Source organism: Amaranthus tricolor, chromosome 1 (genome assembly GCF_026212465.1).
Source record: "Amaranthus tricolor cultivar Red isolate AtriRed21 chromosome 1, ASM2621246v1, whole genome shotgun sequence".
NCBI classification, from domain to species: Eukaryota; Viridiplantae; Streptophyta; class Magnoliopsida; order Caryophyllales; family Amaranthaceae; genus Amaranthus; species Amaranthus tricolor.
The window spans coordinates 38,125,019-38,235,250 of NC_080047.1; the positions used below are offsets into that span (position 1 = coordinate 38,125,019).

A 110,232-nucleotide genomic window follows, 5' to 3' on the forward strand; every position below is an offset into this window, starting at 1 on the left:
AAATCAAATAAATTTAGTGTTCAAAATAATAAAATTAAAATTTTAGGTATGGAGTTTGAATTATCTATGTTGTAATAATTTTTTAAAACAATTAACCAAAAGATTATTTATGTCTTCAAATACACTCACGCAACCCTTATTATTAGCATCTTCGCAGCCTCATAAATTTTCCATTTTAAAAGCAAAAACATAGACTAATATTTGGTTTTTGAATATCTATTTTGCTTGTGTATTGATCATACGACTATAATTTTCACAAATTTTCAAATTATACGTTTTCACGGTAGATCATCTCTTAAAGTGATCACTTAGAACTTTAAGTAATCACTTACAATTTAAAAGTTATCATTTTTATTCTTAGAGTGATCACCTATAATTTTAAAGTGATCACTTACAAACTTAAAGTGATCAATTAAAAAAATAAATTAATTATATAGACTCGTCTTATAATAAGACAGTCTCATATAGTATACGGTGAAACCAATCAGAGTAAAAGTAACAGGCTAACAAGAAACTGATGGGCAAAATGATAGTGGATAACAATAATGGGAAACCAATAAAAATACTTTAAAGTTTTGATGAGATTGCATATTTTGATTTATTTGAGAGTAAAATGGGAGATAAAAAGCAATCAGTTGTAGTGGGAAGCTTTCTGAACAAAAGATAAAATGGAGTAGACCTACTTTTTCATAATAATTTTGGCTTTTTTTTTTCAATTGTTTCTTGGTAAATGATGAGGACTCCCATTTTTGTTTTTATTGTAATGTAATGTAATGAGTGGACAACAACAATGATACATCATCATAAGATTCATATGTTTATGTTTCGGGTCTTGATTTGGACGGAATACAGAATTGATGATTAGACTCTGTTACTTAATCTGTATTATATTTTGATAAATTTGTTAATGTATTTATACACAATAAGATTTGTATAAGAGGAAAGTAAAAAAAATGCAATAATTGTTCCACCATGCATCAAGATTATATGATGTTTAACACTCTACCTGTGTATGAATCAAAGTCTAAATTTGCCAAGAATATGATCTGAGTTATTTGATTAAAATTATGTTTATATTGAATTGTGTAATTATAACATCGATCATTCATAGTTAGATTAGTTCAGCAAGCATGTAAAGGTGACTAGGTGAGTGATAAATCTACCTTTTATTAATATCCTAGATTCAATCTTATATATGAGATTTTGCCCATTGAAAATTGATTTTATAATTCTCGATTTGTTTAAAATAAGTTACGATTGAATTCGTAAAAAATTATAATTGTAGTTAAGTAGAAATTGAGTTAATTGTAGATAAAAAAAAATAATACATTAAGTTTAACAAAGATAAATCCAATAAAAATAAATTCAATAACTCGAGCAAAATTATATTTTATATATTTTTGAATCACCAATACAATGGTACCATTACTATTTTCTTTTAAATAACAAAATACATTATTCTATTATAGGGTTTGAGTTTGGATTTTTGAGATTGAAGTTAAATTCAACTTATGACCAATTATGTTTTAAGTGCTAATATGAGCAAATTAATAATTAAAAGCAAATATTTTACTTAACTTATTTATAGTAAACTTAACTTATTTAATTTGTTAGATTTAGCTTAATTTTCATAAGTTGTTAAACTTAGTTTGCTCAATTTAATTTATTTTTATTAAATTTAACTTCTTTCTACTAAAATTTATTTTTTAAAGGAACAAATCAAAACAATGAACCAAATTAATACTTCCTCTATATTCTTTTTATTATGCTACACTTTTCATTTCAAATTTTCCTTTTTATATAATTCAACGAAATTCTATTTTAAATAGATGTCTAACATCATCTCTTATCATCTCATTTTCATATTTCTTTCATCTGTTTTTTTTCTATTACCCCATTTAAGTATACTAAAGCAAGTATCTTCCATTATCGAAAAATTAAAAGAACTAATAGAGTATAATACAATACTCTTTTGTCCCTTTGATATTCTGTAGCAAATTCAAAAGGAAAATCAGAATAATATCTTAAAAAAATAGGCCATTTATTTAATGTGGAAAGCTTATTCTCACAGATTTAGGCAGTCAGAAGATTGCTCTCATTCACTGAACCAACAGCTCATAAACATTCAACAACAGCAAACAAAGGAAAAAATATAGCATCTTCTATATTCAACAATCAAGATTACTTGAGCTCCGTGTTTAGTGCTGCATAGACAAAACCACATGATGAGGAATATGCAATTTAGTAAATTATAGTTTGTGACAGATAGAGGTGTACATTTAGGTGTTTAGACGGATTTTGAATATGATATTTCGAATTTGGTCAACTTCGATTCTTGTATATACATAAATATCTTGACAATCTGATTTGATATTGTAGATAGGTCATTTCAAGTTGAGTTGAGTCATACTTGATTTCAGTTGCTCAGGTTAAATATGGACAACTTTAGTGACAGTTCATTCTGTTTCACATACCCGTGTCCGATCCTTGATACTCGGACATTAGTATGGCACTTTGATACTTTATTTTAGGCGTAAAGGTGAGTATTTAGACGTATTAGACACGTGGACACGTTCCAGTATCCGACATCAGTACTCGAGTCCATGTAACATAGCATGCAATGAACACACAATTGAGAGTAGAGTTATGTTTTAACCTTGAGGAAGCATTATGACAAACAAACCTACATGTTCTTATAGAGTGGAAAGGTAACATCATTAAACCTAACAGTAGTTTGTTTTCAAGGCTTTCAAGGTACAAAGGTAGCCATACGGAATTGAACGACGGATTTCTACATTAGTACGAAGTCTATACGTTTAACATAAACCCGAATGCAAAACAAATACTCTCTACAAGTGAGTAATGGACAATCTTATTAGTCGAAAGTTGCAACCTTTGAGATTATTCACTCTTCAGCGACTACATCGAACCATTCACTCCACTAAAGGAATCGACCCGCCTGCAGATATGATCTGTTGCTCCATCTGTAACCAACGACCACCCAACAAAAGACGGAAATCATAAAACCTCTCCGCACCACCAAGATCGAAAAATTGTGAAAAGAAACGATATTCTCTTTGAAACAAGAAACAAATAATTAGTTTACCTTAAAAAGCATTTGAAGTTTGCTTTTCACAAGAAAGTATTCCTGATTTACTTGTTGTAGGCAAGCTTGGCAACTGCAATGTAAAGGAATGTCGGATTTAGTGTCAAATGATTTGCTAATCTTATCGCGATTCGAGAAAAGCAAACTATAGTTTGTTTTGGGTCATTTTTAGTGAGTAAAGGAAATCAAAAGCAAATCAGCTAACAAATTACGTAACACCGGTCAAATTTTACTCAAGTTACCAGCCTTGTTTTCATATTTGCATCCCTTCCCCTCTTAAACTATTCCTTTTTTCCAAAGCTTTCTTATCAAGGAGCCAACTAAACAAAGTTTTAATTGGTTCCAAAAAAACTTTGTTGAGTTTACGGTCTTGTTTACCTCGGAATAATGTTATGTACGCCAACATCAACCTTCCCCGTCTTATGTACATCCCGGGAGAAGCTGTTAGGTGGTTTATCCCACATCGATGAATTAAAGATAGTATTCACACTACTTCCATTGCCATATAGTTTTGGGATAATATCTCCTTGACTTATGAAGTGTGTGCACTTCATGTTTTCACGATTACATCCAGTCTAATTTAACAGAAGCAAGAATACAAGTAATTTTCATTCATGCTTTTAATACTAGTCAAAAAAATCGAGTGCCTTACCCCTCAGCATTTTTCTGCTCACAGTAATTACGAAATTGAACGCAAGCGTTTTTAACTCTCTGCGCGCCTATGCTGCAAAACAAATAACCCGTCTTGATCATCACATGAAACGATCATTACTAACCCTAATTATAATTCATCCAATGTTTTCTATTGTCAATGAGAAATGTTCTAATGTTTAGCTGGTTTCGAATATAGAAAGCGTAAAATCACCATAGTCGATTTACCTAGAACTGCTACCCTTCAACTGGTGAACATGGGCATCCACCTTTTTAAAATCCACAGCCTGATGATCACTGTGAATAGAAAAAAAAACAGAACAATTAAAGGCAAGAAAATCAAATACTCCATATGAATTTTGATGGTATGCTCGGTCCATTCGAACAACTTTAATGTTTACGCAATCAAGTGCATAGGAATCAAGCAATCATCGATCAACTTCAAGTAGGCGAAGTACAAGTTGATAAATTCAAATTTGGTTACGATAAGGTAATAAGGGCAAGTATCTTGATCATTCTGGTTTATGTTAAACATATAGTCCGAGCACATAGTCTGGTTTGGTCTAGTCTGACACGAATTAACCTGTTATGTTTTCGTTTTCTATTCATTTTCTTGTCTTCTCTTCCTCAATATCCATCGCGTAGTAGTATAAGAAACTTGCATATGTTTCATAAAAGTCCTTATTTTCTCATAAGTAACATCTCAAATTATATCCATTTATTCACCCACCTATAAATGGAAACTCACTCTATTTCAACAAAAAAATAAGTGTGAAAAACAACTAAAGCCACATGTGCCCATTTTGCATAGCCATATATAAATAGAGTATACTAAATTATCTCTTGAGTAGAAAAAAGAACATAAATCTTAGCTGCAAAACCGTTAAACACCAACTGAGTTCTTTAACAATTACACCATTACCATAACAGAAAATACACATCTCATATTACTTGTTAACATTAATTAACTATCTATTAACAAAAAAATAGCACTAATTAAAAAATTTAAAGTATTTATGAAGCCTTATATACACAAACCCTTAAACATAGGCATTAATGAAGCCATAAAACAATTTTGATATCCCCTATTTTAGTACCTAATTTATTTTAATAGTACAATATAATTAAAATCAATATTTTTAAAATCCTTTCATAATATTATTGTTAACAATTCATATAAAAAATTATTATATATTATATGTATATTGAGACTAGGCTGAACAAAGTTTGGTCAAAATCATAGCTCAAACACAACTAAACCGTAATTTAAGTATTTGTAAATGGTTTGAGGTTTTCATTTGTGTTATCGGGTCAATTTCGGGTCAGATGTTTCAGGTCGATTCAAAATCGGGTCTTTGTGTCTCCATTGATTTTTAAATTCATTTTGAAGTTGGGTTAAGTCGGGATCGGTTCCTAGATTGGGGAAATATCAGATTATCGAGTATGTTTTCAACACTGCTAATATTATCCTTCCTTCTAAATTTGCTACTTGACATATTAGTATCCTAGCAAACTCAAAAAGGAACAGAAGAGTAATTATAAGTATATGATTGCTCAAAGATGGGTTTTAATGAAAGAAAAAATGGAAATAAAAAAATAAAATATCAAAAAAAAAAAAAGAAAAGGGTACTCACAAAGCAGAAGACAAATCACGAAGGAGTCTTTCAGTATCCTCAAAAAAAAGGGTGATAACTTCCATTACAAATCCTGGGTTGCTTTCATCTTGCAATTGTTGTAACTGTGTAAATTGATTATCCAAATATCCCTTCAAAAATGAAAAGCCCATTTCAATTCTAAACAATTATTTAAATAATAATCATAAAAAATGGTAAAATTTGAGAAAAGTAGATGATTTATACCTCGTTGAATAGGGAGGTTGTAAAATCAACAAGCTGCCTTTGCATTTCAGCTACTTGCATTTTTAAATGATGATGTTTGTTCTTGGTTTATGTGTTTATGTGTTCTCAAATTTGTGTTGAATTTATAGAGACAAATGGGTAAATCTGCAGAAGAATTAGGGAGATCAGATGCAGTCAAGGTTAAGAGAAGGGAGAGATGAGATTGTGGGAGGGGAAAAGAGAGTTTTGTTTGTCTTTTATGGATTTTTTTGATGCTGATTTGCTACTAAATGCTAATTGGAGGCTTGGAGCTACTCTAAGTCCTTATGGGCACAGGGGAATAAAAGATGTGAGACTTTAATATTAGATATTTAATTTAAAAATGTTTTATCTCTTATTTATCGAGTCAGGGAATAGAATTCGTGAGACTTTAATATTAGACTTTTAAGTTAAAAAAGTTTTATCTATCAAGTCAGCACAAGGGAATAAAACCCATGAGACATTAATATTAGACTTTTAAGTTAAAAAAGTTTTATTTCTTATTTGTCAAGTCGGGGACTTGAAAGAAATAGATAAAATTAAAAGTCTCACCAATTATCACTGCTCCAAAGACTTAATTCTTAGGAACTTAGTCATTATTTATACCCATTTTTTATTCTCATTCCCTTTAAATAAAGAAGGGTGCCAAACAACCCCTTAAAGGTTTTTTTTTTATAGGGTTTTTATAGGGTGCCAAGATAATTGTCATACTCTTATTCTCATATTTCCTATGTTTTAAATTCTTCTTCTCATTTTCTCATTAAGAATATTTTAAAAAGTTGTTCTCACTTATTCTCATATAAGGATGGTTCTCACTAGAAATTCTTCATATATATATATATATATATATATATATATATAGGAAGAGGATCATGTTTTTTTATTTTTGATATTATTTTTTTTCTTATTATAGGAATATTTACGTACTAAAGAATAACAATTATGTACTACTTATAAAAATATATGTACCCCTAAAATGCAAATATATATGGTACATAATTTTTCTTGAATGATACATAATTATTTTTAACTGATACGTAAATATGTATCCTTAAAATAATAATAATATGTATCCCTAAAAAAATAATAATATTATTAATATTAATGTGTACTCCTAAGATAAAAATATGTATCCTTAAAATAATAATAGGTACCCTTAAAATGCAACTATATGTGGTATAGAATTGTTCTTGAATGATATATAATTGTTTTTCATTAATACCCTTAAAATGCAACTATATGTAATTTATATAATGTGATAATATTGCTTGGTGTTCATTTAAAAAAAAAATTGGTTTTGCAAACATCTTTCCCATATATATTGCGGCAAATTACTTTACAATTTCTTTTTCAAATTGTGGCGTGCACTACTTTTATAAGTATATAAATATTTTATTCACATAATAAAATATTATTGTTGATTGAGGAATTTGATAAAGTTGGACGTACTTCATTATACTTAACTAAAATGTGACAATGGACATTATCAATTAGGAATTAGTATACGTGTAATCATATAGGTGTAGCAATTATATATATATATATATTTTACTTACTTATTCCAACTGTAAAATGTTAATTCTAACTCTTAAAATCCCTATTTCAACTTTTAATTTTATATTTTACTTACCTACTTCAACTGTAAAATATCTATTTTAAGATTTTGGAATGTCTACTCTCCATTGGTATAAAGTTTGTCAAATCCAACACTTAAAATTCCTATTCCAAGATTCAAAATGTCCAATTCAAGCTTTAAAATGTCAACTTTAAAATTATAGATTGAACTTGTGAGTGGTCGCACATATGCTACCGTCACACAGGAGATTTGCTGTTAGTAAAAATTAGATTGAAAATAAGTTGGGTTGAAGATGGGCTTGTATTTTCAAAGAGTGTTAAGAAGGGCTGAAAAAGGATTTTGTTACATTTTGAAATATGGGCTTTGTTACATTAATTACTATCAAAGGATTACCAGCTAAAGCATGAGATGTTTGGGATGACGTCGTCTTACACATAACCATCTGAAATCCATATTTAGAGCATTTATAGCAGTTTCTAATCATATAGCAACAGTTACTCTTTAACATTCTCATACTCATTGACAAACTTAATTTTCTCAAGATAAGTCCATCTATTAGCATCTACTATATCGTTTCTAAAATTGTTTGGGTCGTATTGAGCTGGGTTTTAAAGCCCGGTTCATTTATTATTTACAAGACCCAATCCAACCCAACCCGACCCATTTTTGTTCAAACTCAGCCTGTTGAACACCTCTAATCACAATAAGTAAAAGGAAAAATTCTCAACCACTAAACTAACTCATAATACTCTACAGGCACCGCTTAGGATTGAAGTGACGGTAACTTAAAATTTCTTTTCTATATGTGTGCATTGTCGGAATTACAAATTGGAAAAGGTATTTTACGGGTTCATTTAGAGTTTTGTTATGTTGAAAGCAGAAAAGTTAGCAACATAGCCCGTCTATAAATAAGGATGCCATTACATATGAAGTACGTCTAGCGGTCTATCGAAAATTACAAGTGCCATATCTTTGTGAGATGATATTAAGAGTATAAACTAACAGACATTGCAACTCCGTCTGCAGTAACCCGGAAGATCAGCAGTTCCGACCATATATTCTGGGTTCTTGCTACACTCACCGAGAGCAGCCCATCTCTCACAATTGTCATTGTTATCGGTACAACCATCCGTGATGATTTTCTCAAAATTGTCGACATGAATCCACTTGGTTGCTGACCATTTCTCACCCTCGAGCACAGGACAGCCTCCATGAAGACTCATCTGATCGGGAACTGCATTCGGGTACAGACTGAAGAACAATAGAGCATCCCCTTTCTTTGGTTTCACTGATAACATGTAATTGCATTGTGAGATAAATGCATACAAAAAAAATAAAAAATTTAATTCTAAAAAATCCCACCAAATAATCCGCTTTTAAAAACTTCACATTTCATTTATTCTAGAAGAATCCGACATTTGCATCATTTGAACGGTCACAGTTTTAAAACGAAAAATGACGTTGAAGTCCCTATAGAAGGAAAAATTATGTAAAGGTCGGATTTGTATAAGATAGATTTAAGAGTATACCAGCAATGCCTCTCTTCCCACAGTCGGAAATATCATCACTTGCTGCAATAGACGCCTTTTGGCGTTCCGACAGCTGAACATGAAAAAAAAAAATTTATTGGATTCATTAGTTTAAGGATTTGCAAAACCGATAAGAAATGCCCGGTAACATTGTGGGTCATTGAAGCGAGACATATTAAGTATAACAACCAAGACAACCTAAGAAACGAAAAAGTTTTACAACAACGCACTAAAGCTTAATAAATATGGCTAACCTCTGCATTTGGGAAAACCGTTTCACCACCTTTCTTAACGTCAGATAGATACATAAGGACAGTTGCGTAACGATGGCCACCACGAGCAATATTAACCTTGTCGACAAAGTAATCGTAGTGGGCCTCATACTTCTGTCCTTCCTCATATCTGAGAACTTGTATGTCTTCGCCGTTCTCTAAAAGCATTAAAACAACAAGGGGAGAAAATCAGCAGCACATAAGAAGTATACATCTACAAAACACATACTAAACATATTTTATTGATAAGTTCATACAGCGGTGCCATGCATGACAATAAAGTAAAGTTGAAAAACGAAAGCATTTTCACTCGAAAACATTCGGAGACACGTTTAATATCTCGATAACTTCCATTACAGCCACGCTGCAGAACAAATTCAACTAGAGGAAATATAGAAGCATCCAACGTCAAAAAGCGTTTTCGTAAGCAGCCTTGTAAGACGGGCATTTCGAAAGATTTGGGAATTTTCGTTGAAATTTGAGATATCCATACAAATATGAATTACTTCTAATACTGTGTAGGACATGATTTTATTTACATCGTTTTTATGCGAGAGTTTCTCTACGGCAGGGTATAACGATAAGCCACTAGAACGGAACTAATAATTAGCGTTGATAACAACACAACTTCGGATATAGCAATGACACAACAAAAATCATATAATTCACTGAAATTATATCCACAGTTGCTGGAAAAGAATTGACAAAACCCGAGTCCACTCACACATTGATCAAAAGAGAGAGGAGAAAGAGAGAGAGAACCTATTGGTAGGAATGTCCACATTGCAATTTTTTGCTCGATACCTGCAACAATTTCATCCTGAAAACGGAATAAATAAAAATTAGACAATTCCCATGGAGAATCTAAGCCAAGCTTAAAGTACCTACTAAGTGACGCCAACCAATACAAAGTCATATTTTATACTAATTTGAGCCCTAATTCTAAGAATCTATTTCATTAATCATCATCCGACTTCACCAGAATTACAAATACAGGATCACAGAAACAGCAGACAAATCATTGCTGTTAGATACAAGCGCCACAACATTTTATAGCTGTGTTTCCATTCCAAATGGCATTTTATGTACTGAAATGAAAGGATTAGGACCTCAAATTGTGAATAGGAAAGTAGAAAAAGCAAGAAAAACAGTGCATAACAATGGAGGAATAAAATAAACCAAGCAAGAAACCAAACAAGCAAGACCACAAGATTTAATGGTGTCTTGGACACCTTCCCTCAAATGAGATTATATTTCATTAACTATTCAACAATACATAAATGAAATATCACTCACAAACAAAAACCTCACTCTCTAGAGCTCAAAGTTTCCTCCTATAATAGAGTTCACTCACTAATATAAAAAAGACTCTATAGGCTCTTTAAAACTATTCCTCTCTTTGTGATAGCCACCACATAAGCTTAATGCTTCATTTGACCTGTTAAGCAGCACACAAAATCAGCACGAAAATTCCTCCAAAGGACAATATGTGTCGAACATCAGTATCACGCAAGAAAAAGAAAACAGCATTATGCCCACTCGTTCGAGCACTATGCATCATTGCACCTATTTGCTTTTTGTTGTCTTGTTCGAGGCACCTTATTGCACCCCTTCTCTTGCTTCAGTGAATGACCTAAATTTCAAGTACTCAAGTCCCAATGCATACCCACCATCTCCCTTTAATGTGCATGCCATGAAATAAGTTATAATGTGATAAAAATCACCCTCAACACTTGTTGATTTGACTCTTGCACTAACAATCTCCCCTCAGAGCTAAATCTCCCATCATCAACAAATGTAACCTTCTTGGTGAGTAATAAACATTATCATCAATGTTATAGCCTAGGCAACCACCACGTACTTGTAGTATATACAAGGTGCTCTCACTCTTTCTCCCCTTCATACGCATTATGCTCCCTCTAATGACTTTTAAAGACCCACTAATAGCCTTCAAAGAACATCCACTTGCCTCTAACCTACACAATGAAATGAGATTCCTCTCATATTTAAGCACATACCTCACATTACCAAGTCTCCTCTTGACACTATTATAGTCACAATAACAACCTCACCAATACCTTTCACCTTCACTCTCTCATTATTTGGTAAAATAAGAGGCCTCAAACTAAGTGAACTTTTTCTCACAACATGTGTGGACTGAACAATCAGAGTTAATCACTCATTCCTTACTATAAGTCTCTCCTCCATCAATAAATTCTTTCATCTTTTTGCACATCATTTTAATATGCTTTTCTTCTAACAATAGACACTCCTTGTTACCGTAGTTACTCCTTCTTTAAGACTTAACCCTCCTTTGGTGAACCATCTCCTTAGCTCCCCTCCTATAGAGTCTTCACCATACAAGCTTTCTCCAACACTTTTTCTCATCCCTGTTACATCTCATCATGACTTAATGCACCAATGGTTAATCAAAAGTAATAGACTTCCTCCAAATGAGCGAAGTTTAAACTATATTTTTATAACTCTTTAAAAAGAGAAGCCAAAAGATATAAAGCATATTTTTCATCCAAAAGTTTCTCACTCGCATTCAACAATTGACAAACAACTTGGTTGAATGTGTTTATGTGATCTTGCATACTCGTATCATCCTCCTTCATGAGTTAATACAGCTCTTACCTCAAGCAAAGTTTATTAGTAAGACACTTCGAAGCATAAACCGCTTGAGGCTTTCCAACAACACACCTAGATCCGTCTCCTTCAAGTAGTTATACTTGATTTTGGGTGCAATGGCAAGTCGGCTAATGCTCACTGCCTTCTTCTTCTTCTTCTTCTTATTCTTCTTCTTCATCTTAGATGTACATTTCTCCTAATCCATAGATGTTGGCTTTATCTTCTCAAGAGCCTCATCAATGCCTTGTTGAACTAACAAGTCCTCAATGGAATTTTCCCATCAAAAGTGAAATATGAAACTTCGTCCCTTCACTCGTCGTCTTCCTTCACCAAAATCCAACTTTCACTCACTCAAGATACAATGGTGAATAAGAAGGTAGAAAATGCAAGAAAAACACAGAATACAAATCAAGCAAAAAACCAAACAACCATGAACACAAGTGTTAATGGTGTCTTGGACACCTCCCCATCAAATGGGATTATATTTCATTAACTATTCAATAATACACTAACTAAATATCACTCACAAACAAAGAACTCACTCTCTAGAGTTTAAAGTTTCTTCCTTAAATGAAGTTCACTCAATAATACAAAGAAGACTCTCTAAGCTCTCCAAAACCCTATTTTTCTCTTTGTAATGGCCACAACATAACCCCGATGCTTCATTTGCCTCTTAAATAGCCCACAGAATCAGCATAAGAAGATTCCTCTCAAGGACAATACGTGTCCAATATCTTGTATCATAACAGAAACATGTTAGTGCCTCTGATTACATTGTGCTTATGCCTGCTCCTTAGAACACTATGTATCGGGGCACAGTTCGCTTGCTAGCGTCTTGTCCGAGGCACCCCATTGCACCTCTACTCTTACTTCAATCAATGTCCCAAATCTCAAGTACTCAAGCCCCAATACATACCCACTATCTCCCTTTAATGTGCATGCCATAGAATGAGTATAATTTGATCAAGATCACCCTGTGATTTAGCCCTCGCACAAAGTTAAATAAAATTTGATTATGCTTACACAATTCATCCCAGCCTACAACTTTTTTGTTGCTATTGGAAAAAGGGGGAAATTCTCTTCAGATTAAGGTCAATCAAAACCTTTAACCTCCTTGATTTAGAAAACCCAATAAACAAAATGCAATGTAAATAGAAATCCCCCATAATATGTTACTCTACAAACAAAATGTTGGTCATGGTTCAATAAGTTCAAAAGCAATTCCCATGATTCGCTAATCTCATACGGGATAATAAATTCAAAAGCAGATGAGGAGGCGAACCATGTTACATCGGTACAAAGTTTGGATACCATTCATTCACCCCAAGAAAAATGGCTAGAAACAATTCAGAAATCAGAACAATCTCAGACAATCAGCTTAACAAGCAGAGAATTCAAGATTACTACCAAATCAATAAACAAAATATGTCCAATCAAAGAGAAAAAAGGGCAAACCTTGGCCTTATTTATGAAAGCACCAGAGCTAGTCCTAACTTCACTAAGCTGGCTCTCTCCAGAATCATTATCTGCTACAGCTGACCTTTTCAATTCCGATTTCGCCTATGACAACCCAACAATTACAAAGATAAACAAGATTGAAAATAGTGGGATTTCCATACTATTAATTGAAAACGAAAAAGCGCAATTAGAAAAAATTGAAACTTACAATTGAAATCAAATGATCACATTCTTCATCAGTTAAAAACCCTTCATAAACAAATGCTCTGAATTCAACAATTTAACACACCCAAATCGAATTAATACTATATTATTAAAACCCAGAAGAGGAATTACAGAAAATAGAAAGAACAGGAAATTTAACCTGGGTTTCCATGAAATTTGTTTGACTTTTGAAGGATCAATTTTGAACTGCGTTGACGAGCTAATAGATCCATCAAACAGCAAGGAAACTAAAATTAAGAGCAAAATTTGTAGAGTAGATCCCCAATTCATGGTGAAGTGTAGAAATGGGGTTTAATTATCTGATAGGGTGTATCTCACTCTCTAGTCTACCCGCTCCAGGAACACCAAACATGAGAAACTCAATGAAAATGTGTTATTTTGTAATTTTATTTGGCAATCACACTTGTTAAATTGTTATTATTATTATTCTTGTTGTTGTTTTATGGTTTTTATTCGTTCTATTATTAATATTGTTTTTTTTTTATTGTTAATTTTGATTTATTTTATTTATATTGTATTGTATCTACTTTTATTAAGGGTTACACTTGGACGATACGATGTAAGCATTCGGAGTTACTTTCAGCCTCACTCGGCCCTAGACGTTGTAAAAACCTCTCTTATTTTTTCTCGAGTCGGGAGACTCTTTGGCCACGCTCTCCTTTATGAGTATGAGTTGTTGCCGTCCTTCTCTTCCCAGACCCTGACTATAGTTTTCTATGGTCGGGATACACTGGGTATGATGATGATGACGACGACGACTTGTTAATTGTGAAAATAAAATGAGAATTTTAAAAAAATCTAAAAAATTTTAATTTTCAAAATATACGTCTTTGTATCTGAGCCTAGGGTCAAGGATTATTCGTTGTTCAACGAACAAAAGAAAAACATTTACCACAACGTCGTTCGTCGTTAGTAACATCAAGCAAAAGGGAGACAACGTCATACTATTTGAAAGGACACAAAAACAAAACTAAGTTTGTTTGTTGTTCATAAGAGGCTCAGCGAAATAACTTCATATATTTTTTTCTCCTATAACAGCTATGAGCCTATTGTTTTCTTTTTGTTAGCAATTAGTAACAGCGAAAAAAACTTTTAACTTCTTTTTTAACCAGTTTTTTTATTTGTTGTCAATAACAGCGATTAAATACTTGATTTTACATTTAACATGGAGACATATATTTGAAAATTAAAATTACCCAAAAACTTATTCTATAATTTTCGTAAAAAAAAACTTATTTTTTTCAGATTTTGTTAACTTGTCTGGTTAACAAACGCAACTAAGTTCTCAAGTGGAGTACTAAATTAAATAAATGCATGCACTAACTCTAATAAAATATTGTGTGATTTTCTTATAAAATATCCCTTTTCCTTTAATAATTTTCATTAGAGCTTATACACTTCTTTTCCGCTGTTGTTTATACCTTAATTAATATTTCCTCGGAACCAATTTAGTTGTCTCATTTTCTTATTTGGTAAAGTCTTTTTAGTTGTTCCATTTTTATTTTTATCAATCTTATTTTACCTAAATATCTTTAGTTCACACAAGTAATTACGAATATACCCCTATATACCTTACTTACCCAACTAACCTTCACTAAATTGGTTATATCTAAATTGGTTCGGAGGGAGTATTTACTTTAGTTATATCTTTATTGACCAAATGAACCTCATTTAAGGGTGTGGAACGGCTCCTTCATGACATATTCACCTTTGGCTCGGTTAATTTTAATTTTTTGTAGGATTTTCAACTAAATTAGATGTACGGTTAGTAGCTAATTGAGGCCTTGTCTTTACGATTTAATTGATTTTCATAATATCATTTGCCGAATTCCATGCAAAACTTTTATTGTGAATATGTGATCATTTAGTTCACTTTTATTAAGATAATAAATATTAGGATTGTTATTTTTGAATTCAAGTGAAGAGTTTTCAATGAATAATTAATTTTTTAAAATTAAAATAAAGTTAAATAAGAAGTTTTTTGAAGGGCACATGTGTAGCACATGTCCCACCAACTAATAATACATAATTTTTTTTTTTATAAAAGTTAGAGTTTTTGCACTATGGTTAAATTATTTTGTTTATATACCATTTTTAAAAAAAAGGCTTTCAGCACTCATTTCTACTTGGAGTAGTGGTTTTATACTCAAATCGCTACTTGGAGTAGTAGTAGTTTTATGTGAATAAAATTCCAACTTCAAGTAGTTGTTTCCAACAGGAAAAATATAAATTTAAAAATTTTAGTATCATCCTATGTGGATCAGTAGGTTGAGAAATAATTTTCCTTATGGTATAAGGTTAGAATTTTTTATGAGATCAATTTTTGATAAATATTCTAAAAAAATTAATGAATCTCAAAATTTTTACTATTTTTTTTATTTTCATACTATCTATTTTACAATTTTAACCTTATTTAAATCTTTAATATCTTTAGTTTCAAATAAATCAAATTTCACACAAAAAATATGTCACCTTCAACTTTTTAACTCTTCATTTACCTTTATATGTGGGGATAAACTTGTACCCTTGAATAACTCATATTCACAAACCAAAATAAGCTTACAAAAGCCCTTAACACATCAAAACACTTCCCACATAAGTCCACACAAAGTCACATATGAAGTAATTACTCAATCAAAAGGCCCATTCACAGAAAGCACAACACTTACCTTCTCTTGAACTCAAAATAAACCCTAAAATCACTATTCTGTATGAATACTCACTCCGTCTTACTGAATTTGCATTATTTTTTATTTTGGTTCATCTCATTTAATTTGCATCATTTATATTTTTGGACAATAGTCCACCACTTTCCTTTAATCGCATCCACACATTTTAACTCTCTATTAATTTCATCTACGCAATTTATTCTCTCTCTTCATTTATTGCTAATTTCTTAAAATTTGCCCACTTTCTCTTTAATACAAATCTAATGGGGCAGATGAGTATATTTTTTGCTCATCAAAAAATATTTATTATTTTTTCTTTACTTATTTTTCATTTTATTTACTTAAGCTTCTGAGGCATGTTCCATAGATGGAAGATTCGGTGAAGAGGTTGAGCAATATATATCATGGACAAGTCAAAGTCAGAGTCTGCAATTCAGTATCACGCACAAGTCAGAGACCGGAGGATCAGAGAAGGATACCGGGCAAATCATACTTGTACCTTCTCCAAGGAGTGGGCAAGGAAAAATTTGCACATTCAAATATCCCGCAAAATATAGATTCCTACAGAGAGAAGGGTAGTGACACACAACACGCTTGAAAAAAAACTTGCAATTCACATCACACGTTAAAACGGCTTATACTCGTAACCCTATCCTCTCCCTATATATAAATTCAACGAAGTCTTGTACCAAAATAGAAACATCTTTTCTACAATTAAAAATATGTGTATCTCAAAGTCATTCCCATATTTAATTTAATTTTTTTTTATTATAAATATGATTTTTAAGTTTGATATTCCATAAAATCAATTTTAAAAATTACTAAATATGGATTGAACTTTAATAAACACACTAAACATCTTTAAACCTAAAAAACTAAGAAAATATTCAACCATAAGTTCACAATACCAAAAGTAAAAGATCAAATAAAATTTCTATCTTTGTTTATAACTTCATTTTATGCTAATTAGTATTATTATTTTATACACCATTAACTTCTTAATGAAATTTATGATCATTAAAAAAAGAAAAAAAAAAGATAATTTCAATCTATGCATAATAAATCTATGTCAATGGTGACATATTTATGCTAAGTTAATGGGTTTAATTTAGATAAATGATATGGGGAACCTAGCATTATATTGTTGTCCCCATATACATGTAATGAAGTTTTTCATTCAAGACGAAGTAGACGTCTAAGTTCTTTGGTAGCAAATCCATCTATAGGCATCATCCTATTTGAAAAAGATGGTAATGGTAGAGATGTTGGTGAAGGCGAAATAACAAAAGTTGTTCCAGCATATTGTGAATTTGAATTATCTTTTTTGAAATGCCCTTTGTGATTCTTGGTTGATGCTTTCATATCTCTTGTGCCAATATATTGTCTCTTATTTACTATTGATGTCCTATAATAATATTTTTCCTTCTTATTCTTTGAACCTATTCTTGACCTTGATTTTGATCTTAACCTTGAGTCTGACCCAAATCCTGATCCAGGGTTGGTGGTGTGGTGACTGAATAGTATTTTTGACTTTGGGTTAACTAGACAGTTTTGGGTGCATAATACCTCTGTTCCCATATTATGTTTTTATGTTTATTGAAATGATGTACATAGAATTGCATACAAGAGTAAAATTCTCGAGAAAAGAAGCATCAACTTTCTAGCTGAGATGATCGAGACACACCTATAAAATTGATTTTTTGATGAAACATATAAATGTTTTGATTGATCCTTAATATTCTCCCGCCCTCTTTGTTTGGAGCTCTTTCTCCCTCTTCTTAAGAAAGAGAGAGAAAGATGTGGAGAGGAAAAAATATGTTTCTTTGTTTTATTTTTGATTGTTTTATATTTTCTTTTAAGTGTTAGGCTAATATTTTTATCTGATTTATTAAGCGTAAGATTGGGAAGACTAATTAATTTTAGAATATATATGACAAGTAATCTTGTGGCTTTAATTCCATCCTAGTTGTAGTTTGAAAATATGGACATATTTTGATCATAAAAATTAGGAGATTAAGACTAATTACACATGCTAAATAAAAAATTTGCTTTTGTTAGAATAAGTTATAAACGTGGTTATATTGGGACAACACTATATTGCTTTCTTGGAATTGTTTTTCGTATCTTTCTCCTTACTTTTTCTTATATAGCCAGAATAATTTGTCTTCTAAGTTATTGGTATTAAATAATAATAATAGAAATTGCATATTAAAAGAATAGCCATTAAAATGACTTTTGTTCTGAAATATTTTTACGACAAAATTTGGTTAATGGTATTAAATAGTGATAATAAAAATTTATTGTAATTGAAATATTCACAAAATGTGATATGTCATTTTCATGATAATAAAATTCTCAATCACAAACATGTTTTTTCATTCAATATTATTTTTGATTATCTTTTATTATTTTTATTTGCAGGTCATTCTGAAATTGAGCATCTCACTGCCATTGCCACCTTAAAGGTGAAGTTATTACATTACCTCTAATTCATTTTTTTTTTGTTTTCACACCAATAATACTTATTAGATCCAAAAATAATGCTCTAAGTTTTAATGGATTGTTAGGTTACTGATGTTAAATGGTAGGAATAAAATAAAAATATAAGTTGATTTAGCTTGAAAAATTACTTGACAATAGTGTTTATGATTATGCTTGCTCTACTCTAATTTTTTCTTACACATAATAATTTATTTTCTAATTAAAAAAAAACCGATTTTCATTCATTAGCACCAGAAAAGATTGTATTAGGTGGTAATGTAATAATGAATTAAAACTCATATTTGATTATATGTCATTAAAGATTAATTTATACATACGTTAAAAAAATTTTTCACTAAAGGTGTTCAATCCAACGATCCGATATTTACCAGACTTTGTAACCAAATTCGACTTCAAATTGACTTTAAAAATAAATTTACAATTATGTAAAAACCAACGTAGACACAAGACTCGATTTTGAATCGACCCAAAATACCTTATCTAATATTAATCGATGATCCAAATAAACACTACTACTCCCACCACTGTAAGTCCACCCTCTACAACTTACAACCTCCAATAATAGAGTCTCTCATGAATATTACAAGAACAAGTCTCTCTTGAATTTAGCCACTCAGTCACTTGTTTGCACTCACCTAATGACTCCGCATCAACCCTAATTAATCTGATTCAAATCCCCAAAGTATCAAAAAAACAAAAAAAAAAAAAAAAAAAATCTAACAAAGATACGACACGCTTATCGTATTGCAAAACACATCTCGAATGAGCCTCCCATATGTTCAAACTAGTCGGTTACAATATGTTTCCCACTGTCTTTATTACATGATGTTCATTTAAGCAGAAGAAAAATTTTTGACCATGTTTAATGTGTTTGATCGTATAGGACTCCAAAAATAAAGGGGACTTAATATTAAATTATAATGTATATATATTAAGTATTTTAAAGATACAAAATTATTAAAAAAATATTATAATTTTTGAAATTATATAAGGTCTTCAAAAAGTTTATCAATTTTTACCCTGACCCCTAACAAGAAGCTCTCTTGTTTGTTTGAGTAATTTGTGATATAGCCCACCTTTTCTTCGTTGAAGCTCCAACTTCATGCCAACTTAATTATTCCTTTACACTCTCAAAATAGATTGAGATGGTTTGGACATGTGCAGAGAAAGATTTTTGTCGTCTTGATGAGGAGGGTAGAAAGCATTATAGTAGAGGGTAAGAGGCGTCAAGGAAGACCCAGAAGAACTTAGGATGAGCAAATAAGAGTTGACTTACATGAGTTAAACCTTTCTGAGGGCCTGACTAGGGATAGGGGTAGTTGGAGACGCCATATCTATGTTTTAGACTACTGATGTCTTCTTAGGTTACCTTTGGATATCCTTGCCATCTTGCTTCTCTCGTTTCTTCTATTATTAGTTTTGTTTTCCTTTGTTTTCTTCTGTAGTTGGTTCTACTTATTTATTTTATTTATATGCATTCCTTTTATCCTTTCCGTGTAGCTACGTCTTATTATCTTTCTCGAGTTGGGGACTCTTTTGGTTGCACTCTCCTTTATGGGTATGAGTTATCGTCGTCTTTTCCTCCTCAGACTCTATCCATAGTTTTTCTGTGAGCAGGATACACTGGGTAGGAAGATGATGATGACTCCCATTATCTTCACTAATTATACATGCTAAGGAATGAGTTATATTGCGACCAAAGTCACATTCATCATCGGTAATTTATTGACTCATGCTCTAATAATGAGAATAATATATTATATATTATAAATATTTAAACTAAAAAATTATTTTTATTATCATCATTAACACCACTAACAAAATAGACTAACGCTTTAAATAGACTTGGTGATGGACCAACATTTCAGCTGAAAGTAGGGAATCAGTTTAAATAGTAAATTATATATTATAGGAACAATTAAACAACGATGGGCATTTGGTCTAGTGGTATGATTCTCGCTTAGGGTGCGAGAGGTCCCGAGTTCAATTCTCGGAATGCCCCTTTTTATTTTTTAAAACAAATTGAATTTTCAGCCAAAAAAAATTACTATGATTAATTTTTTTAATTAGCTTTTGGCATTTTCAACCCAATTCTAACAACTTATATTTACCAAATATCTATATGAAATTACAGTTGGCGTAAACAAAAAAAATAATGTTACTAGCTGGTCAAACAAATTAAACCCAACAAGTCAACAATTAATTGTCAAATACCTCATAAGTATAAAATTCATGTTCTTACGGGATTGCCTATGGAAAACCAACATTTGAACACAATGGAAAACAAACATTTAAAAACAAAATTTGTTATCTGTATTTTTTATTTTACCCCAAGTACTCGTGTGTATGATCTGTAACATTAGGACATGGGTATACACTTCAATTTTGATTCTATTTCTAACTATTAATTTTTTCATAAAATAGCCTAACTTATAATTGAATAAGAAAAGCCCTTATGTGGAAGTGAGAGTATTTCTACTCCTTATGCTATGGCCACAATTGAGAATGCATGAAGGATTAGACTTTGATTCAAGAACAATTTTTTTGTTTAAGATGTCATCTTCCGTGAACATGTATCTTAGATCAAATACCTTCACAACACGTTTGTGTATCCCATCATTTAATACCAACAACAAACAGACTGTCAATATAATGTCATAATGCATCAATTATTAACTTGGTTGACCGAAAGACCTAAAAGGGCAATAAAGGCAAGGCTCAAAGAACTCAAAAGGTCGACTCCAATAGTGGTTAATGAAAAAACATTGCTTCGTGTATATCACTACAGTTGCAAGTATTTCAAAACTGGATAATATACAAGTGAAAAGTCTTACAAAGAATAAGACAGTCAAACTTGTAAATACATTTGGATACTCGTAAATCTTTTCATTTATTTTGGAAATTTTAGAATAATTGGAAATTGGATAAATTTTATCATGTAGTTTTCATTTTAGAAAAAATATAATGTCTTTTTTGAGCTATGGTCGAATATGTATTGGTTGGTTGAGCCGATGGAAATAAAATAGGAGCTTTGTTTTTGATTTGGTGTGATAAGAAGACAAAGAATCGGTTTCAAGTGATGTGTTGGTGAATTGGAGTGTTGTATATTGATAGTTACATGTACTTTATTAATGAACAATCAGCGAATATATAACAAAATCAAAATTGTCGATAATATTTTGAAAAATGTGATTGATGAGATTAATTTGAACATGAGTTAATGCTCTTACATAATAAAGTTCATATCAATTTAACCAGCATATATAAGCATCTATAGATATATGATTTTATATATAAATTGAATACTGTTAGTTAACAACAATGACGAGTTATGAATTTGGCTTGTGAACAATTGGGAAAAAATAAAATTTGATTAGCATCTACTCCATATTTTAAAAAATTGACACTTTTAGCCTTATTTTATTGAAAAAAAATAATGATCACTACCATCCACATTTTGTTGAACCAAAAAGAAGGACAAGGACTAGACAATAGGATTAAAAAGGTAAAAGTTTGGAGTACTAAATTACAAACAAAAGCATTAAGATTTTTTAGTATTGTTTTGTTGTTAGTTGCTACCTAACACTAAACACTTGAGCACTTTGCCAAATAACACAATCACTACCATCTCTTGGTATGTCCTCTCTTTCCCTTCTCTTCTAAGGCTTTAGCTTTACTTTGTGTTACATATTATTGATTTTGATTCCTTTCCACTTATATGTGTTGTTTTGAAACTCAATTTGGCTGGATGTATTTCATTTGATCAATTATCTATACTCCATTCAATAATAGGCCAAGCTACATGGGCCACGCCCGGGTAGTCTTGGGCGGTCTCATTGTGGACCCTATCCAAACTGACATGTTTTATTTTGAGCCCAAACCAGCCCGAATTAATCCTATTGCATATGATTGGTAGAGAGTAAACGTATTCAAAACTACCCGACGATCCGATATCCATCCAACTTTGTGATTGAACCTGACTTAACTTGACTTTAAAAGTAATTTAAATTATGCAAAAACCAATTTGGACACAAGGCTCAGTTTTGAACCGACCTAAAACATCTAAATCAAAATCGATCTGATATTCCGAATGAACACCTATAGTCAAGAGAACTATATCTATTTTCCATACTAAACTATAACATAGAAATACAGATAATTCTAGTGGTTAAAATAGTATTCCCTCCGTTCCTTGAAAAGGTTTTCATTTTTCATTTTGAGTTGTTCCCATAAGAAATCTTTCTATTTATATCACAAATTTTGGACAAAAATAACTTTGTTTAAACTCATTTTAATATTTAAATAATGTTTATGGTACCCATATATTTTCCATTAACTTTCTTTTAACATTTTTATATTTCGTATGGTCTCCGTATGTTTCCCGCTAACTTCATAATAACATTTATTTATTTGTTCTGGTTTTTATATTTTGCACTAACTTTTTTTAATATTTTCTACATATTCATTGTACCCACTTTTTCACCATTAAATTTATTATTCAATAAAATAATATATTCACTATCTAAAAGATTTTATTTTTTTAAAAAAATTTCGTGAACATTCTTTGTGGAAATTTCATTAAGAAACGGATGGAGTAAAATTTAAATTTGAAATAAGTGATTTGAATCTTTACGCAAATTACCAAATTTATAGGTTTTATATTATTTGCTACACTATAACTAAAATTATAAAACCTTTCATATTAATACACATAATAATATGAAACTGAAAAGTATTTATTATAGAAGTAATTTTTTAAAATAAGAATTTAATAAGAAGGTTTGACCTTATAATTTTATCTTTCATAGAGATTCTCTCCTCATTTCTTTAATGAAGTATGATGAGAGGAAGCGACAAATGGGCATATAAATAGTGAAATACAAATACGGAGTAGCCGACAATTCAGATTGGGAATCAAAGGAGAAATAAGAGTAAATGAAAAAAGTACACGAGGAAAAGGAGGAGATGACATTAAAATATTAGTAAAAGGTGCACGAGGTTAAGGCTGGACAAAACATGCGCCATGGTTGACCCTACTTAACTAATCACTCATCACTTTTTTTTTTTTTTTTTTCCTAAAAATGGTTCGGTTTTGTCTAGACTATTTAGGCTATATTTAATGCCATTTGATTTAAAAATTATCGATATCATATGTGTAAAATATAACATGCTTAAATAGTAGACGAATTTGTTCAACACATATGCGAAAATAAATGTTAAACTGTGAAGTAATATTTCGTCCCTTTCAATTAGTAACAATTAGCAAAGAGAAAGTGTGTGTTTTTTAGAGAAAACATATGACTAGTTGGTAATCAATGAAGAAAAAGGGTAAATTGTATTAATGAAATTTTAAAAAAAAGTTAAAATGTATAAATGATTTAAAAAGCGTGGAGCATTACAAAAAGTAGAATTATGCAAAATAAATGAGACATACTAAAATAGCAAATAATACTAAATAAGTGGGACCAAAAGAGTAGTTCTTATCAATAGGTAGTAGTTGTTGTACAATTATATTATTCTGTAAAAATAGCAATTATAGACTCAATTACGGAAAAAACATTGTAAAAATTCTAAAATGTTATTTTTATTTTTAAAATGATATAAATTATAACGTCCTGAGAACATCTACATGTACTAAAAAAGCTTTCCAAAATAATTCATTGATCACTGATATTATTTTTTTAACATTGTTGCTATGCGGAACTTGCCTTTGCCTTATATTAGTATTGTGAATTCGCCATTGCTATAAAAAAATAGCACTTTTTTAGACAAGGCGTACCCTCGTAGGGTTGTAGTTCGTCCTCATTGTTCAACCTTATTTAAGGTCACTATCAGTCATAACAAGATTCCTCTTGTAATAATCTCATTAATTCTAAGTCCTAGGAACAGTTCTTCTACCAACCCTTTTTAGTTGTCCACTTCCTACACCTACTAGTCCACTACCCTTAAACAGTTGACCGTTATTACAATTATAAACTTCAACACTAAAAATGGTGGTTCATCATATTCTACACTATGTTCAACCCACTTCTCATCATACACCAGTTGTGTCTATGAACTTGTTTGTTGCTCTTTTATGTGCTTGTATTGTCATTGGTCATTTGCTTGAAGAGAATCGTTGGATCAATGACTCCATTACTGCTTTGCTCATTGTATTATTTCTTTTTTTATATATTGTTTTATTTATTATTAGTTAGGTTAAGAAACCAACTCAATCATAAGCTTAAGCTGATGGTTGAGACCTTTAAATTATGATGGATTTATTGTGAATGTTAGCATATAATCGAGGAAATATGATGTGCACACACTTTATAAATCAAGGAGATAACATCTAAACCATATGGCAATGGGAAGAAGGGTTTCCATAACTTATAAAGTGTGTGCACCATCTTTTATTTGTCAATGTGGGATAAACTATCCCGATAGAGGCGTCAAGATACACGAAAGCCCTTTGGCTAGAAGTGTGGATACTAGCACTAAATATTTCACTTTAGATGAGAGGCGATTTGAGATTTGAACCCATGACCTTTTGTTATGTTGGTTTCTAATACCATATCAAGAAACCAACTTAATCAAAAGCTGAAGCTGATGGTTGAGAGGCAACATTGTGTTATATATCATAACAAATTCTTTGATTATTAAATGTATGTTATAAGTTTTTTTTACATGTTTATGTAATGGGATGAATAGGGATTGTGTACAGGAGTCGTCATCTTGTTAACATCAGGAGGGAAAAATTCTCACATTTTGGTCTTCAGTGAGGATCTGTTCTTCATTTATCTTTTGCCCCCTATCATTTTCAATGCTGGGTTAGTCCAAACTCCTTTTGTCTTAGTCCTTCTGCTACATTTCATTGAAAAAGCTCTCGTATTGAAGTAATATACTTTTAGAATGAAAATGAATGATTTCTTGGGTGAATAAGAAATGTTATAAAAGAGGCAAAGTGAAAATAATATGAAGAATGTAGATTTAAAGAGATTTTTTGTTTCTAGTTGATTGGAAGCCGTTGGCTTTGATACCATGTCAAGGAATCAATTCAACAAAAAGTATAAGCTGATGAATGAGACCCCATAATATGTTATATACTTTTATGGTTTGAAAGGGTAGATAAAAATAAATGGAAAAGAGGAAGTCATGTAGACGAGTACTTGAACTGAATAATCCTAATCTTTTGAAATTAAGGCTTTAACATTATTGTAATGTTGTTGTAGTCGTGTGATAGACTTGTACAATGATCACTCAAGTAGTCAAGTTTCTTTGATTTAGTGTGTAATGTCATTAAGTAATGATCATAATGAACGGAGAAGCAGGGACGATTCATGACATTACACACTGAAGTTACAATTGTTACTCATCTCTAATTGGGTGTCTAATGCGATGAAAGTGCCTTATCATTTAGGGAGTTTGATGTTTTGTGCTTATATTAACAGATTTCAGGTCAAAAAGAAGCAATTTTTTCGGAACTTCATTACTATAATGCTATTTGGTGCAGTAGGAACACTAATCTCATTTGGTATAATATCCTTTGGTGAGTTTTGTTTTCTTTTAAATAACAACTATTCACCAATTAAGTCATGATGTTTGCTACCAAGGGTCAATCGGAAACAGTCTCCTTGTTTGTTTTGCGTTATTACTAACAAGGGTAAAGTTGCGTATATCCGACCACTCCAAACCCCACCCTAGTTGGGAGCTACAGTTAGGCATTGGGTGATGAAATGTATGTAGCAACTATCTACCAATTAAGTCATGATGTTTGCTACAAAGGGTCAGTCGGAAACAGTCTCCTTGTTTGTTTTGCATTATCACTAATAAGGGTAATGTTGCGTATATCCAACTACCTAAAACACCACCTGCTAGGTGGGAGCAACTTTCTACCAATTCATAACACATTGTCACCAACTCATTTGGTATTATATCCTTTGGTGAGTTTTGTTCTCTTTTAAATAACAACTATCTACCAATTAAGTCATAATGTTTGCTACTAAGGGTCAATCGTAAATAGTCTCCTTGTTAGTTTTGCGTTTATCACTGACAAGTGTAATGTTGCGTACATCCAACCACCCCAAACCCCACCCACTAGGTGGGAATAACTTCCTACCAATTCATATCCCATTGTCACCAACTCATTTGGTATTATATCCTTTGATGAGTTTTTTACTTTTAAATAACTATCTACCAATTAAGTCATGATGTTTGCTACCAAGGGTTAATCGGAAACAACCTCCTTGTTTGTTTTGCGTTATCACTGACAAGGGTAATGTTGCATACAAAGACCACCCCAAACCCCACCAGCTAGGTAGGAGCAACTTTCTACCAATTCATATCACATTGTCACTAGCTCCTAGTTTGTTTTGCGTTATAACTTTCTACCAATTAAGTCATGATATTTGCTACCAAGGGTCAATCGAAAACAACCTCCTTGTTTGTTTCGTGTTATCACTAACAAGAATAATGTCACGTATATCAGACCACCCCAAACCCCACCCAAGGTGGGAGCCACTTAAATAATCAAATGCATGTAGCAACTTTCTACCAATTCATATCACATTGTCACTCATTAGTCCTTTAGTCCTAATAGTAATCAAAAAATGGTTTCTTTTCATTCCTTTCTCAGGTGCTATGCATATATTCAGCAATTTCAACATAAATTCCCTTACATTGGCTGATTATTTTGGTAATGTCCTTTACATGGGTGTTTCTATTTGATAGAGGACTTATCAATACTTTCAAGTTTCAACACTTTGACTCATTACTTTGAACTGCTTGTTATATCGACAGCCATTGGAGCAATCTTTTCTGCCACGGATTCTGTCTGCACGTTACAGGTTCGCAAACCATCCTCCTCAGTCCCTAAAACGGAAAGTAACAGAACGATTAACATTTCTATTTTGGGGAATGCAGGTGCTTAATCAAGAGGAAACACCTTTGCTATATAGCTTAGTTTTCGGGGAAGGTGTTGTAAATGATGCAACTTCAATTGTGCTATTCCATGCTATTCAAAAATTTGATCTTTCTCACATTAGTTCAAACATTTGTTGGCAATTTGTTGGAAATTTCTTGTACTTGTTCATCACGAGCACCATTCTCGGAGTTCTGGTGAGAATTGAACCCCCGCATCTTCAGTTCCTTTGATTTGTGTCGCTTACAGCGTTTCGTTTTGACAGTTCCTTTGATTGTCATGCAGACAGGATTGCTCAGTGCATACATTATCAAGACACTCTATTTTGGCAGGTTGGTTAGAGCTCTTTATGTAGTAGTCTCTCTGTAGCTTTGAGTTTGCTCCAGAAAGTACATAAAAGTCTTACTGTGACTTCTAGGATGTAGCAAATTCAATGAGACAGTGATTATATGTTTGGAACTGTAATTCCCGCTTCTGAAAAACAGAATAAAAAGTGTGCCGCTTTTTGTTTCTCTTATTACAGGCACTCAACTGATCGCGAGGTCGCTCTAATGATCCTCATGGCATATTTCTCGTATATGCTGGCTGAAGTAAGCTTATAGAATCTCGGGGCTCCTAATTCTTAACATCCGTTAGAGGTGTTCATTCGGGTAATTGGGTCGTTTCCGGGTTAGATGTTTCGGGTCGGTTCAAAATCGGATCTTGTGTCCACATTGATTTTTACATTGTTTTATATTCATTTTGAAGTCGGGTTGAGTTAGATTCAGTTTCAAGGTCGGGTAAATATCGGGTCATCAGGTCTGTTTTGAACACCTCTAACGCCCGTTATCAAAAGCTAATGGTTGATTGTCGTGCAGTTGTTCAACCTAAGTGCGATTCTCACTGTGTTCTTCTGCGGAATAGTTATGTCGCATTATACATGGCATAATGTGACCGAGAGTTCACGAGTGACTACCAAGTATGTGTTAGACCAACATGTTCTTCTTTTTAAAAAAAATACGAGTATGCATCTTAGTTTAACGATATCTTCTTGATCATGACTGACATTTCACAGACATGCTTTCGCCACTTTATCATTTGTTGCCGAAATCTTTATCTTTCTTTATGTTGGTATGGACGCTTTGGACATCGAGAAATGGCGCGTGGTCAGCGATAGGTACATTGTGTTCGATTGTAGACAAATATTGTTCCCTACAAAATAGCCTATATGGTCAAGTCTTTTCGTTATTTTTTCTGTTCTTCTCCGCAGCCCTGGCACATCAGTCGGTGTGAGTTCACTATTATTGGCACTGGTTCTGCTTGGTAGAGCTGCATTCGTCTTCCCCTTGTCGTTCCTGTCCAACCTAACCAAAAGGTCCCCGAATGAGAAAATCAACCTAAAACAGCAGGTAAGATTATCCTTTCTTGTGCAATCTACTGAAATTATAGGCTTAAACTTTATCCTAAAACAGGTACGAGTTTTTCAGGTTACGGTTTGGTGGGCTGGTCTCATGCGAGGAGCTGTTTCGATGGCACTTGCCTATAATCAGGTACTCGAAAGAACCTTGCTCCGTAAGGACACTTTGTGCACCAGGCTGCGCCTTTTTTAGTTGAACGAGATGTAATCGATAATATTTCAGTTTGAGTCATTTACATACCGAAACTTTTGATCTTTTGTTTTTGTTTCTTGATAGTTCACAAGATCAGGCCATACTCAGTTGCATGAGCATGCTATGATGATAACTAGTACCATCACAATTGTTCTTTTCAGTACAGTGGTAAGACAACCGTCTTTGCTTATAACAAAACTTACTCGATGATGTTTGCTACCAAGAATCAATCGGATCCAGTATCACATGATTCTCTATTTGCCTTGCTAATCGCGAATCGGAAAAAGCGAATTATGGTCGGTTTTAGGCTATTTTCGAACCATTTTGAGTGAATCGTGAATCCAAAAGGCGAACAAACTAGCGAATTATGTTTCACTGATCGGATCACTAACAAGGATAAGGACCAATGTCACATATTCGCTAATATCCCCACGAATCGCGAATTGAAAAAAGCGTATTATAGTCGGTTTTGGGCTATTCTTGGGCAAATTTGAGCGAATCATGAATTCAAATAGCAAATTATGTTACACCGGTAAGGACGTAAGGTTGCGCATACCTGACCTCCTCAACCCCGCGTTGGTGGGACCTACTTAATGGCATTGAAGTGATGAATGTTATGAACCAAGTAGTGACATTACATATAAGACTGTCAGAATTGTTTACTTGCGGCCCTTAGTTTTTCTGAAACTTGATTATTTACACCTTTGTGCAGGTGTTTGGCCTAATGACAAAACCTCTTGTAAGAAAATTGCTTCCTTCACCGAGAATCAATATTGATGAATCCGATCCGTCATCGTCTAAATCATTAACGGTGCCTCTCCTAGAGGATGGAGATTATTGTGAAGCCTTATCAAGTAGTCAAATGCTGAACACTCCAACCAGTTTTAGGATGTTTTTTGCTACACCTATTCCTACGGTTCATCATTATTGGCGGAAGTTCGATGATTCTTTCATGAGACCGGTTTTTGGAGGAAGAGGATTTGTGCCCTTGATTCCCGGTTCACCTACTGATGGAAGTCTTCAACAATGGAAGTGAACGAAAAAACCGAAAGTAGACTACTTCAGTAATAGGTTCTCACAACATACTTGTTGAACGGAGCTTGGTTTTATAGCAAGGTGGTGGAGGATGGCTTTTTTTTTTTCACCATGAGGTAGCTCTAAGGTAACTGTTAGCTATTTAAGTATCGGTGATTTGACGGGCAAGGGTTTCCATTGCCATCTGAAATGGTTAAAGAATCACGCGACCGCTTGGTTTGAAGTTGTGAAAGGTTTCGAGCTAGCACTAGCAGCTAAATGGATTGCTGTTGTGATGGTGAACGTGATCAAACACTATCTATTCGATTGATCGATCTTGACGGTGCAGGATCATTCGGTCTATTTGGAGCTCATATAGGGCTCTCAAGTTCAGCAAAATCTTGGGTGGATTTCTTCATCATAGTAACATCATTATTTGTTGATAGGAAAGTATATGCCCATCTTATGACATGGTGAACTGCAGAGTGTAGAGATAAGCAGGGATTAGCCTTGAATAGCACATAAGATCTGATTAAATGGAATATCAACAGTCAAATGGTCATACATAATTAGACTTGTATCACTCTGCCTCTTTGAATTTACAACATCTCGAAAATTAAAGTAAAAGTTTAATGTAGTTCTTGTCGCAAAATTTAAATGGATAAAGGGAGTAGTTTATGTCTTTGTATCCTCCAAAGTATCTTACACTTTCAAAATCTAATATACACTAATGCATAGAAAGCAAAATCGCCGCCACAATAAAACATACTCGATAATAACAAGCTGCTCCAATTGTGTCTAAGCTTATTACATTTAATCAAAAAAATTAATCATATGTAGCAAACTTAAAATGTCGGAATTTTAAAAAATAAAGGTATAACAAATGTACACTCAATGGAACAAAAAAGGTACAATCTTAGAATAGAACTTATGCCTATGTAAACATAACCCACCAATTATGTAAATTACACTATCTTTTCATCGAGACAAATCACATAAACCGCAATTCTCTTTCTCCAAGCAATAGAACTTCAATCCCTCAATTCACTTTTCTTAATCGTTATCGTCACTCACTATATACCATTGAACTCCACCTTTTAGCAAGAACAAGAAAAAATATCGATCAGACACCGACAGTACCAGAACAAAGCCATTACAGCTGACCATAAATTCCAGCCACCTATTGCATCAGATATCCCACTGCCAGAGAGATAAGTGCCACCATACAAATATACAACAAAGGAAAACCCATATGAACCGTCTTTCCACCAATTTTCCGTTTCATCAATGCCTGCAAATAGAAGTAAAAAAAAAAATTTGTTGATTGAAGAAGTGCTTTGAAGATACATGAGGAAAATGATGTGTCATGTGCAGAGGTGTTAAACGGGCTGGTTACGGTTGGGCCGGTCTCATGTGAAAATGGATCGGATCTGTCCAAGTACGGGCTTTAAAACAAAAATTATTGCATGAAGCGGTCTCACCGAGAGATGCATTTTATACATGGTTAAACAGCCTATTTAATACATATTGTAAGAGTATAAGCTTCTTTTTTGAGGTCGTCTCACCGAATATAAGCTTTTTTTGAGATTGTTTTACCGAGAAACGGACTCTCACAAAAGTAGCTCCTTTTAAAATCATAATGCGGGCTAAGTATGAGTTTTAATATCATAATCACTCATATTTGACAGCATTAGATTCTGCCTTAACTATCTACTCAACACCCACTCCCTAGAAACTAAAATATACCATCCCATAAACAGAGCCGTCTTGAAAAATTTAAGAGCCCTGTGCAAAACTTTTATTTTGCCCATTATTTATAGGAAATATATTTATTTTATTAAAAACTTAACATATTTCTTTTTTTGATTAACATTTTCATATATACGAGAGAAAGAAGGGCCCCTGTGCGGACGATCGCCTCACACACCCTCAAAGACCCCCTGCCATGAAGTAAAAAGTATGATTTAAAGTGTGAAAATCTAAGCAAAGATGTAAACTAAATAATGTTTCTTTAGTGCTGTTGACATGCTTGCCAAACAAACAAAACCGAGCTTTCCTAAACCAAACCACTGCTTAAAATGAAGATACGAGAGAATTTAGCGAGGCAAAGTATAGAACTCACTAGTTCACGCTTGACCAAATCATTCTCTTGCACAGCCTTCATTCTTTCTTCATTTAGCTTCACAACAGTTTGCTCTGCCTGACAAACATTTTCAGCATCTCCTTATCTCCTTTGGAGAGAGTACAGTATTTCTAATTCAATAGAATAAATCCAAAAAATATAAATAAGATACCTCAACTAACTTTAATCCCAGAACATCAAGTTTTGATTTCAGTTCCTCGGATTCTTTCTTTAATTCATCTTCTATCTCATTTTTAGGCAACTTTATCTCCTCTTCGCCTTTTACTGACCTGTATTCAATACTTTCAGCTATTGGTAACACCTTTTCACTATCATTCAATATGGTTTCTGCATCATCTTTTAACCTTGAGTCTTCAATAGGTCTTGCAACTTTTAACCCTTTTGGTTCCTACATTGTACCATGTAATGAATCACAAAAAGGTAAGCTATCTTAATAAACATACTAAAGACATTGAGTCATCTTGTAAACATACTACACAACAATAACAACGCCTTAATCCCAATTGCCAACATGTGGGATTGGCTACATGAACCAAGATAAATCAATGTGAGGGATCGTCAATAACAAAGATTACACTACATTTGGCACTATCTAATACTAATCTACAACTAAGAAAATCAATTCCAATTATAAGCCACATATCCTTCTAGGAACATGACAATTGATAGGCAGAAACTAAACTAGTAATATAGAGCTGGTGAAAATTTCCTTTGAAACACAAAACCACACACACACATACTTGAGACAGTTGTACCTTTTGCAATGGGGGGAGATTTTCAACCCCAGAGGAGATTTTATTGTTTTGTGGGATATCGAAAGGTAGATCTTGACTTGCAACTCCATTAACAGGTGCAAGAATAGGGGACTGAGATAAGCAAACAAGAATCACTCTTAACTTTCTCTCTTCAATATATTTCCCAGAATCTTTAGCGAACTGCAAACATCATATATCAAAATTCAGAAACTTTCTTCCGCAAAAAATCTGAAACCTTGCAAACCTACTCTTACCATGCCAGGAGTAATGTCTTCTTCTACAGTCCCACTTGGAACAACAGTGCTTTGAATCAAAAATTTATCTTTACACTGCAAGTCAAGTGGCGCCGCACGCTGAACTTGCATAATAACTGCATCAGAGAAATAAGCATAGAAAGAAATCGTTAAACAAGACCATAAAAATATGTGGATCATCCATAGTTCATACCGTGCTAAATATGTAAATATGAATTCAGAAAGTATATGATCCTTTCAGTTTTTATTTCAAAAGAGTGGGAAGTCAATAGCTCAAAAACAATAATGGTTCCACCTTTTCCAGGGTAAAACATAGCTAGTACTTTCCTCGTGAAAATTTAAAAGCAATAATAAGACAGAGATCTAACTTCTGTAATATCATACCAGAAAACCATACATAAAATGTTTAGCATAGAACATTACATATACTGTATCTGTAAGGACTTGAATAGAGATAAAACTAGTTGGAGACGCCAAATTCTTGTCCTGGACCATAGATAGTTACCTTTGCCTAGTTTATTATTATGGCCTCTATGATTGTTATTTATATTTCTTTGTTTTATGTTATTTGGCAAGGAACCAACTCAACCAAAAATTTAAGCTGATGGTTGAAGCTTCAGGATATGTTATATACTCTAACACGCCCCCTCACACGAGAGCCTTTTGAGCTAGAAATGTGGATGCAGCACAAGTATTCCTCATACCCCGCACTAAATATTCTACTTTAAATGAGGGATAGTTGAGATTCGAACCCATAACCTCTTGTCACGCTAGCTATGATACCATGTCAAGGAACCAACTCAACCAAAAGATTAAACTGATTGTTGAGACCCCAGGATATGTTATATACTGTAACATTATTAGCCTTAATACTTGTCTTGCCTTGCTACTTGTCTTGCAGACTTGTAGTGCTATTTTTCGTGTGTTTCTTTTTGTTGTCATTTAAAGGTTTTCTCGAGCCGATGGTCTAATTGGCCGCAACCTACTTAGATAAAGATATAGTCTGCAGTCTTTCATCCCCACCCAGACCCTAGGTTTTGGGTATGATGATGATGAAATTAAAAAAAATTGGATGAGCACACCCTGGTAGAATTTTTAAAGATCTTTTCAGTTCAGTAAAACTTTTCTTATCTTTCAACAAGCAAAATAAGAGATTCAAATGACCTTGAGCAACATTAACACCCCCAGATGAGATTGGGATCTGCTAAATAAGCTACCTCTCATTATTTGAAGTTTGGAACAGGGTAACGATAAGCTAGGAAGGTAAAGAACCGGCTGAAACTCAATAATGGCAAAGTAAAGAGTTCAAGTATTGCAAGCCGTGAATGAAGATTATCACTTGATAAAGCTCAAGATTGTCTAACATTAATTGGCAACCAATTGATATTACTCTCAAATGTACTAGAGAGTGGGAAAAGGAGCTCTAAAATAATAACATATGGACCGCAATTTTCAGAAGTATTACAAAATATAGAGATTTTGCAAGAAACTGTCTTTGTACCAACATTTTCAAACCATTACCTTTTAAAAAAAAAATTTTGCAAGATACTGCTTTTTATAAAAAAATTTTAAGGCAATGAATTGACTTGTTTTTCCAGCATTGGCTTGTGTTATACTTTAATTTTTCAGCAAAGACAGTTTCCCACATAAAAATCAATAGGTAGTTTCTTGGGAAAGGCAACTTAAATAATAATTTCTTACTTAGTGTTCAAACTTCAAAGTGAATAAGTGATGGTTTCTCACAAAACAAATTGACATCGGATAGTTTCGGGCAAAAAAGAAGGTTAAAGTAGTGTCCACCAAAAAAAAAAAGGTTCCCATAAAAGGTATTATCTAACAAATTTTGAAAGAAATAACGAGTTTTAACTAATAAGAATGCTCCAAAATGTTCAAAAAGGAGCAGTGGCAGCATGTGGAGATATTGTGAACTTTAAAGTGGTAAGAGTAAGACTATAAAAGAAGCATGACCCCATAGTAATTTTGGGCAAAAAATGGAAATGGGATAGCAAGCAAACTGCGAGTACCCTAGTAATGAGCATAGATTAGGAACTCAAACAATAGAAATTATGTTCAAAATGAAAGGCCAAAGCTATAATTATACAATTATAGTCGCTAAATATTTAGTTGTGCAATTAATTGTGGAAATTGATATTGTTCAGTAAGACTAACATCTACTTCAACTGCTATGCCGAACTCACCCTTATTGTGCAAGTCACATGCGAAATTCTACTTCCAATAACTAATGCATACACATCCGCACTTCTCCCCCGTATCATAAAGGTTTTTGAGTTTACCACGACTGGAATATAGACACATTAAATGCAAAATCATCCGCATAGAGCCATAGACTACAAAATCCATTTTGCGACCATTATTGAAATTGTATTTTTGCACTATGTTTCCCCCCTAAGTAGCTTATGTCTACGAGAATAGTTGTAACTCCATGTTGCACTGTAAAATATGCAACACTCAACAACATTTAAAGGGACCCTAAAAATGTCCACGATAATCTTTAAAAGAGAATTAAATGCCCACATCGCTTCTTTTGAGTGCACCATATTACCTTTAAAATTCTTAAATAATATCAACATTTCCTTTTAGACGCTTTTTAGGTGCAATTGATCGATTTCCCCTCATTCACACCATCCACCTACATGGAAACCATTCTCTATTTCTATTCACATGGGCATTCTGGTACAAATGGTACTCTCTTTTTCTCTCATTTATTTATTTGTGTGCCCAACAAATGGCATTCTTGAACAAAGAAAGCATATTTCAATTTGTGAAAAATTGCATACAAAATCAACATCACATAGTAGTAAACAATAACATATATATATATATATATATATATATATATATATATATATATATATATATATAAAGAAATAGAGAAACTATCACAATGATATCATCAATCGCCTATCATGAACCATTTTCATAGCAATGTAAACTTAAATTTTACAGCATTGAGTGTTTTATATAATGAGATTAAATCTTCAACAAAAGCTACAAGATACTTATAAAAAGAAAAGGAGCAGAAACCTGTGAATTCACATTTTCCATTTGGGCTAATGATGCCAACATTAGGTCGAACACAATATTTCTTGGGAGATGTCGTTTTTACCTGTCATTGCCAAATATTAAAACTTAATCATACAAATAGACATTTTTGTACTCCCAAAATTTTCTAAAAGCTCCGATTATTGTCTTAGCTAAGCAGAACGCAAAAAAGTGGCATTTAAAATATCTCTCATCCTCCATTTGGAAAACAAAATGGGAGGAGAGAAAAATTTAGGGGAAGGGAATCGGAGGAGAGAATGCATTTACATTTTGTATAAAAGAAATTCTTCCAACATTAGAATGATTTCGACAGAAAATACATTTATCCCCCTTCCCCTCCCCTTCTTAGCCCTCCCCTTTTTTTCCTTTCAAAAATGTTATCCAAACATACTCTTAAAATAAAGTAAATTCTCCTTGCCATATTACTATTGTTGGATCAAAATGATATTGAACATACATAATAGTCAACGAAACCTCCTCCTCATATCTAAAGATAGAAAAATCAGGCAAGAACAAGTCAATGCATAATATATATATATATATATATAATATATATATATATATATATATATATATATATATATAATATATATATATATATATATATATATATATATATATATATATATATATATATATATATGAAGATTAAGCCACCTTGAAAGCAACAACATGCTCGTCTGATTTATTTGTAAGTTGAATAGAGCATGAACTTTGTTTCTTTGGTTCAACTGAAAGGACAAAAAATTGCACATGTTAACACAACAAACGTATTTTCTAAATCAACAGCAGTAATTGTAAGGATCTATCGCAAAACAAAGAGGTCGTCGTGGAATAGTAGTTACAAATAAAGACATTAATTATGTGTATAGACACACTAATCACAGCCTCATAGAAAACCTTATGTCTGCTTTTTCTAAAGAAGTGCATCTTTTTAATCGGCTAATCTTAAGGCTCTAACAGATAAAGTGATTCATGAGGGAAAAGGAGAGCTTCAATTGACCCTGTTTTCTCCCTTAGGCTAATGCCATAGTTGTTGGCAAGAAAAATGTTTTCATGACTCGATGTATATTGCTAAGACAAACACTCAAAATTTGAAAGAAAAACCTTGCATTGCCTGTCCTATTTGTTACTCAACTCGTATACCCATGTCAAACATGGATACATGTCCAAGAGTACAACTTTGCTATTTTGTGAAAAATTCCAAGATTTTGAATCAAATTAAAGTGTCAGCGTCCTACTCATGTCTGAGTATCAAGGTAGACATGAAATTGCAATTGATAAATAGTAGACACATGAATATGATTTTCCTTTTTTCGTTGGATAGACAATACATTGTTCATTTATACCCAATTAATAGCATTCCACTAGTCTTCCCGGGTAAGAAAGTCAAACTAAAATTTTGACAATAGGGCATATAGAATCATTGCTTGATGGTATAGTATATTCATTCAAATCTGAAACAAAAAGCTCAGTATGATGATGTGCTTAGTTCACTACCACAACAATTTGCACTTTAAAAATAGGTATATCTATATGGTAGCAACGTGTTATTAAGAAACGCCTGTGGTAGCAAATCTAAAAAAGAAATCTACAGCGTAACATTGTACTGTTGTACTCAAATCAACAGTAACATTGTGACTTAAAATTATACATTTTTCCGTTAATAATGTGAAATTACTTATGTGCCCTTGTCTTAAGTTAGTAGCATTTGCTACTCCTTCAAATCACTGTAACAACTCAGCATTAGTAGCATTTACTACTCCTTCAAATCACTGTAACAACTCAGCATCATCATTCTCATTTCTTATTCATCCTCTTCATATCAAAAAATTCTACATATAAGCTGATCATCAATCTGTATTTTCCATAAATTAATTCAGTCCCATAGTTTTGGGATTGGTCAAGGTAAGTTAAGGTGGGTTTGATTTGATTTCGCAAGCCTTCTTGGTTACAGTGAACATGGTGCCTATAAATTTGGGTTCCATGAATTCTTCAAGAAGTATTATTCTGATATTGTTGGCCCTGAGTATTCTTCCAAGTATAAGACATTGATAGACATTGCTGGTTCAGCTTCAAGTGAAGTGATTGTTGATATTGCCCTTTGTCCCAATGAGGTTGTAAACGTCAGGGATTGTCGGATGGGCTCCCCAAGTTTGTCAAGTCTGACGGATTTGGTGGTGGGTCTTTTGTGTGCTCTCCCATTTGATTATCATAATACATTGATCTCTTGCTCTTTTCTCACTTGCTCTTTTCTCAGACTTCATAACTCATGGTAATCTTGATTTACAGGTTATACAAGGGATTGGGTACACTTTAGAGTCGCCAGACTCCATGTGAGTATACTAGTTGATCCTCTACTTCGTTCCTTAACTTATCCATTGCAGACTTCACCCAATTGAGACATTAAGACTTGTACCAGTTCTTCCCTCAAAATTAAATATTTTATGATCTTGTACAAGTTTTAATATTAGCCGACCCCAATCTTTTGGGGCTATGGCTCTGACATTATATGATCTTGTTTGATTTCATATATTATCTAGCTGAAATTTAACCTAGTCAGATTTCAGCAATAAAAGATGGTTTGTTGAATTATGCAAGATACAAGAGTAGTCGTTCAATAATTAATGATAAGCAAGCTTTGAATGAGATTTATACTAATATTTTAAAATTTTGGTATTCCTAATAGATTAAATGGCTTGAGTAAGCAACAATACAACCAGCTATTCTAAATTAAGACTTTTTATTGATGATATACTTGTATTATAGTGGGAGATTAAATAAATGGTGTGGTATTCTGAGAGTTTAGAGAATTAATTTACTATGCTTGTTAATTAGCAATTAGATATTGGTAGTAATTAGAAATGAGAATGAAGATGATGAGTTGTTACAGTGATTTGAAAAGGAGGAGTAAATGCTACCAACTTAAGACAAGGGCATATGAGTAATTTCACATTATTAACGAAAAAACGTATAATTTTAAATCATAATGTAACTGTTGATTTAAGTACAATAGTACAATGTTACGCTGTGGAATTTTTTTAAAGATTTGCTACCACTTGTGTTTCTTAAAAAAACGTTGCTACCATATAGAATATCCCTTAAAAATAAATGGTTGACAAATTGTGACTTAGTCAATGTTTGACTCTTGTGTCTTATTATATTTATCACGCATGCTTCTCATAACTTTTTCATGGTCAAGGAAATGCATGGCTTATTTGATGAATGTGGTATTGGAATTTTGTTGAAGCTTGAGATGGGTACCCAAGTCCCTTTGTGATGTTGTTGTTAAACTTTGATAAGAACAAAGATGCTTAACCCATATCTTGGTGTGTTTGGACATTTGAACATTAAGAAATGAAGTGGGCACATTGGACTTACCCCCTTTGCCTATATATATGGACATATGTTTGCATTGTAAATTAAGCCTATCTCATCGCTTGAGCTTTATGAATCCGTCTTGTGCCTCCATGCTCATTACTATGTATTTCTCCGTCCCTCTACTAACTTCCTTACACATTATCTTCCTAATTGGGATACCTTCATTATATTGGTTGAGCTAGTAGTTTCATTATCCTTTAAACACAAAATACAAAACACTAGCCTAGAAAAAGGATATAGTCACATTGATAAACCTCATTACCTTGACGTTCTTGTTTGCATTTCTTTCTTATTTCATCTTATTACTCCATGTGTCTCTCTCGATTTTGCACCCTTCCTTTTTGTAGGCAATAGTCTCACTCTTTGTCTTTTAATCTCATCCACAAACTTATACTCTTTCTTCATCTTAACCGCTCATTTTTATCGTCCAATTGTTTTTTTCTCATTCACCAACTCAATTTTCTTTTTCACTAAATTCACTCGTTTGTAACTTGTGCAAAATAAGAAGCACAGGGGCAGTACTTGATAATTGTCTAGTTCATTGCATACACTTTTAAGTTTGGTTTTAGCTCATAGCTTCCGCTACTTGATAGATTCATAACACAAACACCGGAATACAAAAAACAAAAAATTTGAAAATTGAATACAAAAAGAAGAATTCCAAAACAAATGATCAAATGAAGACGCAATAAAAAAAAAGACTAACCAGTGAAGCAAAGTTCACGAGGATGAATACCCAACAATTCTATACTCATTGCTTATGTTAAACTTGATTATGGCAACCTACAATTAATCATTGAAACCCAATCAAAAAGGTTAATTAAAAGACAATACAATCACAAAGAAAAAAGTATATATAAAACCACAAGGAAAAAGAAAAGAAAAGGGCAACTTTAAATTTGCAATTAGTCAATGACTTTTCACAGATTACCCTTTTTGCACGATTGAGTCCGTTGGAATAAAGAATATACGCAAAAAAGGATCCAGATGAACAAAATAAATCAAAAAATGCAACGCATAAACTGAAATTCAACCTAAGTATTGGAAGCAGTGCAAGATCGAGAAATTAACGGCATTGCTAAAGCAGATAATCAAGAATGAAAATATTAAATCGGAAAACAAAATCAAGATTGAATGAAGATACTCACATGAATTACTGGGAAGTGAGAGAGAGATATGTTCACAGAGTGGACAAGGGAAACGAATGATGTTCAAGTTGAATGTTGATCGTAATTCCCGGTTTTGTTTTACTCCATTATATTATTTTCTTCGTCATCAATTCATCATCATCATTTCCGATCACCATTTATGGAAATTCTCAATTTATTAAATATTTTTATCATTTTTATTGTGTAGTCACCCAATTTTCAATATTTATTATTGATAAATTTCATAAAATTATCTCTTTTAACTTCTCTCTAAAAATATATTTTAAACTAAAATTGAACACTAAAATTGTATGGTTGATGAATTTGGTAACCAAAACGTAAACTAAAATTGAACACTAAAATTGTATGGTTGATGAATTTGGTAACCAAAACGATTCGATAAGTATCAATTATGAACGTATGTTTGCAATTTGAAAAATTTTATAAAGAAGGGGGACAGTCGCACAAAACGCGAGCTTGGACGGATGAGATAGCTATTAAAAAGAGGGTGTTTCAAGTGTTAGTTTATATTTATGTTATCATTGTTAAGATAGGGTTAGGGGGTCAAGTGCATGATTTAGATAACGCCCCTCAACCCGTTTTAGAAGTAAAGCATGTGGTTATCGATTATGATAATAGGATATACTCGAAAACTAGGAGAAGACCATGAATGGGGAAAGTGCGTCATGGGGATTAAAGAAGACACAACCATCCATTTATATTTTACATAGATGATCATATAAAGGTAACTTGGTTGTCCGTTGATATTCGACAAACATAAGAGAGTTTAATGCTACCGTTGTGCAACCTGCTTTTATAACATCAATTGATGTGAGTAGGTAGTCATAGAAGTAGCTGGATACACCTTGGCCATTCATTTGCAAACTACACCAATAAAACATTGTAAGACAATAGAAAATTTAAAAAAACATATTATATGCAAGTAAATTTAATAGCTTAGTAATCAACATTGCTATCGGAAGCAGCAAATGGTGAACTTGGACCTTTACCTAATTATCTGGGATTACAAGTAGATGGGACGCCACTCTGAACCAATCTAGGTACTCGGGAGCGGTCTCTGATAAATGCCCAGGTAAGTAATGTTTGATCACCAACACGTGCACAAAAAGAGAACAAACTCCATTTCTCAATGACCATACCACTAGCCTTTAAGGAGACATAATAGTTTATGTGTGCAGGTCGACTAACTTGAGTAGGTCGTAGTGGAGTTGGAGAAATACGTTGGATGTATCCAAGTTGTCTTTTGTGGCGTCCATAGCTTTTCCCTCGTCTTGTTAGGAACATCACAATGACGAGAATGATGGCGGAAGGCCAGGAAGTACATTGCAACCAAACCTAGACATTGTACCTAGTTGGCGATATAGATATGCTAGAGTAACTGCCCCCCTAGAATCCTCATCCATAGCAAGTATAGGGTGAGGTCTCATACCGTCTTGTCCATCAAAAGTGTTGACCCCACTATAGCCTTATAGTACGCTGTGGACTATGTTTTTAGGGCTTAGAAGGTCATTTACGTTGATGCTCCCACTAGTGAACATCCCCTTTATGTGAAGCTCGCTCATCGGCTCCTAAAAAGCCCTCATAGAGCTATTGTCCAAGTCTCCTCAGCAAGTTCATCCGGTAATAAACCATCAATACCCAGACCAAGAATGTGTTGCACGTCGTGCAACATAATCATCATGTAACACCGCGGCCTCTCGGACCGCTGGTGACTACTCTTGGAAACTGTAGACTAGCCCCACAAACCAACACAAGTCTTTCCAGCGCACTTTGGCCTCATTCGTGCGCACCCGGGAAAACTTCCCAGGAGGTCACCCATCCTAAGATTGCTCCCCATGAAGCACGCTTAACTGTGGAGTTCTTAGCAAATGGCCTCCCATGAAAAGGAGATGCACCTTATTAGTATGAGTAGTCTATCAATCCTTTTTCAAGCTAAATCTAGGGTATTACACATCATCTCTCTTCCATGGCATGTGAAATCTGTTGGTCTACGGCTGCCACCTCTCCGCAAACGTCGATATCCAAGCACAATTAACGTGCTGATGTATATACACAGTATTTGGCCCAAAAGGAGTTGCGCGTAACACTTTGTACAACTAATCAGACACATCCATAAGTCTGATGATGGTCTCCATCATCTTCTTTCTAGTATGACACTCTAGAATTTTAGACGTACGCTCACTACCTTAAAAAATAATTCTAGATTCCTAACTATGTGTCCTCCATAGTTAGCTTACAATCTCACGCCCGTAGGTCCACCTGGTTAGGATGCAGTAATCACCTAGTCTATGTCTGCAATCCGCGTACGTCTCCTACCCCGTAGAGTTGCATCCTCCACTAAGCTATCTTTTGGGCATCAAGACCACAAAAAGTACTAGGGTCAACAAGTGTGCAGGCAAATCTGCCCCTATGGACCCGAACTTTTGTTCAATCTACAGGCTGACCCCTGGTTGTCACTCTTACCATTGCTCAACCCAGAATAACTATGAGTGTTCATAAGGTCATCCAAAGGTGTACACACTTAGTGCAAGGTACCAGACCATTAGGCTTGACAATGTCTGACCGCCTGATCCTGCCTAACATGACGAGCAGATCCAGAAACACCCCTCTTATGAGGGTCCCCTCTTAGGAAAGCTGGTCTAAAGTTGTTGCGACTCAGTAAACCCTTAAAAAGCTCTTGCCTCTACCTTGATTACCAGCCATTTTACTATATTTTTCATAATAAAATAACCAAACTTAATTAATTATTAATTAAATAATTGCACATTTAATATTAATATTATTATCAATTAAACTAAAAGTATTGTACACAAATTAAAATATTATTAAATAAATTAAATTCATTATTAGTTAAACAAAAATTATTATTAATTAAAAAAATTATATTAATCATTAATAAGACTAATATTATTAAGTAACAAGAAAAAAAATCCAAAACGTGGTCCGCACGTTTCATCGTTTCATGTTTTGTGTGACTGGACCAATGCAGTCGCACACTTTGTGTTACTGGCCTATTTTCCTTTTTTTTTTTATTTTAATTAAGGAAGAATTGATTTGAAATTAGCTTAAATTGTGGGTTACAAAATGAATTTTTTGTTCTTATGCTTTGAATCTACAAGAGTAATTTTTGGTTTTTGAAGAAATAGAAGTGTTATAGAGTGGTATGAAAGTGTATAAAAGGAACTTGTATTTCAGTAAAAAAGTAATGACACAATAAAAATGATAACGACTTTTAAAAACGGATTTATTTATGTTGTAAAAATTTATAACTCCTACATTATAATTGAATTGACAGAAAAACCAAAACTAATAGTTTCCTGATGGAAATAACGAAAAAGAGGAAGATTGTTAGATAGATTTTAGTTATGTATATTTATTTATATATTATCCATAAAGAATTAAAACTAATTAAATTGATTTTCGTAAAATAGTTGAGAAAAATAAAGGAAGATTGAATCCCCTTTCTTCTCTTGAAAATAGAAATAATCTATTATAATTCTCTAACAAATTTATTTATTAAGTTTTTTAGAAAATGGTTTTATCAATTTTCAAAAAAAAAAAAAGAATCAAAAAGGAAGAAAACAAAAATTTTCCTCTATTTTTTAACTTAACCTGTCCAATGACCTTAAATTAGGATTATATTTTTTTCTTTCACTCTCCAAATATTCATAACTAAATATTAGGAGTATTTTTTACAAAAATTCTTTAATAGCTCAAAAATTTAGAATATTAATGGTTAATTAAATCCCTATCATTTCAATAAAAGAAAGATTGGACTACATATTTTCTTTTTTCATTAAATTTATTAGACTTAAACTATTAAAAAAACATGTCATTGTAGACTACTTTCTCAAAACAAAACTAAGTCATGCAGCTACAATAGACATGAAACTTAAACTAAGAATATGCAAAGCTAAATTTGGAAGAGAGAACTTAAGTTGGTCTCATAAGAAGACTTTATTTTACATGCATCCTTGTGATTAAGGTTGAATTCTCACCGCCCCTGTTTCTTCTATTAATTTTTATAGTGAATGGGCTATAATAATGATGAAGAACAAACAAAAATAAAATGCACAAAAAAATCAACCAAAACAGAACACAACAACAATGGAAACACATACTTACTTTCATTAATATATCAACATACATCAATGAGAAGCCACACATAAGATTTGAGAACACACTCACAAAGTAAAGACCTCATCTTTAATGGCGGTCTCACACAAACAACTTAATACAAAGATGAAGGAACTCTAATGATGTAAATTCCAGTTGCCTCACTTGTACTAGTCTCTCACTAGCCCTAATGATGCCCTAAGACTCCTTTTATAGTCCCATAACATATTAGGAAGCTTTAGGACAAAACCTCAAAGGCCCACTACAAACCGAGAACAAAACATAAAACTCGCATTTTTGGGTGCTGTAGTCTGCTCGACCTAGTCGAGCGGGGTTCCAGAAGCTACTAGATTGAATCTGTTGCATTGCTCGACCATTCAAGCAACCCTTTCTTTGGCATTCCCTTGCTATTATCAAAGTATACCAAGTCTTCCACCTTGATCACTTCATCAAGTGATCCAAACTTCAATCCTCCATACTCCATTGCACTCACATCTTCACTTTCAAGTGTGTAAGATAATGCGTGAGCTATGAGGTGCTCGAAGTCTTCACCAATGGCATGAGATTTAGGACTTGGCACAACAATTTTTTTTCAATTTAAAATAAAATATAAAGGGTTTAAAATAGGAAAATTATGTTTAGTTTTTAAAATATACCTTTACGTTCAAATTATGTGTCTCATGTAATTTTGCACATTTGTCAATATATTAATTTGCTACATAAATGTCGTTGTATAATTAAATTAAAAATAATATAAAGTTGATATTAATAAAATTCATACCGAAAAGTATCAAACTTGACTATATTTTACGTTATATAAGCTATGGATTAAATTTGTTTTCCTTTTTGTTTTCTTTTGTAGTTGGTTCTACTTATTTATTTTATTTATATGCATTTAATTTATCTTTCCCGTGTAGCTGCGTCTCCTTATCTTTCTCGAGCAGGGGGACTCCTTTGGTCGTGCTCTCCTTTATGGGTATGAGTTGTCGCCGTCCTTCCCTTCCCAAACCCTGTCCATAGTTTTTCTATAAGCGGGATACATTGGGTAGGATGATGATCATGATGAAGCTATAAAATAAATATACATTTAAATTGATAAATGAATATTGCCAAAAAATTAAACAATTAAAGTGAATCAAAGGAGACTATGAAGATATTTGGCTGTTAGCTACTCCCTCCGTTTCCTAATATTCTTCCTATTTACTTTTTACATAGTTTTCAAAGTAAATTTTGAGTCTTAATATCTCTAGATACGCATTATAAAAAATATATAATAAAAAAGTATACTTTAAGACGAATCTAACAAGATCCCACATGGATATATTTATCATCTATATATATTTTAAAAATCTTAATCAAATTTCTCTCTCCAAAATAGAATATTCTAAATGGGAATAACATTAGGAAACGAAGGGAGGATTTTATTAATATTTTGGTTGACTTTGGCTAGTCAAACAATCAAAATGTGTTAGTAAATGATTTTCAAACTAGCTAATAAGTAGAAGTGTTCATGGACAAGTTTGAGCAAGTAGCGGACCAAATACGTTTGGAAAATTTGTCCACTGACTCGAATTTTCAAACGTATGTCCGCAATTGTGTACCTAATTTTTTTGCTGCTTCGGTGTTACCCGCCCTTTGTCTTAGCGGACGGGACCCGCAGGTAAACAAACATAACCAATTTAAAAAATTAAAAACCCTATTTTAAATTCAAACAAATATTCCACATAAGAAATATAAATTATGTACTATCAATAAAAACAATACAATACATTTTTAAAAATACTCTAAATACATAAATATAAATATTTTTAGAAGACAATGGGTTTAAATGAAAATGTAAGATGCGACTCTTGGTGTAAAAAATTTTAGACCTAAAAGTTAAGATATATAAAAAAATTGTATTTCTTTCGTTTTAAAATACTTGCAATGTTACATTTTTCAGCAGTCTAATATACTAATTTAATCCTTAATATCTCTAATTATGTAATAAAAAATTATAAAATTTTGATATTAATGATTTTTGAATTGGGACGAATTAAACAAGATCTCACTTGATTATGTTTTAACTTATAAATTTAAAAATTACAAATTAAGGATGATGAATTAATATTGCAATATTTTGAATGTTGAAAGAAATTCGGATGGAGGAAATATATTTAAAAAATAGGCGAGAGGCAGGTTACTTGCAGTTATTATTTTTATATCACTATTCGCCCGTTTATCTTAGTAGAAGGGTATTACTCGTCTACATTTAATTTTTTTAAAAAGTTTTGTTCAAATCTACCTATTTTTCGAGTTAGATAGACAGGTAGCCTGCCCATAAACAACTTTACTTTAAGGCAAAACCAAAAAATTACTCGTAATAATTTTTTCTATTGGCTTTTAGGTTATGTTTTCTCTAATAAACAATCAACAACCAACAAATACTTCTAATTTTTACCACATACTTCCTCTGGTTTTTAATAATTCCTACACTTCTATTTTTTACACTATTCAATACACCATTTTAATCTTTCATATCTTTAATTTTATATAATATAAAATTCTAAAAAGTAATATTATGAAAATATGCATTAAGACAAATCAAACAAGATTCTACTTGACTATATTTTATATTATACATAAAAAAAATATATATCAAATAAGATTAGTTGATAAAATGTAGTTGCCACAAAAACTGTAGCAACTATCACAATTCAAAAGAAGTCTTTCTTTATCAACTAACTCAAACAACTAACTTAAAAAAATAGACTTATCAGTCGATATTTTTGAATAATGATATTGCCGCCTTATATGAGAGTAACCCCCACACTCTATTGGGATTTGGGAGTGGACAGGAATACAGGATTGATACCCAACGATTAGAATAATGGAAATAAAGTCAAATTATTGTTTTCATCTTTGAATTCAATACTTTTACAGTTATTATTTTGAATTTTTGAATTTCATACCGTTCCTCTCTCTCCCTCTTTCTCGCTTCTCTGCTGAACCCTAGATAGTGATTTTTTTTCATATTGATTCAATCTCCATGAATCAGTACCATGTTTACGAAGCTATCGGCCATGGCAAACACTCGGTACCTTCTGTTTCTTTCTCGTTTTTCTTCATTTTCTTGTTTCCATTTTCAATTTTGAACTCATTTGTTTTTGCACAGGCTGTTTACAAAGGAAGAAAGAAGAAGTCGATTGAGTATTTTGCCATTAAAAGCGTCGATAAATCGCAGAAGACTAAAGTTCTCCAAGAAGTAATTTTGTATCTGATTTGCTATTTTGTTGAGTTCTGTATGGTGTTTAATATGTGAATGTGTTTTTGTTAAAATTATGCTGCAGGTCAGGATTCTTCATGCTCTTAATCATCCAAATGTACTCAAGTTTTACTCCTGGTACGCAAACTCTTCACATTTTCTTATGCATATTTGGATTTTTGGACTTTATCTCAGGTAAATCATGATCTGTTCATCACTGTATTTAGGTATGAAACTTCAGCTCATTTATGGTTGGTTTTGGAATACTGTGTTGGAGGAGATCTTATGAGTTTACTGCGACAGGTTTGTTTCTTATGTACTTCTACAGATGTATTATGTATACTTTGGAATTTCTTTTTATACAAACTGACGTTTTCCCAGCTTGCTAATTTTTAGGATCACTGCCTGTTTAGTCACCCACGAGCTTTACTTTTACATTTCTATTTCTGTGAAAACTCAGTGACCAAATTCATAATTCAAAGAAAGGACAACTATGAGTGGACCGTGAAGGGGAGCTGAACTGCGTCTTTTTAGAATTATAAATAGGAAAATGAAGCAATTTAAAAGATTTGTGAAATGCTGAAGAGAGGTCAGTCGCACCGATGAGTCATCAGTGGGTGCAGCCACTCGTTGGCAGCTCAGTTGCCTTTCGACTGTTACATTTTGCGTTTAATTGTGCTTATTAATCTCCTATCCATTTTTGATTGTTGAAAATAAAATATTGCTCATAATTTTCTGCATTCTAATTTTATTATTATGTGGTTATATGAAGGGATCTTTGGAGATAATCTCTTGTAATCTCCCTATTAATTTATTAATTTTTCCTTTTAAAGATATTTGGATTGTTTTATGTATGAAAAAGAGCTATGGGATAAAGGAGCATTTTAGATCAATTTACATTTACTATTTTTTACAATCTTTAACACTCTTTCTCTTTAACCAAAACATCCATAATATCCAACTAAGTGTGGTGCTTATCTCCACACCTCTACTCTAAGTGCATATGAAGTGTAAGAGTGATTGTGTTAGCTCGGAAAATGACACCTCCAATAGACCGTTGCATCTTTAAGACAACGGTTTTTTTCGTGGCTCACCAATGTCTTATTCATCAAAATCTCTTTTCGCTTTGATCTTAAACACAATTTTCATCTTACAAAGAATTTGGGTACTAGATTTACCTTATTACAAATTACAACACTAATGAGTAAATTTCATATTGCGAAAGCTGACTGGTTAAAATAGACATTTTGGTTGAACTACTTTCTCATTTGAACTGTGAGGTTTGGTCTTTTGAATCTTGGTATTCTATTGAGTTTTCAAACAGCACTGCCCTAATTGAGCTTCAACTGTTCTGGATTTCTTGACATTTTGCATTTAGTCAGGATAAATTCAAGAAATAAAATCCAGCATTGTTGGTAATCTTGTCTTGCTTGACCAACTGAGGAGGTGTTCAACGCCTCATCAAGAGTTTTTTGCCTTTATGTGTTGAGTCGATTCCAATTCACTTTTATTAACAAAATTAGTAATTTAGAGAATTTTTGTCAAGGAACCAACTCAAGCAAAAGCTTAAGCTAGTGGTTGAGATCCCAAGATATGTTATATACTCTAACACTCCCCCTCACACGAGAGCATTTGGGCTAGAAGTGTGGATGAAAATACAGGTCCTCCTTATACCTGGTGCTCAATATTCTACTTTAAATGAGGGATGATTGAGATTCGAACTCCTGACCTCATGTCACGCTGACTTTTGATATCATGTCAAAGAAGCAACTCAACCAAAAACTTAAGCTAATGGTTGAGGTCCCAAGATATGTTATATATTCAAACAATTTTCACTGAAAGAAGAATATAACAAAGTACAAGCACTTATCTTTGTTGTAATTTACGATGATTTTACTCCAATTTCTGATTTGTTGAGTCTAGTGGTGTGACAAGTTTTATTCTGATACTTTGTTGAAGCTTATCTTCCCACTGTTCGTTTGTTTTACAAAAATTGAAAAACTTAATTTAGGGCTAGCTATGAAACTGAGAATTGTAGTGTAATTTTATTCTACTTTATTCGACAAGAATTATTTGATACAGGTTTCTTGACAAGCTGGGTATATTAGAATGGCTTTTATGAAGGCCTTTGGATCTTTTATAGAAGTTGACATTGATGGAATTGTGAATTGTGCAATGTACTTTTTTAGATATTTTCTGACACCCCCAAAAAGTCGTAAATAAGGTTTTGACATTGTTGTAATGAACTCCCTAATAAACAAGCTCATTAATTTTCGTAGATGCATCATCAACTTAATTTCTATTGGTTTGATGTAACCTATTCAAATTCATAATGTGGTGTTTTAGGATGAGCATCTTCCAGAAGACTCCATACATCATCTAGCCTGTGACATTGTGAAAGGATTGCAGTAAGAAATGCTGGACACTCTATTTGCTAGTTACTTCCTATGTTCTCTTTTAGAAAGATTTGATTGTTTGAATTGTATTTTCACTGTGGCTCGTTGTAGGTTCTTACATTCAAAAGGCATTATATATGCTGACTTAAAACCATCAAACATTTTATTAGACGAGAATGGACATACAAAGGTATATGATCAAATAAGTTTCTGAAATACTCCCTCTGCAGGCTATCTGTCAAGTTATACTAATCATCTGTACCACTCATTATGTGTCATGCAGCTCTGTGATTTTGGACTGGCCAGAAAGTTAAGTGATATATCTAAAACCCCATCATCCTTGGTGCGTTTTCTTATTTTGCTAAACGAATTGACATATGTGATGACTAAAACCTTTTTACAAATTTATTTACGCTGGTTTATTTCTGCTCTTTGTGTAGCTGCCACAAGCAAAGCGAGGTACCCCATTTTACATGGCCCCCGAGCTTTTTCAGGATGGGGGCGTGCACTCTTTTGCATCTGACCTCTGGGCGCTTGGATGTGTTTTATATGAATGCTACACAGGGAGACCTCCTTTTGTAGGAAGAGAATTTACGAAGCTTGCAAAATCTATTTTATCAGATCCAACTCCACCTCTACCAGGTAACCCCAGCCGGCCTTTTGTCAATCTGGTGAATTCTTTATTGGTGAAAGACCCTGCCGAAAGACTGCAGTGGACGGAGCTTTGTGAGCATGCATTTTGGAAAACAAAATTTAATGCAGTTCCTTTGCCACCTCAGCCTGCATTCGATAGCATGATTGGAATTTCTCATAGACCTTATCTTACTGAACGCAATGGTGATAGGCACCCCCTTGGTAAAAATCCCCCTAAATCTTGTGAGAAAGAAACCAAAGGACACTCTAAACAAGATGAAAACAGTCATTTAGGATCTAAGGGTGGTGGAACACCTGTAAAAGGCTCCGCCAGTGGCCGCAAAAATCAGATTAAGAGTGGAAGAGTTATGGAGGACAAGCTGACAAATCCTTCAAGTACAAGGGCAGTGAATCTTCTCCGTCTTTCAAGAATAGCAAAATCAAATCTACAAAAGGAAAATGAGAAGGAAAACTATCGTAGAGCTTTGGCTGATGATTTGCAGAATGATGCCGAGATAAAGATAGAAAACACAGACATGGAACTTGACTTCAATGAGAATGATGATGATGAGACTCAAGATGAGCCTGATGCATCTGATATCGTTTCTTCGACTCCCGAAGGAAACAATTCAACTCTTGACCAAAATCAGGCAGTTATTGAAGAGGAGTCTGACTGTCAGTCTGATACACCTCATGAAGGCAAAGAAAGCAGAATTGACGAACCATCATTAGATCACACTGCTATGGCTACACCACCCATTGCCAGTCCTCAATCCAAAAACCCAAGGGGCAAGGTAGGTTTGGTGTCTCCAATGGAATCAGATTCTTCAAAAGCTTCAAGTGAGCTTTCTGAGGTGTTTTGGCATTCGTCTGATCTCTCAGTCAGACCTGTAATGCCCAGCAGAAAAGCTATGAAAGTACCTGAAACAATTCCTTCACTTGCATTTGATGCGTTGCCAGCTTCCGACTTTGAGAAGATATCTAAAGATCAATTTGATGAGTTCAGCAATAAGATTGTAACCATATTTAGTGGCAATGCTATTGGAGAGAAGCAGAATACAATCCGGTACCTTGAGACAATAAGTAACAATGCTGAGGTAGCAAACATGATAACAAATGGGCCTGTAATGTTGGTTCTCATTAAACTACTTCGACAATCCAAAGCTTCTACTTTCAGGATACAAATTGTTTCACTTATTGGGTTGTTGATCAGACATTCGACATACATTCAAGATGATTTGGCCAATTCTGGAATAGTTAGTGTGCTAACTGATAGCCTTAGGGACAGACAAGAAAAGGTGAGGCGATATGCAATGGCTGCTTTGGGTGAATTGCTGTTCTACATATCTACACAAAGTGACCAACCTAAAGACAACAGAGGTACAGAAACTCAACATAAGGACAATCGCTCTACAACTGGGTGGCAGGTATCAAATTTATGTTATTTTCTTTTTCCTGATATGGGCATTGTGCCCAATAAAATTTTCTTCATTTATGTCAGCACATAATTTTATCTTACTTTCTTTCAACATGGTGAACAGGTTCCAAATGCATTGATTTCTCATGTGGTCTCAGTTTTGCGCAAGGGAGAGGACGATGTAACCCAACTGTATGCATTAAGGACCATTGAAAATATCTGTAGCCAAGGAGCAAAATGGGTTGCTCGTTTTACCAGCCAAGATGTTATTGGTAATCTTTGCTATATATTCCGAGCTGTAGGGAAGCAAGAAAGTGCTAGGTTAACTGCTGGATCTTGTTTAGTGCGCCTGGTTAGGTTTAACCCTCCAAGCATTCACACAGTAATAGAAAAGCTCTCATTTAAGGATACTGTATCTGCACTTGTTAGGGGCAGCCAACGAGAGCAGCAAATAAGCCTGAATCTCTTGAATGTGGCCATGCTGGGAAGTCATATGTTTACAAATATTGGCCGTTGCCTTATGCCTCTGGTAGAGGAAAAGAATCTGGTTCCAAGTCTCATGTCTCTCATTGAGCAGGGGAGTGATATTTTACGGGGAAAAGCTCTTATATTTGTGGCCTTACTGTGCAAAAATGCTAGACGATGGTTACCTCATTTTTTTTGCAACGCAAAATTTCTTTCCACAGTGGACCGACTAGCCAAAGAAAAGGATGATTTCATACATCACTGTCAGGATGCATTTTTGAATATTGTTGCTGGAACAGTGCCAAGTTTGCTAGATACAATTACCAGTGACATTCAGCAAATAATGGGGGGTAGACGTCATGGTCATGTATCAGCTTTGACTAGTCGAGCTACTCCAAAGACCAATATTCATTTGTTTCCTGTCGTTCTTCATCTTCTTGGATGTTCATCCTTTAAGCGCAGGGTGGTCTGTCATCAAGTTCTGCAGCACTTGGTGAACCTGGTCAAACATGTGGAGTCTCAATTCCAGGTATGGAGATTGGTTATTAAGGGAATTGACCAGTTTCATTGATCGCCTTTTCTTAAACATTTAAATTTAAGATGAAATAGTTCTCTAGTTTCCTATTTTATGGTTTAACTGGTCGCTTTTAGAAAAGAATTGTTAAATTCACGGCATCACAAAAGAAAAAAAAAAACCCTTCTAAGCTGTTACTTTAGAATACTTAGTCCATAGAACATCTTTAGTCTATCAGTTCTTTAGCTACATGTATTTCTTTAGAATCCTTAGTCCGTAGAGCATCTTTTGTTAGTAAGTCTAGCAGTGGATGCATTTGGATGATTACAATATCTGTTGTCATAATTAACACAAAGCAGTGTTCTTTTTTTTTTTTTTTTTTTTTTTTTCATGTTATCATTTTGCTCCTGATGCCTTGCTTCTGCATGTATGTATATGTTTTGACTTTGACAGGGGAGGGATGACTTTCAAATAACACTTCTACGAGTTCTCGAGTCTATTGTGGAGGACCAGTCTCATGTTCTTCAATGGCCAAATGTTTTTATTCATGAAATTCTTCCAAGTTTATCTGTTATTTACAAGGGCAATAAGGATGGCGATGCAAGATTTTTGTGCTTAAAGATTTTGTTTGACGTGATAGTCATCATCTTGGACGAACCATCAAAAGATGTGCAACAATCTGAGGAACTGAAGTCCATATCCAAATTGCATTTGCTGCCTCTCTATCCCATGTTCATTGAGGATGAGGATCCCATTCCAGTATATGCTCAAAAGCTGCTTCTGATGCTCATTGAATTTGATCACATCAAGATCTCAGAAATTCTGCAAACTAAAACAGTCCAACAATGCTTTGAATTCCTTCTTGGGGATCTAGCAAATGCAAATGTGAACAATGTGAAACTCTGTCTGGCACTTGCATCTGCTCCAGAATTGCAAACAAAAACTCTTTCCCAATTAAGAGTCGTCCGCAGAATTGGTAACCTTCTAGAGTATGTGAATGCAAAAGAAATGGACGATTTTATGGAACCAACTCTTAGCTTATGTAGGGCCTTTCTTCTCCGTTCTGTGTACAATCGAAGAGGTTCGACTTATTCAAATATTCCAACTCTTCTATCCGATGTATCTGCTGAGGAAAACACCCTTATCGATCAGCAGCAATGTATAAGAGATATTTCCGACTTCGGCAGCAATGTTGGCGTATTGTTGGAGTTGAGCAGGTATCAAGAACCAAATGTTTCTGACTTAGCATCTGAATGTATAGTTTTGCTGCTAAGGGTAGCCCCCAGGGAAGGTACGACATGTTTCCTCACCAACCTTCCCAAGGTAACTGCAATCCTCGAGTGCTGGCAACAGGAAAGCTTCCACTTATTAGTGCAGAGGATGCTACATGCTCTTGGTTACTCCTGCAGGCAGTACTTTTCACACGCTATGATTTTATCGATGGCTGTTTCTGAGGTATCGAAAATTAAGGCCATTGTATCAGAGATTAACAAATCATGTATATCTACACTAGTGAGTGCAGCTTCTGTTGTAGCCATCGAATTGGATCGACTTCCTCGTTGTCTCTGAATATTGTAGGTTGTTTCCTTTGTCTGTATTGATTTGATTATACTTTTAGGTAAACACTAATCCGAATTTGAATTTGTTTTGTTTTATGCATTTGTGTTCAGTATAGGGGAACTTGCTGATTCATTTTTGGCCAATGAAGATAAATGCACTGGAGCTACTGATTTTGTAATGAGGTAAGATTTGTATCACTATTTTCAGTCTGAAATGACCGTTACTGTTAGCTAGAACCTTTAATTGGCTTGTTTGATTAGCTAAAAATATTGGCTGATTTGAGTCCATTGTTATATTGATGTTTGGTAAAAATCACTTGTATACTTTTGGTTATCATCTATTTCTAAAAGAAAAAATTGGTGAAAAATCCAAAAAGCTCATTTTAGTTTTTCATTTGAACTTAAAAGTCATTGACTTTTTAGTTGGCATAAAAATTATTTATCACTTTTTTTTTTTGACTGTATGACTTTTTTGAGTTAAAATTGACCATATTTTTTTAGTCATCTTTTTAAAGGGAGGACGGATATAGAGTGTTTGTTACCTTCCCTTTTCCAGACTATGATTACAGATGGGATGTTAGGTTAATAATGATGATGATCAATCAAAAAACACAATACACTTCAAAGGTCAACGTCAAATAATATTTATTAAATACACTGTTTGCTTAAATGACACTTCATGAGCTAAATAGTATTCTATCTTGTGTTGCAGGCTTATTATGACAGCTAATATTGTGACTACTATTTATTTGTACGTCGACTTGGCAAATCTCTCTAGCCTTTTCTGTTCAATTTGTACATGTTTTTCATAACAATTCATCCTTCATGATTAATGAATGCATATATGACTATATCTTTGTACTTCCTCCATCGTGTATATCTTGCTACACTATTTCTTGCTACATTTTATCTAAGGCTGAGCAAAATTATTTAATGATTTGAATATTCAATAATTCAAAATCAAAATTTGGATTGAATATCTAATTCGAAATTAGCAACAAATTCGGATATCCAATACGTTATTTTTTTGATATTAAATATCCGATTATGTTGAGAAATAAATAAAAAAACTTAATTCGTGAGATGTGTTATTGTGAATAATAAAAGAAAATTAAGAGTAAAGGAAAAAACATAAGGGCAAAAGTATATATTTATGTATTATTTTTTTCGCATAAATTTATAATATAACAAGTAATTTAAAACAGTTAAAAAAAAGCATATCGATTATTAACAACAGAAAGCCAACATGCTTCTCACAAAGCCTAAGCTTTTTCCACTTTGGGATGAATTATCTTTACAATTGCAACTCTTTAAAAAAGAAAAAGAACACATAAATATGAAGTATTTGAGGCTTAGAAGAGAGGAAGTAAGAACCTTTACGGACAAGTTCTAGAGAGTGTATCGACTTTTAATATGGAAGTTCTAAAGTTTTTCTTTAAAATAGTTGAACCTTCATCAATTTATACAATATATTAAAAAAATAATGTGACACGTATTGATACAACAGTCAGAATTTTAGGTTTTTTTTTTCCTAATTATGCAATATTTATTATTAATTTATATCAAAAGATATTTGTAAATATTTGTTAGTCTATAAAAAAGAAATTTTTGTATAAATAAATGAAGAAATTCCCACAATATTGCAAAATAAAAAAATAATTCCCACTTTCCTTAAAATGGGAAAGTAATTCCCACTTTACCGTCCATGTAGGATTATTTTGAAATTTTTTTTTTATTTTTAATATTAACCGCTACTTGAGGTAGCGGTTTTGTTTAGGGAATTGAAGAAAATCGCCAGATGAAATGGCGGTTTGGTAATTTTTTTTTTTAAAAAAAAAAAAAGAAATTGGGTAAACCGCCACTTGAAGTGGCGGTTTTGTAGCAGTACAAAACTTCAGCTTCGAGTTGTTCACTGCATTTCTTATTCCTCTTTGCATCTTCGTGGCTACTGCTCTTGTTTTTGCTTAAAAAAAAAATTTATTCACTCTCATTTACTTCAAATATACAATTCCTCTCATTCAACTAAACTAATCAACTACATTCCCATCCTTTCCTTGTGTAGTAGATCATTTTCAACCTCATTTAAGGTATGAATAACAACCCTAATTTTTTTTCAATATGCAAATTGTTTTTTTGTTCATTATTGTTGTCAATTGAAGTTATAAATACGTTGTTGGTAATTTATATTCTCTTGTTTTCATTATATAAGCTTACATTTTACACATTTGTAGTTGAATTTTAGGATTTGGTTTGTATGCATATAAAGTGTTTGATGATATGCTTCAATGAAAGTTTATTACTTTGTATTTGCAGAATATGGATCATTATCCCGTTATAGTGTATTGGGGTGGGGAAGTAAGTTATACTGGATCCGATGTTGGGTATAATGGAGGATTAAATACAGTGATGTTTATCCATCGTCAATATATGACTTTTGAGGTGTTTGTTAGCAAAGTCTATGATGTAATTGGTTGTGATCGCAACTCTTTTATGTTAAAATTGGAGATGAAATATCCGATGACTGGGAAAAATGTGTTAGTCCCGATTAAGAATGATGAAAGCATAAGTGCTCTTGCTTATGCGGCATCACAAGCCCCTGGAACGGCAATGGAGGTTTATGTTGAATTGGTTGCAAATTTGGATAATGCGAGGGAAGTCATGACTAGCATGGAACTTCCAAAATCAAGTCCTAATGTACGCCATGATACATTATCCAATAATAGAAACTTCCGTGTAATTGAGTCGGAGCCTTCAAAGTACGTTATCCAATGCACTAATGCGGAGGATATAGGTTGTGAATGGAGGATGCGAGCTGTTATGACCACAACGGGATCATTTAAGATTGTAGTTTAACAAGCTTTGTATATTCTTATACGACTTGAACTTCTTGTATGAGTTTCCATAATTGTAATATATCTTTGCATTAGTTTCATAATTATTTTTTTCAAAACAAGCCGGTTCGTAATTGATTGTTATGGAATAGATGGTATTGAACTAGTTTAATGCATGTTGCGTTCACTATTTTAAAATGAAAGAAAAAAAAAATTAAGGCAAAGAAAAAAAAAAAAAAATCAAGTCACAAGCAAACCGCCACATGAAGTGGCGGTTTACCTAGACCAAACCGCCACTTCAGATGGCATTTTTGTGGTTAAGGCAAACCGCCACTTGAGATGGCGGTTTTATCCGAAAAAAAAAATTAAATTTTCCACGTGGACGGTATTGTGGGAAATACTTTCCCAAATAATACAAAGTGGGAATTATTTTTTTTAAGCCATATTTTGGGAATAGACTCTAAATAAATTGATTAATTTACAAAATATTATTAAATTATACCGTTACTTATTTTTCTTACTAAACAATTAATATACACATTTTTTAATTATTAGATAACATTATTATTTACGTAACAGTTAATTTATTAATGTAACATTCATAAATTATTAGATGTATATTATCGTTATGAGTTGAGACAAGAAAATATTACATAAAAATTATTTTCATAGTTATTTTATTACTTACATGACTACATTTAATAAATTATAGAAAAGAGATTAATAAATATTTTCAGAACTTTGTATCTTTCTATAGGTAATCAATAATCAATTTGGGTATTTTGTATTAATTGATTATATTAGTAATATATATTTTAAAAGTTTCTCTATTATTTTTTAAATTTATTGTAATATTTGAGAAATTAATAATTTAGAACGAGAGAATTTTAAATATATATAAAAAAAAAAATTAAAAATTAGAACAAACCCCTTCTATTCACGGTTATTTCAACAAAACCAAACTTCTTCTTCTTCACCTTCCACCTTAAAATTCCAAACCCATTTCCTTAAAAATTCCAAAGCCATTTTCGAAATCCTTCCTCCTTCTTCATTTTTTGTTTCGACATTCTTGAAACAAGAACTGTAAAACCTTCTTTCTCCTTCTGATAATTTCAAATGCCAACAAGCAAGATTCATTCTCAACTCTTGCTCTTGATTCTCGATGAAACAGGTCCTTCATCCTCTTCTTGATTCGAACTCGTTCCTTCCCTTTTCCTTCTTTTCTGAGCAACAAAATCGGACAGCAAACCCTACATTCATTGAGGTCACGAACACCACTTCTCACGGTGGTTCTGCAACCCTATTCGGCGTCCCCTCTCTTGATTCTAGCATTGGAGTTTCTGAAATCTGGTAAGGAAACAATCTCCATCTTCAATTCTTGTCTAATTCTTGAAATAAGAACAATAGGCATTTCACCAAAACTCCTAATGATTTACTCAATGAAACTGAAACAGCCGCAGCCTCGAACAATATTTGCAATTTCGAACCACAATCGCAACTTTCAATTTTCTGATTTTGTCGCCTATCAAGATTGGTAAGTTCTATACTTCTATCTATCAGACTTATGTAATTCTAAAAGTTTTAGATCATTGTTTCTGTTTTCATTGCATTTCTTTTCTGAGCAAAGAGACTTGTCAAAAGGGACCAAATCATATTTTCTTGATTATAACCGATTTAGCCTTTTGATTAAACAAACGAGATCTAGTAGCAAATTAGTGAATGTTGTGTTTTGTTTGTCGAGTCTCGAAGGCTAATAAGAAATTATGAATTAAGGAAATTCTGGTTTTGCTGAAGTGATGTTAGATATTGGTGAAAGAATTGAATAATTGGTGATCGTAATTGAAGTAGATTCTTTGGAAATCATTGATTTTGGGAGGAATATTGGTTGTTTTAGTAGATGAACAAGGTGATATTCGTGAAGGATCATTAGATTCTTTAGTGGATTATTGATCATGGATATCAATTAACAATTTGTGTTTAAATAATAAAGGAGGATAATGATTATTGAGAAACCTTTAGTAGAGTGTAAACAGTCTTAGATTCTTGGATCATAAAAGTTTTTGTGGTATATGATTGGACTAAGTGATGAACTTTGTTGGTTTGCCATTCTTTAATATGTGTAAAAAAAAAATGAACTTATGACATGAGATGTTGCAACGTCAAAATAGAGTCATAGTTAAACCGTGGTTGTAGAAGGAGATGTAATAACTTATATATTAGTATAGTAGTATCGGACGCCTTTGGTGATTATGTGTATTGTTACGCTTCAGGAGACGATTTCTCAGCGGAATCATTCTAACTGATATCTGGGAATCGAACCCAACTCTTTGAAGCGTCGTCTTTGATGAGTAGTAGCAGTCCCTTAAAGGATCTGTCAGACTACATTATTGAAAATAAACTTTTTACTAAAGCTCTTTTGAGATTGGAAATTGTTGAGACAAATGTTGTTGTGAATGCTTATGCTGATATTATGATTTGGTCAATGGATCGGGCTTGTGAGCTGGTCATTGACGGAGTTGAAGAACATTGTTCCCGACTCCCTGTTTGAAGCGAATTGTCATTGAGATATTGACTAGCTTCACCCGAGAGTGACATAGCCTTAGAGCTATGGATGTTCCTCTCAACTAGACTCCCTGTGCGCACATAGATCTAGGGAACTGATGTTGCTTTTAAACCTATGATATGAATTACTGTGTTTTGTTGTTTTGGATTGTTACTTCTCATTCAGTTTAATCTGACCTTCTATTGTTTCCAATTTTTTTTTTAGTTTGTTTACAGATCCGAACCAGTCGGGAATGGTGGATTAGCGGAGTTGATTAGAGTTTCCAAGGATGTTATAATGAGCTGAGCACGTTAGAGTTTTGTAGTTTTGTACTAAGCTTTGGTAATATATATATATATTAGTCTAGAGTGTACTGGTTATAATTAGACTTTTATAAAAAATATTATGATTACTTTATATATTAGATAGATGTTTGGATTGAGAATTAGCTGATTTAGTTATGATTTAGAACTAAAGACTCTTTGCGCAAGTTTTGGGATTGAAATTCGAGGTTCTTGGGAAGTAAACCCCGTGATGACCCTGTTTACTCAGTCAACGGTAAGTCGGGTTGTTACATTTTTTATTTTGATAAATGATCTATCATATAAATTCCTTTTTCATATAGTAAAATGTTTTTACAATCTAATAGTAATTTGGATTATAGTAAATATTAAAAAAAAATGAAAGAAACATATCCAATAGTAAAATGTTTTTATAATCTAATAGTAATTTGGATTATATTAAATATTTTAGCTGTTATCAAATTTAATTAGTTTATAATTTATTTGGATCTAAAAATGGCAAGTTATACATATATGACTAATATTTTTGATTAAAAGATAAATATTTATTGACCGTATTTGGTACGAAAATCTATTTAATTCAATATAGAGGCAAAACATGTCTAAGCGGAGCACATAAAAGTTAAATATTTTTCTATTTTTATTAGTTGTTACATTTTCAGTTTTCAGATAATCCAATGCATTTTTTAGCCCATAATATCTTAAACAACTATTCGCTAAATAAAAATGTATTTGTTTCACTTTTTGTTTGTCTTTTTTTTTTGTTCAGTTTTTATCAATTTTTAGGTCTCATTGTTTCCTTTAATATTTGATTTTGATTTTTTTATTCAAAGATGAATTAGAAAATCTCTACAGATAAAAAGAGAGAAACAATTAATCATTATAGGAATAGTGAAAATTAAACTTGTCTTACAAAAGTAAAAGAAAAATCCTCGGCCACTAAACGGACTCGTAATTTTCTCTCTTAATTATTTTTGAGTTTCCTTTTACACCTTAGATTTGTAAGAAATGCACAGGATAATTTAGATTTGGGATAACATTAAAATAGTTTATAGTAATTTAAAGCTCGGTAACTATAAGTTAAGTACTCCCTCCGATCCTTAATGAAGTTCCACAAGGAATGTTTACGGGAATCAAGAAAAATAGAATATTTAGATAGTGAATATATTATTTTATTAAATAATAAATTTGATGGAGGCAATTAGAAATCATAAACATTAAAAGAAAGTTAGTGGAAAAAAAATATGAAACAACAACTAATAAAAAATATTTTATAAAGTTAGTGGAAAACATGTGTGTATTATAAGAAATATAAAAATGCTAAAATAAAGTTAGTAAAAGATATATAAGAAAATCATAAGCATTATTAAAATATTAAAGTAAGGATGAATAAAGTTGTTTTTATCCAAAATTTATAATATAAATAGAAAGATTCTTTATACAAACAACAAATAGAACACCCAAAAATAACAAATGAATATTTCTTTAAGAGGGAGTATAAATTTTGAAATACAATTTATTTAATTTTCTTAAAACAAATTTATTCTAAAATCAAATAATCAAGTAATTGAACTAAAAATATAGTAATTCAAATGAATAATTAATATTGATGTCCCATAATTTTATACTAGGACCACCTATCATCATGATCTTTATAATTATCATCATATACATTGTATACCACTCATACAAACTATAATCAAAGTCCAAACACCAAAACCACACATGCCTGTGTATAATACTTGTTTCACTATTTGGACGTTTTAATTATTCACAAACAAAGTTTTGTCTTAAATAGTTATTAAATAACATAATCAAGTAAGATTTTATAGATCTCAGATGCAAAGTTTCAGAGAACTAATATAGCTTCCTATAATTTTTACTCCCACGGTAAAAGTTATCATTTGAAATTACAAAATATAAAAAATGATGCAAATGTTAAAGATGCCGAGAAACTATTTATTAACTGCCATAAGAAACATTTTGATTAAATAGAATAAAATTCAGTATCCATGAACAGCCCCAATGAAAACTCAGAACCAAATTTCCTACAGATACATACAATGAACCCAATGTCGAATGGTTGGTTTCCATCTAGGTGAGGTTTGAGATGCTAAAAAAATGTCAGACCTAGCCTAACTCAAATCTCGAGTCGAAGTTGTTTAACATATTTAACTGCAAGTAGTAGATGCATCACCAGCATCCTGTTCAGCATTGTCCATATCACGCCCTGAAATGGAATATGTTCATCACTTTTCACACTGGCCAAAAATAACAAGAAAGCAAACTATTAAAAGTACACTAAACTGAATCAAGAATGCTTAAAACATACCATGACATTTTTCTTGATCTTCTTTTTCTGAAGTTGAAGCTGCTGCATGATCAGTACCAATAACTCGGGAAGTTGTAGGAGCATCACTAGTATCTAGTTCAGCATTGCCATATACACCTACAAAAGATTAAGAACTATGTTCGGAACACTTTCACAACACTGGTCTGTATTTCTCTACTGTCATAGCCTCATAGGCGACAACAGAACAGTCTAACGACACAAGGAATCTAAGAATAAATATTCGAAACAACATTCTTTATGAATACGCCAAGGCATTCTTTAGCGATATTAAGCTAAAACAGAATGATATACCATGACACTTCTGTTATCATTTGATTCTAACATGCAGAAAAACAAAATGCCAAAATTTGCTTTATCATTTGACATACCAGCACACTCTTCTTTATTGTTTGACATTACTGTTAAAGCTGTTGGAGCATCAGATCCATTACAGGCGTCACCAGAAAGAACTTCGGTATTATCATCAGCAGGCCCTGCATAACGTGAGGATTGGAAACAGGATAGCATACTTGTTCATTCTGTCTTGCGATGATTATAGTATTAGGGATCAATTAGTTTAAAGTTCGTTTGAAGTACCATCACACTCCTCTTTTGACGCCAAACTTGAAGCTGCCACGATATCAGAATCAACAGCAATAGAGCAATCAGCGGTTTTAAGTTCAGAATTGCTACGATCGGGTTCTGCAAAACAAATTAAAAGTTGAATAAAAATATTAGTTCTCCTTTGCTTTTTCCATGCCATCATTCTTTTTTTTTTTTTTTCACTCTTCCCAGCATTTTGGCCAGTAAATGTTTTATCTTACGTTTAACAAATCATAATCACCATGTCAATGTTAGTTTAGCCCTGCCCCAATTTGTACTTAGCTCTTAGCTAGTGCTAACTGATAAGAACTACCAAAGGATGCCATGAAGACAGATAGGAGTTAACTTATCTCGGAATAATCCAAGACCATAAACAACATCATTATATTCTAGAATACAGATGCTATACTACAATGATGCTGAATATAACAAAACCTTTTGTTTCATTTGATTGCAAAGTTGAAGTTGCCGCAAAATCTGAAGCAACATGCGGAGCTGTTTTAAAATCAGCAGCTTCAAGTTTACCATCATCACTATCAGGTCCTGTGAACAAAATATGCAAATTAGTCAAAAAATGCTGGCACATTACCTGCACTTTTAACTTTCCGTTTTGGTTGTCACAATCTGACACAATTTTAAGTTTACCAACAAGTATGCCTAAAACATTTAGAAAATACAAGACGAAAGAATAGCATGCGAAATTCACAAGTGGTTATTTAGGAGCAACTCAAACAAATCATACAGACATCTTCAAGGAGGTGTATATTAGTTAATACCTTGGCACTCTACATTCCCTTCAAATTCACTAGTCAAAACTACTGCAGTATCAGCACCTACAGTACAGGAATCTGTAGGAGCATCTTCAACATTGATTTCAGTATTGCCCTCACGGTCTGTATTACAATAAACATTACTCAATTATACTGGAGCAATATCCCCTTCTTCAAAATAATTGTAGCAGGTCAGGGAAAAAGCATGTACAAATTAATGTATCTTATTAGTCGGCTTATGTTCATGGCAGTTAGTAGCAGCATGTTCTTTTTCTTTTTGTCTGGGTTGTTCTTCAACCATGGATGAGTGTGTGGATAGGGTTGGAGGCCATATTAGATAAATTTGAACGCTTCTTTGTGCAGAAGATTAGTAAAAATAATTATCATATTCTAGTTGGCATATTTTATGGAGTAGTGTATGACCTAGAAGGTTATTGCGCTTAGCAAAAAGTTTCCAAGAGCATTTTCTGTCAAAATGAATTAGATAGTTCGACTAATATCTACCTGGTTAGTGTTCAAATGGCACTTACACCTACAGAAAGAGTTTGGGCAACTCTAGTTCTGAAGGGGCATCCTTGACCTACTTCAGATGGTGTTCCTGAACCAATGGAAGTTGTACGTGTACTTCAGTTGAGCTTGATGTTGCTACAAACGAGCATGCTGACACGAGGTTGAAGAATTTTGTTATGAAAATGTTTGAGATGAGGTTAAAGAATATGTTATAGAAGAGCAGGTAGACACTGATAACACGTTAGAGCCTATCGAAAATGTCCAAGACAAATGTGGTGTGGTCAAGACATTCATCATATTATAGACCATAAAAAAATACGGCTGAGTAAGAGATTTGAAACATTGTTTGATCAACGTGAGGCGAGTGTGGAGAGCACCATAACAATGACAAAGAAGTCTGAAACTAATATTGAAGATGTAGACACGAGCCATCCATCTAAGATTTGATCATGTTCTAAGTGATGGGAGTTCATCTAAATACAATTCCAGGTTGAGTTTTTTCTAAGGAGGGTATGCACCGACATGCATGCGTGCTTAGTAAAGGTTTGGCGCTGCAGATGGGTACATAGTAAAGGAGGGTATGAAGATGGGTGTTGCATGGATGTGTATACTGTATAGGAAGCTTTGGTGAGCTGAGAATCAATGGTGTCAGCTAGGAGCTCGACGACTCAGTACAGGTACTGATGCGCGAGTAATTGCTACTGCACAAGCAATTAGGAATTGTCCAGGAGCCGTCATGCCGCAAGGGAGATTTGTTCTATTGAGTTTTTTTTTTCTTTTGTGCCACTAATTCTAGCTTATCTATAATTAATGTTATTTTTTATTCTAGTTTCAAATTTGTATGCTATACCTATGGTGCTGCTGAATTCACTGTTTCAGTGATGCTTAAAATATATGGAATTTTGTTTCACAATACACCAAAAAAAATTTAAGAAAAACCAAGTGAACTTTGTGAGAGTAGTGTTAAGGAAGATTTCTGAAGTATACATGATTCCAAAGTCAAAGTTGCTGTGGTATCAGAACCAACAATGTTGAAAGTTGCAGAAGCAACAGTAGCATCAAATCAAAGAAAGCAGATTATGTTGACAGTTTATTTATTTCCCTTGTCAAATGGGAAAAATGAATAGTACTATTCAAGCAACAAAAACATTGTAGAACCACATCACTAGGAATAAACAAGTACGCTCAGATACTGTTTCAGATGCTCCTTAGAATATTTAAACACATACCATGGCACAATTCTTTATCATTTGCTTTCGAATTTTCTGCAGTCTCAGTAAGAGATCTTGAAAGTGGGGTAGCATCAAGAACATTACATTCAGCATCATCATTATCAGGCTCTACAAGAACATACAGATTAATGCAGCATATTTAAATGATAGTAATATATTCCTTTCTTGACACTATACATAGTAATTAACTAACCAATAGAATGATGCCAAAAACTACTTGCAACCCAAACTAAACATAGAAAAATTATTTCAGGAGAATTAATAAATTTGTTTACAGCATACCATAGCACTCTTGTTTTTCTTTTGATTCACTAGTTGAAATGGTGGCTATATCTGAATCTACAAGGCAAGAAACCAAAGGTACAACACTGATTTCTCTTTCCCCAGTGTCATGACTGTCATCATTACATGCTGCAGGTAAATATGCATAATTAAGGGTCAGAGTGGCATACTTTTTCCCGTTTACTAATCTTCAAAAGAATCTAAAACAAAATAACCCTGAAACAAAAATAAAATAGCCATACTTTAAGGGACCATAATGTTTTATTTAGACACACCATGTAATTCTTATATTCTTTTGAATATAAAATCAAATCTGTTGCATATCCATCACCAGGCCTTGAAAAAGCTAATTAAATCTAGCTAGACCCAAATCCAGACCCTATTTTTTTATTGGACTCAGATGCAAACCCAAATCCATAGAGTAAAAAATTCAGATCCAGACCCAAACCCTTAGGGATTAGGGTTTAGGGTTTATATCTGGGTCCAAACTATTTTTATGTTTTTTACAAAAAATATAAAAATATATTTTACACAGTATTTGTCAATTGGTATAAAATTATTTAAATATTTTTAATTAACAGGATTTTTCTAATACTTTATACTGATTGAGAGACCAAATATACAAAGTTTTCAACCATTCAAGCTCTTCAAACGAAATATTCACCAAGTCTTTCGATTTCTAAAGTACAAATACAACAACCGCATATCAAATCACATAAACTGGAAAGTTCTGAATCAAACAAACAAGTACAGATAATAGCTTTTATATATATTTTTATAAAAATAAATGTAAAAGGGTCCATGGGTCGGATCTAGGTCTCAAAAGCGTGGACCCGACCCGGTTCGGACCCTAAGCTCATGAATCTAAATCCAATCCGGACCCTTAGGAAAAAAATAGGTGGATCCAGACCCTTAAATTAGGAACTCTTAGGGTCCAAGACCCATGCCCATCCCTAAACAAACATTCTTTTAAGCAGACAATGATGATACATAAGATTTTACTTCAGGAATATCCTTGAAAACAGTGAAAAAGTTCACGGAAAACTCATATAGTTTACAACATACCACGAGATTCTTTTTTAGCTTTTAATTCCAAACTAGAAGCTGCTACAATGTCAGAATCTATAATATGCGATACCGTGGGTGCATCAGCAGCACCAACATTGCCATCATTAAGCCCTGCAAGGGAGTGAGGGGGAGAAAACTATTAAATCATGTCGTATTACTGAACCTTTAGACCTTGATGGCCAGTGGTTCAATTATAAGGCCAACATATTAAGAAGCAAATATGCAAAACACAACTAGAAAAGTATAAAGTTTTCTTTTCAAATGCTTGGCTAAAATTTGTTCAGAAATATACCTTGAGAATGTTCAATGTCTCTTGAATTTAATTCAAGAGATGATGCTAACACAATCTCAGAACCTATAGCATCGGAAGCTGTTGGCAAAGTGTTATTTTCAAAATAATCATTCTGAGGTTCATCTTCTCTTGAACTTGATTCCAGAGTTGATGCTAATTTGATATCAGAAGCTACGGCATTGGAGGTTATTGGCAATATGTGATTGCTAGTATTAACATCATGGGACCCTGTCAAAATGAAAATGCAGATTACTGAATATGTCGTATCACAAATTTTATCACGAAGAGCAATAAGATCATATGAAATCAAAAGTAGCAAACAAAGGTAGAGGTTCAGCATCATGCCTAATTTGCATGAATCTGCTATGTATCTAAAATGAAGTCGAATTTGTCTTGTTAGGTTCGCAATTTATTGCGGGATAAGTGAATTAGGTAACACTGGTCTATCGAAACAACTTGCTGAAAATAACACTGCAAGAAGTAGCTGACTTCAGAGGCAATCACAGCCCAATTTTAAAACCTATAACAGACCTAAAGTAAAAGTACAATTAAATATGTAGAAAAGAGCTTCCATTTGGGTTGTGTAGAACTAAAAAAATTCCTTAATTTGCCTATATCTAGACCTGATTAAGACCATATGTGTCAATAATAACCAGATGAGTGTACGCTAAGGTGTCCAATTTTAACGAGAATAATGGTGATTATCCAAAGAGCACAGACACTCAATTGTATGATTTCTTGGCTCCCAAACAGTCTTGATTAACTACATTTATCTCAGCGCAATAACCCACCGATCTCTAGACGCTACTGCCTGGGGAAATATGTATAAATGAATTTGAAAGCACATAAAGATCTAGCTAAACACATTGGCAAAACAGAAAGGCAAAAACAATAATAATAAGTACTCCCCTAATATGGTTTATCCAACCATAGCTAAATATTGAGAATGAGCCGATAAGGTTAAGAGTGGGTTAAAGGTTAGAGTGGTATTTTGGATTGGGATACTTGTCGAGATTGCATGGCTTATTAGCATTCCCATTTTCCCTGATTATATTTTGGGACCATTCTTCCGTGGGGAATTTGTAACAATTGGACTCTCAAACACAATTAATAAAAAACATGTTCTTAGTTGACTAGGCCAAAAGACACCAATTATTTGGGAGGGCGGACAAAGAAATAAATAATCATTAATACTTTATATGGTGTAGAGAACTAGAATAAAAAAAATTGCTTATTTTAGTGATAATTAAATCTTTGTAAACTTCTTTTAAAAAAAATTTTTTTGTAAGAGATTATGTTTGTGGATGACTACATCATCAATTTAATCCCTTAACGTTGTCTACTTTCTTTCGCAAGACCACTTTTGTCTCACAGCACATCCTAACAGTAATCTTTAGCGAGATAAGTAAAAGGTGAAAAAACAGAGATCATATACCTTTTTGGGTACATGCCACATTTCTTAGCTTCGCAGGGTTTGGTGTTTCTAGGGAAAGATGCTCGACTTTGGATTCAATCGAACCAGAAGGTAACTCAGAAGCCCGCCTATCAACACATACTGAAGATGCAGCAACTGCATTTTCAGACAGGCACCTTTGAGGGATGTCAAATCCAGGGGGAGCTGACATTTCTTCCTCTGGCTGAGCAGTTGTCATTGTATCTGCAGATTCAAAATGTGGTTCACAACTGATAGGCTTTGAGGAAGAGATACTTCCAAAATCTAAATCCATGACTTTTCGTAATTCTGAAGATTCTTCTTTCTCAGACGTATTTTGGCTTGCCATGGTACAATGATCAACATTCTGAATAGTCGACTCCAGAGCCAATACAACAAAACCCCTTTCGGCATCAGGAATCTCAGGCATGCGACCATCATCTCTTTGCAAGGATTTCCTCAATACAGTATCAGACAATACTGGTCTACGGGTGTCAAATCCAGGAGGTGCAGATAATTCCTCATCCAGATTAGGAGTTTGCTTAACAGCAGCTGATCTAGTTTCCAACCCAGAAACTTTTACTTTAGGGGCAACCACATCTCGAGCAGAATCCTTTAGCTGCTTTAAACATATTTCTTTCCCATCCACACTACTGCAACTAATCTTTAAAGGATCCACAACAAGAGTAGTTGATTCTAAACACAACACAACTACATTTGTTTTACCCTTGCACGATATGGGTGGAATCTCTATTGGACTTCGGCATAATGCAACCTTCTCCTTAGAAGTAGCAAGCCCTGAATCCTGAGCTTTGCCGGCTACATCAGCCTTAACAGAAGCAGATTCCAGATTAGACAAACTGACCACAGCATTAGAAGACAATTCGGATGACTTCATTGGCTCCAAAGTCTTGACAGACAAAGCACCAGAACTGTCATGTGCTTTCTCCTGGAAATGCTCGGCAGGCGTAATATTCATTTGTCTACTTCTTGTTGCTATAAGATTGCGGTCAACAAGCTCGCCAGAACTCCTAAGATATTGTCTAGAAGACAAGTTTTGATCAAGTGGGTTTTCGACAGGAAATGCAGTATTCTTTTTCCTTCCTCGCCGACGTGGAGCCATTTCTCCAGCTTGTGCTCTCTGATCTTTCCCTTTAGGTTGCAAAAGAACAGGAATTTTAGGAGACTCAGAAGGAACATGAGGAGTTCCAGTTAAAGGTGGATTTAGGTGTGTAGAAGCAGGTACACTGGACGAAAACCCTATGCTTACGTGATGCACAGAATCACTAATACTGTTCAAAGGCATTGTGGAAGTTTGCGTGGTAGCTAAGACTGGGACAACAGGAATTACAGGTACTGCGGCTACATGTGAACCTATCCCAACATTAGCAGGTCCAGAAGGTGCAGCAACATTCAGGACAGATGATGTAGACAATGAATTGGTGCATATATCAGGCTCATTAAAGTTTTTATCTTGAACATTCAGAGAAGCAGGGTCACTTAATACAAGCCTGCCTGGTTTTCTCCCCCTGCGGCGGACTGGTTCAGTTTCATCTTGAGGCTTCCAGCCTCGCCTTCTGCCAGGTCTAAGTCCAGCTGTGCTAGGAGTAAATTCAGAGCTAGAAATAGCAGACTGTTTGGCATCTTTATGAAGCGCAATTGCAGATTTTAAAGGAACGGTTCCAACAATAGGTGCAGCAACAGAGCAACTCAAAGACTCAGAAACAGAAACAACTTGATCTTGAGAAATAATATCAACTTTGCTCACAGTTGAAGTCTCTGCATGAGTCAATTCAACAGGGGAGGAATTCAATAAACCCATATTAATCAAGTGACCATCAGGTTCAGGATTTTGGGCAGCTTTATCAGAAGAAACAGCTCCAGATTCCTGTACAGAGGCATTTTGAGCACTCAACAATGCACTAGATTTGTTTGTTGCTGAACAATTAAGAGGAGCACCAGTCTTGACTTCCACTTCAGACACTTTTGAACCCTCAGCAACAGAACCAGCACAACCTTGAGAAGAATTAGGATGTGAACCACCTAGAACATCCACAAGAGAGGCACTTGTGCTAACCTTAGGATTTGTTGCTATAAAAGAAGACGACTGTTTCTGTGGTTGTGTACTGGGATTTGAGTCTTGAGTATGTGAATCAGCAGAAACAGAAGGTAAAACACGATTAGGCTTCCTTCCCCTTCGCCTAACAGATTCGATCCCTGAATTACCATCAGTATTTTCGGTTGGTTGCCCTTTACGACCGCGTCTTTTAAGCTGCGTAGCAACAGAAGTACAACCATGCTCTGCCACAACTGCAGGATCAGCAGGAGGTACAGAAGGTGAGACTTCCTTGGAGCTTTGAGAAAGCACAATACCAACCTGATTACTGTCTCCACTGGCATCTTTAGTGACAGAAGAAGTATCAATAGTGTCTAGACTACCAGAATTAAAAGAGCTGTAATTTATTCCTTTCAGTTGAGTGTCGGATTTACAGACCCCAATAGTTGTACCAATTCCGATGCCTGGAGATACGTTTAATGGTGTTCTCCTTGGCCTTCCTCGGCCCCGCTTGACTGGTGGTATGACCTCTTTCTTCACAACTGGTAATGATTCTAAAGAGGCAGGGGGAGCTGGCAGGGTCGGTAGTGGTAGTTCCGCTTTAACAGCAATTTGACCAGTGTCTAATGTCAATGAAATATCTATTTTCTCATCCTTTGTCTTGGGATTTTCAGGAGACTCAGCCTGACACATCTGTTCGAATTCCTCCTCAGTCCATTGCTCTTCATAAGATCGCACCTAAAAAAATTAGAAAAACACACTTGCAGGTTACCGACATGGATGAAGAGATAATTCTACCAGCTCATACAATTCTTAGTACTTATAGCAACAAACAAATAAAGGTCCATAAAAAGGGGATGGATTTGAAACATGGCAACAATATGCAAGCCAATTACGTATTTAACCCACCTCTCGAGCCCGCTTGCCTCGCCCATATTGTTGAGTATCAAAGCCTCCCAAAGAACCACTCTTCCTCTTCATTCCAGAACTAGAAGCAGCCCCATCATTAGCTACATCATATACCTTCACTGCTTCATAAAATGCTGTTAGATCAACATCTGTTACAAGACGTGAGGGTAGAGGTGGCATAACTTCAGAGATATCACCCCCTTTCTCCAGTACCAGTCTCTTCCATGTAGCCTTTGATAGAAGAGGAACACAAGCCCATCAGTAATTATAGGAGAACATTAATTGGGCAAAACAAAGAACACATATATAAATAATTGATTCAGTTTGTGATGTTCTTATGTGAATACCAGCTCTTCTTCTTGCCTTTTCTTGTCAACTGCTTCAAAAATATCAATCTCTGACTCACTGAAAAGAAAAAGTTCAGATAATATATGCATTAACAGAAAACAAAAAATGGAAATAAAAAAAGTATACAGCATTTTCCAGACATGAGGCAGAGACTGGGTCACAAATGTCAGCAGCCCAAAAAGCCATCACATACAAAGAAAAATACATTTTATCACTCCAAATCATCTGACTTCTCTCCCCAGCTGATTAGATGTGTATACACACAGACATTGATGACTATACTGCCAAATACATGGGAACTATAAGGATCGAATTGAAGATATTGCTTATAAGTTGTAAACCAAAAAATGAAGGAGCATAACTTTTTGTGATAAATTTTAATCCAGGAAAAGGTTGATGGGTTCTTTTTCTTGCAAATGGTTGAATAACAGAGATATAGAACAAACAATATAGAATAAAAATAGGGAGGTTTAGGAGAAAAAAACAAAATTATATCCTAAAGGCCACTCAGTGTGAATTGTTTCCCAAAAAAAGATAGAAACAGAAAGACTTCAAAGCTGTAACATGACACCTGCGAGCTAAAATATCATTTAATGAATCATCATCCAACACAGGAGCAGCTTCTTCTTTCTTGCATTCCCGTAGAAGAGACTCCAAGTACTCCCTACGATCTTCAGCACTGAAATATGCCAGTAAAATATAAGCTAGGGATAAAATATTGTTACTAGTAAACAGAAACAGCATATTTGATAGCTTTTGAGAAAAATATATAACAAAGACTAGTCAGAGTCACCTTGTATTATTATCAAAGAAACCAGCAGTGATACTCTGATTAGCCACACCTAATTTATGCTCAGCTGATGCTCTCACTTGTTCTTCCACAGAGTTAACCTTATCGGTAAAATAATCAGTGTAAACACAGAATAAAAACCTTTAGCATCATTTTTATGACTTTAACCATCTCCATCAAATGAAAAAATTGAGAAAGCCTAAATGATATGATATTCCACTCCTATTTATTTTTCTTATTTGTTCTATTAGTTAGGAAATGACGTGGATAACATGAGTGAAGAATGACAAGAAGATTTGATTCAGAGGAGCATATGATAATATATAGGAATGAACGGCGGAGGTGAATATAGGTATATGATCATAGGATTGATTTTGTTGATTGTAGATTACCTTTATTTTACAGCCGGTCTCCTGAGAGACCGTTTCTTTGAGAGACGTTTCTTAGGCCCAGCCCATTAAAGTTTAGTGCCTACTTATTGAATCCTTAATGCCTACTTACATCATCCTTAAAGCCTACTTACCGTATTCTTGATGCTTACTTATATTATCCTTAAATGCCTACTCACAGTATCCTTAATTCTTACTTACAATATCCTTAATGCCCACTGAGTAAGTGTGCAATATTTACAATATCTTAAATGCTTACTCTATATTTGTGTATATTTTATCATTAGAATTAAACAGGGAAGATAATTCTAGTTAGTGACAATTTCCTATGCTGATTTATTTTGATTTGTGTACCCGACCCCATATAATTAGGAATAAGGATTTGGCATCATTGTTGTTCAGTTAATTAGAAGGTTGGGTAACTATATCACATCTAGATATTTTGGCACATTAAAAAAAAACAATATGCTCAGAATCATTTAAGATCGCATGCAAAGCAATAAAATGTCCTTCAGGCTAATAGCAACAGCAATGTAAAAGTAGAAACTAAGACATGAATAAACTTACTGTTTCTAGTCTGAGAACAAGCACATCTTTCTTCTGTCCAATCCTATGAGCTCTAGCTTGAGCTTGCAAATCAACCTTAGATCACAATTAGAACAAATAAAATTAGCTTTATGAAGCCTTTCCACAATACCTATCATAATGAATTCAACACTTTAACACCACTCCACTGCCCCCAAGAAAATAAATCAGATTAAAGGCTAAGCAAAATGCCTGAGGATTCCAATCTGTGTCAAATATGATGACAGTATCTGCTGCTTGAAGATTCACTCCAACACCTCCAGCACGAATACTGGTAAAACATCAAAAGCAAGTGATACGAATTACTAAAGTATTAAAAACCACAAATTTGGATCACACAGTGCAGAAGCCTTATATGTTTTTAATACACTTAATTACAAACGTATTGTCACTTTGAATCCGAGGAAAACAACAAATGAGGCATGACTACCATAATGTCAACAGAAAATAATGCAATCCCAAAACATGCAGCTTATTCCAATAAAAAAATGTTCATGCTGATAGAATACAACTTAAAGATAAAAGTCAGCAAAGTTGAAAAGGAATATAGATCTTATCCTCTACAACTGAAATTTCCCCCCTGAATAATTAAACACAACCAATCATGAGAGTAGTACCATAAAAATTAGCAAAACAAATTAACTATAACCAGCCGTAGTATCTAGATTAACGACTTTACTTAAAGCTATTTACAGAGAATCTTTCTTGAAATATTCCTAAAACATGAGGTGGTTGTGGAAATACAATTTGATAAAAAGGGTGACTTTTTCAGTTAGGGTAATCATTCAAATTATACCTTCAATTAAGGTTTGAAATTGGATATAGTTCTCCAACATTTTTTAGTTTCCATCATTTTCCATAACTCAACATAGGGAAAAAAATATCAACAAACAAAAAACAGAAAACAAAACAATTGAAAAAAAATAGTGCAACTAAATTTGTTTGACATCCCAAATAGGAAGGAAAATATGAACAAAGAAAAGATGCTTATAGAAAGAATTTAGAGAACATGAGTATCACATTAAATACAACAAATTCTGAAATAAACAAGTCTCCACTAACCTGAGCAAGAATATAAAAAAAGGAGAATCTGGTCGATTAAATTTGTCAATAAGGGCACCACGCTCCAGGCCAGATGTATGACCATCTAACCTAAGGTAACGATATTGTTTCCATGCAAGATATTCCTCCATAACATCAAGCAACCTAGTCATTGTAGAGAAAAAAAGCACCTGCAAAACAACACCAAAAATGACCCAAGCTCACCCACAGCCCAGTAGAATTATGGTGAAACGTAAGTACAGATATACCCCTGATAAGATACAAAATTTGCAATTGTAATGATCATTTTGGTAAACACACTTACATAACACAAAGTCACACACAAAACCATGCAGGAAACAATTGTGCAGTTTCAGGACGCCAACACCAAAAACTAGACCTAGCTTTTCAGGCTCTATATCCCAGAAGACCCTACCAATATTCAATACTCCCTCCAACCCAATCTAGTTTGAGAATTCATTAGGGCACAAAGGTTTCGGAGAGTTATGCTCTTAGGCTATCAATTACTTTTTTAAAGAAAACAAGAAATCAAAAAGGTATTGTTCGGTTTGACAATTCTCAAACACAACAATGCTAAAGTGGAAGGCTTAATCCAAACATATGGGGTCGAACACGGAAACCAAAGAAATAAATAGAAGAGATCGTCGGTAACAAAAATTCAGCCTTAACTAAAAATTCCAATTCAACCAAAAATTCAGCCTTGACTAGAAATTCCGATTCTACCTAAGAATATCAATGTCAATGATCATCTACATATGTTCTTCTCATTAATTCATATCTATTGTCATATGCTACCACAAATTCCAATTCTTTACATCTCCTTTACCCGACTCCTCTAACTCTCTTTTGAGAGAAATGGAAGATCCTCAAGACTTCAGTACTTCAACAGCAGATTCTGGTCATGATGAAAATAAATTTGCAGGAAGTGACTAGTGTGGATTCCAAAGATCCTCCACAATGACGCTTTATTTTCTCTCCTTAGTTAAAATGAACTATTGTATATATCATTGTTATTGGGATTTATCTGAATTTTTGATAAAAGAATTTTTTAAAAAACTTTATACCACTTTTAAAGTTATTTACTAAAATTATTTTTGGATGAAATCATGAAATTGGAATCAATTAGTTTTACTGATTTTGGGAGTTTTGTCCCTTTTGTTGTTTTCTAATATACTTTTTGGTGAGTGAAGACGTTATTTGAGTGAGGATTGTCCGGAACAAATCAGGTTGTCACTTAGGCCTTGTTTAGTTCACCTTAAAAAAATAAGTAATCAGTAAAAACAAGTTCTGATACAGCAAAAATCAGTTACAATGCATATAATTAGTTATAATCAGTAAAAGTTAATTTCAATTAATAAAAATTAATTCTAATTAGTAAAATTCAATTGTAGTTTATAACTAAAAAATAGTTAAATCAGTTCCAATCAGCAAAAAATCAGTTACAATAAGTAAAAGCACTTGAATAAGTCAGGTGAGCTAAACAGGGCCTTAGTTATTCGGTTTAACCTAGTTAATTACTTTCATTAAATTAGTAAATGTTAATCTTAACTTATGATTTTATAATAATAAAAATGAGTTTTTTTCACTTAATTACCTTCATTTATTTCCTTAGTGAATAGTCAATAGATATGGTTTTAACCATAGTCACCTATAATACGATTCAGAACATGGGACGCTATCTAAGGTGACTCTAAAACTATGGACAAGAGTTTAAAAATATAAATTCAAAAATAAAAGGATTTAAAAAGAAATAAAGTAAAAAATAAGAGTATAAACAAAATACGTAAAAGGAAGGAAAAAATGAACTAAAATAAAAGGAAAAGGAAAATAAAGTAAAACCAAAAGTAGGAAACACGTGTTTACTCAGCTCCTTCGAAAGGAAACAAAAGGATGGGCCAATTCCACTAAATGGCTTTTACGAAACCCTAAACATTTAAGACCTCCTAATATTTTACTAACGCTAGACACTCATGTATGGAGGCACATTATTGCAGTCAAATGAAAAAAAAAAATAAAAAAAAAATAAAAAACTTTTTTTTTACAAAATCTCCAATGAGACTGCCGCATGTATGCAACCGTACAGCCAGCCTCAAAAAAATGAATACAAAATTTTACATACCAACTTCAAGCCTTAAAGCACCCATTCCATGACTTTAAATGCGCAATTCAAGGTTTAAAACCCCTACTTCAGGCCTTAACCATCCTTCTCCAAAGACTTAACTTGATTTTTTAACTAACAATTCCAACCGTTAAAATGTTCATGCCTAGTCTTAAATTCCATACGCAAGGTTTAAAGTCCCTACTCCTAGTCTCTTAAGCTTCCTTTACCCAGGGTTAAAAACTTAAATTGACTACTTCAAAACCTAAAATGCCTACTCCAAGGATGTAAAGTTTTCATTTCCAAGACATTAAATGCCTATTACAAGGTTTAAAATGTCCCTTCCAAGCTTTTAATGGCATATCTAAAAAAGTTCAATTTTTTTTCTTAAAAAATTTAGATTTAAAATAAAAATAATTATGGGTTAGGTCGTATGATTGCACACAAGCACAAGAGTTACTGCATTCTTTTTCTCTTGTCTTCTTCTCTACTGCTTTGTTATGTTTCTCTTCCTTTTCTTCTTATTTTCTCTTGTTCTCTTAATGGTCATCTAACAATGGCAGCACATGATTTGTCAGACACACTCTTTAACGATTTGGTACACGACCCACAGTGTTCCGGCACGCCAAACAATTTCATAGTATTCCGGGTGACATTGACCGTAACACTCTTAAAGATTGAACCAAACATTTTCCAGCACATTTTTGTAAGTTAATAAGGGTTCAAATTTGAAGGGAGTAACAAAGTGATGGAAACCATATTTTTGCAATATGCCACTTAGTACCAACTAATAGGAATCACTTAACCAAGTTTATGTGGAATGCATAAGACCTAAAAATATCAACTAGTTTTTCTCAATTGAGTGAAATCAGTCTGAATCCCCCTGCACTCCTTGCTGCAGTGAAAGATGCTGGCTTAGAAAAATAAATGATTTACATATCTAGGATTGGATCAAACAATTGGGTCCAAAACTAAAATGAATATAAATAAAATTAGTCTATAGCGCATGCATATAACGGATGATGCAGTGCATAACATGAACGGGTCAAAACTAGATGACTTGATGTGCCACAATCCAACAAATTTTCAAAAAGCTTTACTTCAATTCCAAGAGAGAGTATATCCATACCCGATGGTTGGTTGCTTTTAGTTTGGGAAGCAAACGATCAAGCATCTCAAGCTTTCCGCATAGCCTTACTATTGGTGGCAGAAAATGTTTAGGAATATAACCATCCACCTACAAGGAGCAAAACATTTCACAATAAACATTAGTAAATCAAGAAAACAAAAGATGCCCTATAATCCAAGCACCAATCAAACCAAAAACTAGAAATCCCACGAAAGAATGTATCATGCCTCATCTACATGAAGCTGGCTAAGATATGGATGATTGCAGATGTTCCGAAGCTCCATCACAGAATTATGAACCGCCCGAGCCTGAAATTAATGATTGTAAAGAACCAATAACAATTATTGGGAAAGAAGCAATCACATGCAGGATGTGAAACTAGTTATCAAATTTCTTAAAGCAGAGGCCCAGAAGAATCGAGCGCAGATTGGATTTCAGTGCTTCATTAAATAGATCACACAAACAAAAAATTGAATGCAAACAAGAGAAACCTTTGACATTCCAAGAGAACCAAGATTCTCTTCCACCCTCTTCATCAGTAGCTTTTGGTATGCAGAAGCCTCACACCTGATAAGTCTCTCAATTTTCTCCGGCAATTCATGCTCCACCTGCAATGCAAGACAAAATTACTAACCACCATTTTAGTCACCCTTATTTTCCAAAATGGGTGATATCAAAACTCTTCCTAAAAGGGATCCAAAGTTTACTTGAACAAGAGATAAACATTACTCATAAGAGGATCGTATAAGAAAATGTATATCAATGATCAAATCAAGTAATTGTGTTCTTGTCTGTTTCTTCATCTTTTGACGGCAGTCCAAAAAGGAGAATGTTGCATAAACAATAAATTAAAGAAAACTGCATAATTACAGTATGAATTTTTCCCAATTCTGGTTAAAACTGTTCCAAATTCCAAAATACCGTACTTTGGAAATAAAGATTATTTTGAAGAAACATTCTCGTAATATATGCTTCTCCTTTCCTTAGTGTTACGTGGGGGAAGAAAACAAAAATGATGAGACAACTTAAGGCGAAACAAAATCCGGCCTACTAATTAAAACATTGAATCCAATAGGTGGAGTTGTAATTCAAAACATACATTCTTTTTGAAGTAAAACATGGTTGTCGTCTGGCCAATAACGTAAACTCATACTTCATAATAATATATTCATAAAATAATACTTCCTTTGTTCGATTAGTTGTTCCACTTTCTATTTTCAGAAATGTAATATCAGTTCTAACATTTCTATTTTTTATATGGTGTCCCATCTACTTTCTCTCTTTTTCTAATCTCTTCTTCCTTTTCTCTGATATTTTTTCTCTCTCTTCCACTTGCCCCACTTTATTCTCCCTTCTATACCTTTCTCAATATGAGTGCAAAATAATTGATTACAATTAATTGAAAACAGAGGAAGTAAAAGAGTAGAACACTTCACAAAGTCTAACATGGTTGTCAATTGTATTTATGATCTCGCCAAAATATGACAAGGCAGCAATTTATGAACACACATGCAAAAGCAAGAAAGCAAAATAGAATCCACGAAAGTGTAGACAACATAGATAAGGGAATCACATGAACAAAAGAGTACAAAAACTAAAGTCTATTTTAGCACATCCCAACTAGTAACACACACAACAGATCCCCGTACCTTTTGGGTCTCACTCATAGTGCAAAAATAAGACCACATCACCGTATAACAACCATATTGTAAAGATTTTTGACTTTACTGCGACCGAAATATAGGCCGCATCGACATACAAGTGTTCGACCGCCAAATCACCTGGTCGTGAAACCTGTTTTGCGTCTGCTACCACAACCCTGACCGAAAACCGTATTTTTGCATTATACTATACTCTCACTATATAGTCCATAACAAAGTGAAGCAATTTATATTGAAGACATACCAGCGAAGGGGGAAAGGAAATAAAATAAATAGCTAATTTGTTATGTTTTGGGTTGGGTTGTTATTTGGATAGAGTCGGGCCTTTCTATTGTTTGAAGGCCCAAGTGTTTTAGGTGTCGGGTGGATTCTATATATAGTATCACTCTTTCATTGTATGGGGGGAGAACTTTAAAAAGAAGAATTCAGTAATATAGGAGTTTACACAACACTCGAAGTTGTGTGGGAGTTTACATAGCACTCCAAGCTGTGTGGTATATCGTGTGTGTAATTTTTCTGTGTTCTTTGCATTATCCTCATTGTGTGTGGCAGGGTTTATCACAATAGGTATCAGAGCGGTTCTTTCGAGCCAAGATGATTAATCCAGATGCTCCAAGAACATTGGATTTGTTAGAACAAGAAGTGGAAAAAATCTAAGAGTTTATAATGAACTCAGAGAAGGACAATTTGGTTTCTACAGTTGAGCAAATTTCCAAGAAATAAGATAAGACAGAGCAAATTTTGGCTATCTTAATGGAGGGACAAGCCAAGATAATTGAGATGGGAATTCATACAGAAAATGTGCCAAGAAAAGGGGTGACGCAGAACCAGAATTTGGAGGATGATGCGCAAAATTTTGAGTGGGTTTGCCGAAAAGAAAAAGAGAGTACACAGACCCTAAATGAAGAACATAAACATGGTGGGTCAAGATGGAAACCAAGAAGGTTGGACTTACCTCCATTTAATGGGTTTGAACCCGATGAATGGATATTGAAGGCGGAAACGTATTTCTCATTTTATCAATTAAGTGAAAAAGATAAGGTAGAAGCCACTGTGATTAGTTTTGAGGGAGAAGCCATGATGTGGTATCAATGGTTGAAACAACGGGTACCGATATGGCGATGGGAAGACTTGAAGGCGATGATCTTGGAGCATTTTAGACCAACTGAAGATGGTGATTTGTATGAACAGTGGATGTCTGTAGAGCAAACGGGATTGGCGGCTGATTATCGTCGAGAATTTGTGACCCGGTTGACGTAATTGAATCCGGTGGAGGAAGGGGTGATGATGGGTGCTTTCTTGAGGGGTCGACGGTGGGACATTAAGGCGAATTTAAAGTGTTGGGGCCAACTACCTTGGAAGAAGCCATGATCTGGGCCGATCGAATTGACAAGAAAAACTCTTGTTCTTGGCTTGGAAGACGACAAATGGTGGTGCAAAATTACTCAAATACCCTTCAAAAAATTCAGATACCAGCAAAAATCCTAACAGCCTCCAATACCAATTTTCCCCAATTCTAATTCTAGGGTTTCGAATTCTTAGTTTACCAACCCTAGTTTCGCGAACAACAATTCCAGAATGGCCCCACCACAACTGATTCCGGCAAGAAACCGGTTTCCACCCAGCCAAACAGGGTCGACTAGGACCAGCAGCAAGGAACGTCGGTTGACTGACCAGGAGTATCGCGAGAAACGAGCCAAGGGCTTATGTTTTCATTGTGATCAGAAGTGGTCTTTGAATCACGCTTGTAGTAAGAAGGAAATCAGTGTGTTGATTGGGGTAGAGGAAAATGAAGAATCTGTTGGGGAAGAATTACATGTGGAAGAGATACTTGAGGAAGAAGAATCGGAGGCCATCAATATTTCTCTCAATTCAGTGGTGGGCATTACTAATCCTAAAACTATGAAAGTAGTGGGAGAAGTTGGAGAACATGATGTAATAGTGATGATTGATCCGGGTGCAACAAATATTTCATCTCCGCTAGAGTGGTGCAACGTTTGGGAATTAATTGTGAAGAGTGGTGCAACAAATATGTCGAAATGTCCAGCTTGTGATCCAGGGCATCACTTTGATTCAAGACTTTCTCTCTTTGGAATTGGGCAATTCTGACTTAATTTTGGGAGTACAATGGTTGGAAACTCTAGGTCCCATAATGACTAATTGGAAGACACAAACTATGAGGTTTGAGTGGCAAGGGCAGAAAGTTATGCTCGTTGGGGATTCGTCTTTAAAACGTTCGAAAATTTCATTGAAGGCGATGTTAAAAGTATTGAGAAGGGGAGGTGGGGGAATATTAGTAGAATTCAACGGCATTGAGAATTGTATTCAAGAGGCGAAAGTACCCGCTGTTTTGAAAGACTTGTTCACTTCATATGCTGATATATTTCAATCCCAACTTCAATTACCTCCACACAGAGTTCAAGACCACGCCATTACCCTTAAAGAAGGCACAAATCCTATAAATGTTCGTTCGTATCGATATCCTCACAGTCAAAAGAATGAGATTGAAAGATTGGTTCAAGATATGCTGAAGGCGGGAATCATACAACCATCGGTGAGTCCTTTTTCAAGTTCGGTGATATTGGTCAAGAAAAAAGATGGGTCTTGGAGATTTTGTGTCTACAGGGCTTTGAACAAGGCCACGGTTCCTGACAAATATCCAATACCAATTATTGATGAGCTATTGGATGAACTCTATGGGGCAACAGTGTTTACTAAACTGGATCTTAAATCTGGGTACCATCAGATTAGAATGAAAACCCAAGACGTCCACAAAATAGCTTTCAGAACTCATGAAGGACATTACGAGTTCCTTGTCATGCCATTTGGTTTGACAAATGCTCCTTCAACATTTCAGGCATAAATGAATGAGATATTTCGACCATACCTCCGAAAGTTTGTATTAGTATTTTTCGATGACATACTCATATATAGCAAGGGGCAAACTGAACATCGGGTCCATGTAGAGAAAGTCTTCCATTGCTTACGCCAACACCGATTAGTAATAAATGGGGGAAAGTGTGACTTGGCGGTGAACAAAGTTGCCTATCTTGGTCACATAATATCTGCAGACGGCGTTCCCGTAGATGATGATAAAATAAGTACAATGAAGACATGGCCATCTCCAAGGAATATCAAAGAGTTGCGGGGATTTTTGCGTCTTACAGGATACTATAGACGGTTCGTGAAAGGATATGCTCAGTTGACAAGGGTTTTAACTAATCAACTCAAAAAAGATGCGTTTGCTTGGAATGAGGACGCTGAAAGGGTATTTCAACAACTCAAGGTTGTTATGTCACAGGTGCCTGTCTTAGCTATGCCTGATTTTCATAAAACGTTTGTAGTAGAGACCGATGCTTCACAATGCGGTTTGGGAGCGGTGTTAATGCAAGATACACATCCAATTGCATACTATAGTAAGACTTTGGGCAAACGAGCGAGCAACAAACCTATATACAAGAAGGAGTTGATGGAAATCGTGTTTGCGGTGCTCAAGTGGAAACATTATCTTTTGGGTAGGCGATTCGTAGTAAAAACGGATCAGCTCAGCTTGCGACACTTCTTGGAACAAAGGGAGGTCATTGGGGAGTACCAGAAGTGGATGATGAAACTCATGGGGTTCGACTTTACCATCGAGTACAATCCAGGGCGAAGTAACATTGTGGCAGACGCTCTTTCTCGGGTGCCCCAAAGGGTTTTGGAGTTAGGCACCTTAATGAGTTCCAATGGCATAGATTGGGATTTATTACTAGAGGAAGTTGGTAAGGATGCTACTTTGGTTCGGATTCGTGATGCTGTTTTGAAGGGGGAACAGAATCCTACCGGTTTCACGGTTGATCACGATCGATTATTTTTCAAAGGCAGATTTGTGTTGGCTCGGACCTCTCCTTTTATTCCGGTGTTGCTTAGAGAATACCATGACTCGCCTTTAGGAGGGCATGCGGGAGAATTGAAAACTTATCTCCGTTTGGCTGCAGAATGGTATTGGGAGGGAATGAGTCGACAGATTACCAACTACGTCCGGGAATGTCCGGTTTGCCAATAAGCAAAAGCTTCGAATCAGAGTCCGGCTGGGTTACTCCAGAATTTGCCAATTCCGTCTCAAGTTTGGGAACACATTACCATGGATTTCATTGAGGGGTTGCCTACTTCGGAAGGGGTGAATACTATTTTAGTGGTAATTGATCGGCTGACCAAGTTCGGACATTTTGTACCCCTTAAACATACATTCACAACTCTTAAGGTGGCCGCCAAGTTTGTTAAGGAGGTGGTGCGATTGCATCGTTTTCCTACATCTGTTGTGTCTGACAGAGACAAGGTGTTTATGAGTATTTTTTGGTGGGAGATGTTCCGATTACAACAAACAAATCTTCTTCAATAGCACGGCTTTTCCCCCACAAACAGACGGCCAGACAGAGGTAGTAAACAAAATGGTAGAAACTTACTTACGGTGCTTTGCCAATGAACACCCAAAACAATGGGCAAAGTGGTTACATTGGCCTGAATTAAGTTATAACACATCCCCTCACCTTTCCATCAAAATGTCTCCATTCCAAGCTTTGTACGGGCGGGTACCTCCACATATAGTTCGGGTTGGGCATAATCATACAACTGTCGATACTTTGGAGCAAGTGTTACAAGAACGTGATGCAATGTTAGATGAACTACAGTTTAATATGGCTAGGGCACAACAACGAATGAAATATTATGCGGACAAGAAACGTAGGGAAGTGTTCCTTGAAGTGGGAGATTAGGTATACCAAAAAATTCGACCATATCGACAGAAATCCTTGGCTGGCCGTCCCAATGAAAAGCTTAGCTTGCGATATTACGGACCTTATAAGGTTTTGCAAAAGATTGGTCGGGATGCGTACAAGTTAGAGCTACCTCGGGATTGTCAAATCCATCCGGTTTTTCATGTTTCACAGTTGAAAAAAGCTGAAGGGTCGAGCAATACAGCAGCTCCACCTCCTCCTCTCAAGGCAGAATTTGAAAGAGATGCTCACCCAATTGATATTCTTCACGTACGCCAACAAGGGACCAAACCTCGTGAGGTGCTAGTATTATGGGAAGGCTTTGATGAGTCTGAAGCTACTTGGGAAGATGCTACTAAGTTGTTCAAGACCTTTCCCAATCGACACCTTGAGGACAAGGTGCTTAATTGGGCTGGGGGTATTGTAACACCTAAGGCACCAGTTATATTGAAGCATACCAGTGAAGGGGGAAAGGAAATAAAATAAAAAGTTGATTCGTTATGTTTTGGGTTGGGTTGTTATTTGAACAGAGTCGGGCCTTTCTATTGTTTGAAGGCCCAAGTGTTTTAGGTGTCGGGTGGATTCTATATATAGTATTACTCTTTCATTGTATGGGGGGAGAACTTTAAAAAGAAGAATTCAGTAATATAGGAGTTTACATAACACTCGAAGTTGTGTGGGAGTTTACATCGCACTCCAAGCTGTGTGGTATATCAAGCTGTGTGGTATATCGTGTGTGTAATTTTTCTGTGTTCTTTGCATTATCCTCATTGTGTGTGGTAGGGTTTATCACAGAATGCCATAACCATTTCCCACCAACTAACAAGCTAATTTCCACTTCACCTACTCCAGATCTCCAAATATTTCCTAACTATCTCTCTAGCCAACTAGCCACATCTACTGAAAACTTTTAAGTAACAGAAAGAACAAAGGCAGATTTAGAGGAAAAGGCTTGAAGATATATCATATAATTGCTTTTCTATTACCCATCAAGCTTCTTATAAACCATCTCTCATCCTAGATCAAAACGACACTACTTTAGGGGCATCATCTACCCAAGGGCAATGAGGCGATCATTGATGAAGTACATCTAAGTGTCACGCCTGGAACAGAGGTGGAAATGGAACCTAGGTTGAAAGGCAGAGGAAGAGTCAGTGCAGATGGGGGAATAGGCATATCATTAGGAGTAGGAGGAGAAAACATTTAGTTATAAATGTTTTCTGTTATTTTCTGTTATTGTTAGTTGTTGAGTCTTGTGGCCTATATAAGCATATGATGTATTGAATAAAGGTTGTGAAGAAATTAATAAAAGAAAGGCTTAGGAGCTGCAGTGCTCGAAACTTTTGGTTATTCATTTCTTGAGCATCTTTTCTCTATTCATTTCTTGTTAAATCTCCCAATTTTGTGGGAAAGAGACTTGGTGTGTCTCACTTAGTCAACGAAATAAATCATTAATATAGTCAGGATAATGATGGCGCAATGTTCATCAAAAAGAATTTTGGCAATGCTGCACTGAACATTAGATTAGGGATTAATGAACGATAGTCAGTGGATGGAGGTGGTGAGTTGTCCCACGAAAATGACACCTTGCACTGAAATATTTGCGTGATTAAATTATATGGGTTTTGCACCGCATTCGCGCCCCAATTAAGACGAGTATGGGTATCAATTTGGTGTGTAGTTGGTGGATATGGTTATTAAAAGTTCCACCCGCCATGGGTAGGTGGTGGGTATGAGGTCTTGTACACCCCATATGCACCCACCCGACCAATACCCACTTAACCCACCCTATAACCACCCGCGCGCCCCATATCTACAATGTACTATTTTAAATCAATTTTGTATATTTTCATTAAAAACTATTGAGAAAAAATTAAGGATATTAATAATAAAATTAGATATACAATTAAATTTATAAATATTGCAACTTTATGGAGCGTATAACGCGGACTTGAAGAGAAAGTGAGGCAGGTACTAAGGTGGGCAGTTGACCATAAAGGTTTCAATGCATACATAGGTGGGTGGGCGTGAGTATGAAAATTTTACGCACCATGGGTGGTGAGTAAGAAGATTTTAGGTGGGTATGGGTATGGGGGAGAGCATACCGCACCCGCCCATCCATTTAGCCATGCCTTTACCGGCTTAAGAAGTAAGAACATTACATATACCAAATAACTACTTTCATTCAAAGGCATCAGCCTCCTGCGCATTCCTACCCACGGATGTAAATTTTCAATAGCTATGCAAGTAACCAGAAAAGGCAGACATTCGTCATAAAAAAAAACACAAATACCGAAACCGTCACAGCACCTTGTGTTTCAGCCTTCGAAGTACAAATGGACGTAGAACTTGATGAAGACGATTGATAATTAAAAGATTCTCCTCCTCAGACAACAAGCTCTGCTCATAGAAATTCAAAAAGTGGATGAACACAGAACTCCAGAAACCTCTGAATATAAACAGAGAAGAAAAAAACTGGTTTAACATATCCTACCTCATCTGGGGAATTGTCACCATTACTCTCAAATGGCTTGTTAAACCACTGAGAAAAGTCTTCAGAGGAGTTGAAAATGTTTGGCAAAAGAAAATTAAGCAAAGCCCACAGCTCCTCAAGATTGTTCTACAAGGACATACAATCATTTAGAATAACTCCAACTTGTGATAGGCACATAAATTAATAAGATGAAATAAACATTCAGTCAAGAATCAGAATTCAATCAGCAGATTTGATATTTGGATCATTCTTATACAATCTTCAATTTCCTTTGATAGGTTACACGCGTGATATTCATTCTCTTAAACTTTAAAGTGAAGATGTTTACATGAGATAAAAAAAAGTGTTTTATGTATGAGTTTAATTTAGTAAGTATGTAATCCATTTAAGTGAGGTTACTTGCAGTCTGAAAACACAAAATTTCAGATACAACGACATTATTTAAGAGTTTGTTTGATCATAATTTATTGTGACACTTGGAGCTTAAGTAAAAATGGTTGGCATGTGATAAGAAGACGCTTAAATGAACTGAGTAACATCCTAATTACATTAGGAATCTCAACAAGATTAGGATTATACTAATTAGTGTTTCTAATTAGAATTAGAGTTGTAATTGTTATCATAAGCAAAGACATAGGATCTGGACAAAAAACTAAGATTTTGATTAAAAGTTGTGAGTTTTTAGTTTTGTTATTTAGTTTTCAAGGTATAGCAATGAATCCAATTGGTTACTTTCCCATACAATTTGTTTAAGGTCAAGCTCTGAAAATCGTATCATGATCGAATGCGTAACACAAAACAAATGTAATTGCCCCAATGTCAAGTGGCTCCCAGCAGGGTTCGGGCCTCGGGGAACCAGATGTATGCAACCTTATCCTTGTTAGTGGTGATAACAAAGATGTTGTTTCCTATTAACTCTTGATCAATTGTGTAAGAAAAAAAAGAGGGGATAATGGGGATGAAAGTTTAATTAATAACCTGTAAAGGTGTGCCAGTTAATAGTAATCTGTGTGAGCTATGATAATGCTTCAAATCAGCATTTAGCTTGCATGATGCATTCTTTATTCGATGTCCTTCATCAATTATAATGTAATGCCAATGAATTTTACTCAACTTAGGCCTGTCATGCTTGTTCATTAGATATTCATAAGTTGTCAAAAGAACATTAAATTTCTGCTGGACTATGCTTTCCCTGCAGACAAATTAACAGGTCCAATTAATGAAGAAAATATTCGAGATTTCAAATGTTGAAAATTAGCCCCAAAGATGTAAACTAAATGCAAATTAGCATCATACGTTTTCAATGAAGCAAACTAGCCTACGAGTATGAAAAATCATACAATTAAACCTCAAGTTGGATTTCTGGTGAAATTTAATCGGAAAATAACAAACTCCTTGGGAAAAATGACTTTCCTGCCCTTGTCTTAATACCGTATATTATCAACTATAGAAAAAGAGATAAATAGCCGGAAGTAAAAAAATTTGACTTGGTATCTCTCCTCTATTTCCAGTTTAAAGGATTGGAAATCTGATTTTTTTTAATTAAAGGAAATTGATGATTTTACAAAAGGTTAGTGAGTTTACCTTCATCTCCCTAGCTTGAATTTTCTATTATCTGATGGAAAATTCGAAAATCATCAAAAACCATATCTTGAACTTGCTAAATCAGACTTCTACTGTAGGAATCACGACATACCACGAGATCTATATTGGTTTAGAATCTCTATTACAACTTTAAGTTTCAAAAAACGGAGGAGATTGAATGGGTATAAAGTTTAAGCTAGATCAAGCTAGAAAAAGGTGGTCAACGAGGAAAAACAAGGATTGTTTTATTTTAGGAGAGAAAGGAAGAACCTACTTAGAAAACATAGTATTTGCTGGAATCGTTATGGAGACCATATGTATTATTGATAAAATAAGGTATTTAAGTTGAGTACAAACAATTATTCAACTTTTTTCCACCAAGTTTTTTATTTTCGATGAAATTTCACTCATTGCGCAATTCAAATACTTGTGGGAGTCGGCTTCAGCCTCACTCGGCCCTAGCCGTTGCAGAAACTGCTCCTATTCTTTCTCGAGTCGAGGGACTCTTTGACCGCGCTCTCCTTTTATTTGGTATGAGTTGCCGCCGTCCTTCCCTCCCCGAACCCTGACCATAGTTTTCTATGGGCGGGATACACTGGGTATGATGATGATGAAGAAGAAATACTTGTGGGAGGTATTTTCTACATTAAAATTGTTTGGGGCTGATTTGCACCTTAGTCTAAACCTTTGGGGAAACTTTGCCACTTCCGCAAAATAATGTGTGCTGACATATAGGAAACTTTAAAAAAAACATGCACATTACTTGAATAGCCTACGCCGTTCCTCCGGAGGCCCGGTATACACGATCTTGTTTATGTCAGGTGCCCAAAAATTCATTTCCCGTTCCCATCCCGGAAGAACTGATGACGGAACAACCACTAAGAAAGGTCCCCTGTCATTTTTTGTCTCCATCAAATAACACATCAAAGAAATCACCTGCAATATATAAACATAAGGTCATCCATAATATCGGCTCATAAACAGCTGGAAAACAAAATACCACTATTATCGGATCTTTTGTCCATTTAAGCATCATATAAGGACAACTAATACCTGAACAGTTTTCCCAAGACCCATTTCATCAGCAAGAATCCCATTTAAATGATTATTGTACAGTGAGACAAGCCATCGCAAGCCACTCATTTGGTACCTAAATCACAATAGATTAAAAAACTAAGCAAACAAAGTTCACTCTTGGTGGGAAGAAAACAAGAATAACAAGATGCTCAAAGAGCCTTTAAAAACTTCTTGTTCAACATACTCTCTAAGTTTTCCACCTCGAAGTCCAGTTGGTTGTTCTGCAATGCTTTCTTTGATGCTACAAAAATTAAAATAGGGTGAAACGAAGGAGGAAAGGCAAAAGACATCAACGATATAACAGACTGACAAGCAGAAAATTGAAGCTGCATAACAAGAGTTGTTGATCTTATTATTTACAGTATTTACTCTGATGCTCCCAACTTACATATTCATCAACCAGAAAGCTCACCTGTTTCTGTATTTTATTTTTATTTTTATACCAAATTTTTTTTTTTTGATAAATAAAGAGCAATATACAAGGATAAGGATGAGAAATCCCATATAAGAACAAGATTACATTAAGATTCTCTATTCATTCCTACAAAGATCAAATCAAGCCATTGGATCTAGCCCAAAATGTGGCTAGGAGCTTACCTCTCTCTTAAACAACATTTAAAGGAAGAGCTCTATCCCTAAAAATTCAATTATTTCTATTCATCTAAATAAAACAAAGAATGGAGAAGAAACAAATATTCCAAATAATTTTTAGGTGACCCTTAACACCGAAACCAAAGATCTCCCCTGACGCTAAATAATCCCATCCACATATCCTTGGACAAAGATGTGGCCATTATCTTCCATGCTATTGTAACACAATTATGCACCGCTGAGGGTTGAGAGATGATTGTGAGTGTCTTTTTTGAAGCTTCTCTAAAGTGTTGAGCTTGCCCGTGTCTATGAGCCACGAAAATACTCTAATCTTGAAGGAAACCTCCCTTTTTTTACACCAAATGTTTTGGTTGGCTGAGTTAAAAGGGTAGGTGAAAAACAGAAACAAAAAATCATAAGTAGGAATCACAAGATGACGGAAACTCGCAGTTGAAGATAAAGTATTGGAGGTGGAGTTTTCTTTCTTTTTTTGCTATCATTTTTTCATTCTTTTACATTTTTATTCTTCCCCCAAAAATATTGTAGCTGTGAACTATAATTTGGAATAATGAGATTAAATAAATGATACTCCGTGTTTATTTTTATTCTTTCTAATTTCTAGAAAGTCACATTCTTTCTACTATTCATTTTACTAATTTGGGTATGGCCCCCCATATGTAACCACAACTGTCCCCTACATCCTTCTCTTAATTACGCCCTTGACCTGTTATAAAATCTTATTAATCATAATGATCCCCCAACTAACTTCCACCTTCATCAGCATATAATTCCCTTCTCCCAAATGCTCCCTCGCAATCATAATGACCTGTTAAAAAATAGTTTCGACGGATGTGCAGACAGTGCGGATGTTTCGGCCTATATTTTGGTTGCAATAAGCTAGAAGATTTCTACAATAGGGTTGTGAAACGGTAATGTGGGCATTATTTTGCACTATGCTCACAAGTATTTTGCATTTAAATTAACATAATCCCCTCCTCCAATATGGCCCCCCACTAATTTCTAGACAATGTGCCTCAAAATGCAGAAAGAATTAAACGGAACACAGGGAGCAATAAGCCAATAACCTTCCTTTTTTAGTTGAAATGCTTTAATGTTCACATTTTGCTGATGCACAACTTTGACCATTAATATCTCAAGTATCTTTAATAAAAATTATAAGAGTGACATTTCAAAAATATAACTCGACACAAATCCAACATCATGTCACATAATAACAATTTTTGGCTGTTGAAAAAAGTTGGTCTAGGTAGAAATTGCGCCAAAAATAATGTTAGTTTTAAAATAACAGAGAAATATACTTCCTAAAATGATACTTATTTTTTAAAAAAGAATCCAGAAATAAGTGTGCATACCCTGTCTTTGAATTCTAGATTCCTTTATTTCCTCTCTACCAATAGTAGTACAAGTCTGAAGTGTTCTGGTTATATTCAAGGACCTGAAGATGTATTTCTTACATAAAAAGTTATATTAGCTATTGTAAGATTCAGCCTTAATATTTCCCCGACATTACTAGAGTTTGAGTATATATTTTCAAAACTACATAGTTTGTCAGTTAGATATTACTGGATATGTAAACTGATGAGAACTAGTAAAGCTATATGAGAATTTCCAATCTCTATCACTATGATACCAACTAACCAAAGTCATTTGTTACAATAAACTATGTCTCTCAATCCAGCCCCTTTTTCTGATTCTTATACAAATTCTTCATCACCTACCATAATAAAATTTCTGATTAACTTCTATAACCCAAACCTCCAAAATCATCTTTTTTCCTTATTCACTCCTAGTCCTAAGTTCTACCCGATGCCCTAAACACACATTCAATCAAAATTCCTCAATTAATTACAAGAAATAGATTCAAACGGAACCCCAAGTTGTACCCTTTTACACTAAACATCGAATTTCAGATATTTGTAAAACAAAACACTATATGCCCTTCAGGTTTCAACTTTTTGACTTCTGCCAGTAATCTGTTGCCATACTCATCAACATTCAACACCCTTCTGCCAGTAATTTGATTTTGAATCCTCGTATTAAATTACTACAATAGAAGATTTTTAAGTCAACTGATCGTGACGAAAATAGCTGACCAGCCCCGCTTCCTAGTGATTTCTTATCAGCACGAAACCTTACTATAATTCAGCATTTTTTCCTAAGTTGTTAGTTTGCTGATACTTTTCTTTCTTTGTGATTTACAGTTTGCACCTAAGGTTACAGCTTACTAGTAACCACAATGCAAAAACATGGCTGCATCACAGTATCGAAAAGGATTTTGAGGTTACTGCAATGGAAATATAGGCTGCATCATTCGCATTAACAAGTATATTTACACCTATGATTATTGGTACAAAACCAAACAAAAATTTTGTTTAGAATTATTCTTGCTGTCTTTTGGAAATTTAAACCCATGTTTATAGGTGATGAAATGGACAAAGTACAAAGAACAATACCCTATTTCAACAGTTATTGGGTGCAACAAAACATACATACTTGGTGCAACAAAACATAAATAACAGACTTAGAAATAGGATATTATTGTAGTCTGTAGACATAGGATACTGTTTATAGGTAGTAAATCCGTATGTGATTATTGCTGACAATAGCAGTGTTGCAGAGAGTGAATTAAAATGGGATGGAAGTAGACAAGTAGTAACAAATGGAAACATTTTCTCTAAAAATAGATAAAATATTCCAATATTCTTTCCATTTTCCTCCAAAAGACCCTTTTTCTGTACTCACTTCTGAAAAGGCCTATGTTTAATACTTACATGCCATTATGTATATTTGAAAGTTAGAAACTGCAAATTCCCAGTAATTTTTCCATGTTATTTTGTTCCTTGAGAAAATTCAGTGACACTTTTATCCACTTGACTTTCTCATAACATATGTCCGTTGTCTAATTTCTAAAGACCATGCGCCATTCGAGCCGACTCTCAAGTCATTTCTTTGACGTGATAAAGGTTAGATGCCATTAACCAAGTAATACATCTTTAAACCAACAGCTATTAAGCACAAGCACAATTTAAAGATGCAAAGCCAATGCTTTTATCATTTTGTTCAGATGAAAGAAACTGAAACAGAAATGTTCAAGAAAATGTAAACCGGTTGGGGGAACTAGCTAAGCCCCTTTCACATTTAAGGCACATTGAGGGGAAGGCACACAAATGTCAAAGCTGCATAGATAACATTAAGGCTCTTTTGAAGGGAAGTCTCCAGCATTCCCTGTTTTGCAGGTTTCAATGCCTTCCCCTTCTCTATCATCCCATCAAAAAGTTTAACCAGTCTTTTTACTGCAAAAACTTTCACTTTCACAAATATTCAACTTTCATTGATTTATTATAATGAAACCTCAGAAAACTCTGTGTTTAAGCTGGGAAAACATTTACATCGTTAGTCCAGAACTTCTTTACATTATAGTAAAGCCTAACATTATGAGATAAAACAAAAATAGCAAGATTTGATGTTAGCAGACATGCAATCATACCTATGAGCAATCAAGTAGTACTTCTCATTGCTTTCCTTGTAATGCTGCAAAAAGAAAATTGCCACCAGATGAGATGAAAAATTACCTTTGAAAAAAGATAGGAATTATATCCTACGGCTTACCTTTGCCTGATCATTCTCATCCTCTGTCTCAGTGAAAATGTCATAATTTTCATCAATAGTTGCAACCCTGTTTTCGTCCATCTCAACCTGTCGAGCAGCGGCCTTTTCCTTCTTGAGCTTAGATCCAAGCTTTAGAAGATATTTCTCGGTCTCTTTCAGCAGTTGCTTCACTCTATCAGATTTTGCATCCTAGGAATTTTTTCCAATTTCATTTTTGAACATTATGAATGGAAAAAACTGCAACAAACAAGCTATTTCATAATTAGATGCAAGTACATACCTGAACCATCCGCAGATAACCCTCCACGTCATTGATTTTCAGTAAGTTAATTTTTTCACGCTGAATTCTATCAATTTTTTCTCTGTGTATCCGTTCCTTCCTTTTGTGATACTCTTTCACATAACGATTAAAACCCTTGCATCTTTCTCTCTTATATTTAAACACATCCTCCAGTCTCTCCCTAAATGCAATTGAGGTAACACATGAAAAACAACGAAAAAAAGTCAAGAAAATGCATTTTATATAACAAGCATAATCAGAAATTGAACAATTTGTTTAGGAGGAGGATGGGACACACTTGTGTACTTCTACTTCGCTGAAGAACTCCTTCTGCCTCTCACGTATCCTCTTTTGACGTTCTTCCTTCATCTTCTGCTCATATTTTTCAACATGCTTCAACCTCCTACCAATTCGATGTTTCTTGATTGACTTCAATCGATCCATTTCAGTTTGTATGGGCTTAAAGAAATCACTTAGAATATTTCTGCAGAATAGAGATCAATAAGATTTCATAATGCTAGAAAATGAATATTCTAGCACAAGACAAACGTAAAATAAACACATTTTCACCTTCGAAGGCAACGCTGAAGCTCCAATAGTTGAAGCTTTTTCAACCCAATCACACTCCTTGTTTTTGCAGATATATCTGCTGATGAGCTCACTGTTTCCTGCATATCAAAGAAAAGATATCAGAAAACCCATCAATCAGTGTCTTTATGAAGTGTATTAAACAAGAGACTAAAACTTTACAGATCTTGACAGAGTAAAAGAATCCTAAGGGCTTAGTTTAAGGTTAGATTGCTCCATACATTATGTTAGCAAATTAAATAGATAAGACTTGCAAGGCATTACTGGTAAAAATTTGAGTTTGAATTTATTAGTCACATTCATATAACCAATAAATTTTGCAATGAATAACTGAATTCTGATTATCACTCCTTAAACAGCACTGGACGTAACAAGATGCAGTGGGTATTCAACTAAGATGCATCCAACAATGAATATTGAATAAAGCACTTTACTCATTGGGAAACAAAAAACCATAAGTGCAATTTTACTCAAACCAACCCTAACAAACGTAGTCGCTTCAAAAAAAGTGATGCAACAAAACAAAGTCACTGCATCAAAATGCACATGAAACGAAAATGTAGCACACTCCATCCTTAGTTGCAAAAAGGCGGTAATGGTCACAATGGATGTAACGGACACGATGATGTTGTAACCGAAGTGATGTGGTATCATAACGCCAAATATAGGCTGAAAGCATGAGATACAATCCAAAACACGGGTTTTTAACACCTTAATAACGCAGAAATAATCGGGTTTTTTTTTGGAATTTTTATGACATGGCAGTTGGCAGATACAATGTGATACGCCTTGTTTTTGCACTATGGTTCAATTGGTTCCACAAGAATTTACGGCCACATAAATCAAATACTCCATATGGTAAAATAACATAAACAACTGATAATCCTCAAGTGAGGAGCCAATTACTAATAGATTCCCTATCTCCCGCCATGTGAACCACACTAGTAATTAGATAACCACAATTCAATCATTTTTTAACATAAAGCCAAAGTTCACTAATCTAATCTGCATTTATCCAAACGATTCTAAACAACAATTAACCATAAACCCATTATGAACTACTGAATTCATAAAACCCCAAACACACGAAATAATCATACGAGTATCAAATAAGTATTTGTGGGGGGACCATATGCTCCAGCATCAAAAATCCTTCTTGAAAGATGGCTTATCCCTGGATTCGTTATCCCTTAGTAAGCTATCAAACACATATTAGTAGCATGAACAAGAAGCCTGATTCTGACAGAAGAATCAAACGTATAGTAGAACTTGCCACGCTGCCTTCAATAATGAGGAAAAAATCAAGTACATAACCACGTATCCATTCCACAAAAGTACCAATAAGCTAAATCTTCCCCCTTCAATAGGAACAATCTTGTAAAATTATATTTCTTTCAAAGATAGTCTTAGTTAAAAACGAGGATATTTGACGGATGGTTGAAGTTTAAGAATACAATCACAGTCAAATAACATATTCATGTTAAAATTTAAAAGAACTAGAATATCATTATAATTCACCAAGAAATGATCTAGAAGAACAGGTGTAGATGAAGATATAACAATGACCTTATCCACAATAGCTTTAGAGAAGATTTATTTCATTGAGAACAAAAGTGTGTATCCAATACCAATTGTGAATTGACCCCCAATTTGATACACTACTTCAATATAAAGCACGGATAATTAAACCAATAACTATCAAAAAGTCCACTAAATTCAACTAGAAGGAGAATCAATCTTGCGTTTTTTTTTTTTTTATTTGTTGAAAAGGAAAATTTTATTATTAAATAAAGAACAAGATACAAAGATCATCCCTGAAAAAAACAAGTATATTACAATATGATTCTCCATTCATTCTAACAAAGATCATGTAAAGCAAAATCTGAAAACAAACCGTTAGACTTAGCCCAAAACATGGCGAGGAACTTATCTCACTCCCAAACTACATCAATGGAAGAGATCCCCAAAAAGATTGGCAAGCCATTCTAAATTAGTCCAATTCAATGCAGCAATATTTACATGTAAAACAAGGACAAGGTATAGGGAGGGTATAATGTGTATACTATAAAAAATTACCAGAAAATAAGTTATCCCAATAATGGCCAGAAATCACTAAAAATGTGAAACTGATTCCCAAAAGTGAGGCAACGATAAATAAGATTTCAAACACCATATGGGCCATATCATGCAAGGTCATAAGAGTTATGCGTCACGGATATCATTACAAATGAGTGATCAAATATACAACTATGACTTAATACAACATTATTTTTCTAGACAGGCATACACTAATCACTAATAAGTTTTTCAGCCAGTTAGAAAGCTGCAAACATCTACGGAATTAACTTGACATGAAAGTGCAAGTTAAATACTTCCTCCGTTCCAATTTACTTACCAAATTTGCTTTTTCACGCAGTCCAATGCACTAATTCAATCCTTAATATTTCTAATTATGTATAATAAAAAATTATAAAAATTTGATATTAATAATCTTTGCAATGAGACGAATCCAACAAGATCTCACTTGATTATATGTTAACCTACAGATTAAAACTAATTACAAATTAAGAGTGATGAATGAATAGTGTCATTTTTACCAATATTGCAACTATTATGGAACGGAGGAAGTACTAAACAAAATGGCCAAAGAAAACAGTGAGACTCCATTTATGACATAAATACTAGTGCAAGAATCAAGGGGCAAACAAAAACCTTAAGATCTTTAAAACAGGTTGCAATTCTCTCATCTGCTTTCTGCAGTTTCTGCATCCATCGATGTTCATTAGTGAATTTCCTCTTTTGGTGAGCTATAATCCACTTCTCAGACAGTGTATACTTTGGACAAGGAGTCAAATCAGCAGACATTGACTTTTCTTCCTCTTCAGGTTCTGAAGGTCAGTCAAGATGAGCAAGAGAGTTAGTATCGTTAAGCATGTAAGTATATAACTTGAATTGGACACTAGAACTACTTTTGACCCATCTAAGATAGATTTTGTTTGATCTCTAAACACCATTACCTTCTGCACATCATACTACGAGATGAGTGAAATCAAGAAATTATACACATGAAAAAGACTGAATCCTCATAGCCTCATAGGCAATGCATGAAAAAAACCCATTGCAAACTTTTTCTGCATATAATCAAAAATAGTTCTTGAAAAGAGACTTACATTCTCCCTTCACTGGCACGAGACTGAGGGCTACTGAATAGAAAGGTGAAGCAAAACCCATAATAGCATTATTTGTGTAAATAATAAAATAGTCAGGCCTCAACAACATAGCTCAAAATAGTGCCTGAGGAGGGTATGGCTTAAATGCTTCATAGATCTATCGTTCCAAATTTTAATCTTACTTTATATGTCCAAGGTTGTCTAGCCATTCAGCTTTTTAATAAAATAAGGCTGTTGTCATCTGTTGGCTACTGTATTCCATCATCAGTATGCTACTCACCAGTTCAGTAGAACATAGTTCTTCCACCCCACCCACACATTTTCAATAATGAAAAAAAATCCTAATTTACAATCACAAAGCTAATCACATTAAGCTCTCTTAGATGTAAAATAGAGTTCCACCTAGATAATTTTGGAGGAGAAAGAGGAGGAAACATTGACACGTGATGATATCAATAAACTATAAAGTAACATTTTTTATGAACTTATTTTCTTTTGCAATTCCAAAAAAGCTCTCTAAAGTTATTAGCCACCACCATATCATATTAACTCACCATGCATTGCATTTCTGAGCAACATATTGGCGTCATTGACTGGTCTTTCCATATGATGTCCATTGTCTACACCTTTAATTGACTTCCAAGGTGTGGATGATTGATCGAAACGCTGTTGATTCTGGATATTACTATCAAGTTGAGGCAAAACTGAAAAATTCTCATTGCTACTCCCCAAGTCATTTCTAATTGAAGTAGATGACCCCCGTGAAATGTCATTATGATTAAACCGAGTCCACCTAATCATCTCAGGTTTCGCCTGCTTGTATATACCAATAACAGAAGCAGCATGGTTTGCAGTTCCTGGCTGCAAAATATCTTCATGAACATGGATGGCTGGACTTCTGATTCCTAAAGCCTCTGGCTGCAATGAAGCTGACATACGTGCAGAAGAGTTGGCTGTTTCCTGGCGCTCAGTATCAACCTCTTGAATCCCATGTCCAAAAGGAAGGTGTTTCTTTTCTTCATCAGCATTTAAAGAGTCAGCCAATGAACCAGGTTGTCCAACTATTGGTTTCACATTCTCAGTCTCTTTTGAGACCAAATCACCCTCTCTGTAATTCAGAGCAGCAGTAGTAGAAACAGTATGAGCTCCATCACTCTTCACATCAACCAAGCTTCCTTGTGCCGGAGGGAGTTCACGTATAGAGCTTGACTCTAGAGTGGTTTGTTGTTTCCCCTGATCTTTAATTAGCTCATTTTGTACTTCATCAACACTACTGCTGGATCCTAACAGAAGGAAAAGCTATTTTAGCACTTTCTAAATTATGAAACATCAATCTGCCAAAAAAACGCTTTAGATCTTTTAGCACACTATTCAGTGAAAATGATACAATTATGCAAAGGGTAGAAAAATACCATCTTTAGTAAAGATGTTTCCTAGTGCAATCTCAAGATGAAGTCTTTTTGGAGACACCCCATTTCTATGAAAAAGAAAGCAATATATCAAAATAAGATAACAAAATTCCGTCTTTCTCATTCTTTAGCACGGTCTTTTCAAATAATTACAGCACAATGTGAACCTGAAAGCTAGGAAGACAAGGCATTGCGCTCTCAGTTGCTTCAAATGATGCTCTTTGAAAGGCATGCTTGTTACCATAACAGGATTTGCTTGATATTTCCCTGTATCTCTAGAGACGGAACTTTCAGGTATTCCTGTTTCACAGAGATTGCTGAGATTACCACCCTGAGAAAAACACAACCAAGAATAACAGATTAAAGTAAATATAAGCTCATAAGTCCAGACATGAAACACTCAACACAAAGAGGACACCTTCAAATTGAACAAAATGGAGATATTAACTTTTGTGGTAAAAAAGGGACACAAATTCCAAGCATGTAAAATGATCACGAGGGATGGTAAAAAAAACTACTATGGAAGAGCAAGACGCACAGAGCAGCCTCTTCCATTATCCATTTCTGTATGAAAAACAATAGTTCACCAACTTGACTTAATGCCAGAAACACACTTGACCTTACTAATATATTGTCATTCCATATTTTATTTTTACCTATTATTGTATATGCCTAAGAACTGAAGCAAAGAAATAGAATCAAAAATATAAATCTGACTTTGAAGCACTATTAAGCAAAAACTAAGATCAATTTACAAACACAACTGCTCCCACGGTCCCACCTTCAAAACTAATATATCGAACAATTTCAAGAATGGTCACAACCCTGTAAGACAGTTTATTTCAAATGGAGACTCATAAAGACTCGCTTATTAAAACACTTCTTGTCTATGCTAAATTGTTTCTTTTTCCATAAGAAAAGTATCCATTCAACAGAAGTCTACCGCATAACAATCAGAAGATAAGAATTCCAATCACAATTTTGGACAAGTCAAACTATAATTTTGGGAAAAGTCAGAGTTTATGAAAATTGTCAACCTATGATTCCAATAAATAGAGTATTTGTCATCTGTCTCTCCCAGTATTAACTTGGTAGACATCCTCCCTCCCTCTTCTTCCCCTAAAAGTCCAACCCCCAGGTGCACAACAGTGAGTGACTAAAGTGGGTGAATACATGGAATAAAACTCTCCCATTACGTTATGTAGCGCCCGTTATAACTTGTTTGAGAGTTGTCGGGACGTCGAATCCTGTTATGTTACGCTGCATGAGTTTTCACGGTCAAAACGCCGTTACATTACATGTAACGCCCGTTATTTCACCTCACTTGTCTCCCCGTTTAATATTCCAAGAAAACCCATTAACATTAATTATTAGAAATCACTTAAATAATAGTTACTAATAATTTGGGTCGTTAAACAAAATAATTAACAAATAAGTTACTTAAATTCAAAAAAAAACTACTAAAGTTAATTAATTATCCACTAAAAGTACCTATAGTGTAATTACAATAGCTATGGGCATATTATTACCTAATAATAGTAGTTCAAAAAAACTTATAAGTTCAAAACACATCTTATGTGACATTTTAAAAAATCACACCGCATCGGCCACGATTCACGCTATTACTCTGTTATTGTCCTTTTCCTCTACACCACGACAGTTTCCTCGGGCGATCGCAATCCTTTTCTGTGGGTAATAAGAAAATTGCAAAAAGAAGAAGAAAGAGTATTCGATTGCATTACCTGAGAAAGCCTGTCAGCATTTGTTGGTACATATGAAATCCCCGGGGTATCCAAAGAAGATGCTGAATTTAAGTTCCTCATTATGTCAACTTGGAGACCTGATGACGGAGCGCCTATGGTTGCTCCACCCTTGATAAATCCCTGCTTCCAGCATTCAGTATCAACTGCAAAAATGACAATGGACACATCAATAAAAACCAACCCTGCAAAGTACAAATTTTGTTTACCTAGCCTCATAGTGCAGAGTGTAGATAACAAAACAGTTAACACACTTCCCCCACAACAGAAAGGACACTTCCCTCACAACAGAAAGGAACACGGTGAAACTTGATTTAAGAAGGAACCGCACAAAATGGTTCCATAGGTCCATGAACTATTGCTCATTACATTTGTACTTTTTTGAAATCGACTCATAGTTCAACTATCTATAACAAATTGTGTCACAAAAGCCAACGGCCTAACACCATAGCAAAAATATGGCTCCCACCAGTGACAAGGTTAAGGTGGTGTGTGTGCTGTGGCGGATCTACACTTGGGCCTCCCCGGGCATGTTCCCCGGGTGAAATTTTAAAAAATTTTAAAATTGGAAAATCAAGGGAATGTGAAACGCGCGTCATTTGCTTCTTTCAAAAATTAGAATTCACTCAATAATTCTTCATTCTCTCTCTAAAAGATAAACCCCTAACAAACAAGAAGGTAAAATTGCAGCAACCACAGCCTTGCCGCCGCCTGCCACTGTCGTCTATCACCGCCGTCTGCCCCAGCCTTGAAGCCAGCACTGAGCCATATGTCTGGCTGCTCTGCTGTCTCACAAAGCAAAAACCCTAAAAATCAGAAACTTGAATTTTCAAAGTATTTTCACACTCTTAATCTTAATCTTTATATTATAATCTTCAATCTTAAATTCTTAATCATAATGTTTTAATCTTTAATCATGATCTTAATTTTGATTCTTAAATTTTGTTAGAATGTTATTTCTTAATTTTTTATGTTAATCTTTTTTGAATAATTGAATATTTGATAATGTTAATGTGTTTGTTTATCTTCTGCTTACAATTTGTCATGTTTTTCTCCAATTAATGTTTTCATCTTTTCTTAAATAAAATTTTACTATTGTTTGGTAATTTGCAGAATGGTTTGATTTTGCCATCAGATTCCTTTGCCAATGACCTTCATCTTGAAGTAAGGGACAAGTTCTCTATCATGGTTTTTGAATGTTGTAAATTTTGAAGTTAGCAACATGGGAAAATCTTATTTTCGTTTGTTTCATAAGTTAGAGATTTGGTTAATTATGTAAAAATGTTTGGTGCAGTTACTTACTTATCTCTGGCTGGTTATTTACTTGTGGCACTAGGTGTAATTCTTATTCTTGGATACATATACAGTGGCTCAGGTAAAAAAGAGATTGTTAGCAGGATTGAAGGTAGATACACTTACTTGTCTCTAGCTGGTTATTTACTTCGTCACATTGATTACGTTGATTAGTCTATTACACGAATGAGCATAAGTTAGACTCTTATGATTTTCTTTTGTGTTAGTAACTTATCTATTGATTGATTTGAATTGTGTGAGAAAATGTCTGTTATTGAAAGAAGTATCTTGCTATGTTTGTTTTACAATTATGTATTTGCTTTTGGATATTAAGCAACTTTAGGTTCTTGTCCATATCTCATATTGCTCAATGTTGCTGTAAGCACACATGTTTTCATGTTTTTCAGATAAACAAACTAATGACATTAACCCATTGTGAATCCTACAAGTGATGGAGTTTGGTGCAGTTAAATGATGTTGGTTTTCACCTTAGCTTTCAATGGACTTGTTTTTGACTTTGTAAGTTGAGTAATATCTTCAATTTTCTATTAATTCAAAATAGTTGTTTTTTGTTGCTACACAATGGCTTCTACAAGTCATTTTACACAGTAAAAAATATTTTAGTTTTTAATTCTATAAACTTCACTCAACCGAAATTTCATCCATTTGTTGTGCCCCATATGTCTCTAAACCCTGGATCCGCCACTGTGTGTGCACCAAAGTTTCCAAGTCTCGCGTTACTCTTTCTTTAGGTGTCAATATAGTAATGTGCAAGTGAGGCTACAATATCTGATCAATGATGGGGATATATATATATTGCATACTTCTCAAAAGAGGAAATCGGAGTGAAGGAAGTAAAGACCAATTGGAGAAACCTTTCAACAATGCAACAATGAACAATGAACCAAAAGTATATAATTTAACTAGGAGTCATGTCTTAGCTAGTGAGCTAGTCGAGCTTGACACAGTCAAAGTTTGGCCAAAGCTTGCCCCACTGGGCTTTACCCTAGTTCAGGCACTCAAGATCTTAAAAGGCTTAACAAAAAAACTAGTTTAACACATGGTAACTTTTAGTATTAAATTTTGCATAAATCAAACTTCTAATTAAATTTGTATAAAATTTAGTCATATACTTCCATACTAGAGACTTTTTACTTGAATTTCTCACTAAACCCAATGACTTTGTGAGTACAATCACAAAATCCCCTAAAACAGAATAATAAGAAGATAGCATACAAACAAATTAATGAATCTAGTTCAAAATAAAGCTCAATCAAGCCTTGTGGAAAAGATTCAATCTCATTATCAAAGATGTCGAACATGAGCTTGTAAAGCTTCGAGCTCAAGTCGAGTCAAGCCTAACTTTAACAAATCAAAGTACATTATTTCTGTGTTGGTAGGCAAACATAAATCAAACTTTCAAAGCATGTAAGAATGTTTAACAAACATTTTCGAGGTTTTTCCTTAGTTGTAGAGGTAGAATCTTGGCCTTAAAAGGGAGGCACAAATGCAAAAGACTAACAACGAGTAGATAAAGAATTCATTATCCGCACAAGGACTTAACACAATTCAAAACCCTTCCACATATTAGTACTCTCAAACAGTAGCAATCGATTGAGAAAAGAAGAAAGGAAACTAATCCAAATTGAAACCAATGCAAATAATAGTTCAAAGCTTGTAGCGAAAGTCGAGATTCTAAAAGTACATTCTAGAGATATTTTGCTTCTAATGGTTAGAAGCACATGAATTCTTCAAATCTGTAAAGCCTACCGTAATCATGGGTGAACTTTCATCCTTCATTGCTCCAAATGACTGACTGTCAACACATGAAAGAGGTATAAACTAATTTCCTAAACTGCTATGATGTATATGTAAGACTTACTGAAGCACATAAGCTCCTTCCTCCCCTCCTTCACTCTCACTCCTTTCCTCAATGTATAAAACACAGAAAAGAAAAAAAAAAAAAAAAAAAAAAAAAAAAAAAAAAAAAAACAAGTCACAGTTGTGGAAATTACCAGGAAAAGTTCCTCCCGCTTCAGGCTTACCAGTAGACCTCTCCTTTCTTGCATCAGGCATGCCAGAGTGAAAATCACCCTGCTGCACAATATCATCAAGTGCTTCTTTTCCAGATGAATCATTCCTCTTTCTCTTGGTATTGGCTCTTTTAGGATCTATATAACTACCTTGTTGCTCCCGACCGATACTAGAAGGGCTCTCATGGTCAAAGGACATTGCACTCCTTTGGGGAACAGAGCCCTGGAAAGCATCATTCCCAATACTGCTAGGAGCAGCAGGTGGCCTGACTGAAGTAAAACCTTCGGCTCTGGTGGTGTCATTTTCAATCATGTCTGATTTAGAATCTGTGACAACTCCTGTGGACTGAGAACATCCTGCAAAATACTTCTATCGTTTATAAAATCAAACACATCAAATAAAAACATCCTTGAAAATTTAATGAATAAAGTAGGAGGTGTCAACACCTGCTGATTGTGCTCTGGCAGACTCTCCAACATGAGATCCACTGCTCACCGAAAGGCGTGATGACATCAATGCCTCAATATCAAGGCCGTGCTGATTTATAACTGTCTCCATGGCCCTGTAAATTGGCATTCAAGAGACAACGGATATAAACACTTCTATATATCATACTTTTTACTTTGTCAGCTGAAGAGAAATTTAATAAAAATGATAAAAACAGAATCCAGTTGATCACAACACTCTTTTAGCATTACTCTTATCTGAGAGTGCAACATTTACTCTGCTAAGCAACATTTTTTGGTGATATACTCTGCTAAAACATTGTTTTCAAATCAAAAACTTATGTCTGCATACAGGATCGATCAGTAAATAGCACGTGAGTACACCACAAAAGGCAATAACAGATGATTAGGGATGAATCATGGAAAGTAAGGCATATCAATTAAATCACTGGTGACATAAATGACATCTAGTTGACCAGTATTTATGCCTAATATTCCAACAAGTAATCTTCATAGGGTGAAATGGCAGCATGAGTCAGACAAAGCAGTAGATTAAAGAAGTGCAAAACAAGATGGTATCTTGTAACAATTTTGGGGCAACAGTGAAGTAACTACAGCAGATGTTTTGGTAAAGGTGTCTAGAATTAGTATTTAGTACATAGTAGCTAGGTTACAATGAGCATGGGTGTAATATCCAGAAATATTTTCCAAAAAAAAATTTTTTAAATTATAAAAAATTTAATTCTCTAAACCCTTAATTAAAGACGTGATTTCCCACCTCCCGCTCCCACCTTTTCCTGTATTTCCATTTCTCATCCTACTCTTCCTTCAACTTCTCCTTAACTAACATTTTTTACCACTATAAATTCATGTTATTATTCTTCAGTTTCCTTTTCACCATTATCAGTTTTTTTTCTCCTCTTTCAAACTCTTTTTTCTTTCACTTGCTGTTTTTTTTCTCTTTACACCCTTATTAGTTTCATCTTCTCCTTCATAGTATTTTTCAATCTTTAGCCAATTCATCGAAATAAGTTAGTTCGTAAAACCATATGCCATGCAATGGGCTGGCAGGTCAAAAGGATGAAGCAAAAGCTACTTTGCCTCACCAAACAAGAGATATTAGCCTCTTCTACAACAAAAGCTCACATATCAAAAGCGATATCACACAAAAAAAAAAGGGAAATTATCAATGGTATCCCTGTGTTTTTGCACTTTATCATTGATACCCCTGTGTTTTTTCGATTATCAATGGTACCCCCAGCATTTAACGCTAATTACAACCGTGATATTAATGATGACTTTGTCGTTATTTATCCGTTTATTTTGAAATTTAGCTAACCATGGTTACTTTTTCCTCCCTTATAAACCAATGAGAAAAATTGAACACCATTAGTGTAATAATTGAAAAGAACCCAAATGAGAAAAAATTATATTGAAAAGAACCCAAATGAGAAAAATTGATATTGAACACATAGTTAATTACAAGGAAGATGATATTGAACGCACCATTAGTGTAATAATTGGAGCTTTAGCAATGGAGGGAGAATAACAAGTCCTTGATGATGAAGAAGGAAGCAACCAGGTATGATCAACCAATGTGACCATGGTTTGGTTTTAAAAGAATTTAACGACAAGATAACGACAAAAACTTTATTAATGTCACGATTGTAATTAGCATTAAATGCTAGAGGTACCATTGATAATCGAAAAAACATAGAGATATCGATGAAACACAGCGGTACCATTGATAATTTCCCAAAAAAAATAAGCAAGCAATGACATGGAATTAACATGAAGTTGTACCATTACATAATGGCCACTATGTAACTATTTTGTTGTTGTTGTTCCTGATAACAAGATCAAGGGTTATTTCTATCCTTGATGAACAAGCTTAGAGAAAATGTATTATTGCATGGAGAACTTTCATGTGAACTAGTAGCACTTTCAAATAGGTAGTTTGACTTTTATAAGCCATGTGCAAGCTAGTTAAGGGATTTAGTGAAAGCTTAATGAAGATTATTAAATGCTTCTTGAAGTTTCCTTGCTTGTTCAACATATCTACAAAGTATGCAAGTTTAGTTTTCTAGCATGTGGCACATCAACATCTCAAGAACAAGGAAATATTTTGATGTCCCAAAACCAAGCATATAAGTATATAACCATTCTAAATTTGAAAATCCATTAATGTAAAATTTAAGCAAGGATTTTCACAATGCAGCATAGATGAGAAGTTGTAAAACAGAAGGCACACAAATAAAAATGGGTTACCTAGCTATAACTTGATATGGCATAGAATTTTCCTTCCCACTTGCTTTCATGTGCTGCAATATCTGAACCCACACAAGAATAATTATCAACATTTGTTGGCAATAGCATGCATATATGCATATCAATATAACTAAAATACAACAACCTATGTTATTCGGACTCGTACACCCATCGGACACGGATACATATCCAAGTTTCCGACTTAGCTATCTTGTACAAATATCCCAAATTTTGAACCAAATAAAAGTGTCCAAGTGTTCTACTCATTGTCACATGATTTGAATCTCCTTGCATGTCGCGAAGATGTGAATTGAAAAAAGCGAATTATTGAAAATTTTGAACTATTTTTATATCAATTTGAGCAAAACGTGAATCCAAAAGGAACTAGCTAGCAAACTATGTTATACTAATCCACAGGCATGCACTAATTAGGTACTTGAGGTAAAGTGAAAGAATCTAGAGACAACAATCAGGGTCTTAATTCCAAAAAAATGAGAATCAGTTACACAAACCATAAATCATGGATCATCGATATAAATTTTCCTTCGTCGTTTCTTCCTATTATCTACCATCTCAAACTTGAAAACTAAAATACTCCTTGCAAAATTAAAGTAAGAGCCAAAAAGCACTAACCACATAGAGTTTGGTGGCCAATTGAGATGGTTCATCTTTAGACTCATGAATGAGTTTCTGTAAAAGCTTTGCAGCCTCAAACTCAACATTGTTAGGATCCGCCATCACTTTGACACTTACGCACCACCGCGATGTTAAATTCTTCAAGGATTCATAAAAGTTATTTGAAAACACCACCAGCAACAGATTGACAAATTGAATTTGAAACACATACGAACCTGCAAAATTGAAAAGTATACAAAACCCTAATTTCACTTACAATGAATAAAACAATCAAATGCCTAACAATTCATAAGTAAGAACTGTCGAAAAGTGCCAGATTCCAGAAGAAGCTGGCTTTAAGATAAGTGACCCAACAGCAACAGTGAAGCAGAATCACAGTCATGGAACAACAATCTCCTTAAGATCTAGCTTTCCATAATTCCCTTATACTTCTTTTTTTTTCAGTCCAAAGAGGCAAATTCTGTGATATATTTTCCAAATTTCATCTAGATTGCAACATTAAACTATTAAAAATCTTTTTAAAATAAATATGTTTTCATAATTTTGTCATGGATTGGCTAATATTAATAAAATTTTGTGTAAACTTGTTATAATTTGTAGTTATGCATTGGAGTCGAATTTCATCTTATTATTTTGGTCATGAGTTTGTTTCTCACGTATTAATCTCTATTTAATTATCACAAAAATAGCTATTATTAGTGGCAATTTATTTTTTAAAATATAGCTAAATAAATGTTAAATATTTCTTGATTTTTTTGTATTTGGGTTTTAATTTATTCGTGTCTATATGTATCTTTGCAAATCAAAAACTTTTGTTATTTATTTGTTTACTTTTTTTCTAATAGATTATTCGATGTAATGTGAATTCATTTTTATGATACTTTTGTTTATTTAACGTGGATTGGTTGGTTTATACGTCTCAAATTTTGAACTATTTGGGTGATAAAAGTTGATAGTTAAACTATGAGGTCAAAGATAAGAATTACAAACAGAAAATATCCTAAAAATCAAGATTTGCACACCAATTGCAATTGCAATTGCAATTTGCACATGCACTCTTATTTTGGTGATCTCATAATAATCAAGTCACCGCCTACTAGACTAAGATCAGCAGTAAATTTACCTAAACACTATTAAGCATGCAACAAACAAGTGAAAAATATAGCATATAATTAATATTAAACGCATACACATAAAAACATTTTGAGACACTAAAAATTCACTCGTCATCACCATAAAATGTAATTCCAAAATGCTACTAAGTTTACTAAAATTTCATATTTCATCCTTTATTCCACAATTGATGCCTATTACACAACTTGTAACTTGCACTAACTACTTCAATAACACAAACATGAAATTTGCTTAAATCATATCAATATTCATAGCACAATCATAGAAAAAATTATTGCAATTATTACACATATGAGCACGTAGCTTGCAACACATCAATATAATTATTTATTGAAGCACGTGCAATAACAAGTAATATGTATGAACATGTAAAATGCACCTAATCTATGTCCGTTATGCACATACTCTTAAAATAGTTTGACTTTCAAACAATTTCAAAGTCTATATTAAACAAAACACAGGACATTTAAAATGGGAATCAATGGTTGTGGTTACCACTTGTATCGTTTGTTAGACGAGAATGGATCTCATATTGATGAAGTATCAGAGAATCATTGGCTATTGTAACTCCACTAGATTATATTGATACTCCTATTAGTTTAGTTTTCAGAGGCATGGATCAACTATATATAGAAGTTGTACAGGATATGATCATACTTTGCTATCGGACACCCTTGGTTGAAGTGTTACCATGTGGGTCTTGCAAATCCCAAAATGGTGGCCTATGGTCACATAAGAAGAATTTATGAATCAA

The 110,232-nt window shown here is 34.1% G+C and overlaps 9 protein-coding genes and 1 non-coding gene across 15 annotated transcripts; 5 read left to right on the plus strand and 5 right to left on the minus strand.

The window, feature by feature from the left end:
* Window positions 1-2,621: 2,621 nt before the first annotated feature.
* Window positions 2,622-5,932, minus strand: LOC130817103 (histidine-containing phosphotransfer protein 1). The gene is made up of 6 exons (XM_057682892.1): window positions 5,617-5,932; window positions 5,392-5,522; window positions 3,986-4,054; window positions 3,759-3,830; window positions 3,107-3,179; window positions 2,622-2,984 (listed from the first exon to the last, which is right to left on the minus strand). Exons 1-6 carry the CDS (start codon window positions 5,674-5,676, stop codon window positions 2,934-2,936), a joined length of 456 nt encoding a protein of 151 aa, XP_057538875.1. The 5' UTR covers window positions 5,677-5,932; the 3' UTR covers window positions 2,622-2,933.
* A 2,041-nt stretch (window positions 5,933-7,973) lies between these two features.
* LOC130817119 (probable prolyl 4-hydroxylase 4) lies at window positions 7,974-13,704 on the minus strand. The gene is made up of 7 exons (XM_057682893.1): window positions 13,465-13,704; window positions 13,309-13,366; window positions 13,098-13,202; window positions 9,774-9,831; window positions 8,994-9,169; window positions 8,740-8,812; window positions 7,974-8,498 (listed from the first exon to the last, which is right to left on the minus strand). The coding sequence occupies exons 1-7, from the start codon at window positions 13,593-13,595 to the stop codon at window positions 8,209-8,211; spliced, it is 891 nt and encodes a 296-aa protein (XP_057538876.1). The 5' UTR covers window positions 13,596-13,704; the 3' UTR covers window positions 7,974-8,208.
* Window positions 13,705-17,042: 3,338 nt separating this feature from the next.
* Window positions 17,043-17,848, minus strand: LOC130817135 (uncharacterized). The gene has a single exon (XM_057682894.1). The coding sequence runs from the start codon at window positions 17,570-17,572 to the stop codon at window positions 17,168-17,170; it is 405 nt and encodes a 134-aa protein (XP_057538877.1). The 5' UTR covers window positions 17,573-17,848; the 3' UTR covers window positions 17,043-17,167.
* Window positions 17,849-20,426: 2,578 nt separating this feature from the next.
* TRNAP-AGG (transfer RNA proline (anticodon AGG)) lies at window positions 20,427-20,498 on the plus strand. The gene has a single exon. It is a non-coding gene; the product is annotated as a tRNA-Pro (tRNA).
* Window positions 20,499-24,332: 3,834 nt separating this feature from the next.
* On the plus strand, window positions 24,333-30,644 carry LOC130817151 (sodium/hydrogen exchanger 1-like). Its single transcript, XM_057682895.1, has 14 exons — window positions 24,333-24,648; window positions 25,187-25,305; window positions 25,927-26,024; window positions 27,111-27,170; window positions 27,275-27,321; window positions 27,398-27,592; window positions 27,681-27,727; window positions 27,919-27,985; window positions 28,253-28,353; window positions 28,450-28,551; window positions 28,645-28,783; window positions 28,862-28,924; window positions 29,069-29,152; window positions 29,697-30,644. The coding sequence occupies exons 1-14, from the start codon at window positions 24,487-24,489 to the stop codon at window positions 30,018-30,020; spliced, it is 1,608 nt and encodes a 535-aa protein (XP_057538878.1). The 5' UTR covers window positions 24,333-24,486; the 3' UTR covers window positions 30,021-30,644.
* A 108-nt stretch (window positions 30,645-30,752) lies between these two features.
* Window positions 30,753-40,900, minus strand: LOC130817167 (vesicle-associated protein 2-2-like). Its single transcript, XM_057682896.1, has 9 exons — window positions 40,743-40,900; window positions 40,301-40,377; window positions 36,871-36,944; window positions 36,196-36,277; window positions 33,151-33,266; window positions 32,897-33,076; window positions 32,293-32,529; window positions 32,121-32,198; window positions 30,753-31,289 (listed from the first exon to the last, which is right to left on the minus strand). The coding sequence occupies exons 2-9, from the start codon at window positions 40,347-40,349 to the stop codon at window positions 31,179-31,181; spliced, it is 927 nt and encodes a 308-aa protein (XP_057538879.1). The 5' UTR covers window positions 40,350-40,377; window positions 40,743-40,900; the 3' UTR covers window positions 30,753-31,178.
* A 6,788-nt stretch (window positions 40,901-47,688) lies between these two features.
* On the plus strand, window positions 47,689-56,041 carry LOC130817183 (serine/threonine-protein kinase RUNKEL). Of its 3 annotated transcripts, none has more exons than XM_057682898.1 (12): window positions 47,689-47,955; window positions 48,034-48,123; window positions 48,209-48,261; window positions 48,351-48,426; window positions 50,470-50,531; window positions 50,631-50,709; window positions 50,803-50,862; window positions 50,960-52,579; window positions 52,694-53,563; window positions 54,002-55,126; window positions 55,219-55,290; window positions 55,820-56,041. In XM_057682898.1, exons 1-10 carry the CDS (start codon window positions 47,908-47,910, stop codon window positions 55,115-55,117), a joined length of 4,074 nt encoding a protein of 1,357 aa, XP_057538881.1. In that variant the 5' UTR covers window positions 47,689-47,907; the 3' UTR covers window positions 55,118-55,126; window positions 55,219-55,290; window positions 55,820-56,041. The 3 variants fall into 3 exon arrangements, with proteins under 3 accessions (XP_057538881.1, XP_057538882.1, XP_057538880.1); XM_057682899.1 differs by having other exon boundaries at window positions 55,224-55,290; XM_057682897.1 differs by having other exon boundaries at window positions 54,002-55,122.
* A 968-nt stretch (window positions 56,042-57,009) lies between these two features.
* LOC130817219 (uncharacterized) lies at window positions 57,010-58,002 on the plus strand. Its single transcript, XM_057682900.1, has 2 exons — window positions 57,010-57,194; window positions 57,421-58,002. The coding sequence occupies exon 2, from the start codon at window positions 57,424-57,426 to the stop codon at window positions 57,958-57,960; it is 537 nt and encodes a 178-aa protein (XP_057538883.1). The 5' UTR covers window positions 57,010-57,194; window positions 57,421-57,423; the 3' UTR covers window positions 57,961-58,002.
* Window positions 58,003-58,824: 822 nt separating this feature from the next.
* LOC130817276 (uncharacterized) lies at window positions 58,825-61,469 on the plus strand. Its single transcript, XM_057682904.1, has 3 exons — window positions 58,825-59,288; window positions 59,393-59,472; window positions 60,706-61,469. Exons 1-3 carry the CDS (start codon window positions 59,101-59,103, stop codon window positions 60,756-60,758), a joined length of 321 nt encoding a protein of 106 aa, XP_057538887.1. The 5' UTR covers window positions 58,825-59,100; the 3' UTR covers window positions 60,759-61,469.
* A 1,280-nt stretch (window positions 61,470-62,749) lies between these two features.
* Window positions 62,750-108,911, minus strand: LOC130817235 (chromatin structure-remodeling complex protein SYD-like). Of its 4 annotated transcripts, XM_057682902.1 has the most exons (42): window positions 108,601-108,844; window positions 108,342-108,482; window positions 107,709-107,770; window positions 105,441-105,556; window positions 104,976-105,350; window positions 101,650-101,813; window positions 100,075-100,238; window positions 99,911-99,975; window positions 99,053-99,781; window positions 98,041-98,216; window positions 95,311-95,408; window positions 95,039-95,224; window positions 94,741-94,921; window positions 94,461-94,649; window positions 94,339-94,382; window positions 90,424-90,480; window positions 90,216-90,312; window positions 89,926-90,098; window positions 88,557-88,770; window positions 87,579-87,704; window positions 87,395-87,484; window positions 79,161-79,277; window positions 78,897-78,977; window positions 78,670-78,777; window positions 75,443-75,612; window positions 74,573-74,651; window positions 74,363-74,437; window positions 73,410-73,507; window positions 73,188-73,295; window positions 72,616-72,673; window positions 72,269-72,499; window positions 69,307-72,097; window positions 67,872-68,099; window positions 67,577-67,690; window positions 66,512-66,640; window positions 66,227-66,337; window positions 64,494-64,610; window positions 64,153-64,260; window positions 63,712-63,816; window positions 63,504-63,608; window positions 63,115-63,231; window positions 62,750-63,012 (listed from the first exon to the last, which is right to left on the minus strand). In XM_057682902.1, the coding sequence occupies exons 2-42, from the start codon at window positions 108,444-108,446 to the stop codon at window positions 62,954-62,956; spliced, it is 8,520 nt and encodes a 2,839-aa protein (XP_057538885.1). In that variant the 5' UTR covers window positions 108,447-108,482; window positions 108,601-108,844; the 3' UTR covers window positions 62,750-62,953. The 4 variants fall into 4 exon arrangements, 3 of the variants coding, with proteins under 3 accessions (XP_057538885.1, XP_057538884.1, XP_057538886.1); XM_057682901.1 differs by having other exon boundaries at window positions 108,342-108,911; XM_057682903.1 differs by lacking the exon at window positions 64,494-64,610 and having other exon boundaries at window positions 108,342-108,911.
* Window positions 108,912-110,232: the final 1,321 nt, after the last annotated feature.

Coding starts and splice junctions, on each gene's coding strand:
- LOC130817235 (XM_057682901.1), bottom strand. CDS start 108,446: ATGGCGGATCCTAACAATGTTGAGTTTGAGGCTGCAAAGCTTTTACAG. Junction 87,705..88,556: donor TAACTGGCACACCTTTACAG/GTTATTAATTAA, acceptor ATGTCCTTGTAG/AACAATCTTGAGGAGCTGTG. Junction 66,641..67,576: donor AGCTAAAAAAGAATCTCGTG/GTATGTTGTAAA, acceptor ATTTACCTGCAG/CATGTAATGATGACAGTCAT.
- LOC130817167 (XM_057682896.1), bottom strand. CDS start 40,349: ATGAGTATAGAATTGTTGGGTATTCATCCTCGTGAACTTTGCTTCACT. Junction 36,945..40,300: donor TCGTGAACTTTGCTTCACTG/GTTAGTCTTTTT, acceptor TTGTCCTTTCAG/TTGAACCAAAGAAACAAAGT. Junction 32,530..32,896: donor ATCTCCCCCCATTGCAAAAG/GTACAACTGTCT, acceptor GGTACAATGTAG/GAACCAAAAGGGTTAAAAGT.
- LOC130817151 (XM_057682895.1), top strand. CDS start 24,487: ATGGTGGTTCATCATATTCTACACTATGTTCAACCCACTTCTCATCAT. Junction 28,925..29,068: donor TGGCACTTGCCTATAATCAG/GTACTCGAAAGA, acceptor GTTTCTTGATAG/TTCACAAGATCAGGCCATAC. Junction 29,153..29,696: donor TTGTTCTTTTCAGTACAGTG/GTAAGACAACCG, acceptor ACCTTTGTGCAG/GTGTTTGGCCTAATGACAAA.
- LOC130817183 (XM_057682898.1), top strand. CDS start 47,908: ATGAATCAGTACCATGTTTACGAAGCTATCGGCCATGGCAAACACTCG. Junction 50,710..50,802: donor ACGAGAATGGACATACAAAG/GTATATGATCAA, acceptor TGTGTCATGCAG/CTCTGTGATTTTGGACTGGC. Junction 52,580..52,693: donor GCTCTACAACTGGGTGGCAG/GTATCAAATTTA, acceptor CATGGTGAACAG/GTTCCAAATGCATTGATTTC.
- LOC130817119 (XM_057682893.1), bottom strand. CDS start 13,595: ATGAATTGGGGATCTACTCTACAAATTTTGCTCTTAATTTTAGTTTCC. Junction 9,170..9,773: donor GTGGACATTCCTACCAATAG/GTTCTCTCTCTC, acceptor TAATGCTTTTAG/AGAACGGCGAAGACATACAA. Junction 8,813..8,993: donor CGGTTTTCCCAAATGCAGAG/GTTAGCCATATT, acceptor TTTCATGTTCAG/CTGTCGGAACGCCAAAAGGC.
- LOC130817219 (XM_057682900.1), top strand. CDS start 57,424: ATGGATCATTATCCCGTTATAGTGTATTGGGGTGGGGAAGTAAGTTAT.
- LOC130817135 (XM_057682894.1), bottom strand. CDS start 17,572: ATGGGAACAGAGGTATTATGCACCCAAAACTGTCTAGTTAACCCAAAG.
- LOC130817276 (XM_057682904.1), top strand. CDS start 59,101: ATGAAACAGGTCCTTCATCCTCTTCTTGATTCGAACTCGTTCCTTCCC. Junction 59,289..59,392: donor ATTGGAGTTTCTGAAATCTG/GTAAGGAAACAA, acceptor AAACTGAAACAG/CCGCAGCCTCGAACAATATT. Junction 59,473..60,705: donor TTTGTCGCCTATCAAGATTG/GTAAGTTCTATA, acceptor TTTTTTTTTTAG/TTTGTTTACAGATCCGAACC.
- LOC130817103 (XM_057682892.1), bottom strand. CDS start 5,676: ATGCAAGTAGCTGAAATGCAAAGGCAGCTTGTTGATTTTACAACCTCC. Junction 3,831..3,985: donor TTGAAGGGTAGCAGTTCTAG/GTAAATCGACTA, acceptor TTTGTTTTGCAG/CATAGGCGCGCAGAGAGTTA. Junction 3,180..3,758: donor GAGCAGAAAAATGCTGAGGG/GTAAGGCACTCG, acceptor TTTACATTGCAG/TTGCCAAGCTTGCCTACAAC.